We start from the raw sequence: 144179 nt of genomic DNA, 5'->3' as shown, positions 1-144179 counted from the left end.
CCACACGTTATAACACACCCACTCGCCGACGCACACTTTTTCCTCACACGCGTGCCATTTTTACTCACACGGGACCCTTCACCAACGCCCGGGTGCCATATCGATCCCAATCGCGCGACAATTCTTTTGTCGCTAAACATCCTTTTACAAAATCTCCCAGCACAATACACAGCACGTCTCACCTTCGGGGTTCTTCTTCCTCCCTGCACCAAAACCTGCAAACTTCCATTCGGGTTAAGCACAGCATCGTGATGTGAGCAGGGACTTTGCACATTTTCCATTTCTCCCTGCAATTCCCGGGCTACCTCCGTCATCTCTTCAATTTTAATTCCCAGCACTGCTTTTTCTTTATTCACCTCGACGACCGCTGGCTTTAATAAAACACCCTCCTCTACCTCATCGGTCGCCGGCTTTTCCAAACCCGGTGTCGCGATTTCTACCCCCGTCATTGTACCCGCGCTTTCCTCCGTTTCGCTCAACCAGCGCTTCTCGACCTGCGTTACCTCCTCGTGCACCCCTGGGACCCTTTCGCCCAACTTGCGGTCTCTGTCCCTCTGCTCCCTTGCCTCTCTATCGGCCCTCATTCCGTTCGTTGTTGCTTCAATTTGGTTTCCCAATTCGTTCGTTATTGCTTCAATTTGGTTTCCCAATTTGTTTAACAATCGCTCACTGTTCCTGTTCAAAAGAGCTTCCATTTCAGCCATAAATAATTGCATGTCTTCCACCGTTGGTACAAAGGGCGCGGCAAAATTTGGTGCCGCTACACCCACGTGCGCGAGGACGCCATTTTGTGCGTCTGAAACTCCCTCAACCATATTGCCCATGTTCTCCTCTACTTCGTCCCTCTGATCCTGGGTTGATTCTACCCCACTCTCCTCTACCGGAACCCAGCCGTCTTGATCTGCCATAGCGCGACTTTCAAAATTCGGGTTTTTGTAAAACAAAAGCAAATTTCGGTACTTTATAATTTTGACCAAATTTTTTTCCTAGATGTTTTTTTTAAAAATTTGGTTCGGGCCTCGAATCCCACTCCTGACACCAATTGTTACGGTCGCGGTTTAGATGTTATTTACCGAGCGGTGGTATTGCCGCGACCGAACAGTTATTCCCCGACTAGACCCCGATTCCACCCAGACGTTGACCAAATCGCGCTATGCTAAATCAATGATGGAAAGGACACAACGACTGGGATAGATGAAACGACGCAAGGGGTACAGTTCTCAAGACCTCCGGAGGAGGGTATAATTACAGTGGTGGAGAAAAGGGGGTAGATTACAAGGTAGTGAGGTAAAGACACAGAAGAGATGGGCACTTAATTACAGTCTTATCTTAGCCCAGACAGACCACAGACAAAGACAGGGATTGATGGCAGGAATCGACAGGTAGGTTGATAGCACAAGGTGCACCTTGGCTCGGGGACAGGATCAAGCACGGTCCAAGAGATGCAGGGAGGTGTCACAGCGCTCGGAAGGGACGTCTCTCTTGCTTCAAGCTCAGCGCGCATCTCACGTCACCTCCCTCTTCCTGCGCATGCTCAGCGGGGAGTGACACGCCCTCGGCTGGTTGGCTCCGCCCCCCTGGGGCCGGTCCGCCGCTTCCATTGGGTGCGGGGGTTACCGGGCTCCGCCCTTGACGAGGAGCTGACAGGGAGCCCCTATTTGGTAACCCCGTCGAGCATATGTTCGATGGCGGCTCGTTGGGAAGGCCTCGTGCCCTCCCAACACCCCCCTACCAACCAAGCCGGAGTGAGGACGCGCACTCCCTGTGCACGCCGCTGCCGTCGCTGTTGTTGTTGTTGTTGTTGCTGAACCGTGAGGAAGAGCTGCGGGGAGGTATTGGGAGGTCCTAAACTTCCTAACGGTGCCATACAATCACATTCTGGTGCAACGAAGGGTCAGAATTAATGGACACGATTCCTTAACTGACATAGACTAAGAATAACTAGCAAGATGTCCTATAGTTGTCTTACATGAGATGCGGTGAACCTGGGCACGACATTTAATGGGGGAAATAGGGGGAGGTCGGGTCTACAGAGTGTTGTTTACAGAAAATGGGACTAGGGAATGGGGGATTGGGGATAGTTGGGAAGTATTGAGGAAATAGGGGAATATTTACAAGCGGATATTGATGGATGTAAATCCCATATCCGCAACAATATGCATCACATGTATCGCATTCTTTATTTTATAGCGCTTCATTTAATACGGTGTTTGGTTTGAGAGAAACTAAACACACTAAACCAGGGGCGTCGAGAGAATTGGGGTCGGGGGGCAAATCTCTCCTCACTCACTGGTCACTGCCCGGGGTCCGTTGAGGGGCCCGAGCTTCTCCTGTAATTTTTTTAAACAGTACAGTGAAACCCCTCATCGGCTCATCCTCATTTCCTCATCGTTACATTTAAACCCAGAAGCTGATTTTGCTTTCTTGCCGGAAACCAAACAGCATTTACCGCTGTTAATGGTACAGTTTCAAACTTCACAGAAAATGGTTATTAACCAGAAATGTGAGTTACAAAGAAATGGGTTTGTGTCCTCTTTGTCCAAAAATAAATTATTAACCATCTTCTAATGTATTTTTTTGCCAATCTTAGGGAGAAGTAGTGTTCAACAGTCGAGGGTGTGAATTGACTCGATCGGTCCAAATGTCCCGCTATCTCCTTTATTTATGATCATACGGCAAAATAAAAGTGACCATTTGTTTTTCATTAAAGAAAGTTCCTTAAGTTATAAAAGAGAGAAAGGGTTGGGGTGGGGTCCCGGGCTTGTTTGCCTCGGGCCCATGCTGGCTCTCGACGCCCCTGCACTAAACACTAAACACAGCCAATGTACTGTCAATATACGGATGGGTTTGTGGTGTGGTTTACCTACTGTGAATGTGCAGTCTTCAGCCATGCCTCTGAAAGTCAAATTGGGTGTGCGGTCAGACATTTTCTGTGGTATGGGTTAGACATTTTCTAAACTTTAATTTGAGGTCTTGCAAGAAAGAGCTCGGACAATTAAAAGTGACACTTGGTTTTGGAAGAAATGGGAAACAAATGTTCTACTTGAATTTGAGGTAATGAATGGTTTAGGGTTCTAACTATTTTTACATACAGAATACATAGGTAGCTCCTTGGTTGATCGTGTTTCCCATGTTAAACCATTAGAGGGATGTCGTCTTTATAACTTTTGTTTGCAGTGTTCCTTTTGATCATTTATGAATATTCATGAAAAGCATGATGTGATTTGTCTTGCAGGTTTTTCGGTGCCATCCCGATGCAGGATGCAGATTGCATTAATATTCAAAAATGCTTTTCTCATTAACGTTGTGCTCCCTTCCTGTTCGCACAGACCATGTCTACCTCCGGTTCTACCCATCTCAGGTGGCGGCAGGCTGCGTCGCAGCCGCAAGAGCCTGTCTCCACTTATCTCCAACGTGGCCACCACAGTTTCAGCGCCTCACCAATTACTCTTGGGACCACCTAGCACCGTGCATGGAGCTGCTACTACTGTGAGCATGACAAAACAGGGGCCAGGAAATTAGACAAAGTCGTTGTCGAGTTTCCGAAGAATGTGTTTGTCCATAACTTTATGGGTAAAATGCACGATTTTAGTGTCGACCTGTGTTCAGATGGAATCAAATCTTTGTGCTTGCATGCATTTGGGGTTGTGCCTGGCCTAATGGATTGCAGGTTCCAAATGTCACAATGGACAGGCCAGAAGGGGAAATAATTTCATGTTAAATGCTGACATCAATTTGGCACACTGCCTTTTGAAGTTGAGATTGTTTTTGAAGATTTTCTTCTAATGGTACAAAAATCGAAATGGCATTGTCATAATTGTCACAGGAAGTCGTTCTGCATACGGAGGTTTGTCATTTCTCTTTTCAATTTGTGTGTGTGTCTGTGTGTGTTGTGTGTGTGTGTGTGTGTGGTGTGCCCGTGCCCATGCCCATGCCCGTCTGTCCCCTGGCCGTAACTTTTTTTCTTTTTTTTTTTACCATTTGAGCTATTGTCACCAAAGCTTTGTTATGATAATACATAGAAGGCAAATTAATATTTTTGTTAAAAGGTCAAATGATCAAAGGTCGGCATCACATAAATTTTCATCCGATTGACCTGAAATATCAATTTCCCATTTGTCATAAAATTTTCAACAAGAGCTTTATTATGATAATATGCAGAAGGCAAATTAATATTTTGGTCAAAAGGTCAAAGGTCAGCGTCACTTAAAATCGTCAATTTTCATCCGATTGACCTGAAATTTAAATAATTTGTATATTGAGTCACATAATTGGTTCACCAATCAAAAACTAGAAGCTGATGTGTTGTTGTTTTTTTTAGATCTAAAGCTCAAAGGTCAAGGCTGCAAAAAATCATCAATTTTCATTTTGTACTTTTAAAAAAAAACTCCCATTTTGTACAAACATGTACATTTTGTACTCCCATTTTGTACATAAAAACATTGCCTCAAACAGGGAACCATGATTGTCATGGGGCCTGAAAGGCTAACCCCCCTCTAGCAGGGAAAATGGCCTTAAAACGATCATTCATTCACTTAAAAAAAAAACTGTTTTCATTATTTTGATCATACGGAAAAGGAAGGCGTCTAAATACAAACAGACGTGGACGGGTTTTGCATTTTCAGATGCTTTCTAGTTTCCATTTTAATTGGTTTACTTTGGTAGTTTTTATTTCAAGACCGATATTTGCATGTTTTGCTCACGGCATGCATGAATGGCATACAAGCAAGGTCTTTGAATACAGCACCACTTTTTGACTTCCACATGGTGACATCAATACTCCAGAAAGCAGCAGATAATTTGTTCAGAGATATTTTATACTCGTAAAGGATATTGAAGCAGAAAATAACAGCTGACTTAACATTTTCTCTGATAGATATTTTTTGCTGACTAGATTTTTCAACCAAGTGTTTGCACATGTCTTTCCTTGGTGCTGCTTATCCAAGCGGGTTTAAAGTGTACAGGCATTACGAAATCCCAGCACCATGGTTTCAGCGGTAAGAGGTACGATGCCTCAATGTTTAACCTTATCGTTTTGCTCATGCTCGATTGAGAAGAGAAATGAGACAGACATGAAGAAACCTCCGTATGCAGAATTGAGAAGAGACATGAGAATCCTCAGTATGCAGAACGACTTCTTGTGACAATGACATTGTCATTTCAATTTTTGTACAATTTTGAACAATTATACAAGACCATGGAGCTTTGTTGATCAATAATTTTGTTGTTTGATGATCCTAGGATGTTGTGGAACATTGGTGAAAGTGTTTTTCTGCTGTTGTCGTGGCAGAGCACATGACAATGACTCCAAGGAGGCATCCAAGCAAAGTCCACTGCAGCAACACTCCCCTAGGCCTCAGCACATCTGTGAAGTACCTTTTCCAAACTCACCTGTCCACCACCACTCGTTACACCTCCCAAGTACGCATTCCCACCTTGCACCAACTAACACCACAGTGGCCAGTGTGGGACTACTGCCTGATTCTTCAGATCTTGTGGCACAACATGGCTTAACATTACCGCACAGTCTCTCTCTTCAGGAGAGTCCGGGCCTGCTGCCCAACCAGCCACATGTACATCTTCACCACCATCACCATCATCAGCTTGGACCAGCAGTGGGTATCGGCACTACACAGGGATTTGGGCATGTGGGCCCAGGGGGGACAACGGTGCACAGATCCCTGGGTCTGGCAAACTACCCCCTGGCAGCACTGCAGGGATTTCCAGTGCAAAACCACCACCCAGTCACATTAGAACTGGCTATGGTGACTGATGCAAAGCCCTTTCTTGGTGCTGCTTACCCAGGCGGGTTTAAAGTGTACAGCCATTACGAGATCCCAGCGACATGTTTTGAGCGGTAATAGGTACGATGCCTTAATGTTTTACCTTGTCATTTTAATCGGTTTTTAAAAATGATATTTGTATTTTTTACTTTTGTTTGTTGTATACGTTTCGTGGTGCCATTTTTGGCGAGGTCATTCTCACGCACATGGCAGTCCAGAAGTTGTGTGTCTGTCTGTCTGTTTGGCTGTTTGGCTGTTTGGCCGTGTCTGTGTCCATCAATTTGGCACAAACCATTCAGCAATGCATGCAACCTCAGGTAAGGAATGTTTGAAGTTAAGATTGTTGATTAATGGCTCATAACAGCTGGAATGTTTTGTTTCTTTCTGAAAAGACTTTCATCGTGCGTTTACCATGCACCGCTTTGGGGTTGCTGCTTAACTGCGTTTCTTGGAAGATTTCTTTTTGGGTGAATGTGAATCATTTTTGACAGGGAGTCGAACCTTTTTCCTATTTATACAACAACAACAACAGGCATTTTAAAGGCCATTTTCGCTGCAAGAGTGGGGGTTAGCCTTGCGGTCCCCATGACAATCTTCTCCATTTTGCCCTATTTTCTGCATCTCCCCTTGTTAACCCCCTTGCTGCATTTCTTCTTCCACCATCTTTAGCCAAGTCTTTCTCGGTCTTCCCCGTCCTCTACTTCCTTCCACATTCATTTCCATCACTCTTCTCAACCAGTCACTTTCATCCTTCCTCAACACATGACCAAACCATCTCAAACTGTTTCTCTTCACAGCATCCATCACAGGCTCTATTCCCATCATCTTTCGCAATTCATCATTTGGTTTCCTCTCTCTCAACGATACTCCACACATCCACCAAACCATTCGCATTTCCACCCTTTCCAGCCTTCTTTGCTGCTCTACGTTCATTACCCACGTCTCGCTCCCATAAATCATAACACTTCTCACACATGCAGCATACACCTTTCCCTTCAGCTTCAACGACACTCCCTTCCTCGTCAGCACGCCACTCAGTTCCCGAAACTTCTTCCATGCGCATCTCACTTCAGCAACCGTTGCCGAGTCTGATCCACCTTCTCCATTCAGCATGTCTCCGAGGTAACAAAATGTTTTCACACCTTCCAGCTTCACGCCGTCTCCAAGATCCAACTCAACATTTCCTCCATCTGCAGCTCCCTCTGTGCACACCTTTCACTTGAATGTAGCTGCCACACTGGTTAATGACCCTCTCAAACCACTACATTTTTGATGAACCCACTCAGCGCACATTGTACATTGAATGGAGTTCACTCCGACACCCTTCCTGCACATAGCACATGGCCACTTCCCACTTCTTTCCACCTCACCACATGCTTTACCACTTGCCATCACCTTTGTTTTTCCGATATTCACCTTCAGACCTTTCGTCTCCATACATTCCTTCCACTTGTTCATCTTCTCCTTCAGTCCATCCATACTTTCTGCAATCAACACCAGATCATCTGCATACAACAACTCCCACGGTAAACCCTTCTTTACGTTCTGAGCCAGCACCTCCATCACAGCTACAAATAGTAGTGGACTTAGTACCGACCCCTGATGCACTCCCACCTTCACCTCAACCTCACCACTGTTCCCGTCCTTCGTCCTTACAGCTGTGCGCTCTTTTGTACATTGCCATTACTACTCTGATCAACCATTCCTCCACTCCTAACTTCCTCAATGCCCATGTCACTACTTCACGTGGAACCATATCGAATGCTTTCTCCAGATCAACAAACCCAAGAAACAACTTCTTCCTCTTCTCCATGTACTTCTCCTGCAACTGCCTCACAATAAAAAGTGCGTCTGTCATTCCTCTTCCTGGCATAAATCCAAACTGCATTTCGTCGATCTTCACCTTCCTTATCCTCCTCTCCAACACCCTTTCCAATACCTTCATTCCATGCTCCAATAACTTTATCGCTCGATACGAGCCACAGTCCAGAGGGTCACCTTTCCCCTTGTATAGAGGGACGAGGGTACTCAGTTCCCAATCCACTGGAATGCGGCCTTCTTTCACCACCAGATTGCAGATCTCTGTCATTCTCTTCACACCCCAATTTCCCGCTGACTTCAACATATCTCCCACAACTCCCGTCGGCCCTCCCGCTTTTCTACTCTTCATTGCTTTAATCGCTTCCTCAACTTCCTTCTCGGTTATCTTCTCTGCCGGTCCGAAAACTGGGTTACTCTCTATGTTGCCATCCCATTCATTCTCTGCATTCAACAGTATTTCCATATATCTCTTCCATCTTCCTTTAATTCCATCTGGGTCCACAACGATTTGTCCCACTTCATTCTTCAAGCAACTCACCCCCATCACATCACACCTCTCTTTCGCTATCTGCTTTGCAATCCTGAATACTGCTCTCTGACCCTCTTACGAATCCAAGCGTTCTCCGAACATTTTCCTACATGCCTCCTGCGCCTTTGCTACCTCTTTCTTTGCAGCCTTCTTGGCTGCCTGATAACTTTCATGCTCTTCCTTTTCTGCCCCCGTACCCTTCGCCTTCTGCCACTCCTTGAACTTCTTCCTCTTCTCGTCAATCTTCTTTCCAACTTCATCATCCCACCACCATGTTTCCGAGTGCCTCGGTGGTCCTTTTGTCCATCCACATACCTCACCAACGGCTCCCAACTGACTAGCTTTCATTGACATCCAACCACTTTCAAGCTCAACCACATCATCCTCCACCATACTCAGCCTCTCTTTTAATGCCTCCCTCACTGTCACGTCTTTCAACCTCCACACCTTCATTCTCGGTTGGTACTTTACCCGCCGAGCTCTCCTCGCACCTCTCAACCTTATGTCGCAGACAACCAAGTGGTGCTGTGAAACAGCCTCCTCCCCCGGGATCACCTTTGTGTCCCGGAGGTGCCCCCTATCTCGCCGACGCACCATCACGTAGTCAACGGTTGTCGTCGACCCACCTGACGTGTATGTAACAAGCTTATTATCCTCTTTCTGGAACTGAGTATTACAAATCAACAAATCAGCTCCATCAGCAAACTCCAAAATCCTTTCACCTTCTCCATTTCTCACACCATATCTGTAACCCCCATGAACTCCCTCAAAACTGTCCATACTCCTTCCCACATGTCCATTTAGGTCTCCTCCTACCACAACAACTTCCTCATCTTTCACGTTTTCCATCAGCTTCTCTATTGCACACCAGAACTTGTCCTTCTCTTCATCGCTCCGACCAACCTGCGGAGCATATCCCGAGATGACGTTCACCAAGAGCTTTCCAATCATCATTTTCACCATCATCAACCTTTCACTCACTCTCGTCACACTCACCACACTGTCTACAAACACCTCAGAAAACGGGACACCAACACCATTCACGCCTTCTGGGCACCCTTGCCACACAAACTTGTATTTCTGTCCCTGCCTACCCTTCACCATTCTCACACCACTTCTCTTCCATCTTGTCTCCTGCACACAACATATGTCCACTCTTCTTCTGACCAATACTTCCACCACTTCTCCTGATCTCCCTGTCATTGTCCCTACATTCCATGTCCCAAACCTCAGAAACCGATCTCCATGTCGGGCATCAGACTTTTCGTCATCATAAATGGAGTGATTTCCACCCTTGCTTTGATCGGGTTCCCCACCTTGAGTTTTGACGAGAGGGAGTGGGGTCCCCCACGGGGTACTTCGGGCTGTGCCCTGCCCATATCTAGTTGTAATTGTCATGGTTCTCTTTTTGAGGCAATGTTTTTATGGCCGGATGCCCTTCCTGACGCCAACCCTTTTAGTCGCCTCTTACGACACGCAGGGATACGGTGTACCTATTCTAAACCGGGGTACACACCGGGAATTTACTTTGTTTTAAATGGAACCAGGAATCTCACCTACAACTGTGAAAATATACCACTGGCTTCAAATTCAATGGAAAAGGTTCAACATCATTGCCGAGTTGTTGTTTTTTTTTCGTTGAGGATCATTCCTTCATGGTAAGGAGGAGCGAGAAGTAACCTGTTAACTTCCTGAAATGCCCCCATGTTGTATGCAAAGTCTGGTCATCGTGGCCTTTCTTTTCCTTTGCTTTATCTGCGCCGGTGCTTTTCACTGTAAATGTAATTTCCCAAGGAGGAGGAGGAAGAGGAAAAATGAACTGAGGTCATACTTGAGCAAATGCTTTTCAACAAAAGTGACAAACATTGATTTTATGAAGCCATTCCAGAAAATTTGAATCCAGAATTTTTCATTTTGATTTATCAATGTGGACCCTCAAAACCTCTTGGGTAGTTAAAATGGAATAGCGAAGTCGTTTTTGGTTTAAACATCCTTTTTATAAAACATTATCAGCTCCGCAAACATTCTCTTACCTGTGCAGGAACAATAGGTTAACCAAACGGTAGCAGGAGCGTGCACTGTTTAATGCCAATGGACTGATGCCCTCTAGAGTTTACCAGCTGACATTCCGTTAATTATTTATTTTTGTGTGCTTTTTCTGAAGTTTCAAGTTATTGTTGTTGTTGTAATATTAATTATTGACGTTTTGTGTTGACGTTGCTTTTTTTCTATCTTAAAATGATACTTGATGCATTTTGTCATTCAAGGTGACTCTGAAACATGAGCATCATGTATGTTCGACGCTGTGCATGTAGTTTGTGCTGTATTGGACATTTACCCCCATCCCGATAGCATACTGTGAACTTTGCTCGTGTTTATATTCTCACGGAGGGGAATGATTTGTAATTTGAATACTTGAATTGCCATATTACCTCCTACAGGAGATACGTATTTGCACTGGCTTTATCAAACTTTTCTCTCTTCGTTTTATTTTATCCTTTCATTTTTACCCGAAAGGTGAACGTCGCACAATGACATTTAGAGAGCGATTAGAACTGTGCACTCAGGAAAAAAAAAATACAGCTTTCAAACTTGTTTTAAAACTTCCAAAAAAAACGCATTTACCAAGTCTTTAATTTCCACGCAGCTCGATTTGTCGTTATTTATTTTCGAAGCTTTGCTATTTGCGCCACACAGGTTGCCCGCCCGAATTCCTTTGGGGTTTTTTAATTGCGCGATGCTTTTTTGTATGTCATTTCACAAATGCACCCGTGTTGCTCGTTTATTTAATTGACATAACAATGGGGGTTTTTTAAATGTTAAAATTACTTTGCATTTCTGCATCAGTGTTAAAATTAGTTGTTAAACTTTTAGTTGATATTTTGTGCATTAAAAAAACAAAACAAAAAAACTTAGTGCTTTTTCTGGCTGCCTTTTAAGCTTCTCCTTTTTCTGAAGCAGTATGGAGGATTGGGGAATGTTTGAGAGTGAATTTTTGGTCTACAGTTGTGTGGATTTTAATCATACTTTCTGACGTTCTGAAGCAAGCACCATGATGTAAACGTTGGGATGATGATTTGACGTACACGCTCTGTTGTATTTTTCCTATGCCAGAATCTGTATTTAACAAAGGCAGTAATTCTGGGTTTTTTTATTTTGTATATTGATAATTTAATGTTGCCCTGTGTGTTCACTGTTGTCATGATCATAGCCTTTTTAAGATTGCTCCATTATATTGGATAATGAAAATGTTTTTTTTATTTTTTTTGTTTTTTTTATAACTTTCATGAAGTTCTGCTTCACTTTGTACAAGTATAACTAATTTTGACTGCTACTTTGAAGTTTACTTGAACTTACTCTGGTGAAGGTCGTATATGCAATTAAACACTTCAAATGTACCTCTTGATTTATTTTTATCCCTCCGCCGACGAAGTCCCCGGAGGCATTATGTTTTCAGGTTGTCCGGCTGTCCGTCCATCCGTCCGAGATAGGTTTTCGTTACTGCGATAACTTGAGAACGGCTGAAGGGATCTTAGTCAAACTTGGTGCAGGTATGTATAATGAGGTAAAGATGAACTGATTAGATTGTGGGGCCACAAGGTCAAAGGGCAAAGGTCAGAGGTGATGTTAGGTAAACAAAATACTGTTACCACGATAACTTGTGAACCAGTGATGGGATTCTGACCAAATTCGGTACACTTATGTAGAACGATGTAAAGATGAACTGATTAGATTTTGGGGTCAATACGTCAAAGATTAAAGGTGATATTTGACAATGGCTAAAGGGATTAATATCTGTAATTTGTCTATAACTTGAGAATGGCTAAAGGGATCTAATTCAAAGTTGGTACAGGTATGTATAATGATGTAAAGATTAACTGATTAGATTTTGGGGGTCCCGAGGTCAAAGGTCAAATCTGTAATAGGTCTATAACTTGAGAACTGCTGAAGTGATCTAATTCAAACTTGGCACAGATATGTATCATGGTAAAGATTAACTGATTAGATTTTGGGGTCAATATGTCAAAGGTTGAAGGTGATATTTGACAATGGCTAAAGGGATTAATATCTAATTTGTCTATAACTTGAGAATGGCTAAAGGGATCTAATTCAAAGTTGGTACAGGTATGTATAATGATGTAAAGATTGACTGATTAGATTTTGGGGGTCCCGAGGTCAAAGGTCAAATCTGTAATAGGTCTATAACTTGAGAACTGCTGAAGTGATCTAATTCAAATTTGGTACAGGTATGTACAATGATGTAAAGATTAACTGATTAGATTTTGGGGGTCCCGAGGTCAAAGGTCAAATCTGTAATAGGTCTATAACTTGAGAACTGCTGAAGTGATCTAATTCAAACTTGGCACAGATATGTATCATGGTAAAGATTAACTGATTAGATTTTGGGGTCAATATGTCAAAGGTTGAAGGTGATATTTGACAATGGCTAAAGGGATTAATATCTGTAATTTGTCTATAACTTGAGAATGGCTAAAGGGATCTAATTTAAATTTGGTACAGATATGTATAATGATGTAAAGATTGACTGATTAGATTTTGGGGTCCCGATGTCAAAGGCGAAAGGTCAGAGGTCATATCAGGTAAAAATGTGAGAACTTGTGAACGTCTGAAGGGATTTAAATTGAAACTTGGTACAGGTATGTATTATGATGTAAACATGAACTGATTCAAATTTGGGGTCAATAGGTCAGAGGTCATGTCAGGTAAAAAGGTGTTAACTTATACACAGCTGAATGGATTTAAATCAAACTTTGATACAAGTATTATAATGATGTAATAATGTGGGCGGAGGCATATCAGGTGACGTCGAAGAGTGCCGTTCTAGTTTCTTTTTTAAAAATCCAGGCTCATGAAGAACCACCTTTAGAGGCCATTTTTTCCCACAGAGCAGGGGTTGGCCTTTTTCGGGCACCGTGGTCCCCTTTTTGAAGCAATGTTTTACGGCCGGATGCCCTTCCTGCTGCCAACCCTGTTAGTTGCCTCCTGCGACACACAGTGAATTACCATGGCTCACACAGGGCTCATGGAAGAGTTGAATATCAGAGCTGACTTTGACACTGATCGAGAGGAGGAAGCTGGCATACAAGGGGGAACAGATAAATTAACACAGGCAGCAGAAGTAGGTATGTACAGATTTGATTAAACAAGAACATGAACTTGCAAGCACACATGAAAAACTGCCAAATAGGATAAATGTGGAAGAATGTGGGAGAACAGGAAAGGAAAGCCTGTGAGAATGCAAAAGATTGGAAATAGCAATAGGGAATATATCGTGAAAAGATGACAGCTTGGTACTTTATCCTATGATAGGTGTACCCCTTGGTATACCCATCCATGCAGAATGGGTATACTAAGGTTAAAGGAGTGATTCAAAAAGCATGATTGGACTCAAGGAAGCGGTTCTGTATAATGAAGAAATAATAATCAAGAAATAGGGACAGTTTGGAGAAACTTTTTATCCCATATTTTTTTCATTGGCACCATGGTTTATATTGTTGTGGATATGAGAATTGTGTTTTTTTAAAATTGTTTTATTGTGGACCCTCCTTCCTCCAGTTGTTGTGTATAAAGGTCAAAGTGCGTCCCATAATTAGGTCATAAACAATCACGTTTAGCCAATCATAGATTTCCTCCTTGTTGGTAGTTTATTTCCTTATTCTATGTAGGTTAAGGCTGTGTCTTCCATTAATTGACACTCCATTGCACCGAATTCAAATAGATAGATCCCCTTTCATTTTCATTTAATAAAGCCTCAATTGCCAACTGCATTCACCGCGACTCCATTAGCCACGAGGTAGGCTTGGAAAAGAAGGGGGAGGAGCTGCCGAATCCTGGGCGTGCCCGCCCATCGTCATCAAGGGTGGAGCCAGAGGGCCCGTGCCGACCAATCAGGGCCGAGGCGAGCTCACCGATGGGCGTGTCCTGGAGGCTGGCGGCTTGATCACCGGCGGGGTTATAAAAAGCGCACGCGGAAGCCTTTGAAGGGAGTGATGAGAAGGAGTCGAAGGTGGTTGCAGTTGCAACAAGTGCGCCAGAGACAGAAGAGAGTCAGAGATACGGCAGAGGAACAAGTGCCAAGTAGAACAAGTGCCAAGTGAGAAGCGCCAAGGGAGAGTTGCACAGAGGTGCCAAGAAAGAGTTCAAAGGGGCAGCTTTGGAGAGCGCATGGTGCACCGGAGGAGATTCGCCGTGCAGTTTGGAACCGCGGCGGTTTTGGCGATCCCAGCTCGAGGATTGACGGCGGCTGTCCGCTTCCAGCCCGACCGATCCCCGCTGAACCTTCCTCTCCCGCCAAGCTATTCCTCCTTCCGACCATTCCTGCCTGCAATTTCCCCATTCGTGTGAGTTTGCTCGTAGTCTGTTTTGTGTGTCTTGTCCTGGGGTTATAATTAAGACTGCATAGGTAAGCTAATTTTCACTGTCTTTCTGGTCCGTCCCTCTTTCTGTCTTTATTTTATTATCTTTCCTTCTTCCTTGGTTTCTTTTGGTCCTGTAAATAGTAATAAATAATAGTCGTATTTCAAGCCTTTTTGTCTTCTTCTTCTTCTTCTTCACATCCGTTATCTTTCTCTTTTCCCTCATTGAATATCTGTGGCACGATTTGGCCAACGTTTCAGAATCGGGTCTCGTCATTGTTAACGGTTCGGGCCGCGGCTGCCATCGGCTCGGCAATCCAGTAACATCTTATCCGCGGTCCGTAACAATTGGTGCCTGGGAGTGAGATATGGACCTGAAGCGCTAAGTGCGCTCAAATTACGAGTGGGCCGAAATTTGTTTTATAAAATCTTAAATTGAAAATCGTGCCATGGATAGTCAAGGCGGCGGGATGCTGGTGGGGGAACTAGAAGAGGGGTTAGGGGTAACCCAGGACCAGAGGGAAGAAATGGAGGAGAACAATGAGGAGGTGGTTGAGGGGGTATCAGGTGCGCAAAATGGCGCCCTCGCGCACGTGGTGGTAGCGGCACCAAATTTAGCCGTGCCCGTGGTCGCAGCAGCTGAGCCTGAGATGCCAATGAATCTGGACCTGTTAATGAAACAGATGATGGCCTTTATGGTAAAAACAGACGATAATTTCAAAGGGATGGAAAACAGATTGGGGGGCCAAATTGAAGCAATAACGGAGGAAATGAGGGCCGATAATGAGGGACTGGCGAGGGACAGAGTCACATATGAAGTAAGGGAAGCGGAGAGGGACAGAGACCACGGGTTGAGCGAGCAGGTCCCAGGGGTGCATGAGGAGGTAACGCGGGTCGAGAAGCGCTGGTTGAGCGAGGCGGAGGAAAGCGCGGGTACAATGACGGGTATAGAGATCGCGACCCGGGGTATGGGGCAGCCGGCGACCGCTGAGGTAGGAGAGGGAATTTTAATAAAGCCAGCGGTCGTCGTGGGGAATAAAGAAAAAGAAATAGTGGGTATAATTAAAATTGAAGAGACGACGGAGGTAGCCCGGGAATTGCGGGGAGAAATGGATTATGTACAAAGTCCGTGCTCACATCACGATGCTGTGCTTAATAACCCAAATGAAGATTTGCAGGTGTCGGTGCAGGGAGGAAGAAGAACCCCGAAGGTGAGACGGGCTGTGTGTGGTGCTGGGAGATTTTGTAAGAGGGGGTTTGGCGCGAAGAGAATTGTCGCGCGATTGGGGTCCATATGGCACCCGGGCGTTGGTGAAGGGTCCCGTGTGAGTGGAAATGGCACGCGTGTGAAAGAAAAGTGTGCGTCAAGGGGTGAGCGTGTTACGAAGCGCGAGTGTGAAACCAAGTGCGAGCGAGAATGCACGTCGGGGTGTACGGAGAGTGAGTTGGTGGAGGCGCGAGTGCGAGAGGGCACATCGGAGCGCGAGTGTGAAACCGAGTGCGAGCGAGAATGCACGTCGGGGTGTACGGAGTGTGACACGAGGAGTGAGTTGGTGGTGGAGCGGGTGCGAGGATGCACGTATGGGATGAACGGCGAGGGTGTGCGAGAAAGCACACCTGAGTTGGTTGTGGCGCGAGTGCGAGGGAGCACATCGGAGCGCGGTAGTGGGTGGATGCAAGAGTGCACGCCCATGGTGAGTGGTACGGAGTACGTACCGAGTGAGGAGAGTGCGCAAGACAGTGCGCGGGAGGTGTGGTGTGTAACAGGGAGTGCGTTGGTGGAATGGACGGAGTGTGTGGGATGCACTGGAGGCGCCGAGACGCCAGGTTTTGTGAGTGTGAGACGGGTCGCGTATGCAAGTGAAGCATCGACATTGAACGGGTTAGCGTTTAGGGTGACGGATAGCCAACGCGGGCGCTCGGTGCGCTTTGTTGGATGCTGGGCCCCGCACGGTCGAGTCCGGGCCTTGTCGGGCGAGGCGACCGGTCCGGTTCAGGGGCGAGTAGGAGGAAGCGGAACGGTGCCCCCTGGTGGGGACGGGGTTCCGACCGGGCGAGCCTCAGTCATCGGGCCCGGGACCGCAAGGTACCGAGCCGCGATGATGCGTGGAACCTTGGCCCGAGCATGCCTCCTCCCCAGAGTCGTGAATGCCGGACGGATCCAACTGCAGGCGACCAAACCACCCGAATTCATTGCTCGGCTTTGCGAAGCTGAGTTTTAATGATGTGACGACGCACCGAGGCTCAGATAAAGCAGACTGTGATGATGGTGATAGTGTTTTTGATCCGAAATTTAGAAAAGTGAATAGAATTGGCAGTAATTGGAAAATTTTTGATTGGTTGCAATTGGATGAGCCAAATTGGTAGTGAGAGATACCCGATGTGGTGGGATGGCAACTCTGCCATCCCTCACAGCGGGGGCAAAGGAGCACTAGTTATGGGGTTTATGGCAGTGAAAACTAGCCCGGGAGGGTTAGGATATCGTGTGTAGGGACCTAGAGATTGACAATAGGTAACGCTAAGGTTAGGTAGTGACAATGATACCTGTAGTGGGGACGCAGGTAGATTAGTTGGATGATAATGACGAGGGAGCGCAATAGTTTAAAGGGGCGACTGGGAAGAGCAAGTTCCAGAGGGGAGTAGTTAGATGAGATGATGCCGTGTGTGTGTAAAAATGTATTGTGAATTGTATTGAGGATCGAAAGTGTATTGAGCAGGGTATGAGTAAATGATTGTGATTGTGAGTTGTATTGAGCATGGAAGTGTATGAAGCAGCGTATGAGGAATACTTGGTTGTGCATTGTATTGGAGTTGTGTTGACCAAATGGTCCAGGGAGGAAGGAGGGTGCAGGAAGCACCAGGTATAGGAGTGATTGCACAAGTGTGCAACTACAGGTGAATGGAGAACAGGTGTATGGAATAAATGGTCTGGAGTATATGGAGTATTGGAATGGATGGTCGTGGAGTGAGTATGGTGGAAACTGTGGAGTGGAGTGGATGGTGCGAAGGTGTGAATGGGGGAAGAATGGACCCCCATCACGAATACCCGGGGAGGGTAGTGTAAGTGTTAGGTAGAGGGTATAGGTAAATTGTGGTTGGATATTGGCATCTGTGGTGCGTGGTGGAAGAATGGTGATTGAATGGGTGCATTAGTGTTGTGGAAATGGCTGGGCGTGTGGCCTGTTCGTGTGTGTAATTGTATGGGCACTCCACCACTGTTAGGATGTCGGCCAGGTGAGGCCGCAGGTGGGCTCTGGGAGCCGGTAGAGTTGTGGATGGGGCCCGAGGATCCGGAGGACGGACCCGGGTAGCCCAGTGCCAGAGGGCACCGAGGGGTGACAGAGCCAGGAGGGGCCTTCCCCAGTTAGATAGGTTAGGGTGAGGAGCAGGTAAGCTTGGAGGCAACTACAGTGGTGGAGGCGTGCAGGTGGGTAGACCTGCTGAGAGAGCTACACGACTCAGCCCGGAAATTGTGCAAGGGCACCGGGAGATGAATCGGGGGAGTGAGACCCCAAATTGAGAAGCACCACAGTTTGGTCAATGGGAATTTGGTTCTTAAAACCGCATAGAGTAAGATGGCCAATGGTTTGGCAGGGAAAGACCCCGGGTAGTGTAAAGTGTGTTAAAGTCATTTAGGAAGTAGTTAGGATTAAGAATCTCCTCGCACCATCTACATCCACTCACCTGAGGTAACGATGGTACTCCACACCATGCCATGTTTGTTTTTATTATTTATATTGTGCAAATGTTTGGAATGTGAGACGCATCATGACGTGGGTGTGACATTGTGCTGATGTTCCATCTCTCCCTCCTTATGAGGATTGATGATGAATTGGTGATGGCAAATTTTGAAGTAGTGGGAGTAAAGACGAATTTGGTATTGGGGAAATGTGGGGAAGACGTGACATTAGTGATGAATTTGTAAATGTGTAGATTGTTGTAAATATGGGGTAAGGGCAAGGGTAGAGTAGGTGGCAGGGGTGGTGACATACGGTAGGGACGAGCTTTTCTCCGCTCCGTCTCCATACGCACCTCGCCTTGCATTGCCTTTATTGATGTGTACCCTTGTGACCTTACCCCTCGCTCACCTGTCTTCCCCCCCCCCCCCTTTGTCTCCCACACGAGGACTGTGCGCCGCTGGGCGCCGAGGGGAGCGTGCGAGAGTCCGCCATTGGGCGCCCGAACCTCTCGCAGCCACAGCTGTCTGCATCGATGCACCACCTTATGGACCACATGTCTGTGGCTGAGCACCACTTATGGACCCCATGGGTTGGGGCATGGCCCCTCTGCTGGAACCGGCCATGAAGGCCCGAGATCTTGCTGGCGGACCTTGGCCACAGGGCACCGATGCCCCACAGGTGAACCATACATAGTCGGTCCCCTGTGGGCCATAAATAAAAGAAATGGACACGTTTTGTGCAAGTTTTATGTCCAAATAGGCCGCCAGCAAAGAAGATGACAACATCAGGAAGAGCGCAAGAGCCAGCAGAGGGAGCCGACGAGGAAGACCAGCACCAAGGGTTTGTTTGGTTATTTTTATTATTGAACTGTGGTGACTGTGCACCGATTGGTGCTTGAGGGTGTATTGGTGCGTTGTGGGTGCTTTCATGGTGCATCGATGCAGGGCAGACTGTCTTCCCCCCCCCAAAAGAACGATCACAGGTCCTGGGTTGTGTTTTGTAAATAAAGTAGAGTCATTGTAAATAATGCACCCCCACCGTTCATGTATAGTTTGAAGACCATTCCGCAATTCGGTTAGTTGTGGGCGTGAATCTGTTAGGCAGGGTGCAATGGAGCAGCGGGACATATTTATTTATGTTTTAAAACTGTCACACTCAGGGTCAGGTTAAATGTAGAGGGAACTACACCGACGTGCCACACTAAAAGTAAAGGTAATAGGCCCGGGACGTGCCTAAGAGGAGGAGGGTGCAGTGTTGTGGATATGAGAATTGTGTTTTTTTTTTTTTATTGTTTTATTGTGGACCCTCCTTCCTCCAGTTGTTGTGTATAAAGGTCAAAGTGCGTCCCGTAATTAGGTCATAAACAATCACGTTTAGCCAATCATAGATTTCCTCCTTGTTGGTAGTTTATTTCCTTATTCTATGTAGGTTAAGGCCGTGTCTTCCATTAATTGACACTCCATTGCACCGAATTCAAATAGATAGATCCCCTTTCATTTTCATTTAATAAACCCTCAGTGTGTCTACCCTCAGGAGTGCCAGGAAGCACTATCTCTCCTCACTCAAGAATGAACTCTCAAACCTGTCTCCTTCCTCCAAATCCTGGTGGCGTCTGGTCAAATCCGTTTCTGGTGTTTATTCCCCCTCCATCCCCTCCCTTACCTCAAATGGCCACACAGTTGATATCGCACGTGACAAAGCCGAATGCCTCAACTCTGTGTTTGCCTCAAAATCCTTAGTCCCAAACCCATCTCTCCCTGTTCCCACCTTTCCCAGTCGAACCAAACTGCTCCTGGACTCTGTGACCTTCTCTCCTGACAAGGTGGAGGAGTTTTTGTCAAACCTCGACTCTGATTCTGCAACTGGACCAGATGGCATCAGCCCACGGGTCCTAAAATCCTGCTCTGCCGCTCTATCTCACCCTCTCTCTGTTCTTTTCACCCTATCCTTTGCTCAAGGTCATCTGCCAGCATCCTGGAAATCAGCAAACATTACCGCTTTACACAAAAAAGGTGCAAAAACAGATCCTTGCAACTACAGACCAATCAGCCTGCTCCCAATTATCAGCAAAGTCATGGAATCCATCATTGCTTCGGATATGAAATCTTTCCTCTTCTCCAATGGCTTGATCTCTGATCATCAATTTGGTTTCAGACCAGGTCACTCTACTCTGGACATGCTGCTTCTGCTGTCTCAACAATGGATGAAGGTCCTCAATGCCAAACAGGAAATCAGAGCTGTCTCCCTTGACATATCACGTGCCTTCGATACGGTCTGGCACCCAGCTCTGCTCACCAAACTCTCCTCCTATGGTATCCATGGAAATCTCCATGCATGGCTTGCGGACTTCCTCTCTGGTCGTAGTCAACGTGTGGCCCTGAATGGATTTCTCTCATCTCCCCTTCCTGTTCAGGCTGGAGTTCCCCAAGGCAGTGTGCTGGGCCCTGTGCTTTTTCTGGTCTTTATCAATGATCTCTCCGACTCTCTGGAAAATCCTCTGTATCTCTTTGCTGATGACTCCACTCTCTGCCGCTCCATTCCTCTTCCCTCAGATCGGCAGTCTGCAGCCTCCTCACTCTCTGAAGACCTGGACAAAATCACAGACTGGTCAAACATGTGGAACATGTCTTTCAATCCTGACAAATCTCACACTCTTACTATGTCTCTCCGAAAAGATCGACTGGACAACCCTCCCATCTACTTTCTCAACAATCCTCTCCAAGAAGTTCTGTCGCTCAAGCTTTTGGGTCTCACCATCTGCCATGATCTTTCTTGGGAAAACCACATTTCCAAGCTGGCCTCCAAAGCCAGTCGCCGACTGGGCATCCTCCGTCGTGCGAAGTCCTTCCTAGGCACACCTGAGCTCCTCACCACATACAAGGCTTTCATCCGCAGCTCAATGGAATACTGTTCTCCCCTATGGGCTGGTGCTCCTGCCTCACACCTGGCTCGGCTTCACGCTGTTGAATCCAAAGCTTTCAGAATCATTGGAATCTCCCGCGATGAAGCTATCTCTGAGGGCCTTTCACTCACTCACCGCAGGCAGGTATGTGGTCTTTCTGTCTTCTACCGACTCCTCTCCGGCCTTGCTCCCCCAGCTCTCTCTGTGCTCTGTCCCCCAAATATTCCTACAGGTCGCACAAGATCTGCCAGCCACCCTCTGATGGTTAAACTGCCGAAATCTCGGCTCTCTGCTCACCTTCACTCTTTCATTCCTCTTTTCTCCTGCCTCTGGAACAAACTCCCACACTCACTTCAATCACACTCCTCCCTCCAGGTCTTCAAAACAGCTGTTCACCACCATCTCTTATCTTCCCCCATCCAAAACCTTGATCTTTTCTACCCCCACTAATTCACCCCAGATCCACCTTGTTTGAAATTCCAACTTCTTTCCTGGAAGTCTTGGCAGTGTCCATATGTTTTATACCTCTCCCACCCCCCCCCCCCCTTCCCATGCCTCCCCCCCAAAGCCCTCTCCCTCCCACAGTTCTCTCGATGTCTCCATGTCTCTCGGTCCCTGCTCTCAAATGTTGTGTTTGTGTCCTTCCCCCTCTCTCCCCATCTTGTCTACCGCTCCCGATGTTATTTGTTTTGTGTGTCTGTTTGTCTTTCTGTGTGATTAATGTTCGCTCTTTCACGAGCCTCGATCTTGTATACAAAAAAAAAAAGAAAAAAAAAAAAAAAGCCTCAATTGCCAACTGCATTCACCGCGACTCCATTAGCCACGAGGTAGGCTTGGAGAAGAAGGGGGAGGAGCTGCCGAATCCTGGGCGTGCCCACCCATCGTCATCAAGGGTGGAGCCAGAGGGCCCGTGCCGACCAATCAGGGCAGAGGCGAGCTCACCGATGGGCGTGTCCTGGAGGCCGGCGGCTTGATCGCCGGCGGGGTTATAAAAAGCGCACGCGGAAGCCTTTGAAGGGAGTGATGAGAAGGAGTCGAAGGTGGTTGCAGTTGCAACAAGTGCGCCAGAGACAGAAGAGAGTCAGAGATACGGCAGAAGAACAAGTGCCAAGTAGAACAAGTGCCAAGTAGAACAAGTGCCAAGTGAGAAGCGCCAAGAGAGAGTTGCGCAGAGGTGCCAAGAAAGAGTTCAAAGGGGCAGCTTTGGAGAGCGCACGGTGCACCGGAGGAGCTTCGCCGTGCAGTTTGGAACCGCGGCGGTTTTGGCGATCCCAGCTCGAGGATTGACGGCGGCTGTCCGCTTCCAGCCCGACCGATCCCCGCTGAACCTTCCTCTCCCGCCAAGCTATTCCTCCTTCCGACCATTCCTGCCTGCAATTTCCCCATTCGTGTGAGTTTGCTCATAGTCTGTTTTGTGTGTCTTGTCCTGGGGTTATAATTAAGACTGCATAGGTAAGCTAATTTTCACTGTGTCTTTCTGGTCCGTCCCTCTTTCTGTCTTTATTTTATTATCTTTCCTTCTTCCTTGGTTTCTTTTGGTCCTGTAAATAGTAATAAATAATAGTCGTATTTCAAACCTTTTTGTCTTCTTCTTCTTCACATCCGTCGTCTTTGTCTTTTCCCTCATTGAATATCTGTGGCACGATTTGGCCAACGTTTCAGAATCGGGTCTTGTCATTGTTAACGGTTCGGACCGCGGCTGCCATCCGCTCGGCAATCCAGTAACATCTTATCCGCGGTCCGTAACAATATTATGGGTGCATATTATGTGCATCCATCTGAGCTATCAATTTAGCAATAAGTTTGAAACTCAGGATTGTTTCTTGATTTTTTTTTTTTTTTTGTATTAGTGACTGTCCCTATTCACCCCGTAAAACGGGACAGCCATAAAACGGTTTTACGGTACAACCCGTAAAACGGGGTGAGTAGGGACAGCCATAAAAACCCTATTTATTCCTATTTATCCCATATATGGGGTTAATAGGGACTGTAAGTTGCTTTTTAAAAAAAAACAAGAGAACACTTTCAACCCAAATATCAACAAATCGGTATGGTTATCAATTTTCAGCGAAATAAGTTTCCGAACTTTTTTTCAGTTTGTGTCCCTATTCACCTTGCTGTCCCTATTCACCCCATTTCAGGGTACAACGTTTTTAGGTTTTTCCAAGATGGCGCCTGTACCACATGACCTATGGAGTCATAATTATCACTAAAATTATACAGGAGGTGGCGCTTCTATGGCGAAAGTTTTTTATGAATCAGACCAACGGTTGCAGAGAAAACGAATTTTACAGGAATAAACCCGCAAAATGCTGGCGGAAGGGATATACATACGGATAGACAAAGGTGTTCCAGATTGGAATTGCTCTACGGGTTAAACCATAAAAAGGAATTGTACAAAAACATTTTCATTTTTCACATCGATAAATGCCCAAGTAAAGCAAGTGCGAACTATGCTTCACATTGTTTGATAATGTCACGAGACCCTCTTGATTGGTTGTGCAAAGCTGGAATCACTATGATTGGCTCCTGGCAAGTGACGTCAATACATCCTTACTTACTGTACCTGTTTCCCATTCTTAGAATTAAAAAAAAAAAAAAAATTGGGCTACAAACAACGCATCAAAAAGTAGACGGGGCCCATGGGCCTGCTAGTTACAAAATGAAGGCCGATACAAGTCTTGGTTTAATATTTAATTTCATATATCACATCAATCTATGCATTAAATTGCAAACCTCTGTATTCCATTTGAAGCTCAATAGTTTGCCAGATATTGAGGCTTCTTTGATTTTTGTGGAAGAATCGATCTTCACCAACTTCTAAAATGCTCCATTTGAATCTGACGATTCAGGTTGAAAGTCACTCTCTGCAGGACACCAAAACAATGGGCTGGCAGGTGAGCTTCGAGGTCGGTGTGCGCACTGGGTGTTGAGATGTTGAGCTTTGGTTTGCATCTTGATCCACCAAAGTCATCCTGGTGTTTCGTATGCAGGGCGAAGGGTCAATGTTTGTACCATCCATCGGATGGACGTTAAGCTGGAGGATTTGTCTCTTGGTGGAGAGAAAAATTAAAGGTGTGATCTCTCAATGTGATTTCCAATTTCAAAATATTTTAAATCCAAATTTAAGTGTTTCGGCGACTTTTTCAGCAAGTAGACTGCAGAGGGTCAATTTCCATGTTGGTTGCTCTTTATATATATCTCAGCTAAATGCTGTAGAGAAAGAAACACGAATGCATGCCAATAACATCATAACAGTATGATTGTTTATTGTTATAAGCTTATAAATGATGTGTTATATACAACCATTTCCCAACCATGAATTGACGATCGATTTAGTTGCATCTTACAACCGATTATATGTAATCCTAGAGTGACGGTGACCAGCAGACAAAATGCAACCGTACAACTTGCTACACAAAACTGTACAACTTGCTAAACAAAACTGTACAACTTGCTAAACAAAACTACAACTTGCAAAGCAAAACTGTACAACTTGCAAAACAAAACTGTACAACTTGCTAAACAAAACTACAACTTGCTAAACAAAACTGTACAACTTGCTAAACAAAACTGTACAACTTGCTAAACAAAACTGTACAACTTGCTAAACAAAACTGTACAACTTGCTACACAAAACTGTACAACTTGCTAAACAAAACTGTACAACTTGCTAAACAAAACTACAACTTGCAAAGCAAAACTGTACAACTTGCTAAACAAAACTGTACAACATGCTAAACAAAACTGTACAACATGCTAAACAAAACTACAACTTGCTACACAAAACTGTACAACTTGCTAAACAAAACTGTACAACATGCGAAACAAAACTGTACAACATGCTAAACAAAACTACAACTTGCAAAGCAAAACTGTACAACTTGCAAAACAAAACTGTACAACTTGCTAAACAAAACTGTACAACTTGCTAAACAAAACGACAACTTGCTAAACAAAACTGTACAACTTGCTAAACAAAACTGTACAATTTGCTAAACAAAACTGTACAACTTGCTAAACAAAACTGTACAACTTGCTAAACAAAACTGTACAACTTGCTACACAAAACTGTACAACATGCTAAACAAAACTGTACAACATGCTGAACAAAACTGTACAACTTGCTACACAAAACTGTACAACATGCTAAACAAAACTGTACAACTTGCTAAAGAAAACTGTACAACTTGCTAAACAAAACTGTACAACTTGCTAAACAAAACTGTACAACTTGCTACACAAAACTGTACAACATGCTAAACAAAACTGTACAACATGCTGAACAAAACTGTACAACTTGCTACACAAAACTGTACAACATGCTAAACAAAACTACACCATGCTAAACAAATCTGTGCAACATGCTAAACAAAACTGTTCAACATGCTAAACAAAACTGTTCAACATGCTAAACAAAACTGTACAACATGCTAAACAAAACTGCAACATGCTAAACAAAACTGCAACATGCTAAACAAAACTGTACAACATGCTAAACAAAACTGCAACATGCTAAACAAAACTTCAACATGCTAAACAAAACTGTACAACTTGCTAAGCAAAACTGTACAACTTGCTACACAAAACTGCACAACATGCTAAACAAAACTGTGCAACATGCTGAACAAAACTGTACAACTTGCTAAACAAAACTGTACAACTTGCTACACAAAACTGTACAACTTGCTAAACAAAACTGTACAACATGCTAAACAAAACTGTACAACATGCTAAACAAAACTACAACTTGCTAAGCAAAACTACAACTTGCTAAGCAAAACTGTACAACTTGCTACACAAAACTGTACAACATGCTAAACAAAACTGTACAACATGCTAAACAAAACTGTACAACATGCTAAACAAAACGGTACAACTTACTACACAAAACTGCACAACATGCTAAAAAAACTGTACAACATGCTAAACAAAACTGTTGAACATGCTAAACAAAACTGTACAACATGCTAAACAAAACTGTACAACATGCTAAACAAAACTGTACAACATGCTGAACAAAACTGTACAACTTGCTACACAAAACTGTACAACATGCTAAACAAAACTGTACAACTTGCTAAAGAAAACTGTACAACTTGCTAAACAAAACTGTACAACTTGCTAAACAAAACTGTACAACTTGCTACACAAAACTGTACAACATGCTAAACAAAACTGTACAACATGCTGAACAAAACTGTACAACTTGCTACACAAAACTGTACAACATGCTAAACAAAACTACACCATGCTAAACAAATCTGTGCAACATGCTAAACAAAACTGTTCAACATGCTAAACAAAACTGTTCAACATGCTAAACAAAACTGTACAACATGCTAAACAAAACTGCAACATGCTAAACAAAACTGCAACATGCTAAACAAAACTGTACAACATGCTAAACAAAACTGCAACATGCTAAACAAAACTTCAACATGCTAAACAAAACTGTACAACTTGCTAAGCAAAACTGTACAACTTGCTACACAAAACTGCACAACATGCTAAACAAAACTGTGCAACATGCTGAACAAAACTGTACAACTTGCTAAACAAAACTGTACAACTTGCTACACAAAACTGTACAACTTGCTAAACAAAACTGTACAACATGCTAAACAAAACTGTACAACATGCTAAACAAAACTACAACTTGCTAAGCAAAACTACAACTTGCTAAGCAAAACTGTACAACTTGCTACACAAAACTGTACAACATGCTAAACAAAACTGTACAACATGCTAAACAAAACTGTACAACATGCTAAACAAAACGGTACAACTTACTACACAAAACTGCACAACATGCTAAAAAAACTGTACAACATGCTAAACAAAACTGTTGAACATGCTAAACAAAACTGTACAACATGCTAAACAAAACTGTACAACATGCTAAACAAAACTGTACAACATGCTAAACAAAACTGTACAACTTGCTAAACAAAACTGTACAACTTGCTAAGCAGAGGGAACAGGCTGCATACTTTTGCTTGCTGCATGTTTGGTTTTTGAAGCACACTTGAGAGGTCACGTGACTCCTTCTACACTGAACTTACTGATCATGTTAATGTCATGTGCAGTACGATGCCACATCCACCAAGAGTTGTTTTTCACATCTGTTGACATATTTGACGATTGGACCTCACCATCTCACCAATTATATTGATATCCAGGGTACATCGGCAATCAATGATCATTTGCTTCAAACAAGCACATCATTCGCAGTATAAACTCCTCTATTGGAATTTCAATCTGATACGGTAGTTTGTTTCTATTGGGGTAGGAGATCCCACCATGGAATTCCGCAAACGTGCAAAAATGGGTGTTAAAGTATTTATATCATCATTCAATGTGACAGTGCTAAGATCGAAGCTGAGCAAAGAGGCAGACCGTACATGGATGTCATATTTGTCTCGAGTGTATGAGTATGCATTTTCTGTTTACTAACTTTCAACAGGGTAATTGTATTTGAAATTTGTTAGCAACCTCAGAGACAAACAATATGCGATTTATATGCTTTGAATGTGGTAAACATTTTCCTGCCGATCCATCCTGCAGTATTGCCGAAGATGGAGAACGTTTGCTCACAGTCTGAATACATCATGGAGGAAGCTTCTCTCTTCATTGAGGTGTCGTGCGATGCCACATCCACCAAGTCCATAAAACGTTTCATCGGACTACCGCACGTGATCTTTTCTGCTCCTCAAATTGGCACATCGTTCCTGAGGGTCTTCCGCACGTTCACACATTGACCTGGAATTTCAAAAGTGTGCTTTTCTTTATGCCGAACTGTCCACCGACCAGCAGCAGTGGAAACTTGCGATAGTGCTCCATCATAAACTCCACGCTGTCAAACTTCTGTGCGATGAAAGAGAAAGAGAAAAAGCTTGTCCAGATGCTGCAAAACCAATGAACATACTGTATGGGCATGGTACAGTAAATGCTATGAATTTCATTAATCACACTGCGACATGGTGCATCCAGAAGAATGAAGCTTATTGTAAATTAGGACAATTGTTACACGCAGGCCTTCTCAGAGGTTCAGAGATGCCCAGGCCACTTACAGATATTGAGGCCCGTGGCCATAATAAACGATAGCAATGCGACTGTGTCGCCAATATGCCTCCGCGTAGTCCCACAACGGGTAGAGGCCATCGTTCACTGTCCTTATAATAAAAAAGTTTTATTTTTTATTTTTTTAAATACAGAATCGAGGCTCGTGTAAGAGCTAACACATTGAACATGAAAACATGCACAGACACATAAAACATGTAATGAAGGGAGCGGGAGACAAGAGGGGGAGAGAGGGAAGTACACAAACAACAACAGAAGAGAACAGGGACGTCGGTAGATCTGTGGAAGGAGGGAGTGGCTGGGGGAGGAGGGAGCGGTACACGGTACAAAGCAAATGAACACTTCTATGAATTTCAGGAAAGAAGTTGGGGGTTTAAAGAGGCGGATTTGGGGTGATTTAACAGGGGTAGAAAAGATCAAGGTTTTGGATGGGGGATGATAAGTGATGGTGGTGAACAGCTGTTTTAAAGACCTGGGCGGAGGAGAGGGATTGAGAGTGTGGGAGTATTTCCAGAGGTGGGAGAGAAGAGGAATGAAGGAAAGAGGTGAGCAGAGAGTCTTGATTTTGGCAGTTTCACCAGAAGAGGGTTGCAGGCAGATCTTGTGCGACCTGCAGGAATGTTTGGGGGACAGAAACAGACAGAGCAGGTGGAGCAAGGCCGAAGAGGAGTCGGTCGAAGACAGAAAAACCACCTACCTGCCTGCGGTGAGAGAGAGAGAGGCTCTCAGAATCAGCTTCATCGCGGGAGATTCCAATGATTCTGAAAGCTTTGGTTTCAACCGTGTGAAGCCGAGCTAGGTGTGAGGCAGGAGCACCAGCCCAGAGGGGAGAGCAGTATTCCATTGAGCTGCGGATGAAAGCCTTGTATGTGGTGAGGTGCTCAGGTGTGCCAAGGAAGGACTTCGCACGACGGAGAATGCCCAGTCGGCGACTGGCTTTGGAGGCCAGCTTGGAAATGTGGTTTTCCCAGGAAAGATCATGGCAGATAGTGAGACCCAAAAGCTTGAGTGACAGAACTTCTTCAAGAGGATTGTTCAGAAAGTAGATGGAAGGGTTGTCCAGATGGTCTTTCTGGAGAGACAAAGTGAGAGTGTGACATTTGTCAGGATTGAAAGACATGTTCCACTTGTTTGTCTAGTTTGTGATATTGTCCAGGTCTGCAGAGAGTGAAGAGGCTGCTGCCTGCCGATATGCGCATTGGGATATGGAGCAGCAGAGATTGGAGTCATCAAAAAAGAGAGAGAGGATTTTCCAGAGAGTCGGAAAGATCATTAATGAAGACCAGAAAAAGCACAGGGCCCAGAACACTACCTTGGGGAACTCCAGCCAGAACAGGAAGGGGAGACGAGAGAATTCCATTCAGGGCCACACGTTGACTGTGACCAGAAAGGAAGTCTGCAAGCCATGTGTGGAGATTTCCATGGATACCATAGGAGGAGAGTTTGGTGAGCAGAGCTGGGTGCCAGACCGTATCGAAGGCACGTGATATGTCAAGTGAGACAGCTCTGATTTCCTGTTTGGCATTGAGCACCTCCATCCATTGTTGAGACAGCAGAAGCAGCATGTCCAGAGTAGAATGACCAGGTCTGAAACCAAATTGATGATCCGAGATCAAGCTATTTGAGAAGAGGAAGGATTTGATGTTAGAAGCGATGATCGATTCCATGACATTGCTGATTATTGGGAGCAGGTTGTAGTTGCAAGATTCTGTTTTTGCACATTTCTTGTGTAAAACGGTAGTGTTGGCTGCCCTTTAGCTGATTAAAATCCCTTCAGCTGTTTTCAAGTATCACATTTTCACCAGCCTTGACAGGCTTCACATCAATTGGTGAAGCGGTTTCAGAGAAGGGATCTTTTTTTAAATATCGGCTTTCAAACTAATATGACTGCCACACCATGTGACATATGACCTTTAAAAATGTACACTCTGCATATGTATGGGTAGGAGATCACGTTTGGGAAGTTTTGTGTTGATCGGATAAGGTTCGTTTTTCTATGCAATATGGCTGCCAATCCACTTGACCTACGATGTCATCATTTTCAAAATATATGCAACAATGGTCTTAGATGATATTTGTAAAATTTCGCATTGATAGGTTAAGCGGTTTCAGAGATATAATAATTTAATATTTCCCTTCAATCCAATATGACTGCCACACTATGTGAGCAATGACGTTTTCATGATCATCTTTTAATCACCATGCCAAACAATGGCACATGTAAAGTTTTGAGTCAATCGATTTGGTGGTTTGGGAGAAAGTATTTTTTAAGCTTTTAGATTAAATCCAATATGGCTGCCAAACTATAAATTTAATATGTCAACACAAATGGGTCAACAATCATCTGCATGAAATTTCAGATTTTTAGGATAAGGAATTTGATTTAAACGATTTTGGCTGGTATACCACTTCACTTATGATGTCATCATTATCATGCTTTAGTTCACCATTGGGAGTACTTGGCAATGTGTCAAATGTCAAATTTTTCCATTCAGCGGTTTCCGAGAAATAATGTTTTAATTATTTGTGGTCATTCCAAGATGGTTGCCACACCACGTGACCTATGACGTTACAATTATGATGAAAACATTCTGCATTGGTGTCACGACTACCTCGAAAGTTTCGCATCAATTGGACATGTGGTTGCTGAGAAAAAAGAGGTTTAGCCCGCACGGACGTATGGAAGGACGGACAACCCGAAAACATAATGCCTCCGGCCACCTTTGGGGGCGGAGGCGTAAAAATTAAAAATACCATCATTAGGTCAAAAATAGAGTGAACTATAACGTTCCTCAGTAGAAAGCATACATCCGCCTGGTTGGCCATATCACTCACCTTTGGTGGCGGAGGTAAATATACTTTGAACATTTCTATTACCTCCGCCATCGTAGGTGGATGGAAGTTGTTTTTACACCCCTGTCTATTTGTCTGTGTGTCTGTTTGACTGTGAACAAGATATTTCAAAAAGATGTGGACGGATTCGGACTATATTTGGCAGAGAGATAGTGTATGTGACAAGGACGAAATGATTAGATTTTGGTGAAGATCCGGATTCGGATCCGGCTAGTAGAATTTTTTAAAGTGAATCTTCATCATTGGGAGATAGGGCCAAAAACGATACAAAGCAGGATATCTCAAAAAGTTGTGGACAGATTCGGACCAAATTTGGCAGAGAGGTTGTGTGTGTGGACAAGGACGAAATTATTAGGATCGGACTAGTCGAATATTTTAAGTGATTCTTCACCATTGGGAGATTGGGCCAGAAACGATACGAAGCAGGATATCTCAAAAAGTTGTGGATGGATGATTTTGATTAAATGTGATTCTGCATTGTGATTTTCTGGTCTTCTCTGGGATACAAAACGTAAACTGTCCACCTGGCGGAGGTATGCTCTCCACTGAGTGCTGTTCTGATTTAATCTGTATGACTTGTACTTTTCAAATGACAGCCAATTGGAACTTAAATAGCCTTGGTTAAAAACGCACAATTGGCCCGATCACCCGAGATCATCACGACTTATGACTTAATTAAATTAGACATTCGAAATCTGTTTGTTGTCAGACAATCGTAATGAGCTCTCCAAACAACTATATAGGTTTTACGAATCAAAATAGCTTGTTTTAAACTATAGGATGTATATTTTGAGTGTATATTTGGTGGGTGAATATTTGGAGGTATATATTTAGTAAATTTAGCTAAGTGGTAACCTTTTTTCTACAAACTGTTTTTCACCCTCGAGAATGCTGTTGTTATATGAGCAGTAAAATTATCTTTAAATTAATGTATACGGTGTCTTTGTAAAATTTTTGGTTTTTGAAGCGCATTCGCTTCGTAGGTGGATTACCAGTTCCAGTTCCTGGTAATTACTAGTTTGTCGTAAAAAGGCGAAAAACAGGGTTGGCGGCAGGAAGGGCATCCGGCCGTAAAACATTGCTTCAAAAAGGGGACCAAAAAACAACAACAACCACGGTACCCGAAAAAGGCCAACCCCCACTTTGCGGGGAAAAATGGCCTCTAAAGGTGGTTTTTTATATATTTTTTTTATTCGAGAGGTCACATGTCTCCTTCTACACTGAACTTACTGATCATGATAATGTCTTAATTAAGAGTTGTTTTTCACATCTCTTGACATATTTGACGATTGGACCTCACCATCTCACCAATTATATTGATATCCAGGTTGAAATGTGAAAATAATTGGGCTTTTTATAAAGCTTTGTATATATGGATCAACCCTCGGAGATCATGGTGGCAGGTGGTGGCTCGGGTGTTTATAAGTTATGAATTATGAGAACATAACTGTTTTAAACCACCCATTTAGGTGCATCATGGTAAAAAATGTTATCCTATAAAGTTTCGTGCCAATTAACCTTGGGAGCTCAGAGGATTAGGTTCACAAACAAACAAACATTTCACTTTTATACATATATATATATAATTATATAAATATAAAGCTCTTCCTCACCACTGACTGACTGATGATAATGATAATGTTCGGTACCTTCTGGGTGTTGTAGAAAGCTGAAATTTGGTATGCCGACGGACATCGAAGCCGGTACACAGGGAAAACTCACAGAACCGTCAAAAAGCGTCCGTAAATGAAACTTCATGCAAAAAGCCATAAATACGTCCATAAAATACATTTTTAAGAACCTCATTCAATATCCAGCATTTGAAAGTTGTAATTTCTATAAATGTGAACTGTGAAGTAAATAATGTCTGCAAATGAAAAAAGAAAACATGTTCATAAATAAAAATTTACATAAAAAACGTAACGCGTCTGTAAAAGAACAACCTCAATCAATATCCATCATTTGAAAATAGTAATTGATATGTAACTGTAACTGTGAAATAAAAAATCTCAATGAAAATTTACGTAAAAACCATAAACGTGTCCCTAAAATAAATAGATAAACGTAAATGATATATCTCGCAGCAGGTCGGTGATGCTTGCCGATAATCATAAAGCTTCTATTTATTATGTACCGACGTAAGAAGCACGGTTTGTTATTGGTTACAATGTGTGAGCATACCTCACTGGTATATATATATATATATTCGTGTGTGTGTGTGTGTGTGTGTGTGTGTGTGTGTGTGTGTGTGTGTGAAAACACGTACACACACATTAAAATACAACTTCCGACTTGGTTTGTAGTCTGTAACAGACGCAGCAGCACCAGCATCACCACACGTGTGAGTGTCAGCTGCTATACTGCCAACCTCAGCATCAGTCAGCCTGTGGACTTCAGAAGTCTTTTGTGACCAATGCCACTGCAAATTTTTGTTTCCCTCCCATCAACTATTCATTTGTTTATTGACTTGCTTTTGTGGTTCAATTGTCTAACTAACATCTTTGCGAATGAAGCCATGCTCATCACTGCTTACAACAAAGGAGATTTTTTGTTGTTCTACTCTTATTCATATTTTCATAATATTTACGCATAGTTTACTACATAGCATAAAGCATTTTTGTATACTGAATCGAGGCTCGTGAAAGAGCTAACATTTATTTCACAAACAAACAAACAAAACAAACCAGACAAACAAAATATACAAAAAGAGGGAGCGGAAGACAAGATGGGGAGAGAAGGGGAAGCACACAACCACAACATTTGAGAGCAGGCAGAAGTGTGGGAGGGAGAGGGCTTGGGGGCAGGAGGCGTGGGAGGGGGAGGGGGGGGGGTGGTCCACTGCCAAATGTGTGCAGTCTATACATTTCTGTTGATGGGAAGTGCCCTTAAACAAGAAAAGGCATTTCTTTCCAGTTGCGAATATTGTATTCATTACATTGCGCAACCAACATATGAGAAAAACATTTGGCCTTTGTAAACTTGTCACTGTGTATGCTTTCTTGTGCTACTCACGTCCTCGCCAGGCTTCTCGGTGCCGAGTGCGTACTTGCGTTCAGATTCCAAGTGGCGGATGTGTACATTATACACCTTGTTCTCGTAGTACACAACCAGCGTGTATGGCTGGTGGCTCTGCTGTTTGGAGCTCTCTCTGATCAGGTAGGCTCCATCCTACAGAGACAATACACACCAGGCATTCTGTCCAGTAAAATTCTCGATCTTAAATCAAAATATTATTTCTACTTTAAAATCATTGTTTAGGCACTATTCTAGTACAAGAGATCATTGTGTGCCGAAATATGGGCCAAATTAGGAATTCCTTAAAGTTTCTCCACTCCACTGAGCCATAGCTGCACTGTAATCAGCCGGTGATTTTGGTGCATTCTCCATCCGCCAGCAACTGTCCAGTGCTTGGATTTGGTGGATTTTTTAAATGCAAGTTTCCCAACATTTCCATCGATAACTTGATCTTGTAGTTTCCACGTCGCTTAGGAACCATATTGCTGTCTATCTCCAGGGTTTGCTCATTGACGTTGATGTCATTGACGAATAAAAAAAAAAACACCTTTAGAGGCCATTTTTTCCCCGCAAGCGGGGGTTGGCCTTTTTCGGGGACCGTGGTTGTTGTTGTTTTTCGGTCCCCTTTTTGAAGCAATGTTTTACGGCCGGATGCCCTTCCTGACGCCAACCCTTTTTGCCGCCTTTAATGACAAACAGGGAATTACCAGTGAACTGGTACTCAATTTGCCGACCTCGGAAGGATAACAGGCTGAGTCAACCCCCCTGGCGTTAATTCAGCGATCGACCGGGATTCGAACCCAGGATCCTAGGATCCTAAGCCGGCACCCTAGCCGCTAGCCCAACACCAGGGTTTGACGCACATTGACGAATCTCATTCTAAAATTGGTGTAAGGATTACAGTCTCAGATATCTTAGCTTTCTTTCTCATTTCTGGTCCAGCATAATCAACATATTATTTCCTCCATACTGCAATTGATTGTTGTGACAGATTTTGCACATTAAGCTCATCATCATTTCAAATTTGGCTTGCGGCTGCGGTTGCATCACTTCTGAATGCGCGACAGTGCCCCCCTGTTTCCAGTAAGTTGGTACTCATTTTGCAGATACCGGAAGGATGACGGGCTGAGTCAACCCACCTGGTGTTAATTCGATGGCATGACGGGGGCTCAATTCAGGACCCTAAGATCTTAAGCTGTAACCGTTAAACCAACCTACGAGCATTATGGCCAGTATAGCGTGGATCTTTTCAGAGAAGCAATTCACTTTGGCTACTAAAGACTAAAAATCTCTTTTACAACTTTATTTTAAAAAAGGAATTTGTTTGAAATTATATTTGGAAAAAAATTAGTAATTACCATATTCTGAGCCCTCACTGCTGTCTCTGCAGCAGTTCGATCACATTTGTTGATTTTCTGCAATAAAGGGGAAGTAGTGTTATGGAAGTACCAACCATTCATTCTGTAATGTGGCATCAAATTTCAAGTGTTGCTGCTCAAGATACTCACGAATCTTGGTGTTATTGATGGCTTTGAAACCCTGCGAGGAAAAAAAATCATCAGTGATGTGTTTTATTGCTCCGAAGTAATGAGCATACAAATTATAGGAATATTACAGTATTAAACAAGCACATTTAAAGGGGCTGTTGAAATGTTTTGAATCGCGTCTATTTAGATCATAAGTGTGACATTATCATATTTTGAACATACCCCAGAAGTATGCACATGAACGCATGCACAGACACGCATGCATGCACGCACATGGGCAAGCACATGGGCACGCACAGACACGCATGCACGCACACACATGGGCATGCACAAGCACGCACAGACATGCATGCAGGCACGCACATAGGCACGCACAGACATGCATGCAGGCACGCACATAGGCACGCACAGACATGCATGCAGGCACGCACATATGCACGCACAGACACGCATGCATGCACGCACATAGGCACGCACAAGCACACTCAGACACGCATGCATGCACGCACATGGGCACGCACAAGCACGCACAGACACGCATGCATGCACGCACATGGGCACGCACAAGCACGCACGCATGCACGCACATGGGCATGCACATGGGCATGCACAAGCACACACAGACACGCATGCATGCACGCACATTGGCACGCTCAAGCACGCACAGACACGCATGCATGCACGCACATGGGCATGCAGAAGCATGCACAGACATGCATGCACACACATGGGCACGCACAAGCACGCACAGACACGCATGCATGCACGCACATGGGCATGCACAAGGGCATGCACAAGCACACACAGACACGCATGCATGCACGCACATTGGCACGCACAAGCACGCACAGACACGCATGCAAGCACGCACATGGGCATGCACAAGCATGCACAGACATGCATGCACGCACATGGGCACGCACATGCACGCTCAGACACGCATGCATGCACGCACATGGGCACGCACAAGCACGCACAGAAACGCATGCATGCACGCACATGGGCATGCACAAGCACGCACAGACACGCATGCATGCACGCACATGGGCATGCACAAGCACGCACAGACACGTATGCATGCACGCACATGGGCATGCACAAGCATGCACAGACATGCATGCATGCACGCACATGGGCATGCACAAGCATGCACAGACACGCATGCACACACATGGGCACGCACAAGCACGCACAGACACGCATGCATGCACGCACATGGGCATGCACAAGGGCATGCACAAGCACACACAGACACGCATGCATGCATGCACATTGGCACGCACAAGCACGCACAGACACGCATGCAAGCACGCACATGGGCATGCACAAGCATGCCCAGACATGCATGCACACACATGGGCACGCACAAGCATGCACAGAAACGCATACATGCACGCACATGGGCATGCACAAGCACGCACAGACACGCATGCATGCATGCACGCACAAGCACACACAGACACGAATGCATGCACGCACATGGGCATGCACAAGCACGCTCAGCCACACATGCATGCACGCACATGGGCACGCACAGACATGCATGCACGCACATGGGCACGCACAAGCACACTCAGATACACACTGGTCAGGGAGCTAGGGCACTTCATGAGGCATGATGCAGGTCTGGTCATGGAGGATGTAATGAATGCTTGAAGAGTCAATATTGTAACCAAAAGGGTTAAAAATGATGCCAGTATACCAAATGATCACTTTCTTTGTAAGATAACTCTTGGTAGGTTTCTTATGCTTGGTAAGCAGGATTTATGCACTCACAGTGAATTTCATTGGTGAATAGAGATTGGGTGTATCTGAGAGGGTGCGAGACATGTTCAATGGTGTTGGTGTAGCGACCCATGGGTCCCCCAAGCAAGACCGGCATCAGAATCTCCTTGCTCCAGCCGGTGACGTCACCGGCGGGGATCCACGGCGCCAGAGTGGCTGGTCACGTGACCACCAAAGCGTGCCGCGCGTGCGGGTATAAACAGCTACACCTGTGGATCACGTGACCACCGAAGCACGCCTCGCTTGAGAGGCGTGGCTTTCGGTTTCGGTTTCGGTTTCTGGTTTTGCTTTATAATGCAGCCCGATAAACGGGCTTTTCAGTGTTCCCGAGTTGGTTTTACGAATAAACATCTTCTCGGACGAGTTTGTGCCTTGCCATCCTTTTATCCGTATTCTGCTGGAGTCCGGACTCCTTCACTGGTGACCCCGAATTTGCAACACGGCAATGGACACCGCAGTGTCCCTCAAGCTGCCCACCTTCTGGGAAGCACATGCCGCCGTCTGGTTCGTGCAGGCGGACTCCCAGTTCGCCCTGCATGGCATCACGGAGGACGCCACCCACTACCATTACGTGGTCGCCGCGCTCGGCTCTGCGACCGCCGCCCGCTGCCTGAGCTTCCTCCAGAACCCGCCCGCTGACGGCAAGTACGACGCCATCAAGGCACTTCTGCTGGGCGCGTTCGCCCTTTCCCCGGCTGAGCGCGCACGACGCCTGCTCGACCTACCTGAGCTCGGTGATACGCGCCCGTCCGAGCACATGGACTACATGCTCGCGTTGCTCGGCGAGCACCCCTCGGATTTCCTGTTTCAGGAGCTTTTTCTTCGCCAGCTCCCGGCCCAGGTACATGCCCTGGCAGGTACGACCATCGTAAACCCCCGTGACCTCGCCAAGGAGGCCGACAAGATCGCTTCGGCAAGCCAGCTCGCCGAAACGGCGAGCCAGCTCGTCGGGGTGGCGGCCGGGAGCCTTCCCACCCACCCGCCCGATGCCCGCGACGCAGTCTCCTTCCCGGAGCCCGCCGGGCCGGCACGACTGGCAGTGGCGACGCCACGTCGTCCAGTCCCGACGCGTCGACCGGAGCCCCCGCCGGACCCGGCCTGGTGCTATTTCCACGCCAGGTTCGGGCGGCAGGCCCGATCATGCCGACCCCCATGCACGTTCGGCAAGTCGGGAAATGGGTGAGCCGGCGTTCCCTCCCAGCAATGAACGCCGGCCGTTCCGGAAACCTGCTGTTCATCGCGGACCGAGCGTCGGGGCGGCGCTTCCTCTGCGACACCGGTGCCCAGCTGAGCGTCATTCCTGCTTCAGCGGAGGACAGGCAGGCCGCCGTCTGCGGCCCCCCATTGGTCGTGGCCAACGGCTCCGCCATCCGCACTTTCGGCCCATGCACCGTCGCCCTCCGCTTCGGCAGCCAGCTCTTTCACTGGGAGTTCGTGACGGCGGACCTCCCCATGGCTTTGCTCGGGGCCGATTTCTTGTGCGCCCACGGGCTGCTGGTAGACGTGAAACGCCGGCGTCTCGTCAACGCTGAGACTTTCAGCTCCCTGGCGTGCGCCTTGAGCCGGGCCGCACCCACCGAGTTTTCCTGCGCCCTCCCATTGGCGGACGACTTCGCACGTCTCCTCGCGGAGTTCCCGGCCCTCATGCGGCCGACGTATTCGGCCATCGCGGTGAGGCACGGCATCGAGCATCACATCCCCACTATGGGCCCGCCGGTGTACGCCCGGGCTCGCCGTCTCGACCCCGCCAAACTCACCGTCGCCAAACGCCAAGGCCAAGTTCACAGCGCTGGAGCGCCTCGGCATCCTACGGCGCTCCGGCAGCGCCTCGGCATCCTACGGCGCTCCGGCAGCGCCTGGGCCTCGCCGTTGCACATCGTCCCGAAGCCGGGGGGCGGATGGCGGCCATGCGGCGAATTCCGCCGCCTCAACGACGCCACTACCCCCGACAGGTACCCCATCCCACACATCCAGGATTTTTCCGCCCGGTTGGCGGGGCGGACCATTTTTTCTAAAGTGGACCTGATTTGGGGGTACCACCACGTGCCCGTCCGCCCGGCCGACATCCCGAAGACGGCCGTGATCACACCTTTCGGCCTCTTCGAGTTCCTCCGGATGCCCTTCGGCCTCAAAAACGCGGCGCAGGTGTTCCAGCGCCTGATGGACGGGGTGCTGCGCGACCTGCCGTTCCTCTTCACCTACCTGGATGACATCCTCGTCGCCAGCACGTCCAGAGCCGATCACCTCCTCCACCTCCAGACGCTCTTCGGCCACCTCAGCGAGCACGGCTTGATTGTCAACCCGGCCAAATGGCACTTTGGTGCGGCGACGATCGACTTTTTGGGCCACTGCATCACTCGGAACGGCGCTGTGCCGCTCCCGGCCAAAGTCGAGGCCATCGCCGCTTTCCCGCGCCCCCGCTCCGTCAAGGCGCTGCAGGAGTTCCTCGGGATGGTGAACTTCTACCACCGCTTCGTGCCCCGAGTGGCGCAACTCATGCGGCCCTTGTACGCCGCCCTCCGAGGCCAGCCGGCGAAGCACGACGTCGTCTGGTCCACGGACATGGACGCGGCTTTTGCCGGCGCCAAACGGGCCCTCGCCAACGCCACGCTGCTGGCCCACCCGGTACCCCATGCCCCCATCGCCCTCACCACGGACGCCTCCGACTACGCCGTGGGCGCGGTCCATGAACAATGGGTGAACGGGGCCTGGCAGCCGCTCGCGTTCTTCAGCCGGCAACTCCTGCCCAATGAGCTGAAGTACAGCACGTTAGACAGCGAGCTCCTCGGGCTGTACCTGGCCGTCCGCCATTTTCGCCACCTCCTGGAGGGCCGCCCATTCACGGCCTTTGTCGACCACAAGCCATTGATTTTCGCAATGGCCAAGGTCACGGAGCCGTGGTCGGCCCGCCAGCAGCGTCACCTCTCCGCCATGTCGGAATACACCACGGACATCCGGCACGTCGCCGGGAAAGACGACACCGTGGCCGACTGCCTTTCTCGGGCCGGCGCCAACGCCGTCCACCTCGGCGTGGATTTCGCCCTGATGGCGACGGACCAGGCCACCGACGGCAGGCGCTCAGGGTGGCAGACACAGGCCTCCGCTTGGCTGACGTCCCCTTCGCGGGCACAGTCCTGCGTTGCTACGTCTCCCAGGGCCGACCGCGGAGCCGAGCTGTCTCGGCGAAGCCGAGCTGTCTCGCGTCTCCTGGCGGCGCCGCATTTTCACTTCCCTCCACGACCTCGCGCACCCAGGCCGGAAGGCATCCCAGAAGCTGGTGTCGGCACGCTTCGTCTGGCACGGGTTGCGACGGGACGTCCGCGACTGGGCCAACGCCTGCACAGCCTGCCAGCGGGCCAAGGTCCACCGTCACACCCTGGCTCCGTTGGCTCCTTTCACCGTGCCCGAGCGGCGTTTCGACCACGTCCACGTGGACCTGGTGGGTCCCCTGCCCCCATTGCGGGGGTTCACCCACCTGCTCACCATGGTGGACAGGACCACCAGGTGGCCAGAGGCCGTGCCCCTCACCTCCACCACCACCGCCGACATGGCGCAGGCGTTCATCGCCACCTGGGTCGCGCGCTTCGGCGCACCGGCGGACATCTCGTCCGACCGCGGCCCACAGTTCACGTCCGAACTTTGGGGCGCGGTCGCCCGCTCGTTGGGAGTCACTCTGCACCGCACCACGGCCTACCACCCCCAAGCCAACGGGTTGTGTGAGCGGTTTCACCGCTCCATGAAGGCCGCACTCATGGCCGGCCTCCAGGACGACGGGTGGGCCGACCGGCTCCCGTGGGTCCATTTGGGCCTCCACACGGCCCCCAAGGAGGACCTCCAGGCATCCACCGCCGAGCTGGTGTACGGCCAGACTCTCCGCGTCCTGGGCGAGTTCGTGCCCGACGCCACCAGCCCCTGGTCCGCCGCGCGCCAGCGCACGGGCTTCCAGGAGGCCGCCCAACGTTTCGCCCCGGTGCCAACGTCCCGCCACGGCGACCCCCACTCCTACGTCCCCCCAGCACTCCACACGGCGGAGTACGTCTTTGTGCGCCACGACGCGCACCGGGGGCCGCTCCGGCCACCTTACGACGGACCCTTCCGGGTACTATGCCGGGACAACAAGTCCTTCATCGTCAGCATCGGCGGCCGGGCGGACCGGATCTCGCTGGACCGCCTCAAACCGGCCCACATGGACGTCGGCCAGCCGCCACGGCTGGCTCTACCACCGCGGCGCGGCCGCCCCCCGTCCACTACACCCCCCGTCCGACCATCCACCACCACACCGGACCCCCCCCCCCCCCCCCACCCCGCGACCGGCCAGCGGTCGTTTCGGTCGGGTCATCCAGACCCCCCTCAGGTTGACCTCCCTGGACCAAGTCCATTCTGGGGGGGGCATGTGTAGCGACCCATGGGTCCCCCAAGCAAGACCGGCATCAGAATCTCCTTGCTCCAGCCGGTGACGTCACCGGCGGGGATCCACGGCGCCAGAGTGGTGGGTCACGTGACCACCAAAGCGTGCCGCGCGTGCGGGTATAATCAGCTACACCTGTGGATCACGTGACCACCGAAGCACGCCTCGCTTGAGAGGCGTGGCTTTCGGTTTCGGTTTCGGTTTCTGGTTTTGCTTTATAATGCAGCCCGATAAACGGGCTTTACAGTGTTCCCGAGTTGGTTTTACGAATAAACATCTCGGACGAGTTTGTGCCTTGCCATCGTTTTATCCGTATTCTGCTGGAGTCCGGACTCCTTCATTGGTAACATTCATGTCTGAGGAAAGTCAGCATCATGAAAATGTTAATGCTCTCCGAACACCTTCTGTTGATTATTTCTGGATATTCTTCGTCTGTAATCTGAGTGTGGGTCAGGCCACGGGGTAGTAAATTATTTGTCTGAGTAAAGTTGGGGTATTGTTGTTGTTGTTATTGAAGAGCCCCAGACAGTTCTCTCGACCAAGACCCACGGCATGGAGACAGCCGATAAATCTTGCAGGAGCGACCTAGAGATCCCCCACATCCAGGAAGGTGTACTCCTGCTTTCACAAAGTCAGGGCCATGACACAGTCGGAGAGAGGGAGAAAAAGAGAAAGAGAAAGAGAAAGAGAAAGAGAAAGAAAGAGAGAAAGAGAAAGGGCCAGTCCATGGGGACCGATTTGCACTCTGACCGTGACCACGCTGCCATGATGAATCTGGACAGCAGGGATGGAATGGGGAAAATTTGGCCCCCAACTTATGTTGGGGGATACAACCACCGCGAAGAGGCGTCCCTGATAGCTATAGTAGAGTTGGGTTTTCCATCGTGGTGACAGCAGCCCCATCTGCACCAGGTCTGGTGGGCTCAGGCCACATGTTCGGTGCGAGGGTACTTACACAGCTGCACAATAAAAGAGCTAGTGGGACAATGTAATCCATAGGACATCTCAGATGTATATTTTAACATTTGCTCAAAAAAAGAAATGCAGTCATAGCCTTGATTCAGACCTATAAGATAACTGATGTGGTCACAATATTGCAGTTGTGCATTAGAAAAGTGGCTTTGGTGGTCAACGTCAGCCATAAATCATCATGTGCACCATTTTCCCAATGAAAGGGACAATCTACCCCATGGATTACTGAAATGATGCTTGTAGCTATCTTATAGGGTGTCTTAGTACATGCATGGTATCTTTCAGAAAAGAGACGATTGAGAATTGTTCTGAACCCAGAAATGATGCAACTTGTAAAGAGGATACAAGGTGACCATATAATCAAAGGTAACAGGTAACAAGATGGACCTCACCTGCGCTCAGGTACTAAAGGGAGCATCGCACCACCATGAATGTGTTCTCCTGAGGTCCTACGGAATGAGGCTGCAAACAAAATTGATTTGCTCACAATACTGATCTCCCTAATAAGAGTTAGCTCTTAGAAAATCTAAAGTAAACCAGATTATGTTTTCTTTAGTAAAAATGTCAGACATGGTGGTTGAAATAAAAGAAACAGAGTTGTAGCAATTACAAACATATATCTAATATATAAGGAAGAAAGTTTGTTTGTTCGTTTATGCATTCGGACCCTGCAGTAACCCATGCAACCAAACTTTGCAAGTCCTCCTCTTTCATCCAGAGGAAAATGGAGGGCCATGTTTGGATAAAAAATAGAATTTAAAAAAATTAAATAATTGGCCTTCAGGCCTCCATCAGGTCTTGTGCTAATACACTGCCTGAGTTTTTTCCCCAGGAGTGATCAAGTTATACGTATTGTGAAGATTGTATGTTGAGGTTCTATTTCGTGATTTGTTGTTAACAACACAAATTTAATTAATATATTGCTCAGACGTTTTTGCCTAGTATTAAAAAGATTGCTTTTTTTTTTTTTGTATACAAGATCGAGGTTGTTGGCAGAGAGTGACATTTGGCGTATGTGACAAGGATGAAATAATTAGATTTTGGTGAAGATCCGGATTCGGATACAGCTAGGAAAATTTTGTTAAGTGAATCTTCACCATTGGGAGATGGGGCCAAAAACGATACGTAGCAGGATATCTCAAAAAATTATGGACGGATTTGGACGAAACTTTGTCGACAGGTTGTGTGTGTGACCAGGAAGAATCGATTCGATTTTGGTGAAGATCTGAATATGGATTCGGATATACGAATTTTTTTTATTTTTTTTGTGATTCTTCACCATTGGGAGATGGGGCCAAAAACGATAGATATCAGGATATCTCAAAAAGTTATGGACGGATTTGGTCGAAACTTATTGGACAGGTTGTGTGTGTGACAAGGAAGAATCGATTCAATTTTCCCTGAAGATCCGGATCTGGCTCGGAGAATTTTTAAAGTGATTCTTCACCATTGAGTGATATGACCAACCAGGTGTGCTCTCGACTGAGTGCCGTTGTAGTTATTTATTTTATTACGGTCAGTTTTGATAGGTCGGAGCAGGCCATTTTATTTTACGAACTTACTTCTTTGCCAACTTGAAGTGCTCTGGTCCATTAATTATGTTTGTGAAAGTTAGATTGAGAGGTTTAGCAGTTCTGAAAAAGATGATCTTTGAATGTTTTTGAAAAAGATCATATTCCAAAATGGACACCAAGCCTGTGGATCATTCAGCTTTGTTGGAGGATATACAGTCACATGAAAAAGTAAGTACACCCCATGTAAAGTTTTGACTTTTTCAACATATTTCAACATACAGCTATTTGATCTTCATTTCAACAATATTGATAGATAAAGGTGATATTGTGGCGGACACAAAAGCCCACTGGCGTGGTGACATCATTCCACGCACCAAGTGGGCGGTGGCCACGCCCGAGGGGTAGGCGTGGCCTCATGATATACCCCGGGCGACCAGCCCGGAGGAGTACAGTGTTACAGTGTAGTCTTACAATAAAGACGTTTATATGTTACCGCTTGTCCGCTTCCTCCTTGCTCACAAGCAGCGCGCGTAACGCCGCGCTTTACTGGTGACCCTCGACGTTGGATCTGCCGGAGCGATCCTTCCACACGCGACGCCATCGCCATGGCCGCCTTCGTCAAACTTCCGGAATTTTGGGAGGCTCAGGCCGAAGTCTGGTTCGTCCAGGCCGAAGCCCAATTTCAGCTTCGGCACCTCACCGGCGATGACACGCGCTACTGCCACGTCGTCGCCTCCCTCGGGCCCGGCACGGCCGCTCGAGTTGTGTCCGTCCTTCGCCACCCACCGGACGGCCACAAGTACGAGGCACTCAAGCGGCTACTCCTAGCCACGTTCAGCCTCACGGACGACGCACGGGCCGACCGCCTCCTGGATCTCCCCGAGCTCGGTGAGACGCACCCGTCGGTCCGAATGGACCATATGCTGTCACTGTTGGGCGACGAAGCCCCCGGTTCGCTATTCCGGGCGCTTTTCCGTCGCCAACTTCCAGCGCAGGTTCGCCTCGCGTTGGCCGGGACCGGGCTAACGGAACCCCGAGCATTGGCGGCCGAGGCGGACAAGTACTTCGCCGCTTCGGACACGCGGGCGAGCGTTGGCGTGGCCGTCACGGCCTTCGACGCTGCTGTTCCACAGCATCATCTTCTACAGCACGCTGAGTTTCAGCAGCATGCTGATACGCACCTCGTGAACGCCGCCACGCCCCGCCCACCGCCGCGGCGAAAACCGCCACCGCGGGGAAACCCGTCGACTCCACCGGCCTGGCGGAGCCAGCCGCGCTCCTCCAGCTCCACCACCTGGTGCTGGTTCCACGCCAAGTTCGGCCACGAAGCTCGGCGGTGTCATCCGCCGTGCTCCTTCAACGGGTCGGGAAACGCCCGGGCCGGCGCTCAATTGTGGCGATGAGCGCCGGCCGTTCGAGCAGCCTGCTGTTCATAACGGACACCTTCTCCGGGCGCCGTTACCTGTGCGACACGGGAGCACAGGTGAGTGTCATTCCCGCCGGCACGTCAGACAAGCACGCCGCGGGTGGGGGCCCCGCGCTGCTTGCCGCGAACGGGACGCCCATCCGTACGTACGGAAAACGCTGCCTCTCTCTGCGGTTTGGAGGGCAGGTTTTCCCATGGACGTTCGTCACCGCCGACGTGCCCATGGCACTGCTTGGCACGGACTTCCTGTGCGCTAATGGGCTCCTGGTCGACGTCAAGCGCAGACGGCTTGTCCAGGCCGAGACGTTCAGCTCGCTCGCATGTGCGTTGCCCAGCTCAACGAGCGGCTTGCCAAGCGGCTTGCCGAACGATTCGGTTCCGGCCACGTTGGTCTGTACGCTTCCGGCAGCGGACGCATTCACCCGCCTCCTCGCCGGCTTCCCGGCCCTCACGCGGCCCACCTTCTCGGCGGGGGCCGTCAAGCACGGGGTGGCCCATCACATCCCCGCCGTCGGGCCACCGGTCTACGCCCGGGCACGCCGCCTCGAGCCGACGAAGCTGGCGGTGGCAAAAGCGGAGTTCGCTACCCTGGAGCGACTCGGCATCGTTCGGCGCTCAGAGAGCGCTTGGGCGTCGCCGCTGCACATCGTGCCGAAGCCCGGCGGGGGATGGCGACCGTGCGGGGACTATCGCCGTCTCAATGACGCCACGACTCCCGACCGCTACCCCGTCCCCCACTTTCAGGACTTTTCCGCCCGTTTGGTGGGCAGGTCCTTCTTCTCGAAGGTGGACCTCATACGCGGCTACCATCAGGTCCCCGTCAGGCCGGAGGACGTCCCGAAGACGGCGGTCATCACGCCATTCGGACTCTTCGAGTTCCTGCGCATGCCCTTCGGTCTGAAGAATGCGGCTCAGGCGTTCCAGCGACTGATGGACAGCGTCCTGCGCGACTTGGATTTTGTCTACGTCTACCTGGACGATATCCTCGTCGCCAGCGCATCCCGCGAAGAGCACCTACGCCACCTCCGCACGCTCTTCGAACGCCTGGGCCAGCATGGCCTGATTGTGAACCCCGCAAAGTGCCGGTTCGGCGACGCCACAATCGATTTTCTGGGGCACCGTGTCACCAGGCACGGAGCCGTCCCCCTGCCGGCCAAGGTGGAGGCGGTGAAGGGGTTTCCGCGCCCCCGCACGATCAGAGGGCTGCAGGAGTTCCTGGGCATGGTGAACTTTTACCATCGGTTCCTGCCCCGTATCGCCCAGCTCCTGCGCCCCCTGCACGAAGCTCTCCGAGGTAAGCCGGGCAAAGGCGACGTTACCTGGACCGAGCAGATGGACACGGCGTTCACGGGCGCGAAGCTCGCCTTGGCTAACGCCACCATGCTCGCGCACCCGGCGCCCGATGCACCGATCGCCCTCACCACCGATGCCTCGGACTACGCGGTGGGCGCGGTGCACGAGCAATGGGTGCGTGGAGCTTGGCAACCGCTGGCGTTCTTTAGCCGGCAGCTTCGCCCGCCCGAACGCCGTTACAGTACCTTCGACCGCGAGTTGCTCGGACTTCACTTGGCGGTCAGGCACTTCCGCCATCTGCTCGAGGGCCGGGCGTTCACTGCCTTCGTCGACCACAAGCCGCTGATCTTCGCGATGGGCAAGGTCACCGAGCCGTGGTCGGCCCGGCAGCAGTGTCACCTCTCGGCCGTGTCCGAGTACACGACGGACATCCAGCACGTCGCGGGGAAGGACAATCCGGTGGCGGATTGCCTTTCCCGGGCCGTCGCCCACGCAGTCCACCTCGGCATCGACTATGCCCGGATGGCAGCGGACCAGGCCGCTGACCCCGACGTCCAGGCCTTGCGGACCGCCGTCACGGGCCTCCGCGTCACCGAGGTGCCGTTCGACGGCGCGGGCGCGGCCCTCTTGTGCGACGTCTCCCTCGGGCGTCCCCGCCCCATTGTGCCCGCGGGCTGGCAGCGCCAGGTGTTTGACGCCATCCACGGCCTGTCCCACCCGGGCGTGAGGGCCTCCCAAAGGCTGATCGCCGACAAGTTCGTCTGGCATGGCCTCCGGAAGGCCGTCCGCGGCTGGGCCAGGACATGCCTCGCGTGCCAGCGCGCCAAGGTGCACCGGCACACCCAGGCCCCGTTGGCCCCGTTCACGGTGCCGGAACGCCGGTTTGACCACGTCCACGTGGACCTGGTGGGACCTCTGCCCCCCTCGCGGGGTTTCACCCACGTCCTCACCATGGTGGACCGCACCACCCGGTGGCCGGAGGCCGTGCCGTTGGCGTCCACAACGGCGGCCGATGTCGCGCAGGCTTTCATCGCCACCTGGGTCGCCCGGTTCGGCGCCCCCTCAGACATCTCATCCGACCGCGGCCCCCAGTTCACCTCGGAGCTCTGGGGGGCGGTTGCGCAGGGGCTCGGGGTCCGGCTGCACCGAACCACGGCCTACCACCCCCAGGCTAACGGCCTGTGTGAGCGATTTCACCGCTCATTGAAGGCCGCGCTCCGGGCCACCCTCCGCGACGGCGGCTGGGTCGACAGGCTCCCCTGGGTCCTGCTGGGCCTCCGGACGGCGCCCAAGGAGGACCTGCGCGCATCCGCGGCGGAGTTGGTCTTCGGGCAACCGCTGCGGGTGCCGGGCGAGTTCCTCCCCGACTCCACGGCACCATGGTCCGCGGCACAGCAGCGCTCCGCTCTGCAAGAGACCGCCCAGAGGTTCGCCCCGGTGCCAACGGCATGCCACGGGCACCCACCGACGCACGTCGCCCCGGAGCTTCGCACGGCGGAGTACGTCTTCGTCCGCCACGATGCCCATCGGACACCACTGCGGCCCCCGTACGACGGGCCTTTCCGCGTGCTGGAGACCGGGGCGAAGCACTTCACCCTGGACATCGGCGGTACTCCTGACCGCGTTTCGGTAGACCGCCTCAAGCCGGCCCACCTCGATGTGGACCATCCACCGCCAGTGGCCCGACCCCCACGTCGGGGCCGCCCTCCTGCGGGCGGACCCCCGGCACCGCCCAGCCCCGCCGCCACGCCGCCCCCCGGTCCTGCACCCATCCCAAGAGCAGCCAGGGGCATCCCACCTGGCATCCCTGCACCCCGGACGCCGCCGATCGCCAGGGGGCGCTTCGGCCGGGTCATTCGTCTGCCCCGCAAACTGGCCCTCCAGGTGCGCGGGAATTCTGGGGGGGCGCGTGTGGCGGACACAAAAGCCCACTGGCGTGGTGACATCATTCCACGCACCAAGTGGGCGGTGGCCACGCCCGAGGGGTAGGCGTGGCCTCATGATATACCCCGGGCGACCAGCCCGGAGGAGTACAGTGTTACAGTGTAGTCTTACAATAAAGACGTTTATATGTTACCGCTTGTCCGCTTCCTCCTTGCTCACAAGCAGCGCGCGTAACGCCGCGCTTTAATATAATATAACAAATATCATGAAACATTTACATTTTGTAGTCCATTGTATCTATCTATAATTCCAGTAATCTCTGTGTGTATGTGTGTGTGTATGTCTGTGTGTTTGTCTGTGACCGCTGTTTCTCGACAACCACGGGTCCGATATACTTGAAACTTGCCAGGTATATTGCTGGGGACCCGAGGATGTGCCTTTTCAAGGTTTCATATTAATCGGAGAAGTAGTTACCGAGCTATGGCGATTTAGCCGTTCGCCGTTCGCTTTGGCTTTGCGAATGGACCAAACCATTTCATGTAAATAGAGGGGGGGGGGGGGTTCTACCGTACTCGCAAGCCGTTCGCTTTGGCTTTGCGAATGGACCAAACCATTTCATGTAAATAGAGGGGGGGGGGGGGTTCTGTGGTCGTTACTGCCACGTGGTTTCAAAGTTTTTTTTTGTTGTTGTTGTTTGCACGCATGTTTTTTTGCACCCACGTACGGGCACGCCCTAGTAATTTAAATGAACATAAATGCAAATTTCGCATGTGGAAAAAGTAAGTACACCCTTGGCTCTAATAGGTGGCATTGCCCCCTTTGGCAGAAACAACCTCAAGTAGGCGTTTCTTATAACTGTCTACCAGTCTCTGACATCGACTGGGAGAAATTTTTGCCCACTCCATGCAGAATTATTTCAGCTGTGCGATGTTTGAGGGGTTTCTTGCATGCACAGCTCGTTTCAAATCCCCCCACAACATCTCGATGGGATTTAGATCTGGGCTTTGACTTGGCCATTCCAGAACCCTCCATTTCTTTCTTTTCAGCCATTCCTTGGTGGATTTACTGGTATGTTTAGGGTCATTGTCATGTTGCAAGGTCCACCTTCGGTTGAGCTTCAACTTTCCGTCATGCCATGTTGCAAGGTTTTTTTTGGTTTTTTTGGGATACAGTATCGAGGCTCGTGAAAGAGCTAACATTTATTTCAGAAACAAATCAAACGGACAAAGAAAATATATAAAAAGAGGGAGCGGAAGACAAGATGGGGAGAGAAGGGGAAGCACACAAACACAACATTTGAGAGCAGGGAGATGTGTGGGAGGGAGAGGGCTTCGGGGGAGGAGGCGTGGGAAGGGGGGGGGGGGGGTGGGAGAAATATAAAACACAAGGACACCAAGGACTTCCAGGACAGAAGTTGGTATTTCAAAAAAGTGGATTTGGGGTGAAATTAGCAGGGGTAGAAAAGATCAAGGTTTTGGATGGGGGAAGATGAGAGATGGTGGTGAACAGCTGTTTTAAAGACCTGGAGGGGGGAGTGGGATTGAAGAGAGTGAGGGAGTTTGTTCCAGAGGCGGGAGAAAAGAGGAATGAAGGAGTGAAGGTGAGCAGAGACTCTTGATTTTGGCAGTTTAACCATAAGAGGGTTGCAGGCAGATCTTATGCGACCTGTAGGAATATTTGGGGGACAGAGCCCAGAGAGAGCTTGGGGGGGGGGGGGGGCAAGGCCAGAGAGGAGTCGGTAGAAGACGGAAAGACCACTAACCTGCCTGCGGTGAGTGAGTGAAAGGCCCTTGGAGATAGCTTCATCGCGAGAGATTCCAATGATTCTGAACGCTTTGGTTTCAACAGCGTGAAGACGAGCTAGGTGTGAGGCAGGAGCACCAGCCCAGAGGGGAGAGCAGTATGCCATTGAGCTGTGGATGAAAGCCTTGTATGTGGTGAGGAGCTCAGGTGTGCCAAGGAAGGACTTCGCACGACGGAGGATGCCCAGTCGGCAACTGGCTTTGGAGGCCAGATTTGAAATGGGGTTTTCCCAGGAAAGATCATGGCAGATAGTGAGACCAAAAAGCTTGAGATGCAGAACTTCTTGGAGAGGATTATTCAGAAAGTGGATGGGAGGGTTGTCCAGTCAGTTCTTTTCGGAGAGACATCGTAAGAGTGTGAGATTTGTCAGGATTGAAAGACATGTTCCACTTGTTTGCCCAGTCTGTGATTTTGTCCAGGTCTGCAGAGAGTGAGGAGGCTGCAGTCTGCTGATCTGAGGGATGAGGAATGGAGCGACAGAGAGTAGAGTCATCAGTAAAGAGATAGAGAGGATTTTCAAGAGAGTCAGAGAGATCATTGATGATGACCAGAAAAAGCACAGGGCCCAGAACACTGCCTTGGGGAACTCTAGCCTGAGCGGGAAGAGGAGATGAGAGAAACCCATTCAGGGCCACACGTTGACTATGACTAGAGAGGAAGTCCGCCAGCCATGCGTGGAGATTTCCATGGATACCAAAGGAGGAGCGTTTGGTGAGCAGAGCGGGGTGCCAGACCGTATCGAAGGCACGTGATATGTCAAGGGAGACAGCTCTAATTTCCTGTTTGGCATTGAGGACCTCCATCCATTGTTGAGAAAGCAGAAGCAGCATGTCCAGAGTAGAGTGACCAGGTCTGAAACCAAATTGATGATCAGAGATCAAGCCATTGGCGAAGAGGAAAGATTTCATATCCGAAGCAATGATGGATTCCATGACTTTGCTGATAATTGGGAGAAGGCTGATTGGTCTGTAGTTGCTAGGATCTGTTTTTGCAGCTTTTTTGTGCAAAGCGGTGAAGTTGGCTGATTTCCAAGCAGATGGCAGATGACCTTGAGCAAAAGAGAGGGTGAAGAGAACAGAGAGAGGGAGTGAAAGAGCGGAAGAACAGGATTTTAAGACCTGTGGGCTGATGCCGTCAGGTCCAGTTGCAGAATCAGAGTCGAGTGTTCACAGAAACTTTTCCACCTTTGTCAGGAGGAAAGGACACAGAGTCCAGGAGCAGCTGGGTACGACTAGGTACGGTGGGGACAGAGAGGGGTGGGTTTGGGACACAAGATTTAGAGGCAAACACAGAGTTGAGGCATTCAGCTTTTTCACATGTGGAGTCAGCCGTGTAGCCGTTTGAGGTGAGGGAGGGGATGGAGGGGGAACAAATACCAGAAACAGATTTGACCAGACGCCACCAGGATTTGGAAGAGGGAGACAGATAAGAGAGTTCGGTCTTGAGAACGGAGAGATATTGTTTCCTGGCTCTCCTGAGGGTGGACACACACTTGTTTCTGGCTTTGTGAAAGGAAATGAGATTTCCTTCCGTTGGATTTGCTTTCCAGGAGACGAAAGCAAGTTGTTTCTGGGCAACAGCCTCACCACAAGATTCCGTGTACCATGGACGGGAGGAAGGGTATGACAACTGAAGACGAGATGGGATAAATCTGTGCATGAGAGAGAGCAATTTACTTTCGAAGAATTCCCAGGATGAGTTGATGTCAGAGGCGGTAGAGATGGGAGACGAGTCCAGATGATTGATGGCTGCTTGAAGACCGTGCCAGTTGGCCTGAGTGAAATACCAGACTCGTCGACGCTGAGGAGGCTCTCTGAGAATGGTCAGAGAGATGTCTACTTTAACAAGCACATGATCAGATGAGCCGATTGGAGCAGAAGAAGAGCAGCAGACATTTTCAGGGAAGTTAGTCATAACCAAGTCCAGAAGAGAAGATGCTCCATTGACTGAGATCCGGGTTGGGAAATTGACAGATTGTGTCAGTCCCAGTGAGTCGCAGAAGTCCTTTGCTGAAGAGCCATGGCTGGTGAGAGAGGTACCCACACCCAGCCAACTGGCATGGTGACAATTGAAATCACCACATATGAGGCAGAGAGAGTTGGGATGGGTAGATAGAAGCTGGTCCATATTATCAGACAGCGAGATGTTGATGGAGTCATCACTGTTTGGTGGACGGTACAACACACATATGAACAAAAGGTGGGAGCGAAGGGGAGGCCGTAGCCAAAGAGCCAAAGGTATTCCTGGGGGTGAGGGTGGAGAGAGGGCAGTGCAGGGTGTGAGGCAGAGAGTTTTTTTATAAAGATAGTAACCCCACCTCCAGGACGAGGCTCAGGTCCATCATTCCGGAGGAGGGAGTAACCTGGGAGAGATACCAAGGAATCAGAGACATCATGAAGGAGGAATGTTTCTGTTAAGCAGATCACATCTGGTTTGTCAGAAGCAACCTGTATGGAGAGATCGGGCAAGTTTGAGCGAAGGCCCCGGATGTTTGAGGTCCATACCATTAATGAAGAGGAAGGGGGAGCATCGGATACAGAACAGGGGGGGGTGGGGTAGGGTAAGATGTGGAAGAGGAGGAAGTGGTAGGTAGAGCTGTTGAAGGTGTGTCAGAGATTTCAGAATAGCTTGGAGAAAGGGAAGAATGGGGCGGACAAAAGGTTTGATGGTGATTGGGTTAGGCACAGTGAGGTGTTATTTGAGGAGGGGGAAGAGCGAGGCAGAAGGTTGGGGGAGATGAAGGTGAAAGTTGGAAGGGGGAAGAAGCGGGGAGGACGCTTTGAGGAGGAGGGGTGAGAGGGGAGTCTCGGAGGGGAGGAGCGAGGGAGAGTCTCGGAGGGGAGGGGTGTGGGGGGAGTTTAGGAGGGAAGGGGCAAGGGGGGAGATTTGAAAGGGATGGGTGATGGGGAAGATTTGGAGGGGAGGGGCAAGGGGTAAGATTTGAAAGAGATGGGTGATGGGGAAGATTTGAAGGGGAGGGGTAAGGGGGTAGATTTGGAGGGGAGGGGTGATGGGGAAGTTTTGGAGGGGAGAGGTGTTGTGGAAGTTTTGGAGGGAAGGGGTGATGGGGAAGATTTGGAGAGGAGGGGCAAGGGGGAAGATTTGAAAGAGATGGGTGTGGGGAAGATTTGGAGGGGAGGGGCAAGGGGGTAGATTTGGAGGGGGGGGGGGTGATGGGGAAGTTTTTGAGGGGAGGGGTGATGGGGAAGTTTTGGAGGGAAGGCGTGATGGGGAAGATTTGGAGGGGAGGGGTGAGATTGGATTTTAGAAAGTGTACGATTAATGGGAAACGAACATTTATTGCAAAATGAGTTTCTTGTGACCTTCGAATCAAAAATATGTTTGAGGACGCTGAAGGAGGGGTGGAGTGCAGGAGAGTTTCGGGAATGTAGAAAAGAGGGAACTGTAAGAGATGGGATTATTTTTTGGAATGAATGGATTTGGTGAGCAAGTCGAAAGCATCCTTTTATAGAAGAAGAAGAAAAAGGTGTTATAATATACGACAGAATACAGTTCTTCAGGGGAAAGTTTAAACATTTTTAAATTGAGCAGTGAAAACTATCTGGGGAAATGGAAAATGGAAATGGGGGTGAAACACATGATCGAAGAACAAATAAATAAGAACGAACAAATAAGAACAAGGAATAAACGAATAAGAACAGAGAAGGAAATATTTTTTGGGGGGGGGGGGGGTTTTTGAGTTGAGATTTTAAACAAGGAAGTATGGGGTGAAAGACTGGGACAAAAACAGAGAACAAAAGTAATTGCAGCGCAATCGACGGACCGCTGAGAGAAAAACAAAGCCTCAAGGTCGGACACGGTAGCCTACTCGGCCTAAAAATACGCGACACGAATTAACTGACGATTTTGTATGCAGGTATGAAAAATTAGCACCGAGAATCTTACTAAAGACACACAATAGGAACACACACCGAAAGATAGATACAGTTTCGACAAAAACACAATTGTGGAAAATTACTTAACTTCGAAAGCGTGAGCGCATGGACATCTTCGAAAAGACGTGACCTCCAATCTTGTGCATGCGCAAAAAAAGTGTTTTAGGGTATTTTCCAAAAAAAAGGGTATTTGATCTTCATTTCAACAATATTGACAGATAAAGGTGATATAATATAATATAACAAATATCATGAAACATTTACATTTTTGTAGTCCATTGTATAATTTAAATAAACATAAATGCAAATTTCGCATGTGGAAAAAGTAAGTACACCCCTACATTTATCACTACTTCAAATACCTAAAATTAGATTCAGGTGCACCAGCTCAGGTGCAAATGATGAGAACATCGTTAGAGAAGATCTTGGAGGAACCTGTCTTATTTAAACCTCAGACATTTAGTTTGGTTTACTCTTTGTTGTTGAAGTGTGCGGCGTCACCATGCCTAGATCAAAAGAGCTCTCTGAGGCCTTCAGAAAGAAGGTTATAGATGCCTACGAGTCTGGGAAGGGATTTAAAAAGATCTCCAAACAATTTGAAATCAATCATTCAACTGTCCAGGAAGAACATCTACAAGTGGAGAAGATTCCAAACAACTGCCAACTTGTTCAGACCAGGCCGCCCCAGCAAGTTCAGCCCCAGAGCAGACCGCAAGATGCTGAAAGAAGTCTCTAAGAACCCCAGAATGTCATCACGGGACCTACAGGTAGCTCTTGCCACTGTTCATGTCAAAGTGCACGAGTCTACCATGAGAAAGATGCTGCACAAATTTGATCTACATGGGAGGTGTGCCAGGAGGAAACCTTTGCTGTCCAGAAAGAACATCAGGGCAAGACTAAAGTTTGCCAATCTGGGCCACCTGGGCAAAGACCAGCACTTCTGGAACAATGTGCTCTGGACAGATGAGTCAAAGGTAGAGCTATTTGGCCACAGTACCAGAAGACATGTTTGGCGAAAACCAAAGACAGCATTTGCCCACAAGAACCTGATACCAACTGTAAAGCATGGTGGTGGAAATCTTATGGTTTGGGGCCGCTTTGCTGCATCAGGGCCTGGGCAGCTCACAATCATATAATCCACTATGAATTCTTCATTGTACCAGAGGGTGCTTGAGGATAATGTGAGGCCATCTGTCGGAAAGTTGAATCTCAACCGAAGGTGGACCTGGCAACATGACAATGACCCTAAACATACCAGTAAATCCACCAAGGAATGGCTGAAAAGAAAGAAATGGAGGGTTCTGGAATGGCCAAGTCAAAGCCCGGATCTAAATCCCATCGAGATGTTGTGGGGGGATTTGAAACGAGCTGTGCATGCAAGAAAACCCTCAAACATCGCACAGCTGAAAGAATTCTGCATGGAGGAGTGGGCAAAAATTTCTCCCAGTCGATGTCAGAGACTGGTAGACAGTTATAAGAAACGCCTACTTGAGGTTGTTTCTGCCAAAGGGGGCAATACCACCTATTAGAGCCAAGGGTGTACTTACTTTTTCCACATGCGAAATTTGCATTTATGTTTATTTAAATTATACAATGGACTACAAAATGTAAATGTTTCATGATATTTGTTATATTATATCACCTTTATCTCTCAATATTGTTGAAATGAAGATCAAATAGCTGTATGTTGAAATATGTTGAAAAAGTCAAAACTTTACATGGGGTGTACTTACTTTTTCACGTGACTGTACACTAGATCTCATGATTTATAACAACCCTGTAACATTTTAAGTTGATTGGTGCAGCAGTCTTTGATGTTTTGACCGAAAGACTGTGGCAACAGAATCTTACTATAATTCACCAAATGTCTTTCTGTCCCTCCGTCCATCCGTTCGCAGGTACCGCAAAAACGGCTGAACCGATTGCAACAATATTTTGGGTGGGTAATCCTGGGACACCCTGGAGTAAAATAGGCTGTATTATTTTTCCAATTTCAGCTTTGGTCCCCAGCATTTTCAGGTTTGGACTCCCGCATAACGTTATTTTCCCGGGTACCACACAAACGGCTGCACCGATCGCTGCACAGCTGCACCGATCGGCTGCACCGATCGGACTCGGTGACCTCGGACAAAGACCTTTTATAAGGACATGGGTTGAATCCCTACTTGAGAGAATGCCAACCCCCTCTCCACCATCACGGTCGTCTCTCCAACTCACAATCCCATGAGATATGTGGAAAGGACGACCCAAAACCAATTATCTTCTTTTTGATTCGTATATAAACGTCATTAAAAGTAAATAATGACCTCGGCCAAAGTTCAAACGACGTGAGTTTCATCTCTACATGAGAGAATTCCACATAGCTATTTGGGCGTTGTATAAGCTAACAGATTGTTGTCTCCATCGATCTTGCCAAGGCCGTAACACCTCTCGGCTCAAAATTCTTTTAACTGTTGACTTGGTCGTTTTTACAATGAAGGAAACATTAACAATGTTGTTAAAAGTTTATTTTATGATTAATTTGTGATTGGAGATTTGTTGTTTGGAATGAAAAAAGAGATATCGAGTTCAAGTAAATGACGACATGCCGTGATGGTTTCTACTTTTGTGAACGCGGATCGCCATATGCAGATTCGCCACGGACCCACGATCGATGTTCCTCTTCGTGAACGTACCCGTTTGTTTGTGTACGGGTACGTTTTTCTTGGAAGTCCTTCATGAACTTGCTGTCCATGTCTGATGTGCGACTGAAGGTGCTACAGTAATGTGGAACTTATTGGTTTCATGCTTTAGCATTCGCCGTTTCTGCATTGTGTGTTTGCTCCTGGCCTCCCACCTGTACGTAGCACGGGTACCTCACTAGTAATAATAATGAAAAAATTGGAAGCCTATTTAGTTAAACAAATGTTTTTGAATTGACTTCCTTTAAACCTTAAAACCCCGTCAGCATTATATAGAGGAAATTAAAAATGTCAGCACAATAATATCCATGTTGTCACCACAGTAATACACATGTTGTCAGCACAATAATATACATGTTGTCAGCACAATAATAAACATGTTGTCAGCACAATAATACACGTTGTCAGCACAATAATATACATGTTGTCAGCACAATAATATACATGTTGTCAGCACAATAATAAACATGTCAGCACAATAATATACATGTTGAATGAATGAATGAATGATCGTTTTAAGGCCATTTTCCCCGCTAGAGCGGGGGTTAGCCTTGCGGGCCCCATGACAATCATGGTTCCCTGTTTGAGGCAATGTTTTTATGGCCGGATGCCCTTCTTGACGCCAACCCTCGGTCACGCTCTTACGATGCACAGAGATACGGTGTACCTATTCTAGATCGGGGTGCACACCGTGATCATTCATCCCAGCAAGCTGGTACTCAATTTGCCGACCTCGGAAGGATGACAGGCTGAGTCAATCCCCCTGGCGTTAATTCAGCGATCGACCGGGATTCGAACCCAGGATCCTAGGATCCCAAGCCGGCACCCTAACCGCTAAGCCAACACCAGGCTTCAATGTACAATAATATACATGTTGTTAGCACAATAATATACATGTTGTCAGCACAATAATATACATGTTGTCAGCACAATAATATACATGTTGTCAGCACAATAGTATTGTCAGCATTATAGAGAGGGAATTTAAAGTAAAATAACTTCAGTTATTTGATTTTTAAACTCATTATTTTGAGGTGCAAAGTAGAAATCTAACCTGACAATGCTGAGTTATTGATCTTTTTTTTTTTTCTTTTTTTCTTTTTCTTTTCGGTGTGTGTACTTATAGTGTGTTTTTAGTAAGATTCTCGGTGTTAATTTTTCATACCTGTATACAAAATCGTCGGTTAATTCGTGTCGCGTATTCTGAGGCCTAATAGGCTTCCGTGTCCGACCTTGAGGCTTTGTTTTTCTCTCAGCGGTTCGTTGATTGCGCTGCAATTACTTTCGTTCTCTGTTTCTTGTCCCAGTCTTTCACCCAATACTTCCTTGTTTAAAATCTCAACTCAAAAAAAAATAAAAAAATCCTACTCTGCTCTTATTCGTTTATTTTTTGTTCTTATTTGTTCGTTCGTTCTTCGAACACGTTGTTCGTGATCACGTGATCACGTTGTTAAAAATGTTTAAACTTTCCCCTGAAGAACTGTATTCTGTCGTATATTACAACACCTTTTTCTTCTTCTTCGATAAAAGGATGCTTTCGACTTTCTCACCAAATCTATTCATTCCAAAAAAAAATTCCATCTCTTACAGTTCCTTTTTTCTACATTCCCGAAACTCTCCTGCACTCCACCCCTCCTTCAGCGTCCTCAAACGTATTTTTGACTCGAAGGTCTCAAGAAACTCATTTTGCAATAAATGTTCGTTTCCCATTAATCGTACACTTTTCAAAATCCAATCTCACCCCTCCCCTCCAAATCTTCCCCATCACCCCTTCCCTCCAAAACTTCCCCATCACCCCTCCCCTCCAAAACTTCCCCATCACCCCTCCCCTCCAAAACTTCCCCATCACCCCTCCCCTCCAAATCTACCCCCTTGCCCCTCCCCTCCAAATCTTCCCCATCACCCATCTCTTTCAAATATTCCCCCTTGCCCCTCCCCTCCAAATCTTCCCCATCACCCATCCCTTTCAAATCTTCCACCTTGCCCCTCCCCTCCAAATCTTCCCCCCCACCCCTTCCCTCCAAAACTTCCCCATCACCCCTCCCCTCCAAAACATCCCCAACACCCCTCCCCTCCAAATCTACCCCCTTGCCTCTCCCCTCCAAATCTTCCCCATCACCCATCTCTTTCAAATATTCGCCCTTGCCCCTCCCCTCCAAATCCTCCCCCTTTCCCCTCCCCTCCAAATCTTCCCCATCACCCCTTCCCTCCAAAACTTCCCCATCACCCCTCCCCTCCAAATCTACCCCCTTGCCCCTCCCCTCCAAATCTTCCCCATCACCCATCTCTTTCAAATCTTCCCCCTTGCCCCTCCCCTCCAAATCTTCCACCTTGCCCCTCCCCTCCAAATCTTCCCCCCCACCCCTTCCCTCCAAAACTTCCCCAACACCCCTCCCCTCCAAAACTTCCCCATCAGCCCTCCCCTCCAAATCTACCCCCTTGCCCCTCCCCTCCAAATCTTCCCCATCACCCATCTCTTGCCCCTACAAGATCGAGGCTCGTGAAAGAGCGAACATTAATCACACAGAAAGACAAACAGACACACAAAACAAATAACATCGGGAGCGGTAGACAAGATGGGGAGAGAGGGGGAAGGACACAAACACAACATTTGAGAGCAGGGACCGAGAGACATGGAGACATCGAGAGAACTGTGGGAGGGAGAGGGCTTTGGGGGGGAGGCATGGGAAGGGGGGGGGGTGGGAGAGGTATAAAACATATGGACACTGCCAAGACTTCCAGGAAAGAAGTTGGAATTTCAAACAAGGTGGATCTGGGGTGAATTAGTGGGGGTAAAAAAGATCAAGGTTTTGGATGGGGGAAGATAAGAGATGGTGGTGAATCTGAACCTGACGATGCTGAGTTATTGATCTGAACCTGACAATGCCGAGTTAGGGATCTGTACCTGACCATGTTGATTTATGGATCTGTACCTGACCATGTTGATTTATGGATCTGTACCTGACCATGTTGATTTATGGATCTGTACCTGACCATGTTGATTTATGGATCTGTACCTGACCATGTTGATTTATGGATCTGTACCTGACCATGTTGATTTATGGATCTGTACCTGACCATGTTGATTTATGGATCTGTACCTGACCATGTTGATTTATGGATCTGTACCTGATCATGTTGATTTATGGATCTGTACCTGATCATGTTGATTTATGGATCTGTACCTGACCATGTTGATTTATGGATCTGTACCTGACCATGTTGTGTTATGGATTAATACACTAATTTGTTAACTCTTACTAAAAATGGTGCAAACCTTTTTAGACCAAAAACGAGGTATTATATCAATGTTCAATATGTCAATTTACAAAATAATGTGGTTGGATGTACAAGGTTAATATATGGTACATACCGTTTTTTTCGCTATGTGGCCTTGATTCATCCAAATTCTGCAATATATTTACAAGGTATGTAAATATTGATTTCTCCATAAGCAAACAATCAAAACAATTGTGGAGAGACACAATTGAGAGAATATCAGATATTAACTTAAAATGTACAAGCAAAGATCAACATAAATAAGAAAAGGTTTTAAATATGTTATTTAATCCAATTTTAAGTTTATTTTTATTTTTATCGTTTCTACATCATCTTTTCGTGCCTTAAAAATTCTTCAAGAATTAATGTTGCATCATCCTTTCCTACCTTAAAAAGATATTTTTATCCTCCCGCGTAAAACAAGCACCTTATGAGTATACCCAATGTGTAAAATGGAAAATGAGTGAAAATATCCCAACCAGAAACTTCACGCAGAACTGGATGCAACTTCATTCAAAAATATCCGTTAAACAGCAGTATTCTTCAAGAATGAATGTTGAATATTTGATTAATCAAACTCCAATTTAGGGCTTAAAAAAAAAAATACCGATAAAGATATAAAATATACTGTCGTCTCTGGTTTACAATAACAGACAGAGTACACCAATAAAAAAGATGTACGTTTGAAATAACATGAACAATTCTACTTCTTTAATGGCCCCAATTATTCTCAAAAAAAGTTGTGAGGTCACCCAATATACAAAGTGAAGGGGACAGGCATTTGGAATTTGTCCAGGGTGTCTGCAATAACTTACTCATTTACTCTTCACAATGTAAACCATATATATATTTTAATTCATCAACCAATGATTGGATCATCAAGATTGGAACACAGGCTAGACAGCTTGGAGGAGAGTGTGTAATACTGCATCTAAAACATTGTGCATACATTATGACTCACAGTATTGTTATTATCCCGTGCCCAGCACAGCAGGAGACAGTGTTTTGTAATCATTTCTGTGTGTGTGTCTGTCTGTCTGTCTTTGTGTCTTTCCAGGCCATAACCTTTTTTTACCATTTGAGTTTTGTCATCAAATTTTCACCAAGGCTTTAGAATGAGAATATTGAGAAGGCAAATTAATAATTCGGTGAAAAGGTCAAAGAAAAAAAACCCATCACATAAAATCAATTTCACCTGATTGACCTGAAATTTTAAGAATTTGCATATTGGGTCACTGACTTGGTTCACCAATGAAAAGCTAGAAGTTGATTTTTTTTTTTAGATTCAAAGGTCAAGAGTCAAGGTTGTGTAAAATCACAAATTTTCATGTGATTGAACTGAAATTTTAAGAATTTGCATATTGGGTCACAAAGGTCCTTTCGAAGCTGTCCATGCGCTCACGCTTTCGAAGTTAAGTAATTTTTTCACAATTGTGTTTTTGTCGAAACTGTATCTATCTTTCGGTGTGTGTACTTATAGTGTGTCTTTAGTAAGTTCTCGGTGTTAATTTTTCATACCTGTATACAAAATCGTCGGTTAATTCGTGTCGCGTATTCTGAGGCCTAACAGGCTTCCGTGTCCGACCTTGAGGCTTTGTTTTTCTCTCAGCGGTTCGTTGATTGCGCTGCAATTACTTTCGTTCTCTGTTTCTTGTCCCAGTCTTTCACCCAATACTTCCTTGTTTAAAATCTCAACTCAAAAAAAAATAAAAAAATCCTACTCTGCTCTTATTCGTTTATTTTTTGTTCTTATTTGTTCGTTCGTTCTTCGAACATGTTGTTCGTGATCACGTGATCACGTTGTTAAAAATGTTTAAACTTTCCCCTGAAGAACTGTATTCTGTCATATATTACAACACCTTTTTCTTCTTCTTCGATAAAAGGATGCTTTCGACTTTCTCACCAAATCTATTCATTCCAAAAAAAAATTCCATCTCTTACAGTTCCTTTTTTCTACATTCCCGAAACTCTCCTGCACTCCACCCCTCCTTCAGCGTCCTCAAACGTATTTTTGACTCGAAGGTCTCAAGAAACTCATTTTGCAATAAATGTTCGTTTCCCATTAATCGTACACTTTTCAAAATCCAATCTCACCCCTCCCCTCCAAATCTTCCCCATCACCCCTTCCCTCCAAAACTTCCCCATCACCCCTCCCCTCCAAAACTTCCCCATCACCCCTCCCCTCCAAATCTACCCCCTTGCCCCTCCCCTCCAAATCTTCCCCATCACCCATCTCTTTCAAATATTCCCCCTTGCCCCTCCCCTCCAAATCTTCCCCATCACCCATCCCTTTCAAATCTTCCACCTTGCCCCTCCCCTCCAAATCTTCCCCCCCACCCCTTCCCTCCAAAACTTCCCCATCACCCCTCCCCTCCAAAACTTCCCCAACACCCCTCCCCTCCAAATCTACCCCCTTGCCTCTCCCCTCCAAATCTTCCCCATCACCCATCTCTTTCAAATATTCGCCCTTGCCCCTCCCCTCCAAATCCTCCCCCTTGCCCCTCCCCTCCAAATCTTCCCCATCACCCCTTCCCTCCAAAACTTCCCCAACACCCCTCCCCTCCAAATCTTCCCCATCACCCATCTCTTTCAAATCTTACCCCTTGCCCCTCCCCTCCAAATCTTCCCCATCACCCATCTCTTTCAAATATTCGCCCTTGCCCCTCCCCTCCAAATCCTCCCCCTTGCCCCTCCCCTCCAAATCTTCCCCATCACCCCTTCCCTCCAAAACTTCCCCAACACCCCTCCCCTCCAAAACTTCCCCATCACCCCTCCCCTCCAAATCTACCCCCTTGCCCCTCCCCTCCAAATCTTCCCCATCACCCATCTCTTTCAAATCTTCCCCCTTGCCCCTCCCCTCCAAATCTTCCCCATCACCCATCCCTTTCAAATCTCCCCCCTTGCCCCTTCCCTCCTAAAGTCCCGCCACACCCCTCCCCTTCGAGACTCTCCCTCGCTCCTCCCCTCCTAGACTCCCCTCTCACCCCTCCTCCCCAAAGCGTCCTCCCCGCTTCTTTCCCCTTCCAACTTTCACCTTAATCTCCCCCAACCTTCTGCCTCGCTCTTCCCCCTCCTCAAATAACACCTCACTGTGCCTCACCCAATCACCATCAAACCTTTTGTCCGCCCCATTCTTCCCTTTCTCCAAGCTATTCTGAAATCTCTGACACACCTTCAACAGCTCTCCCTACCTCTTCCTCCTCTTCCACATCTTACCCTACCCCTGCCCCCCCCTGTTCTGAATCCGATGCCCCCACTTCCTCTTCATTAACGGTATGGACCTCAAACATCCGGGGCCTTCGCTCAAACTTGACTGATCTCTCCATACAGGTTGCTTCTGACAAACCAGATGTGACCTGCTGAACAGAAACTTTCCTCCTTCATGATATCTCTGATTCCTTGGTATCTCTCCCAGGTTACTCCCTCCTCCGGTATGATAGACCTGAGCCTCGTCCTGGAGGTGGGGTTGCCATCTTTATAAAAAAACTCTCTTCCTCACTCGCCCTGCACTGCCCTCTCTCCACCTCACCCCCAGGAATACCTTTGTCTATGGCTTCCCCTTCGCTCCCACCTTTTGTTCATATGTGTGTTGTACCGTCCACCAAACAGTGATGACTCCATCTACATCTCGCTGTCTGATAATATGGACCAACTTCTATCTACCCATCCCAACTCTCTCTTCCTCATATGTGGTGATTTCAATTGTCACCATGCCAGTTGGCTGGGTGTGGGTACCTCTCTCACCAGCCATGGCTCTTCAGCAAAGGACTTCTGCGACTCACTGGGACTGACACAATCTGTCAATTTCTCGACCTGGATCTCAGTCAACGAAGCATCTTCTCTTCTGGACTTGGTTTTGACCAACTTCCCTGAAAATGTCTGCTGCTCTTCTTCTGCTCCAATCGGCTCATCTGATCATGTGCTTGTTAAAGTGGACATCTCTCTGACCATTCTCAGAGAGCCTCCTCAGCGTCAGCGAGTCTGGCATTTCACTCAGGCTAACTGGCACGGTCTTCAAGCAGCCATCAATCATCTGGACTGATCTCCCATCTCTACCGCCTCTGACATCAACTCATCCTGGGAATTCTTCCAAAGTAAATTGCTCTCTCTCATGCACAGATTTATCCCATCTCGTCTTCAGTTGTCATACCCTTCCTCCCATCCATGGTACACAGAATCTTGTGGTGAGGCTGTTGCCCAGAAACAACTTGCTGTCGTCTCCTGGAAAGCAAATCCAACGGAAGGAAATCTAATTTCCTTTCACAAAGCCCGAAACAAGTGTGTGTCCACCCTCAGGAGAGCCAGGAAACAATATCTCTCCGTTCTCAAGACCAAACTCTCTTATCTGTCTCCCTCTTCCAAATCCTGGTGGCGGCTGGTCAAATCTGTTTCTGGTGTTTGTTCCCCCTCCATCCCCTTCCTCACCTCAAACGGCTACACGGCTGACTCCGCACGTGAAAAAGCTGAATGCCTCAACTCTGTGTTTGCCTCTAAATCTTGTGTCCCAAACCCATCCCTCTCTGTACCCACCGTACCCTGTCGTACCCAGCTGCTCCTGGACTCTGTGTCCTTTCCTCCTGACAAGGTGGAAAAGTTTCTGTCAACCCTCGACTCTGATTCTGCAACTGGACCTGACGGCATCAGCCCACGGGTCCTAAAATCCTGTTCCTCCGCTCTTTCACTCCCTCTCTTTGTTCTCCTCACCCTCTCTTTTGCTCAAGGTCATCTGCCATCTGCTTGGAAATCAGCCAAAATCACCGCTTTGCACAAAAAAGGTGCAAAAACAGATCCTAGCAACTACAGACCAATCAGCCTTCTCCCAATTATCAGCAAAGTCATGGAATCCATCATTGCTTCAGATATGAAATCTTTCGTCTTTCCCAATGGCTTGATCTCTGATCATCAATTTGGTTTCAGACCTGGTCACTCCACTCTGGACATGCTGCTTCTGCTTTCTCAACAATGGATGGAGTTCCTCAATGCCAAACAGGAAATTAGAGCTGTCTCCCTTGACATAGCATGTGCCTTCGATACGGTCTGGCACCCCGCTCTGCTCACCAAACACTCCTCCTTTGGTATCCATGGAAATCTCCACGCATGGCTGGCGGACTTCCTCTCTAGTCGTAGTCAACGTGTGGCCCTGAATGGGTTTCTCTCATCTCCTCTTCCTGTTCAGGCTGGAGTTCCCCAAGGCAGTGTTCTCGGCCCTGTGCTTTTTCTGGTCTTCATCAATGATCTCTCTGACTCTCTTGAAAATCCTCTCTATCTCTTTGCTGATGACTCTACTCTCTGTCGCTCCATTCCTCATCCCTCAGATCGGCAGTCTGCAGCCTCCTCACTCTCTGCAGACCTGGACAAAATCACAGACTGGGCAAAGAAGTGGAACATGTCTTTCAATCCTGACAAATCTCACACTCTTACGATGTCTCTCCGAAAAGACCGACTGGGCAACCCTCCCATCTACTTTCTGAATAATCCTCTCCAAGAAGTTCTGTCACTCAAGCTTTTGGGTCTCACTATCTGCCATGATCTTTCCTGGGAAAACCACGTTTCAAATCTGGCCTCCAAAGCCAGTCGCCATCTGGGCATCCTCCATCGTGCTAAGTCCTTCCTTGGCACACCTGAGCTCCTCACCACATACAAGGCTTTCATCCGCAGCTCAATGGAATACTGCTCTCCCCTCTGGGCTGGTGCTCCTGCCTCAGACCTAGCTCATCTTCACGCTGTTGAAACCAAAGCGTTCAGAATCATTGGAATCTCCCGCGATGAAGCTAACTCCAAGGGCCTTTCACTCACTCACCGCAGGCAGGTTAGTGGTCTTTCCGTCTTCTCCCGACTCCTCTCTGGCCTTGCCCCCCCCCCCAGCTCTCTCTGGGCTCTGTCCCCCAAATATTCCTACAGGTCGCACAAGATCTGCCTGCAACCCTCTTATGGTTAAACTGCCAAAATCAGGACTCTCTGCTCACTTTCACTCCTTCATTCCTCTTTTCTCCCGCCTCTGGAAAAAACTCCCTCACTCTCTTCAATCCCAATCCACCCTCCAGGTTTTTAAAACAGCTGTTCTCCACCATCTCTTATCTTTCCCCATCCAAAACCTTGATCTTTTCTACCCCCGCTAATTTCACCCCAAATCCACTTTTTTGAAATACCAACTTCTGTCCTGGAAGTCCTTGGTGTCGTTGTGTTTTATACTTCTCCCCCCCCACCCCCTTCCCGCGCCTCCTCCCCCCAAGCCCTCTCCTTCCCACACATCTCCCTGCTCTGTGATGTTGTGTTTGTGTGCTTCCCCTTCTCTCCCCATCTTGTCTTCCGCTCCCTCTTTTTGTACGTTTTGTTTGTCTGGTTGATTTGTTTGTGAAATAAATGTTAGCTCTTTCACGAGCCTCGATTCAGTATACAAAAAAAAAAAAAAAAAAAAAAATTGGTTCACCATTCATAAGTTAGAAGCTGATTTTTTTTTTAGATCTAAAGCTCAAAGATCAAGGCTGCAAAATACATTTTGTGTTTTTTAAACTGTTTTCGTTATTTTCAGTATACCGAAGAAGAAGAAGAAGAAGAAGCAGAAGACATCTGAATACAAACGGACGTGGACAGCCTTTGCCAAAGAATTATAACATTTCGCAACATCAGGAGTAAAGTTGGTGCCATTTCGAAACTACTTTAAAAACTCATTTACTGCTCCATGTCAGAAACCCCCGGGACTGAATTTCTCATTTTTAAAGCAAATTAACTGTTTAATTCATGACATTGAGACTATAATTGAGTTTTAAAGCACGTGCTGCTTCACAGTGTGGATAATATACTACGCGTGTGCACCCTGGCAGGGTTCATGTCAAGTTAGGATTTGCTGTCTCAATACTTTTAGTAATGAAATTGTACCGATGACGTACAATATTGCTTGAAGATACTAATACATGTTTCTTACCTTTATACGCATAAATTTGACTTCATTGCAATGACTAGGCCTTGCTCATAGTTTGGCCAATAAAACAAATTTTGGTTTGATATCTTCAACAAAAGAGTTACTGCTTACCTGAAATTTATCAGTCGTGGAAAAGGGTGATCTGATAATGACAAGTGGGGAGAAAGGAATATAAATAACAGACTATTACAACAAGTTTGCTGAAGTCCAAATCTGAAGAGTCGAGTAAACTTTGTATGATCGGTAGAACAAGACATAATTAAACGATATGTAGTCATTGTAAAGGGATGCAGAGTTCAGAATTTTAAAATGTCAGAACATGTTTTGTAAGAGGTACAAGGGTAAATAATTCATCTTATGGCCTAGTATGTAAGGAAATAAAAAAGTAAGGGTGGTTGTTAAAAATTGTCTCCATGTTGAGAAAGCAAGCATCGGTCAAGCGTCTTGCTTTCTCAACATGGAAAGTTAACCTGACTGAGTCCATATTGCAAATCACAAGTCTGAACTCTCCAAACAATCTTTCCTGCAACTCCAAGTCATGGTGGCAACTTGTCAAGTCCATCTCTAGTGCATGCCCCTCACACCACCCTCAATCCCCTCCCTTTCCTCAAATGGCATTGCTGCAAACGCTCCCGAGATAAGACAGAAAGTCTAAACTTTGTGTGTGCCTCCAAATATCATGTACCTAACCTATCACTGTCCCTATCTGACGCCCTCATACCGACTGTCTACTGGAATTTGTGTCCTTCTCACTTGAGAAGGTAGAGAAAGTTACGTCCAGCCTTGATCCTACTTAAGCAATGGACCAGGTGGCATCAGGCCTCATGTTCTCAAATCTTACTCCGCGATTCTTACTTTCCCTTTGTCTGCCCAATTCAGTCAGTACTTCTTATTTGGCAACCTCCCATTTTTCAGGAAGTCAGCAAACATGACTAGAATGGTGCAACAACAGATCTTATCAAACACCAACCAGTGAGCTTGTTTCAAATATTAAAAGCGAAGTAGTGGATTCAAACATCCATCATAACTGCTGGTGTCAAGAATTTCCTGTTTTCAAACAACTTGATGTGTCACCATCAGTTTGGGCACTCATCCCTGGACGTGCTGCTGCTCCTCTCTCAGCAATGCTTGCAGGTTATCAATCTCAACCAAGAGGCCCGGACTGTCTCCCTGGACATATCTCAGGTATTCAATGCTGTCTGGCATCCTGCTTTACTTTCTGGTTTTCTGACTTTCACTCACACAATCAGTGTGTTGTTGTCAATCGAACCTTCTCCTCTCTCCCTGTGTAGGATGGAGTTCAATAAGGCAGTGCCATGGGCCCGGTCCCATTCCTCATCGACATAAATGAACTCTCCTATGCACTGGAAAGTCCTCTCTTCCTTTCTGTAGATGACTCCACATTGTGCTGTAGAGTAACCATCCGACTGCTCGGCAGACTGCAACTGCACCACTCTGCTAATCCGGAATTGATTAGATACTGGTGTGATAAATGGAACAAATCTTTCAATCCTGGAAAATCTCAATGTCGCACGCTATCTCCCCGGAAGGATCATCCAACAAACTCACCTATCTGTTTCGATGGTCAGTCACTGGAGGAGGAGGTTCAGTCTCTTACATTTATAGGCCTCATCATCAGCCATGACCTCTTCTGGGTAAACCACAATTGCAAAAGGCAGCTATAGACTGGGCATCCTCCGTTGATCCAAGTGTTTCCTTGGAAAATCTGAGCTATCCATATTCTACAAAGATTTTGTCCATAGATCAATGGAGTACTGCTTTCTCCTATGGGCTGATACCCCAGCATCACATCTGTTTCTCCGCAATGCTGTGAAATCTAAATCTCTCAAAATTATTGGAGTCTCCTGTGAGGAGGCTGAAGCACAAGGTCTATTAATGTTGCTTTCACATTGCAGGCCGGTCAGTGGTCTCTCTGCTTTTTTTACCGCCTCTTCTCCAATCGTACTCGATTGCACTGATTTCTGTCCTCCGACCCTCACCAGCAACTGCAGCATGCACGTGTTCTTCTTGTAACCTCCTCCTGGTTCAACTTCCAAAACCCAGGTTGACTGCATACCTTATCTCCTTTGTTTGTAACTCCTCCTGTCTATGGAGCCTATTATTTCCTACCCTTCCCTCCAGGTTCAAGCTGATGGTGCACTGCCATCTCATGTTACCATCCTCACTACAACCTTTATTACTCTCATTGGCCCAACATTATTACTTGCAGGTTGTCGTGTTTCATCCCCTCCTCTCACCTCTCTTTCCACTTTTCCTGTTCGATTATTCCTTTTTTCTTTGCGTGCAACTGCTGCCCTGCTGCGCCACTGTGAATCCATAACCTCCATCAACTTGCTCTCCCATGAGCCTCGCTCTTAACAAAAATAGTGCACCACCAACTTCCTTCCTGAGAGTTTGCTTCTGTATCCCTCTTGTCCACCCCATGCATCCTCTCCTACACCTCTTTCCTCCCACATCCCTTATTTGTCCAAATCTTCCTTAATTCTGTTATTCAATCCTCATGTTGGTGTTTCCTCCTCTCTCTACTGTTTATTTTGTTCTGTTGCTTCCTGATCTGTTCAATGTTCTCACTTTTCGAGCCTTGACATTGCATACAAAGAAACTCTTAAATAACTAAACTAACAAACATCCAATTAATTCTCACTGATATCTAATTATTCTGGAGACCAATTCATTTGGTCCCCAGAATGAATCTATTTGAATTGGCATCAGGCGACTGTCGAAAGATAATGGTGAAATACAGACTTGGCATTTAATATGGAATATTTTTTTTGTGGGGATGAACTTACTTTTCAAGATGACTTTGAACCAAAAGTTCATTGCAATTATGTTGAAATTATTCCAGATTTTGTTAATGTGACCTTCAAAAGAAACAAAAACCACATTTGACATATTGAAGCAAATAAATTTATCCTTGAAAGTGATGTAAGCTGATATCGAACTCAATTCACGGACAGTACTGTGTTAAACTTCTGTGCGTTTTCCAGAAGTATCTCTTTATTTTGCACACTAGCCCAAAATTTTTTAAACAAAGACAAAAGTTAAATTACGACTGGGATTACGGACAGTAAAATTACAGTTCAGTACTTCGTGTAACTGCCACGAGCATTCAGGAGAGCACGTACACGTTGAGGCATGCTGTTCACGAGATTTGCCAAGGTTTGGACAGGAATCGCTTGCCATGCAGTTACAATAGCCTGCAGCAATTCACGCACAGAGGTCGGCTGCTAGTCCAAGTTGTCGATTTGACGCGTTAATTCTGCCCACAAGTTCTCTATCGGATTCATATCCGTGGACATGGCAGGCCACTGCATATGCTCTACACCACGGTCAGCAAGAAAGTGTTGGATTATGCGAGCACGATGAGGCCATGCATTGTCATCTTGGAAGACAAAGTTTCCTCGAAAGGCTGCACGAACAAATGGAAGCAATGTTTCTTCCAGAATGGCCTTGTGCTTGCACTGGTTCAGGTTTCCATTCAGAACAACCAGGTCAGTTTTGCCCCCTGCATGAAAAGCAGCCCAAACGGTCACCCCACCACCTCCAGCTTGGACTCTTGGCACTATACAATCCTCGTTGTAGGCTTCATGCACTTGTCTGTGCACTCGGACATGGCCATATTGACGATAGACCAGAAATCTAGACTTGTCACTGAAGATCACGTGATTCCAGTGTCCTGGCTGCCATTGACGGTGCTCTCTGGCCCACTGCAATCGGCGCTGGCGGTGTTGTCTGGTCAGACGTGGCTTTCTCAGGGGACGCCTGGCACGATAGCCTGCTTGAACCAGTCGTTGGTTGACTAGCCTTCTGGATACAGGCACATTTGTCAGTTGCTGCCACTCAGCCCTAAGCCGATTAGCTGACTTGGTACGGCCATTGCGGACTAACCGGTGCAGCTGGCGATCATCCCTCCTTGTGGTTCTGCGGGGACGTCCTGACCTCGGTATTGGAGTAGGGACACCCCTCTGAGCATTTCGTTTCAGAATCTTTGACACCTGACCTTGAGTGATGCCATACTGCCGAGCAATAGCATGCTGTTTCATGCCGGAATTTCGTAAAGCCACCACTAAATGACAAACAGCATTGTCGAGTTGACGCACCCTCTCCAGGGGAAGTGGCAATAACTTTTGTAGACGTGCAGCATTTGTTTTCCACTCATACAGAACGCAACAACCCTTATATACCCGATTGTGAAGCCAATCGTCAAATGTACCTGTCCGTACATTTTGTCACGCCACCTGTGATATAATCCTGTTATTGACTTCTTGCTGCGACAATCAGTGACATGGTTCTTTTAACAAATAAATCACCGAAGCGTAAAAGAAACTCACCAGATTGATATACCGAGTTCAGAAAGTAAACCCAAGTCAAGAAAAAAAATTTTCCCATATTAAATGACAAGTCTGTATATAAAGGGCGACAACCAAAGTCATACCGGGGTGGTGTTGCAGACTGCGACTGTGATTTACTGGTGAAACTTGCACTGGTCGACAGAAATGGAAGAGGTGCCTGTGGTTTCTCTGCTCTTGGTAGGGTATTGCTGTTACGACCTCCAATTTGATCTTGGTTAAAGGCCGCTGCAAATAGAACACATGGAAGAATGAAGGTTTTATTTACTTGAGACATTGAAAATACTGATGACTCAAGTTTATATTGCTTTAAACATTCTATTGGAAAATACTTAAGAGTTGCCATATCTTAGCAAACTATTTGCCATTAAAAAACAATGGCATGGAGATATTTGTCTACAGGTTGTACTGAATTGTGCTTTATCATTCATATGTTATCAATGGAACCCTGAGATAGGTTTCTCAAAGTATTCATTACGTTATGATACTTCCTGGCTTTTTAGGATAAGTTGGTTGTCATCATGGTTGCCCTTTGTAGCTGAAGCTGGCTGTTGAAATATGACATGCAAACAACCTGGAATTATGAATTAGTGAGACAACAACCACACTCTGAAATAGCAAGCAGTGAATGTGGTGTCAGGGCATATCCAGGTAGAAAGAAGAAGAACCACCATATTCACACTTTCAGACATATAGGGTTGCTGAAGCAGTTTTTCCTTCGCTAATGGGCACAATCCTGGACGGGTCCCACTCCGGCGCAGGATACTCGAATGCCTCATTCCTCCCAGTAAGCTGGTACTCATTTTTCCAACCTCCTAATGATGGCAGGCTGAGTCAACCCACCTGGTGTTGTTTTAACTGCATGGCAGGGGCTCAAACTTAGGACCCTAAGATCTCAAGCCAGCCACCTTGACTGTAAGCCAACACCAGGCTGCAGGCTTTGATGGCCTAATGACCTCCTCCTACATTGCAATTCCTTGTAAGGGAACGTATATTAATATTATATTATTACCTTGCGCTCGCGAAGCGAAGAGTGGGGTTAAGCGATTGGTCGAATCTGTCCGTACGTACGTATGTCATACATAGGTCGTACATACCTGTCTGCATTTAAAAAAAATCCATTTTCTCGGTAACTGTTGGTCCGATTGACTTAAATTTTTTACCATAGTATGCGTCTGTCTACTTTTTAGTGATAATTATGACATCATGCAGCACAGGACTGCGTAGTGTTGGCTTGACTGTTAAGTTGCCTGTCTTGAGATCTTAGGGTCCGGATTTCCCGCCCCTGTAATGTCGTTAAAATATAACACCAGGTGCGTTGACTCAGCCAGTTATTAGCAAAATGAGTTTTGAGTTGTTAGTTAGCAAAATGAGTACCAGCTTGCTGGTAACGGGGGCGCTGCATCAGCAGTACACATCTGAGCTTCCAAGTGTGATGCAACAAACAGCCACAGGGCGCATATGATAGAACAACAACAATAACAACAACACAGCACTGAGCATCCTACAAGCTGACACGTTTTTTCCTTTAGCTTCTTCAAATAGCTTTGTATGCAAAATTAATGACTCACACAGTTTGGGACAATCTGTTGTGTCTTCCAAAAACTGTAAAAGAAAACAAGATATTGAGTTATACAGTACAGTATTACAATGCTCCATTTTGGGTCTGGCAAGTTGCATATTTACTGTATGTGGTACAGTGAGTGGTGGTCATTTTCATTTTCCCTCATGGAATTTATTTAGGGGTTGCCATTGGAAGCATGACGCCATCAAAACTGCGATTTTTATGCCTCCGCCGCCGAAGGTGCATTATGTTTTTGGGTTGTCCGTCCGTATGTGCGTATGGGTTAAACTTCGTTTTTCTCAGAAATCACATGTTCAATTGAGACTAAACTTTCAGGGTAGGAGTGACACCCATGCTGGATGTTTTTAATCATAATTGTGACGTCATAGGCCACGTGGTATGGCAGCCATCTTCAAATAAACGCAAAAAAAAAAAAAATTCTCGGAAACTGCTGAATGGAAAGATTTGAAACTTGGCACATTGTCAAGTACTCCAAATGGGGAACAAAAGCATGATAATGATGACATCATAGGTGAAGTGGTATACCAGCCAAAAATGTTTTAATCGACTTACTTATCCTAAAAATCTGAAATTGCATGCACATGATCTATAACCCATTTGTATTGAAATATTAAATTTGTATTGAAATAAAAAAAACATCTTCTCCCAAACCACCAAATTGATTGACTCGAAACTTTATGTGTGTCATTAACTTGGCATGGTGATTAAAAGATGATCACGAAAACGTCAACCGTCACATGGTGTGGCAGCCATGTTGGATTGAAGGAAAATATTAAATAATTATATCTCTGAAACCGCTTACTCTATCGATGTGAAATTTTACAAACATAATCTAACACCATAGTTGCATGTAGTTTGAAAATGATGACATCATAGGTCATGCGGTTCGGCAGCCATCTTGGATAGAAAAACGAAACTTATCCGATCAACACAAAACCTCACAAACGTGATCCCCTACTTATACATATGCAGAGTGTACATTTTTAAAGGTCATATGTCATGTGGTGTGGCAGCCATATTAGCTTGAAAGCCGATATTTATTTTAAAAATCTCTTCTCTGAAACCGCTTCACCGATCGATGTGAAACCTGTGTTGGCTGGTGAAAATGTGATACTTGAAAACAGCTGAAGTGATTTAAATCAAACTTGCTTATTTTTAGGACAATGAACATCAGTTCAGTGCAATTACTGCAATTACAAAGCATCAGTGCAATTACTAATTGGTAACAATTTTAGGACAGGGACAGTGAGCATCTACCCGTTGTGGGACTATGCGGAGGCATATTGGCGACACAGTCGCATTGCTCTAGTTGAATATATGTTGGGGTTATTTTATTACATAAACAATGACAACAATTAAATGTTATTGATTTCTCAGATATTCCAGAGGCTGAACTCAATTTTATGTTATTCGTAATTGCCAATACATAAGTATTATCAGAAGCTACTGCACAAATTAACGAAAGCCTGCATTATCAAAACAAGACCAATAGTCTAACAATGGCATAGCTGGGCTTGGATCTGCTGAGTAAAGGATCTGCTGTCCCTCTGTCATGTAACCAGATCCTCAGCTCTGATTGGTAGACATTTGTGAGGGACATAACACACAATTAATTCTTAATTCCAGAAGTGGAAGAGAAAAATGTAGAAGAAGCAGAAAGGGAACACCAAAAAAATGTAGAAGAGGGTGAAGGAGAGGGGAACCCAATAACCTGGAAACCCTGGAAATAGGTAGATTTGGAGAAGGTTATTAAAGTCATAAAAGACAATGAGTGGAGATGGGGGGTGACCTGAGATGGTGGTAAATAGCTGTCTTGAAGCATTGAAGGTAAGAATGAGATTGAACGGACTGAGGAAGTTTGTTCCTCAGGTGAGAGAAAACAGGAACGAATGAGCGGTGGTGAGGAGTGAGCCTGGATTTGGGGAGTTTCACCAGAAGTGGGTTACTGGCAGGCCATGTGCACCTGCAGAAACATGGGGGACGGAGAGGGAGGGAGAGAGAGAGCATGGAAAGGGCAGAGGGTGCAAGAACATAAAGGAGATGGTAGAAGACAAAGATACGACTGACCTGTCTGGGATGTGAAAGCACTCGGCCCAGAGACTCAGCTTCATTGCAGGCGATACCAGTGATTTTAAGGGCCTTGGTTTCCACAGCATAAAGCTGAGCAAGATGTTAGGCAGGAGTGTCAGCCCAAAAGGGAGATCAGTACTCCATCAAGCTGTGGATTAAGGCCTTGAAAGTAGATAAAAGTTTAGATGTCCCAATGAAAGATTTTGCATGACATAGGATGCCTGGTTGGCAGCTAGCTTTGGAAGTCAACTTTTACCCAAGACAAGTTTTGCCCAATAAATACCATGGCTGATGATGAAGTTTGAGTGACAATTTTTCAAGAGGCTTAAGGAAGTAGGTCGAAGGGTTCACTGTGGGATTTTAATGTATTTCTTTGAAACATGTATTCCTTTGTGAGATAGAGAACTACTGTTGCCAGATAGAAAGAGGCATTGAGGCAGTGCCTTGTTCTTGGAATTAATGGCAGCTATTGAGGTAATCTGTTGGGCAAACTGTAATCTTGTGTGCTTGACTCCTTTTTCTTTCTCGTGGCTTGTTTTCCGCTTGCGTGGCAAGGAGGGGAGGTTGACCTCTCCTTGAACCACTCCTTATATCCTTCCTTTAGGCTGTTCTTTCGGCTCGTAGGTCACTCTTTGTATTGCTATAAATATGGCAGACTTATTGACTCCTCTCTGGAGAGATATGTGAGGGTTTACGTACGTAATAACGGCTTGCGTAATTGCTTTCTCTCCCCGTGCACGTACTTCAATAAATTTCTCTGTAACAGTCTGAAGGTGTTGGTGGTCCAGTCCAGTACGAGTGACCCCTACATTACCAGATGCTCTTTTCATAAAGACAGAGTATGTCAGGATTGAAAGACATAATCCAAGTGTTGGACAAGCTCGTGATTCTGCAGAAAGGGAAGAAACTACTGAAGAGCACATCTCTCTTGATCCTGGTGAGGAAGCTTGGCCATTTTGTGTGCTTTTGAGGAGAGCATTTTGCTGCGATGATCATTAAGGAGCTTCGATTATTGTTGGCGCAAGGGAGCTGGAGGCCATGCTGTCCTTCCCGAACAATGGTGGAGAACACTGAGAGGGCCGTCTTGGCTGCTCGCTTCGTGGCTCGGTGCGCTCGCGTCATTGGCCGGCGCCATATTGGGCGCTCAGGCGTGGGAGTATCTGCCAACTTCAGCGTGGGACTTGGCCTCGACTGCTGACCTCACCAAAGGATCTTGTTGGACAAGCTAAGTGCTGGCTGAAAGGATTTTACTTTTATTTTATCATTCCCCTGTTGTGTGTTGTGAATCTGTATGGAGGATCCTCATGTAAGGAAATTAATTAACTTCAGTTTTTATTTTGATATTTTCATTCCTTCCTTTATTGGTTCAAGAGTTATCAAACAGAGTGACCACTATATTCGTCATGGGTGTGTGTCTGTGTGTCCGTCTGTCTGCAGCACAACTACCCAATGATATCATCCAATCTTGATGAAACTTGGGTGGGAGGTTGATATCATGATCTAGTTGTGTCCTGCCAAGAGTGGGTCTATTGCGCCCATTGTGGGCGGAGCGATGCTCGAAAAAGATGTCTTTTTAGGGGATAATCGAGTTCAAGATACATCTTCTCCGAGGGAGTTGGTGGAATCTGACAGGGGTTTCAGTATTTGGTTAGGCCAATGTCATGTGTCTAGCCCAACGGAGCTCGATTTTTCATTTTCGCCCCAAGGTCAAGGTCACAAGGTCATGAAATTTAGAAAAGTCGATTTTTGATGGTTTTATTACATTGTTCGCTTCCTGATAGTGTGAAATGTCGTACATGATCTTATATTATCACATACATCATGAAATGCAAGTTTTCCAACAAATTTCAGTATCGGACCTTTGACCTTTGAAGGTCACAAACGTCAAATTTTCAAAGCTGTCGGAATCTAACTGAATTTTCGGTATTGTGTAGCTAACTAACCTCATAACGCAGCGCATTGGGGCCTTTTGTAAATAGGCATGTACACCACATGTCTGGGGCCGACACCTGCCACCCCCGACACCCCAGTCCGGGCCCGTTTCGGTTATAGTCCGTCCTTTGTCATTGAATACCGCTCGCTCGTGAACCATCATCGTCTCCCGACTTGTTCACATTAAAATCATTATTGTTGAATTTTCCTGTTCTTGTTGGCATGGTATTGGATTCGGGAATAAACCCCTGTGTTTCATCAGGTAGACGTATCGCAGTCTCCATCTCGCACACGTCATAACCGCCAAGAATTCGGGACTTCGCCTCGGGAGTTAAAAAAAACGTTCGGCCATTCATCATTCAGTGGTCTTAATCACTGGTGATATGACAATATCTAGCAGCAGGTCAGGGTTGCTTGCGTATAATCATAAAGCTTCTATTTATTATGTACCTACGTATGAAGCACGGTTTGTTATTGCTCACACAATGTGTAAGCATACCCCAATAGTATATATGAAGAGTTCAGGGGCAAAAACCGATAAACGCCATTTTTGATGAAACTGAACTATGTTTACCGAAGTATATGTTTCAATACCTCCGTTTCAGTAGGCAAATCATTTTCTCCCAAAACCCGATCGCGTCCACGTATTTTAAGATACAGCCCATGTCATTTTGATGGGTTTCACCTGGAATGCACAGCAGAAAATCTTGATTTTCTCATTTCAGCAAAAATGGATATATCTGTTTTTGCATCTGAACTCTTCATATACAGTCACGTGAAAAAGTAAGTACACCCCATGTAAAGTTTTGACTTTTTCAACATATTTCAACATACAGCTATTTGATCTTCATTTCAACAATATTGATAGATAAAGGTGATATAATATAACAAATATCATGAAACATTTACATTTTGTAGTCCATTATATAATTTAAATAAACATCTATATTATAATAGCCGTAGATGTTTCTGTCTGTCTGTCTGTCTATCTGTTGGGTGTCTGTCCGGGGTGTGGCTTACTCGGTTTGCAGAGTAGCTCCACCCATAGCTCCACCCATTCTGGGAGTGGCTATAAACAAATATCCACCATTTTATTAACTCGCATAGCTTTGAGTCCTGTTTTGTAGGCCCGTGGTATCTTGCTCTCCCCCAGTTTTATTTCAAATCAAATTCGATAAATCATTTCATTTTTCACAGTCGCTAACATAGTTTTAGACTCGGTTGAAAAAAAACGGGAAGAAAATCCGATGAAAGTTGCCGTTTATAGAACGAAATGAATTCTCAAAGGCCTGTAACTTCAAGGCCATTGAGTCTCTCTCACGCCTTTATCTCCAATCTAACTCACCATATGATTTCATTTTTATCGATGGTTTTACTTTTAGACTCGGTGTCAGCAATAATTGAGAACAATCCACACACGCGGGAAAATGCAGAGATATATTTTTTAAAATCGCGTCATGGTGTATCATACACCGCCCAACATGACACCGCCGGCAATGTGTCGATATATATTAAAAATTCGCTTTTGCTTTTCCGTTAAGATATATTACTTTTTCGTTTGATGATAGTCGTCACAAAAACGTCAACAATGATGCCGACATATATTTCTTCGTTTTTATTTCATTCAACATATTAGCCGGAAGTAAAATATGTTTCAGGAAATTACCGAGAGATATTTCTTCGTTTTTTTTATTAGTTATGTGCGCATACACTTTAAATAGGTTTATTTGAAATCTTTAATTTTCCACAAACATTCCACACACGCGGGAAAATGCAGAGATATATTTTTAAAAATCGTCATGGTGTATCATACACCGCCCAACATGACACCGACGGCAATGTGTCGATATCTATTTTAAATTCGATATATCATTTCATTTTTTCACAGTCGCTAACATAGTTTTAGACTCGGTTGAAAAAAAACGAGAAGAAAATCCGATGAAAGTTGCCGTTTATAGAACGAAATGAATTCTCAAATGCCTGTAACTTCAAGGCCATTGAGTCTCTCTCACGCCTTTATCTCCAATCTAACTCACCATATGATTTCATTTTTATCGATGGTTTTAGAGTCGGTGTCAGCAATAATTGAGAACATTCCACACACGCGGGAAAATGCAGATATATTTTTTAAAATCGCGTCATGGTGTATCATACACCGCCTAACATGACACCGACGGCAACGTGTCGATACATATTAAAAATTCGATATATCATTTCATTTTTCACAGTCGCTAACATAGTTTTCGACTCGGTTGAAAAAAAACGGGAAGGAAATCCAATGAAAGTTGCCGTTTATAGAACGAAATGAATTCTCAAACGCCTGTAACTTCAACTTCAAGGCCATTGAGTCTCTCTCACGCCTTTATCTCCAATCTAACTCACCATATGATTTCATTTTTATCGATGGTTTTGGACTCGGTGTCAGCAATAATTGAGAACATTCCACACACGCGGGAAAATGCAGAGATATATTTTTAAAAATCGCGTCATGGTGTATCATACACCGCCCAACATGACACCGACGGCAACGTGTCGATATATATTAAAAATTCGCTTTTGCTTTTCCGTTAAGATATATTACTTTTTCGTTTGATGACAGTCGTCACAAAAACGTCAACAATGATGCCGACATATATTTCTTCGTTTTTATTTAATTCAACATTATTAGCCGGAAGTAAAATATGTTTCAGGAAATTACCGAGAGATATTTCTTCGTTTTTTAAAATTAGTTATGTGCGAATACACTTTAAATAGGTTTATTTGAAATCTTTAATTTTCCACAATATAATTTACTTGCCATTTATCATTTGATGATTACGAGACAAATTCCTCTTGAGGATCGTGACAATTCATGCGCTGCGTGGAAACTTCTATTTCCAAAATGAATGAGACGATCGATGAAGAACGCAGACTTGAACAGGATGCAGCAAGAAAACGAATGAGACGGGCGAACGAGTCCATCGACGAACGTCAATGCAAACTTGCGGGGTCACCCGTGGGAATCCCACGGGCATGGATGTGTGTGACATTTCGACATATTGAGTTAGATGCTGCACATTCATTTTTACAAAATGGTTACTGGCAAGTCATCAGATCCAGAAATGGTGTAAAAACCACCGTTTAGAGGCCATTTTTCCCCGCAAAGCGGGGGTTGGCCTTTTCGGGGACCGTGGTAGTTGTTGTTTTTTTGTCACCTTTTTGAAGCAATGTTTTACGGCCGGATGCCCTTCCTGACGCCAACCCTTTTTGCCGCCTTCAACGACAAACAGGGAATTACCAGTGAACTGGTACTCAATTAGCCGACCTCGGAAGGATGACAGGCTGAGTCAACCCCCCTGGCATTAATTCGGCGATCGACCGAGATTCGAACCCAGGATCCTAAGCCGGCACCCTAGCCGCTAGCCCAACACCAGAAATGGTGTCATGAACACAATTTATTTACGCACAAGCACAAAAGCAAGACGGGCCGATTTCCGATTCCGACGGGCCGACGGGCGAGACGGGCCGATTTCCGATTCCGACGGGCCGATTTGGAGCAAGAAAAAGAACGAGACGGGAGAAAAAGGAGAGAAACGAGACGGGGAAAGCCGATTGGAGAGGCGAGTGAGGCGCGATTGGAGAGGAGTGTGAGGCGCGATTGGAGAGGAGTGTGAGGCACGATTGGAGAGGAGTGTGAGGCGTGATTGGAGAGGAGTGTGAGGCACGATTGGAGAGGAGTGATTGGAGGGGAGTGTGAGGCACGATTGGAGAGGAGTGTGAGGCACGATTGGAGAGGAGTGTGAGGCGCGATTGGAGAGGAGTGTGAGGCGCGATTGGAGAGGAGTGTGAGGCGCGATTGGAGAGGCGTGTGAAGGATTGGAGAGGAGAGGAGTGTGAGGGATTGGAGAGGTGAGGGATTGGAAAGGAGAGGGATGTGAGGGTTTGGAGAGGAGAGGAGTGCTAGGTGGAGAGAGGAGAGTGTCAGGTGGAGACAGGAGAGTGTCAGGTGGAGACAGGAGAGTGTCAGGTGGAGAGGAGTGAGGGGTCACATATTATGTGAAATAAATAAATTGTGTTCATCACACCATTTCTGGATCTGATGACTTGCCAGTAACCATTTTGTAAAAATGAATGTGCAGCATATAACTCAATATGTCGAAATGTCACACACATCCATGCCCGTGGGATTCCCACGGGTGACCCCGCTAGTTGTTAATATTGTTAATAATAAATAATTGTTAATAAATAGAAATCGGGCGCTACTTTTGACTCACCATATATATATATATATATATATATATATATATATATATATATATATATATATATATATATATATATATATATATATATTGTTACTGTTTTCCACCGCCCTTCTTACCCTTACCAAGGGGGGATTAAGCCCCTTGTTCTTTCTGGGCCTGGCGTAACCGAGAGACTTGAAACGCCTCTTCCGGGCAAAGGCAAGGTAGGGTTTCGGGACCAAGTCTCGCTCGTACCTAAATACCTGCGTCGCCACGGAAGCGGGGAACCAAGCCTCGCACGAGTCACGTGTAATTTGAGTACACCGAGCGGGTTGCGTACCACGTGGTCCATGCAGTCACCTTTAATATTGGACCCCGATTAGAGCGGTTCTATTCATACCACGCTTATAGGCCTCAAGCTGACACCGTGTATCGTTCAATCCCGTTCCGAGGTCAGAGAGACTAAAAAATAATCACTGGTAATCTGAGTACGTGCCGAGTTGTAGCACATACAAAAAGTTTAACTAACAGATCCTGCCAGTTTGAAAGTTTTCCACGCGTTTATGTCGCACTACTTTGTCTTGCATCGAAGGCACTAATTTTGAATCTAGGCCTATCAGAACACTTGCTTGGGTCACATGACATACAAAATGGCGGCGCCCATGTCGCGCTGAATGTTTAGTCATGGCCTCGGGAAAATCGCGTTTAAAGTGCTTCATGCACTTTGAACATGTCGTGAATGACATAACTTCGCCGTTTACACCTCTTAGATGGAGTAAATATCGTGAATGCCTGCAGACGTGGCTGCAATTGGACGGTGAGTGTCACAATCTTGCCAACAGACACCAGTATCTGGTCAACGTCGAGTTCACCAACACCTCCACGAGTCTATGATAGTATGATACACCTCCACGAGTCTAGGATCTACCTCCACGAGTCTACGATACACCTCCACGAGTCTAGGATCTACCTCCACGAGTAAAGGATCTACCTCCACGGGTCTAGGATCTACTTCCACGAGTCTAGGATCTACTTCCACGGGTCTAGGATCTACCTCCACGAGTCTAGGATCTACCTCCATGGGTCTAGGATCTACTTCCACGAGTCTAGGATCTACCTCCACGAGTCTAGGATCTACCTCCACGAGTCTAGGATACACCTCCACGAGTCTAGGATCTACCTCCACGAGTCTAGGATCTACCTCCACGAGTCTAGGATCTACCTCCACGAGTCTAGGATCTACCTCCACGAGTCTACGATCTACCTCCACGAGTCTAGGATCTACCTACACTGCTAATTATACCCCAAGTTATTGTGCAGGGTGGGACGAAACGAGCTCTGTTGTACAATGTCTGCATCGGTGGGTGATATTGGATATGCGTCCGCCTGCGTTCGGTCAACCCACTGTTTACGTTTGATCTCGATTAAAGGTCACATGACAGAGGTAAAACCTCAGATGTTTCAAACTCGAGTTATGATCTGCAAAAATATTTTCAAAGGGCATTTTCAAAGCCTGTTTTTTCAAAGGCCTGTTCAAAAAATATTTCAAAGGCCTGTTACACCCAAAAAATTAATCTGTCCATCTTTGCACAGCAGGCCATTGTGGTGTCAAATTTGGTTGTTGTAGTTGTATCACTTCGGACAGTTCTCTCGAACAAGCCCTTGACACAAAGACAGCGGATCGATCTCCCAGAAACGACCCAGAGATCCCCCACATCGAGGATGGTGTGACCCACCTTCACGAAGTCAGGGCCACGTCAGAGTTGGAGAAAGAGAGAAGCAGGGACAAGAGGGAAAGGGACGGTCCATGGGGACCAATCGGCACTCTGACCCTAATAAAGCGCTGACCTGACGAATCCGGGCAGCCGGACAGAATGGGGAAGATTTTGCCCCCGAATTGCATTGGGGGGGAGGGGGAAGGGTTCGACCACCATCAAGAAGCATCCGCGATATTTACTGTCGTTTGATTGAAATCCCTTCTCTCGTCCACAAGTTGTTGTGGTAACCAAGATTTTAAATTAAAGGTCACATGACCATGGTCCCTTTGACCTTTTCAACCCAAAATCGAACCAGTTCATCTTTGCATTACAGTTCATACCAATTTTGTTATCTATCTATAATTCCAGCAATCTCTGTGTGTATGTTTGTATGTTTGTATGTTTGTATGTTTGTATGTTTGTATGTATGTTTGTCTGTGACCGCTGTTTCTCGACAACTACCGGTCCGATATACTTGAAACTTGCCAGGTATATTGCTGGGGACCCGAGGATGTGCCTTTTCAAGGTTTTAAATTAATCGCAGAAGTAGTTACCGAGCTATGTCCAAAAAACGATTCAACCAATCAGAGAGCAGCGAGCTATCACGTGTGCCGAACGTGGCGAACAGACTCTGCCTCGGATGGCACATTTGAGAGCGTATTCATTTATTTCCCGTCGGCAAACTATGTTGGCGCTATGTTGGCGTTAAACGATGTTTTAAAACTAATTAAAACTAATTTGCGATTCTTTCGCTTTCCTGCGATATGCGACCTTCCGGACAGTCAAATGAGGACGTCACTTCCGGACTTACGTAGCGGCGAGCGGGCGCCATTTGGAGGAGCTGGGAGGACTCAGTCGTGATAGAGTGAGCCTGAGTGAGTATATCAAGACAAGAACAAGATCTAGAAGGAGGTATGTACGGTGCGATTCATATAATATATTGTTTAGTTATCGTCGATGAGGAATTTGGGGGCCCGATTAACTGCAGCGCCATCCGAGCTGCGGCGTCGGGACGATACATTCATTGTACGGTAACATCACGCACTTACGGGCACGTCCTATATATATAGTACGGGCATGCCCTAGTCATACCAATTATTACAGTTCATACCAATAAGCCAATCCCCATAAGCGGTTATTCTGGAAACGAAAGTCTGGTACGGACCGACAACCGGACGGACAACCGTCCTGCGGAGGCATAAAAACGTGCACTGTATACTAATTTTAATAATAAAATACTCACGATCACCTTGCTGTTCTACCTGAGCTAAATAATTGCTGATTAATTCTACCTGAGATTTTTCAAGTATATTGCTTGATCTTGTGCGTTATTCTGTCTGTTTGTCTGTCTGTCTGTCAGTCAGGTGCCGACAGGTCACAATTTTCAACCGATCTTCACGAAATTTCACCAAATTGTAGAGTTGATGATAAGCAAGAAGCTTATTGGTTTTGGGATCAAAAGGTCAATAGGTCAACATAGGCCAAAGTTCACCAACTTTGTCGAATTTCTAAAATCCTCAATTTTCATCCGATTGCCTTGAAATTGTAAGCAGATTTGTGCTACTTGAGCCCGTGGACATTCAGAATTTTCGCATACATCGAAGCCTGCATCTTTGCGTATTGACACAACCGTGAATAAACTATCATGCGATTTCATTCAGGTGTGTGCCTTATTATTATATATGGATTGATACTTAATGTATCAATGGATTATCATGTATTCATCGGATTCGTACCGCCGACCATAATACCAAGCTTCCCTACTCTACATTCACGATGCTATCCCTGGTCATCATGCGGTCCCCATATGCATCTGGAGGCATTTTTAGTGTCGCCCTCTTCATCCGTTGTTTTCCAGACAACCACGAAACGTCGCCAATAAGCAGTATCCCTTCCATATGCCAAGCTTACCCATTTTCGAGAGGATATCTCTGATGGTTTCGAAAATATTTTGGGTTAATTTCGGAGAAATTCATTGAATTTTACAATAGGTACGTACGACAAAAGTACATTTTTTACATTTCCGCTGTATGATGCGTGCGTAAGTAAGAGCCTTCAAAACTGGCAGGGCCACAGAACCATGGGAGGTCTGTGCCGAGCATAAATTCCTAGGCTGAATTATATGTACTGACGGAGATACCAGGCCGCAAAGTCGGCACCGGAGCTAAAAATCCTCCCTTTTGACTCTACATGACCTAGTTTGACGTGGTCGTTCACGGAAACTGGCAGGATTTCAGAGTTAAACCTTTAACACAAGGTCAGGCATGTTGTATACAATAAAACAATGCATAGAAATCGTAGTCCCACGAGTTCGGAATGAAACTCATTTTTTTGGCACTATTTCAGGCCTCAGCTTGAGGCCTATTAGTCAATGATGGGAAACACAAGAACAATCGAATGGAAGGAAGAACACAGGTTTAATTATTATTCCCAATATTATGTACAATGATCGGTAGAAGCAGAGACACAGAGCAGAACTTAAGCAGTCTTATTATAAAGCCCAGACATGGGCCAGTTCGCACTCACACAGGGAATTGCAGGCAGGATGATGTTCAGGCCAACCGCGCCGACTTGGTCATCCAGGAACGGCCCCGTCTGGCTCTCTTTGGTCACAGCACGTCCCGCGATGATGGCAAGCAGGTGGTGGAAGGATCGTCGTAGCGCGTCTCCCGAACAAAAGGCAGATAATGAGGCAGGAAGGAAACGTACGCGTCTCTCAGCACGTCTGGGCGGTTCCACGGCGCGTTTAGCAACCAGCGCGCTATCACACATGTAACCCAATGCAATAGCGGCTCGGCTTTAAGCTTGACCGAGCATCACTTTAATATGAGAGCGTATCTTGGTTCATGCGCGTCTTTCTCCGATTTCGTATCTCTCAAACTCCACTGCTGCCCGCACTCCTTCCACTCCTCTTCTCTTCTCATCAGTCCTCCGCTCCACTACCAACTGCTCGACTCCTCTTCTCTTCTCCTCGTAACTCAATTGCTGAACTCCTCGGCCCGCACTGCCGCTTCAACTCGAGAGTCCTTACCGCGCTTCACTCTTACTCCGAACTGCCGCTCTCGACTCCTCCTACTCTTCTGCCCTTGGGGGCTTTGCGCGACGGGTTATATTTGCCACGCCCTGAGCCTTCTCGAACGTTCCAACCACGCCCTGTGACGCATTGCCGCAGCCACTCCCTTTGAGCTCTGATTGGTGGCTTGCGCTTACCGTCAGCTTCTTCGCCGCCCTCATTCGGTCCCTGCTCGATTTGCCAGGCCGGCCTCGTGTTAATTCGCGCCAAAGAGCCAAAGGCAGCACAAAGAGGCATAAGGCGATGGAGGCGGCATAAGGCAATGGAAGCGATGAAAGGACCTATTCTCATTATTCTACTCAACGCAAGACTAACACAGGAAAAGGACTATTCTTACACATACTATGAGATAACTGCACTATCGCGAGGCTACGTGTTGTTTGTGTGACTATACGATGAGGGGGAAATTTAACCGTTATTATACAAAACTCAAAACCGCAACAATATATATATATATATATACATATTGTTGCGGATATGAGGACTGTATTTTTTTTGATTGTGTGTATTATTATTATTGTTTATTCTGCGCCTCCTGCCTCCGGAGCTGTGTAAAGGTCAAAGGGTGTCCCATAATTAGTCCATAAAGCATCCACACAACAGCTAATCATAGAATACCCCTGTTCGATAGCTTATATCTTATTATGTGTTTTTAGGGTAAGGCTGTGTCTCCCATTAATTGAAATACTCCATTGCACCAGTGAAAGAGATAGATTCCCTTCATTCCCACTCCCAAAACTTCCATTCCCCCTTTTCGTCAATTGCCAACTGCATTTTGGGCGGTTTTCTCTTCATCCACCATTGGCCACGAGGCAGGGTTGGGGAAGAAAGGCGGGTCCCCACCTCGTCATAGAGGGGAGGAGTGAGTCAGCCCCACTCAACCAACCACGAACAAGGGGTTGGACTTGGAGAGGGTGTGGAGAGAAACATCGAGGAGGTTCGCGAAGGTTGAGGGGTGGGGCCTATATAACCCGCAGGCAGGGCGTTCCCAAGGCAGAAGGGAGAGGAGCTTTGACGACAGAGAGACGAGAAGAAGTCCAGGGTTGAACTGCAGCTCGAGCCACCGAAACTGCACTCACTGCAGCTCGAGCCACCGAAACTGCACTTGCTGCAGCTCGAGCCACTGAAACTGCATTTGCTGCAGCTGGAGCCACCGAAACTGCAGCCACAGCAGCGTGAGGCCTGGACGGCAGTTTGGAGCAGGGCCGCGAAGGAGCGGCGGCTGCCCACGAGTCGATCAGCTGCAGAACTAGTTGGACCTCCCTATCCCGCCAGCCATCCACCAGCCACCCACCTGCCATCCCTATCATCATTCCCCGTGTAACTGTGCTCATAGTCTGTCTTTTGTCTTGTCCCTGGGTAGTAACAATAAGTCTGTATAAGCTAGTATTTTCACTGTGTCACCTGCGTCTCATGTGCTTGTAAATAAACGTGACTGCTGTCTTTTTGCTTATGTGTGTGAATAGTAAATAAATTTAGTAGTATTTCCAAACCTTTCTTTGCCTTCGTCTTCTTCCTCTTTGTATTCGGTCGCTTTAGAGTTTTCCCGATTGAATAGCGGTGGCGCGATCCGGCCAAAGTTTGGGGCAAATCGGGTATTAGTCGGGGAATAACTGTTCGGTCGCGGTAATACCAACCGCTCGGTAAATAACATCTTTAACCGCGTCCGTAACAATTGGTGTCAGGAGTGGGATTCGAACCTGGGACTAAATTTATTTAGCCCAAATTCTGGACACCAATTGTGTTATTACCGTAACAATTGGTGTCTGGGAGTGAGATACGGACCTGAAGCGCGCTTAACGCGCTCAAAATTACAAGCTGCTGAAAAATTGTGTTTTAAAAGAAAAACCCGAATTTTGAAATCGCGCCATGGCTGGTCAAGGCGATCGGATGCCGGTGGGTGAGCTAGAGGAGGGGTTAGGAGTAACCCAGGATCAGAGGGACGAAGTAGAGGAGAACATTGGCAATGTGGTTCAGGGAGTATCAGACGCACAAAATGGCATCCTCGCGCACGTGGGTGTAGCGGCACCAAATTTTGCCGCGCCCATGACCGTAGCAGCGCCACTGGTGGATTGGAATCTTTTTATGATCCAAATGAAGGCCCTTATGGAGGCTCAGAGTGAGCAAATGGGGGCAATGAGGGGCGAAATGGGGGGCAAAATGGGGGGCAAAATGGGAGAAATGGGGGAACGGCTAGAAGCTAAATTTGAGGGGTTAGACAACGGGATAAAAGAGGTAAAGAATGGGTTAACGGGGGTGGAAAATAGAATGGCTGCCCAGGAGAATCAGTTAGAGGGGGTGAAAAATGGGTTAATGGGGTTAGAAAATAGGATGGAAGACAAATTGCGGGAAATAGGGGAGCAATCCGCCCGGGAAATCGAACAGATGGGGAACCAGATGGAGGAGATGAAGGAGGAGATACGACGAGGTGTAAGTGAGGAGGTCTCGGGGGTACGCGAGGAGGTAAAGTGAGGTGAAAAGCGTATAGAGAAAGAGGTGAGAAATGGGTCGGCAAAGTTACAAGGGGGAATAGAGGATCTGACGGAGGAGGTGGAACAGCTGACAGAGGGACAAACGGAGTTAGTGGAGCAGGTTCAAAGGAACACTGCGGTACTAGGAGGGTTAAAGGCGACACAAAAAGAAATTAAAAATGACTTAATAGCGACACAGAGGCAATGTCAGATGGTACGTGAGGGACTGACAATGAGGTTGGATGAGGTGACAGAAGTAATGGAGACAAAGGACCGGCAGGTGAGGATGCACATAGAGACGGTCACGGTAGCCTTAGAGGACGAACTTGAGGAGACGCACTGGGAAATAAAAGAGGTGAAGCAAAAATTAGAGGAAGTGGAAGAAGAGGTGAGTGAAATTAAGAAAAGACGGACAGAAACTAAAAGAGAAATCCAGGAGGAGGTGATGGAATTGGTACAAGGTCGGTGCTCAACTCATAATGTGATTCTCACTAACCAAATAAAGAGTTTGCAGGTGGCGAAGGAGGTGAGGAGACGAGGTGCCAAGGTGAGTGGCGATATACGTGGAAATGTAGATGATGTGAGGGGAGCTCCAGTCGGCTTGGGGATTGGTTCGGATCCGGGTGTTCGTGAGAGGCCGTTGGTGAAGTGTGCGACAGGTCTGGTGTGCGAAAAAAGAGGTGTGCGAGAATGTCCGACTCTGGGGTGTGTGAGGAAAAAGTGCGCGCCGAGGAATGAGTGTGCTGTCGAGAGTGAGTCAGTCGTAGCGCGTGTGCGAGGGAGCACATGGAAGCGCGTAGTGAGGAGTGTTACGGAGGAAGTAACGAAAGAGGGTGCGCAAGAGGATGCGCGAGAAAGGTGTGTAACGGACAGGTGCATGGGGAAAGAGTGCGCTGTCAAGAGTAAGGGAGAATGCACGCCTGTGGTGAGTGTTACAGAGGAAGTAACGGGAGAGTGTGCGCAAGAGTGTGCGCGAGAAAGGTGTGTAACGGACAGGGGCATGAGGAAAGAGTGCACAGTCGAGAGTAAGGGTGAGTGCGTTGTCAAGCGTGGTGGTGAAAGTAGTGAGAGTGACACGGAGCGTGAGTTGGTTGTGACAGGTGAGCGAGGATGTACACCTGGAATGGAAGGATGCACACCTGGAATGGTAGAGCGTGTATGGGAATGCACGCTGGAAGTAGTAGTGAGGCACGTGGTTGGGTGTGCGAGTGAGAGCACACCCGTGATTGTCACAGAGGAGGTGACCGAGGAAGGGGCGCGAAGAGGTGTGTTGGTGAGGTGTGCGAACAACGAATGTGTGCCAAAGTGTTCGGTGGTCAGGTGTGTGACCAAGTCTGTGAGTGGAATGAGTGTACCTGGGTGTGTAAGAGAAGGTGCAATGACCAAGAGCAGGGAGACGGCTGGATGTATGAGCAAGAAAGGGGTAGCGTATGCGTGTAAGCATGCAGGTGAGGCATCGACAGTAACCGGGTTAGCGGTTAGAACGACATATAGCCGAATCGGGCCCTCGGTGCGTGCCGGGCTTCGCGTGCCGCGAGAACCAGCGGGGATCCGAACCGCGGCGGGTCCGAAAGGACCGCCGTACGCGATCCACGCTGGGCCTCGCTTTGAACGGCCGCGTCCGTGCTCCACTAGGCGGAGCGAGCAGCCCGATAGGAAGGGTCGTCATGGCGACCACTTTTTATTGAGACGTTCCGGCAGGTCGAGATCGCGCAATTGGATGGCTCGGTGCCGAGATGGTGCGTGGGATTTCGGCCCGGGTAAGCCTCCTTCCCTGCACCGAATGTCGGACGCATCCAACCGCCAGTACCAAAGAACCCGCATTCATTGCTCGGCTGTACGAAGCCGGGCTGTAGACGTGAATTGGCACACCGAGAGGATCTAGTAAGTAGACTGTGATGACGAGGATAGTGTTTTGGCCCCGAAATTAGAAAAACAAAATTTGATGATTGGCAGATGATTGGCAAATTTTTGATTGGCTGAAATTTGGTGAGCAAAATTGATAGTGGGACCTCCCCGATGTGGTGGGATGGGCAATCCACCATCCCTCACAGGGGGGGCAAAGGAGCACTAGATTATGGGGTGTATGGCAGTGAAAACTAGCCCGGGTGGGTTCGGATATTGTGTGTAGGGCCCTAGAAGATGACATTAGGTAACGTTAAGATTAGTTAGTGACAAGGATACCTGTAGTGGGGACGCAGGTAGTTTAGAGTGGATGATAATGACGTGGTATGTGCTTAGTTTAAAGGGAAGACGGGGAGCACTAAGTTAGCAGGGCAACAGGTAGTTCAGATGATGCCGAGTGAGTGTTGGAGGTGTATTCAAGTGTATTGAGCAGTGTGTGAGGAACAGGTGTGACTGAACAGGTGTGATTGCACAGGTGTGCAACTGAACAGGTGGATGGAGCAGTGTATGAGGGAGTGATAGTGATGAGTCGTGCTGACCAAATGGTCCAGGAAGAGGAGGAGGGTGCAGGTGGCACCAGGTGTGAGTGCACAGGTGTGCAACAACAGGTATGGAGAATGGTTGTGTGGAATAAATGGTAGTGTGGAATATCTGGGGTATTGGAATGGATGGTCGCGGAGTGAGTATGGTGGAAATTGTGGAGTGGAGTGGATGGTGCGAAGGTGTGAATGGGGGAAGGATGGACCCCCATCACGGATACCCGGGGCGGGTAGTGTAAGTGTTAGGTAGAGGGTACAGGTAAATTGTGGTTGGATATTGGCATCTGTGGTGCGGTTGGAAGAATGATGTTTGGATGGGTGCATTAGTGTTGTGGAAATGGCTGGGCGTGTAGCCTGTTAGTGTGTGTAGTTGGTTTGGGCACTCCACCACTGTGAGGATGTCGGCCAGGTGAGGCCGCAGGTGGGCTCTGGGAGCCGGTAGTTGTTGTGGATGGGGCCTGAGGATCCGGAGGACGGACCCGGGTAGCCCAGTGCCAGAGGGCACCGAGTGGGGTGACAGAGCCAGGAGGGGCCTTCCCCAGTTAGTTAGGTTAGGGTGAGGAGCTAGGTAAGCTAGGGTGGCAACTGCAGTGGTGGAGGTGTGCAGGTGGGTAGACCTGCTGGGAGAGCTACACGTCACAGCCCAGAAATTGTGCAAGGGCACCGGGAGATGAATCGGGGGAGTGAGACCCCAAATTGAGAAGCACCACAGTTTGGTCAATGGGAATTGGTTTTTAAAACCCATAGTGTAAGTTGGCCAATGGATTGGCAGGGAAAGACCCCGGGTAGTGTAAAGTGTGTTAAAGTCATTTAGAGGATAGTTAGGATTAGGAAGTCTCCTCGCACCATCTGCATCCACTCACCTGAGGTGACAGGTACTCCACACCATGCCATGTTTTGATTATTTTTTATGATGCAAATGTTTGGATTGTGAGACGCATCATGACGTGGGTGTGACATTGTGCTTTGTGTTCCATCTCTTCCTCCTTATGAGGATTGATGATGAATTGATGATGGCAAATTTAGAAGTAGAGGGATTGTGGAGACGAATTTGGTATTGAGGAAATATGGGGAAGACGTGACGGTAGCGACGGATTGTAATGTGTAGATTTTTGTACATATGGGGTAAGGGCAAGGGTAGTGTAGGTGACAGGGGGGTGACGTACGGTAGGGACGAGCTTTCTCACTTCGCCCTCCGTACGCATTTCGCCTTGCATTGCCTTATTGATGTGTACCCTTGTGACCTTACCCCTCGCTCATTTGTCTCTTTTGTCTCCCACATGACCTGTGTGCCATTGGGCGCCGAGGGGAGCGTGCGTGAGTCCTCCATTGTGCGCCCGGAATTCCCAGAACCAGCTGTCTGCATCGATGCACCACATTATGGACCACATGCCTGTGGCCGAGCACCACTGATGGACCCCATGGGTTGGGGCATGGCCCCTCTGCTGGAACCGGCCATGAGGGCCCGAAATCTTGCTGGCGGACCTTGGCCACAGGGCACCGATGCCCCACAGGTGAACCACACGTAGTCGGCCCTGTGGGCCATAAATAAAATAAAATAAAAAGGACACATTGGGTGCAAGTTTTAATACAAATAGGCCGCCAGTAAGAAAATGAAAGAATGACAACATCTGGAAGAACAAATAATAATAACCAGCAGAGGGAGCCGAAGAGCAAGAGACCACCTGCAGGGTTAGGGGTTGTTGGTTTTATTTTCTTGAACAATGGTGACTGCACCGATTGGTGCTTGGGTGCTTTAATGGTGCATTGATGCAGAGCAGACTGTCTCCCCCCCCAGAAAGAACAATTACAGGTCCTGGGTTAGTTTTGTAAATAAAAGCAGAGTCATTGTAAATAATGCTCCCCACCGTCAGTGTGTAGTTTGAAGACCATTCCGCAATTCGGTTAACTGTGGGCGTAAGTCTGTTAGGCAAGGTGCAATGGAGCAGCGGGACACATTTATTTATGTTTTAAAAACTGTCGCACTCAGGGTCAGGTTAAAAGTAGAGGGAACAACACCTACGTGTCACACTAAATAAAAGTTGTAGGCCCGGGATGTGCCTAAGAGGAGGAGGGTGCAGTGTTGCGGATATGAGGACTGTATTTTTTTTGATTGTGTGTATTATTATTGTTTATTCTGCGCCTCCTGCCTCCGGAGCTGTGTAAAGGTCAAAGGGCGTCCCATAATTAGTCCATAAAGCATCCACACAACAGCTAATCATAGAATACCCCTGTTCGATAGCTTATATCTTATTATGTGTTTTTGGGGTAAGGCTGTGTCTCCCATTAATTGAAATACTCCATTGCACCAGTGAAAGAGATAGATTCCCTTCATTCCCACTCCCAAAACTTCCACTCCCCCTTTTCGTCAATTGCCAACTGCATTTTGGGCGGTTTTCTCTTCATCCACCATTGGCCACGAGGCAGGGTTGGGGAAGAAAGGCGGGTCCCCACCTTGTCATAGAGGGGAGGAGTGAGTCAGCCCCACTCAACCAACCACGAACAAGGGGTTGGACTTGGAGAGGGTGTGGAGAGAAACATCGAGGAGGTTCGCGAAGGTTGAGGGGTGGGGCCTATATAACCCGCAGGCAGGGCGTTCCCAAGGCAGAAGGGAGATGAGCTTTGACGACAGAGAGACGAGAAGAAGTCCAGGGTTGAACTGCAGCTCGAGCCACCGAAACTGCACTCACTGCAGCTCGAGCCACCGAAACTGCACTTGCTGCAGCCCGAGCCACTGAAACTGCATTTGCTGCAGCTGGAGCCACCGAAACTGCAGCCACAGCAGCGTGAGGCCTGGACGGCAGTTTGGAGCAGGGCCGCGAAGGAGCGGCGGCTGCCCACGAGTCGATCAGCTGCAGAACTAGTTGGACCTCCCTATCCCGCCAGCCATCCACCAGCCACCCACCTGCCATCCCTATCATCATTCGCCGTGTAAGTGTGCTCGTAGTCTGTCTTTTGTCTTGTCCCTGGGTAGTAACAATAAGTCTGTATAAGCTAGTATTTTCACTGTGTCACCTGCGTCTCATGTGCTTGTAAATAAACGTGACTGCTGTCTTTTTGCTTATGTGTGTGAATAGTAAATAAATTTAGTAGTATTTCCAAACCTTTCTTTTTGCCTTCGTCTTCTTCCTCTTTGTATTCGGTCGCTTTAGAGTTTTCCCGATTGAATAGCGGTGGCGCGATCCGGCCAAAGTTTGGGGCAAATCGGGTATTAGTCGGGGAATAACTGTTCGGTCGCAGTAATACCAACCGCTCGGTAAATAACATCTTTAACCGCGTCCGTAACAATATATATATATATATATATATATATATATATATATATATATATATATATATATATATATGTATGTATATATATATATATATTTATGGAAAACATTTATTCCTTAAGTTATAAAGCCCATTTCTGTTTTACTTTTCACTGTTTCTGCCTCATAATACCAAAATAGCAGTAACAGCAAGATTAATCCTCAATCCCCATTTTATTTATATAATCTCAGATTTAATTTGGCTCAGGTTATTCAAGATTTGATTTTATAAATGAAAAGACTTCATCAATTATTTATTGCTTGTTATTGAAGCATCTAACATTCTTATAATCTAAAGTTAAATGCTATTTTTTTTTCCCACAAGATTTTCCTTAATTTAAAAAAACTTGTTCATATATATATATATATATATATATATATATATATATATATGTATATATATATATATATATATATATATATATATATATATATATATATATATATATATGTATATATATATATATATAGGATTATTTCTTAGAAACAGATAAACAGATTTCTAAACAGATATACAGTATATATATATATATATAGATATATATATACTTCTTATTAAACAGATGTTATTTATGTGATTTTATGAAGGTATTTCTGTCCTCTGTTTGTGTAGGTATCTAAAATAAATATTTGCATAGAAGAAACAGAACCTTGATTGAGGTCTGCTAATCACCATGGGGGGAAAAAGGAGAAACTGGTGTTTTTTGGCATTAAACCTTTAGTGTAAAATAGGGTTAGATCTGACGAAGGATTAACGCCTGATATCCAAGCTTTTTCTTGCTTCCAGTTAACATACTTCAATCAATGTTCTGTTGATTTCATCCATTGTTCTACCTGTTTGCCTATGCAGACTTACACTAAATATATATTTGTTGGGATTAAATGCATCTTGAAAGGATGTCCACAAGTGTGGTTGTGAGTCACATAATTCACAGCAGCTATTTCAAAGTAATTTTATTTTTAACATTATTCTCGACCTAGTTTTTAGTTTGACAGTTTTCCCACAAGTTATTGGTCAATGGAAATCCTAGTTGTTTGGAAACGAGCTTTTCTGGGTGTTGAGCATGATCATCAGGTTGCTGGTCGTAAGCTAAAAACTTCCATTGGAATCAGTGAGTGAATGGAATTTTCCATTATCTTGGATGCGTTAGCGGATCGGTGGTTACTCAAAAATCCAATCGGTTTGACAACTTGGAAATTCTCTGACAGTGTCAAATTAATTGTTGGGCCAAAATCAGCATCTTCCTAATACTGTCGATAGTAGCAAGGGCCGTGTATTAATTTTGGTTTGTGTTAATTTTTACACTTTTTACCTTTGCTGGAAAGCTAATCAAATTTTTATAGTTTGTGAAAGTTTTCTGTATTTCATGAAAGACTAGTTTCATTTTTTTGTGAGAAACCATAAATATAATACTGATTCAATTTTTTTCTTCTGAATGTGCAGAGTTATGCTGAGTGGAATAAAACAAGCGCATGAAAGCTTCTTTATGATTAACTTGCCTTTTTGGTGCTACGCAAGGTTGTTGACCTTTGCTGTAAAGAAGAGGGCGACCTGAAAAAACATCATACATGAGAAACAGCCTGATGAAAGCTAATTTCAATACAATGTTTAATTAAACATGAGAAAACAGAAATTCTGGTTAAATTAAATATCTCACCGTTTTGAGCTAATATTTGACTTTATTAATAGTGTAAGTATTAAATATGTGTGGTGTTCGAAGAGTTAAATGAAAAAAACAAAAAACACTTGCAATAGTCTAAGATATGCCAAATAAAAAAGTATAGCGAGATGTACATATTTACAAACACAGGATTAACCAGGCCGGCCTCGTGTTAATTCGAGAACCTTCCATTTCTTGTAATAGATGTAATAACCGATGTAATAGATGTAAAGATGTAATAACTCTACATCTTTGACGGCTCCATTTATTTCCACATTTTTGTCGGGTCAGCCAGGGAACGTTTTTGGCCCAAGATTTTTAGAAACCTGCAGGCCTGATATTTGACTGAAGTTGGCAGATATTTGTCATTTATTCAGTGTGCTGGTTATTACTCACATACTCGGTAAAATATACTGTGGGATCTTTAGTATCAACTAACTAACCCTAGCAGATGGGACATTGGGACACCCAAGGTTTTTGAGACTATTGGATCTTGTTTACAGAATTTTTGAATTTCCCCTGTTGTTCCTGTTTTTAGAGTTTTGCTATCAGTCTTTTCTTGTCTAAGCTTCATTTTTCTTGATACAATTTGATTAAGTTTCCCCACCTAATTACCCTCGCCAGAGGAGAGGGTATTGTATTTGAGTCCGTTTGTTTGTCTGTTTGTTTGTCCGCACATAATAAATATGATTTTCTCTGCAACCGTTGGTCCGATTGACAGGAAATTTTCACCTTAGGCGCAACTCCACCTGTAGAATTTTTTAATGATAATTATGACGTCATATGTCACGTGGTATTGGCGCCATCTTGGAAAAACCGAAAAACTTTGCACCTCTATATCTCCGAAAGCGCTGAATAGAAAAAAATTGAACATGGCTCATTGTAAAGAACTCTCAATGGGGAATAAAATATGTTAATGACGATGTCATTGGTGCCTCCATTATGATGTCATAATTCTACAAGTACAAAACTTCATCAGATCAAGATGAAATTTCTTGAGCATCATCTGAGGATAAATTGGTGGAGAAAAAAAAATGATGACGTCATCGGTCACGTGGTTCGGCCGCCATATTTGTTTTAACACAAAAGCCTTATAAACCACTGAAAACACGTCTTGGCGAGGGTCGGCAATCTCTGATTGCTCTTTCTAGTTTCACTTTATAATACCCTTTTGAACATAAGTTTTAAAAAGAATATAGCTTTCTTCAATTTTCAATAAGGTCTATGATACTACAGTATATGTATTACATCCACCATAGTGTTAATGTGTTATACTTAATCTCTCCAACATTAATGACTTGTGTGTTTGTTGAAGACAGTTACCTTGCAATTACTGGTGGTGGAATATCTTGTTTTTGTCCACCCATCTTTGGGCGAACATTTGGTTTTGGGTAAACTGGCCTTGGGAAAAAAGAAATTACAATATTGTACAATGAAACTGTTTGTTCAACTCATCCTGAATAGTTTTAATACAAAGATAAAATGAAACAAGTCAAAACTAAAAGCAAACACAAACCTCTGTTTTTCTTCTGGTTGATCCTGCAAAAGTTAAGTAAATACGTCATTTCACGGCACTGATTGTCACGATATCCATTAAATTAGAATTCCATATTTATAACAAAATTGTGCTGATGACACATAACTGAATATAGTAAGATGGGGGTGTTACAGTCCTTTGGTCAATATGAGCCACATTGAGGAATTTGTTGTCATAGAAAATACTTTAGGGGTCGTTTACATGTTGTGTATGCAAACTATAAACAACCCCATCCTGCCACAAGTCATATATGCCTTACACGTTCCCTTTTCTTACTTTAGAACCCTTAATATAGTATTACATTTATAGGTTTGTGTTGGTGGATCAGTGGGAGGGGGGAAGTTCTGTTATTATTTTAAGGTCTCAGCAGAGTCTCTGCTTCATGTGTTTCTTCGGCCATTTTGATCACAGCATTAAGGACATGTGTTGGGGTGAAATTATTTTGTGTAACCCAGTTGTGCAGATAGGCTGAGTCATTTTAGCATTGCTAGGACAGGTATAATAATAATAATAATACATTTATTTTATATAGCGCTTTTCAAGAAGCCCAAAGACGCTTTGACAGAGTACAAAAAACAAGTGCAAAAAGACAAAAATCAATAGGTAAATAATCAAAGCAAAAGGAAGGAGAAGGAGAAGAGATAGTCAGGGATAGTCAAACAGGTATGTTTGTCCTGTGTTGCTCAAATCAGTTTGGACGAAAGCTCCGTGAGAGGGATGCACTTCAGGTGCTACTTAGCAGCCATGGAACTGATTGGATCAGGATCAGTGCTTTCAATTGGCTCGGTGTGTTGCTATGCACCGGTCTGGCACGTAATTTGCCAGTGCCCACCAGATGCTGCGATCAACACGTTGAGGGTGAGTCAATAAAGATAGGGGCCCGGTGGCCGTTCTCTCTCTCTCTCTTTCGCCGTTCTCTCTCTCGCCATTCTCTCTCTCTCTCTTGCCGTTCTATCTCTCTCTTGCCGTTCTCTCTCTCTCTCTCTCTCTCTTGCCGTTCTCTCCTCTCTTGCCGTTCTCTCTCTCTTTCTCTCTCTCTCTCTCTCTCTCTCTCTCTCTCTCTCTCTCTCTCTCTCTCTCTCTCCCTCTCTCCGTTCTCTCTCTCTCACTCTCTCTCTCTCTCCCGTTAGCTGTTGGGCATGGCAAGATGGCAGCCGTGCATGTGTGGTGAGGTGTGAGCTGCTCCAACCTTTGATCTTTCTACCCCCCCTTGCTCGTTGTCTTTCTTATTTTCTGTTCTTCCACTTTTCTTCTTATCCTCACGTTGTCTACTCTCTGTCTGCCCCCACCACCCCAGTTCAACAACCCGCTGCTGCAACTCCTCATCCTACCCGTTCTGCCCTCCCTCTGCCCGCTCCCCCCCACACCCCTCCCTTCCCCCCCCACACCCCTCCCTTCCTTCCCCCCCACACCCCTCCCTTCCCCCCTATTACATCCCTCGCATGTGTTGCTGTCTCGATTCTTTCTCTTCCAGCTTTTTCTACTTTTTTCCTCTGAGATACAGAGAGAGAGAGAGCCCACACCTTTCGGTGAGGTCGACGGGTGAGTCGTATTCCTATCGACACTCTAAGGAGTTGCGACGGGTTTTCGCCCCTTTCCTCATTAAGAGGTGTGTTTTTGCCGCGTTCGTTTTCTCGTGCTGGTACATGCCGAGTGGCGTTTTCTTTGCGGTTTTTTCCCCCTTGCTTTACAGAAAACTGCACCCGACCACTCCCCTTTTTCCCCCGACCCCTTCCTTTTCCCCCGACCCCAACTCGGCTTAGCCGGTTAGCCCGGGTAATTTGAATTAGTAAAATGTCGACACGTTCCTCGTATGCGGCTTTCGAAGCTCTCACACAGAAGCATGGCGTGGTGTGCGTTCCTCCCGATGAGGTTAGTGTGGAACACATTGTTATTGCTATTGGGAATATCATTGGGATGGAAAAGATCCGTGCAGCGTCACGGATGAATAAACGTATCGTTTTTTTAGCCGAGGAAAGCCTCGTGCATGAGGTTGTCGCGGCTGGTCTGTCCACAGACAATGGACATTTCGTCTTAGTTTCCCCACTCGATACCCCAGCTGTCAAAATACTCCTATCCAACGTCCCCCCGTTTGTAAAAAATGAGTCGCTGTTAGCGGAACTATCGCGCTATGGTACAGTCGTGTCCCAGATCAAGATGCTGCCGTTGGGCTGTCGGAGTGAACAGGCGAAGCACGTCATGTCTTTCCGACGCCAGAATACATTGTACTTCCCACATCCAACGTGGATAAAGTATTAAACGTGGTAATTAAATTCCGTATAAAAGATCACGACTACCAAGTATATGCGTCAACCGAGACATTAAAATGCTTCACTTGTGGAAAGTTCGGACATTTAAAACGTTTCTGTCCCCGAACTGCACCCTCTGTGATCGAGCAGACAGGCTCTCTGGACAATACTGTGCCCCCTCTACCTCTCAACACTGACGGACAAACTACCCCAACTACTGTCCCAGACCCCCCACTACCTCCCAACACTGACGGACAAACTACCCCAACTACTGTCTCAGACCCCCACTACCTCCCAACACTGACGGTCAAACTCCCCCAACTACTGTCTCAGATGACATCGCACCAAATTTAACGACCGCTGATAAAACGAACATGAACATCTGGGATGGGTTTACACTTGTTTCCTCATTAAGGAAGAGAAAAACACCCCAGGATTCAGTTACACCTCGTAACGAAAAGGTGGTAGTTTTTCAGTCAAACATTGCGGGAATGCCTCTGTCCGACCAAACTACTACCAGCAACCGGTACGAACTGCTCATGCATGGAATGTAGATCCCCAGCCCTTACCTGAGACTTTCCCCCACAATGCAACGGAGGGGAATTACATCCCTCCTCAAGGGAAAATTAAAGCTGTTCCGTGTCCTTCTGTGAATGATGCCGAAGTGCATCAAGACCCGATCGTAAAAATAGGAGGAAACGTGATAGCAGAAAACCTGATCGTACTTCCAGCGGCCCCAATTTCTGAGCACAATGAAAATATTCTAACCCCAGCAGTACCCGTGCTGGCGGTCTTACATAACATGCCTGAGCACATTGGTAAAACTGATGGAGAACCTCAAACTGTCAAACCGGTGACGGTTTCCCCCGCACCCCTCCCACTACCCGAAGCTCCTTCAATTCCACTACCCCCTCCTGCTCCTATTAATATGGAGCAGGATGACACCTGCACAGCACAAGTTACCTCAGAGCCCCAAGAACCAGGAATTGAAAGTTTCCCAGACAGTGGTTCCGACATGTCAGATGAGGAATCTTACAAAATTGAGGAGTTCCCTACAACAAGCGAATCCAACGTCTTACCAGCCCAAATATTGAAATTCCTCAACCACACTTTTAGAAAGAGACACGTAGACATTAAAGATCACTTTTCTGACCTGCACGGGTTTATCGACACGGCAAGAAACATCATCCGCTGGCCTAGCGACCACCATTTCACAGAAGCCCAATGTAGCAGGCTGAAAAAGTACATTGTGAGAGCAAAAGATGAACAAAAAAAAAGAGATTTGGAAGCTTAAATATAAATGGTGGCGCGAGTCAGCTGCGCAAACTCCAAGTGGTGAACCTTGCACTACAGAAAACATTAGACGTACTTTCTACAGGAAACCCACACTACGCCAGCATCCCATGCAGAATGGAACCGGATGATGAAAACGACCAATTTTTTTAGTGATTCCAATTCCCGAACTGCGGGAGTGGCTTTTCTTTTGAATCCCCATTTCCATCCATCAAAACTTTCCTTTAAAAACATAATCCCAGGGCACCTAGCCTCCCTAGAATTTGTTATTAATAACACAAATTTTACTTTGTTGAACGTTTATGCCCCTTCAAATAGCACTGAGCGGCAACGCTTCTATGCTAGATTAGGGCCTTATATGAGGCAAATAGACCTGCACAGGTGTATTGTAATGGCAGGTGACTTTAACTGCACTCTACAACCAAACCTAGATAGGAACGGTGCGGAACCCCATCCCGGACCAGCTAAATTATTAGCAGAGATAATAAGGGATTTTAAGCTTCAGGATCTTTGGCGGCAACAAAATCCCACGACGCATCAATTTACCTGGAGCAAGATCACAAACAACCAAGTATCCCTAGCTAGGCTCGACCGGATCTATATAAATTCACCATTTTTAAATCTCTCCCCTACCACTGGAATTTTGCCTTACTGGTTTTTCAGATCACCATTTAATTACTGTGAATTACCATTCACATCTGTCCTTGAATCGCCATTCTTTCTGGAAGCTTAATGTCACCATCTTAGAAAACCCCTCCTTTAGGGCTGCTTTCAAAGACGTATGGTCTGTTCTATTAAATCAAAAACACCAGTTTACAGATCAGCGTTTGTGGTGGGACAACATAAAGGCCCAATGTAGAGGATTTTGTTAACAATTTTGTTTCCTAAGAACACAAGAGGAACGTAGAACAAAGGCTACCTTAGAAAAGGAAATTCTACAAATTCAAACAAATTTAAAAACTCACTCTTCTCCCCAACAAGAACTGAGACTGAAAGAAAAGAAAGCTTTCCTTAATACAATAATTGAGAACCAAACCCAAGGGGCATTAAAAAGATTACAGTTTCAGCAGCTCAATCTTTTGGACACGCCAACCCGATACTTCTTTGATTTTGAATCGAAGGCTCCTCACCCCCAAATTACTGCTCTAAAACGCCCTGACAATTTTGTCATCACTCACCCTGAAGGAATCAAGAGGGAAGCTAGACTCTTTTTCTCCAACCTTTACAAAACAAAAGAAGTTGACCTAAATGGTGTCTCTCACTTATTTGACGGTGTTTCCACCTTAACCCCAGAGCAAAGGCAGAGCCTGGAGAAACCACTCACACTTGAGGAACTCTCCATTGCATTAAAGAGCCTTGGCAAAGGAAAATCACCTGGCATCGACGGTCTACCGTCAGAATTTTTCGAATCTTTCTGGGACCTAATTGGCCCTGAACTGCTATCAGTCTTCCAGGAAAGCTTCGAAAAGAAGGAACTCCCGCTGAGCTGCAGAAGAGCAGTACTTACCTTGCTTCCAAAGAAAGGCGACCCTTTACTCATCTCCCAGTGGAGGCCAATATCACTACTATGTACTGATTACAAGATCTTTTCCAAAGCTATTGCCTTACGTTTTTCACCCTTCCTAAAGAACATTGTAGACATGGACCAAACTTATTGTGTTCCTGGTCGTAATATCCATGACAGTATTTCTGTTATTCGCGATTTGATTGATGTTTGTGATATTCATCATGAAAGTGTTGGCCTTGTTTTCCTAGATCAGGAGAAGGCTTTTGATTACGTTTCGCATGAATACTTGTCCGAAGTCTTAAATCGATTTGGTTTTGGACCCTTTATTTTATCATGTATACATATGTGTTACTCAAACGTATCTGCCCTGCTAAACATAAATAATGAGCTTGTGCCCCCCTTTTGTATTAAAAGAGGTGTTAGGCAGGGCTGCCCACTGTCAGGTGCTTTGTACACCCTTTCCCTTGAACCCCTCTTAAACACGCTTCGAAAGTCTTTGACTGGTTTCACTGTGATAGGTTTAAACCACACTATAAAGACTATTGCCTACGCTGATGATATATGTGTGTGTATCAAAAACTCTGATGATATTGCTAAGATGATGCATGCTTTAGCACTTTTCAACAGAGCCTCGTCAGCAAAAATCAATTGGAAAAAGACTGAGGCACTGTGGCTCGAATCCCCTTCCCACCCCCCATTCTCCCCACCCCCCCCCCTTCACCCCCGCTTCTCCCCGCAAATATTGCTTGGAGAAGAGATGGGATCACGTTTTTGGGAGTTTTTCTAGATCCTGGAGATTTCATCAGGCATAACTAGGAAGGTTTGCCTGAACGCATTGAACTGCTTTTAATAAAATGGAAAGGCCTACTCCGCCAATTGTCTTACCGTGGCAGAGTATTGGTCATAAACAACCTGGTTACCTCCATTCTGTGGCACAAGGTCTTGGCTCTGCAACCACCTGCTGGGTTAATCGACGGAATACAGAAGAGCGTCACTCATTTCTTCTGGTCTGGAATGCATTGGCTACGACCGGAGAGATTAAATTTGCCGATACCTGAGGGTGGTCAAGGACTTGTCAATGTAAAATGCCGAATCATGGCTTTTCGTCTACGCACGATATGGTCCATTTTGCACGAGCCTGTTGTGCTTTGGAGGCAACTTGCATGCTGCATTTTGGGTCGTTTTGAGAATTTCGGTCATGCTAAGGAGCTTTTCCTAATGGACTTGACAATGTTTGATCTCTCTTCACTCCCCTCTTTCTACCGAAGTTTGTTAAATGCATGGCAAGCTCTCAAAAGCCATCGGGATCATACTACGTACGAGAGATCCATGTTCTTCAACGAGCCACTGTTTTGCAACTCACTTTTTGAAGGTTTTGGAAGCAGCAGGGCCTTCATTCAAAAGTTTGTGGCTGCATCAATAACCAAAGTGTGCCACCTTAGAGACAATGCAAATGACAAGTGGCTAAGTGTTGCTGCTATTGCCTTGGCGACTGGCGTCAGATCATCTCGCCAACTAGACAGATGTCTAAGGGTGGTGCTTCGTGCCTACAGTACCTCCCAACCTTGGTTGGTTCGTCCTGTACCTCCCTCTGAGCCGAGCCTCTCTCCTTTCCCCAACCTTCTTTTGTCGGCCTCTGAAAACTTGGAGCCAATAAATTTTGGCCGTTCCTTTTCCTCTTCCAGTGGTAACCGCAAAACCTTATATTTCCAATGTTTAAAAGCTCTTTTCCCTTCCTTGTCTGCCCCAGCACCTTGCAAGTTGTCTGCAGTCCTGCCACACACTCCTCCTTTCTCCCCAAACTGGGGATGGTATTATAAAAATCCTGTGCCAAAACGTGCTGGTGATCTCCAATGGAGAATCGCACATTGGATAATACCCACAAACTCTCTCATTCACCGCTTTTCACAAGCGACAAGTGATCAGTGTCCCTTTTGTGGGCAGAGAGAAACCTTGGCCCATGCGTATATTCAATGCAGTCGTTTAACTCCTCTCTTTGTTTTCTTGAAAGTGCTATTTGCACGTCTTTCCATTGATTTCAATTTTCCAATGTTTATTTTAGGGCCAAGTGGCCCCTTAAACATCCAAGCAACAATTCTTGCAAACTTCTTCATCTCCCAAGCAAAATTGGCAATTTACAAAACCAGAAAATCAAAGATAAAGAATGACTTGTACAGTACAGATACTGTAGCAATGCTCAGAGCTTTTTGCGAGAGCCGGATAAAACTTGATTTTTACTGTTATTCGCTTTCCAGCCAACTTGAACTTTTTGAAAGAATGTGGTGTGTAAAGGATTTTTGTGAAATATCTGAGGGTCATTTGGTGCTTTCTCTCCAGTCTTTATTAAATATCCTTCTGTGTTTTTTTGGTAGCTTAACGGTTTGTTGGTTTTGACTTCCCCGATGGTAAAATTGCATGTAACTGTTTTGTTTATTTTGTTTTGACTGTAAAAAATCTTCATTTTATACTTTTGTAATAAAAGGACATAAAAGTCAAAAGTCTCTCTCTCTCTCTCTCTCTCTCTCTCTCTCGCCGTTCTCTCTCTCGCCATTCTCTCTCTCGCCATTCTCTCTCTCGCCGCTCTCTCTCTCTCTCTCTCTCTCGCCGTTCTCTCTCTCTCTTTCTCTCTCTCTCTCTCTCTCTCTCTCTCTCTCTCTCTCTCTCTCGCCGTTCTCTCTCTCACCGTTCTCTCTCGCCGTTCTCTCTCTCGCCGTTCTCTCTCTCGCCGTTCTCTCTCTCGCCGTTCTCTCTCTCGCCGTTCTCTCTCTCGCTATTCTCTCTCTCGCCATTCTTTCTCTCTCTCTCTCTCTCTCTCTCTCTCTCTCTCCTCTCTCTCTCTCTCGCTGACCTAGAGGTCCGTTAAGCCGCTTCATTGCAAACATTCCCACCTACAGTGTCATTCTGGGACGAACTGAAAGCCCCTTAATTATCTCGTCCATTTCAGTTTGCATGACTATATGTGTGTGTGTGCCCATCATGGCGGTTTGTTTAGTTTCTTTGCTGCAGTAACTTTCTGTATTAATAATTGTGTTTTGTGTCTGCCTATTTCACCTGAGATTATATGCCATGTATCTCATGTCCAATTAGATCATTTCTTCCTAAGTCATGCATGTTTGTCTGGTTTCTGCCATCTTTCTCATGCGGACAATTTTGTTAATTGAAAACTCCGAGAGGGAAATAAATAATTTCTAGTAATTCCTTTATTTGGCTATTCGCGTACATTTAGAAATACAGTACTCGATAATAGAGGCGCATCAGCACTTACTTTTCGGATGATGTGACATCCAAATTTAGCTATAAGCTGGCTATCCGTGGGATATTCATTCCTGGAGTGTGGCTTTTGAAGAAGATCACTTGTGGTTTTGGATGGCGGTCATACACATGACAATATCTTTTCCCAACCTCCTTTTAATTTTTCTCGATAGTTTTCTCAAATTCCACACCCTCCCTTTATTTCATATTATCATTTTCATTTTGTATTTGCAATATATTTTTTTCTCAACTAAACCCTCTCGTATACCATCCCTCTCGACCTTCCACTTTTCTGTACCGTACATAATACTCATTTAGTACCCTTTAAAAGTACAGTATCTATTTTGATCCTTTCATGTTGTTTTATTTTGGTTCTGCATAGTAGATCACAAGTTTGACAATGACACTGATGTACTTGAGCCCGTGCAAGTCCAAGTTTAAGTCCCAAGTTATTTAGTCCAGAGCTGGATCATTGCTGAATAATTGGACTTTAACTTCCTTCTCAATCTTATTTACATCATTGGCAATTTATTTTATGACCTTTCACAAGATTTGATGAAAGTTTGATGGGAGTCTCATCAGATGTCAACAACTTTTTGTAAGGGAACATAACTATGTCAGTGTAAGTTCTAGTGAAGAAAGCCAGCTTTCATATATTTTAGAAAGTCGGCTTTCAAGGGATTCATATTACAATGTTTTGCCTTACAATCAGTACTAATAAAAAAGAGTTTACATCTTTTCAAATACAATAATCATAGTGACTTACATTTTTGTCAGGAACTTCATAGTCTGTGAGAAAGATAGCAAGAAACATTAGTGTCTGCTAGATTAAATGCCGAACACTTTATGCAACACAGAATGCTGTCATGCTTTCCTCTAAATTTACTATTTTTGAAAACATGTAGATTAAGAACAGAAGGCGATCTGACCAGATATATCCCTTTTCTCCAGCAGTCACCAACTACACCCAACACCTGCCCTACCTGGTAAGAAACCTGCAATTAGTAGATACTTTATTTACAATTTGAAGTCTAACAACAGACACCACCTTTTTGGATTATAACTATAGTGTGAATAAACATTCTATTTAATAAAATAATAGCTGATATTTCAATTAAGGCCTTTCGGCCTTACCCGAGCCACTGCCATCCAATTCTTCATCCACTAGTTTTGGCTTGATCTTGGTGAGTCGGTGGCAAATAGGTGGTGGCTGGGTTGGCCTTTCACCTAGCGGGTACGAAGAAGGCTTCTGTTGGGGTAATGGTGGTTGAGGTAGTGATGACTTCTTTTTTGATAGTTTTGCACTTCTTTGGGAAGATGGAGGCAATGGAGGATTATTTTGAAGAGCGTTTGTAGTCTTGGAACCTCCAAACCCTCTTTCGATTGCAGGCCGCATTGGTTGAGGCCTTGGGAATGGTGCTTTTGGTGTGTGTGCTTTGAAACTCACATCTCCTTTGGGAGCTGTAGATTAAAGAGGAAAGACATCACTATTAGTACTGACACTGCTGACCATCATCTGTCAACAATAACCTAGAAAATAAACCTTTAAAAATTACAGCAGCATTAAATAACAGAACTTTGAGATTGTTCACCAGGATGGTGCCAAGGTAGCATGCTTACTTTTGAGCGGTCTAGTCTGGGTTTAATTTGAGCGACCGAGGCTCTTGGAAGGGCAAAGTTGAATTGACAGTGGGGTGGAGGGGCTACAATTGAGGGACAACTACCAAAGGGGGGGGGGATAAAAAGAGAGACAAGGAGAGGAAATACCGAAATCAGCAAATAAGAGGGTTGGGTTAGGAGTTAATTGGAGTAATAAAGATCATGGGTCAGGATGGGTGAGGACAAAAGGTGGTGGTGGTGCACTGCTTGCTTGAAGTTCTATATGGAAGAATGGGACAGAACTGCTTCTGGAGAAGGAAGGAATAAAAGAGTTGAGGTGTACAGTAGTCCTGGGTTTGGAAATTTAACCAGAAGCGGGTTACTGGAGGAATGCATGCTTCCTCAAGCTGCTAGGGAGAGTCGGAGGACTGAGAGAGGGGAGGGAGCAATGTTGGAGAATAGACAGTAGAAAACAGCAGACCACCAATCTACTGGAAATGTAAGAGCAACAGACCTAGAGCCTTAGCCTCATCATGGGAGAATCCAATATTTTTGAGAGCTTTATACTCCACAGAATCCAGGGGAGACAGAGAGTATTCCATTGGCCAGGGGCACCAGCATATAGCAGAGAGCAGTACTTCATTGAACTATGGACAAAGGCCTTGTAGACTGTGATTAGCTCCAATTTCACAAGGAAAGATTTGGATTGAGGAAAGATGCCCAGTCTCCGACTAGCTTTAAAATGCCGGCTTTATTTTGTGGTCAGCCAAGGAAAGGTCATGGCCGATGGTCAGGTCTGGAAGTTAAAGTGACTAAACGTCTTCCAGTGGATGAGTAATAAAATAGGTGGGTTGGTTTGACGATAATTCCGAAGGGTGAGACTTTGGGATTTTCCAGGAGCGAATGACATGTTGCTTGATTTCCTTGTTTAATTTCAAATTCGTAATTTGCCAGTGATCAGTGGGATAATAATCCGTGTTCCGTGTTAATCCGTGATAACGAAGACCTATATCTCTGTTTGTGTTGCTCGCTTCATTTGGACTGCTTCTACCCTGTCTGTAGGCACATATTAAAGTTGTACAACATGTACAAGTTTTTCAAAATGATACATGCAAAGACTTTAAAATGGTACATGCTGCTCCAAAATGGTACATACAAAGACTTTAAAATGGTACATTCTGCTCCAAAATGGTACATACAAAGACTTTAAAATGGTACATGCTGCTCCCTTGCTTGATACTCAACTTTTTAAAAGGATAAAGCACCGACAAAAAGGCCCACCTATCTTCGCCTAGGAAACTATGGAATCTTTAATGTCCAGAGGAGGTATTTGCAGAATGTGAGGCTGCTATCAAGGGTGACTCTAAGGTACTTGGGGAACGGTTCGCTCTTGACTGGTTTGCCTCAAAACGAAACCTGGAGGTTACTTTTAGTCAGTCGCTAAGATGGAATGCAGTAACTGTGGTCTTAGTTGGGTTTGAGTGTAGTCACCAGTAGATGAAGTATCGCTCCATTACCTTTACGTCCTGGGGAAATGATACTACTGAGATATTCAAGGTTGGTTGCTTGGGTAGCAAGGACAAGATCATCTGTGTAGGCAAACTTTCGGGAGGTGGTACAAGATATGTCACTCACACATATGTTGAGGATTGGAGATAAAACAAACCCTTGAAGAAGACCATCATTCAGAGTCCTTATGGAGCTTGTTTGCTCTACGAGTGAACCCCTACATCTTTAGTTATCAAGTATAGAAGAAGGTACACATATTGTGGTTTGATACTGGAAAAGTCTGTCAGCTTTCACCAGAAGACCATGTTGCCATACCGTATCATACGCTGATGAAAGGTCAATTAGTGTAACACCTGTCTTGAGCGCACATTGGTAGCCAGTCTCAATGTGGTCGGTAATTGCAGGTACTTCATAAACACAAATCTCACCAGATCTGAAACCAGCTTGTTCGTTGAGAAGGTTGGGCTTTACCAATGGAGAGAGCCTGGCCAGAAGGACACATTCAAACAAGTTGTATGGCATACAAAGCAGAGATATGGGCTGATAGCTAGATGGGTCAGCAGCAGGTTTCCCTGTCGAAAGGATGGCAATGACTTTAGCTTCTCTCCAGGTTGATGGTATGACTCCAGTTGCATGGATGTTAATGAAAAGAGAAGCCAACCAATCACATCCGTGAGGTCACAAGATCTTCAAGAATTCAAGATAGATGCCTTCAATTCATGCTGCTTTTCTTCCTTTGGTGGGGGAAAGGCTCGTGTCAATGTCAGCCCTGTTGTAGGGGGAAGAAAGCAGAAAGGTGTGTGAGGAGATGATGAAATGGTCTTGGAAAGTTCAATCTGCATGGATCTTAGACCAGGAGCCTCCTTAGGTGAAACAACTTTCGAGTTGAGGTGCAGCCTAGAAGCAACAGCATTAGCTGATACTCTGCAAGTTTGAAGTTGAACAGGTGAGGCAGCTCCAAGATGTCTTTATAGGTTCCATGATATAGACTTAAATGAGCGAAATCAAGCTGAAATCAAGAATCTGGCCATATCCAGAGATTCCAAGAGTTCAGGCGCAACATCTGGATCCCCTGAAGTTTCATACTATTGGAGCAGTTAGTCAGCTTCTGGCAACAACTCCGTCTTCTACCACCTCCAATCTGCTCTTGCATCCCCTGCACTTTCCGTGCTTTGTCACAATCCAAGCCCCATGATTCTGCAGGGCACACACGGTCCAACATCAACCCTCTTCTAATTAAACTACCTAAATCCAGGATCACTGCTCACCACCACTCATTCCTTCCTCTTTTCTCCCACCTGTGGAATCAACTTCTACATTCTCTTCAATCTCATTCTTCCTTCCAAGTCTTGAAGAAAGCTGTTCACTGCCATCTCAGATCGTCCCAAATTCAAGATTTCGTCCCACCCCGATCCTTTCTCCTTCTAAATTCCCAGTTTTATCTTTTGAGACTTGACTTGAGTATCCATCTTGTCCACCCTATGCATCCTCTCCTGCCCCTCATTCCTCACCTGACTCATTGGTTGCCCAAGTCTGCCTCTATTTTGGCCTTCCCTCTGTGCTCGTTTATTGTTTTTGCGGTCTAGTCTAGATGCTCTTTGTGGACAGTGTTGAGGTTGGTGATCTGGTCTTCAACTTCTGTTTTGAAAGCCTCCCAGTTGGCTTTCCAAAAATTCCAGCAGGCCTTAGGTTTGGATGTAATCAAGGGAACCTCTATTCCCATGTGGATTAATGCTGGTCGATGTTGGCTTTGTAGAAAGTGTGGAAGGATCTTGTGAGATGCGTGAAGAGGGTGTCCATTACCATCCCTGGAGACAAAACAGAGGTCTGGATTGTCGTCCTTCCTCCATCTACATCTACGTGAATGGAGGTGCCTGATTGCTTGGCATCGTGCAGAAGATAGCCATCACCAGCAGAAGACCATTCCACCAGTTGTTCACCTGTCTCGTTATCTGAAGTATATCCGCATGAGGTGTGATGGCTGTTGAAGTCACCACTATGAACTTCAGGATGAGCAGGTATGGGTAGTGCTGGAAGAGGCCACTTTTGAAAATATCGATAGACAAGCGAAAGTGGTAAACAGTGGTATAAAAATAATAAAAAATTAAATATTTAAATATCATTAACAATTCACTGTATTATTGTCATAATGTTGAAACAATGAGGCTTACGTGGTTTGGGAGACCTTGATTGTGTTTCAACAGATGGAATGACATAGTCTCCCTGCAGGTGATAGAAAGTATCAAAAAATCTCAATAAATTTAACGAATTAAAGAGTGATGCATATAATAAAAGTCATGTTTAACAAGTTTATTAGACTTCTATGAAGCACTTTCTGATTGGCTGGATGAGGGAAGTGCAGTAGAAGGCATTTGATATGGTTGTTACCTTTGTGAAATGAAGTCGATAAACTGATGGATTAAATCAATGTGGTGTTGGTAGGGGGCAGGCATGATGAGCCAAATGGTCTCCCCCTGTGTCAAAGCTCATTGTATGTTCTTGACATTCAGGTAAGATGGCCTCAATACTATGAAGTCAGTTTATGATATATTCTGTGCCGTAATGTTACATATTATTGAGTACTCACATCATCTCCTGCTGGTGTAGGCTTTGAACATCTGGGAATTTCAGGCGGTTTGCTCCATTTTGATGCACTGTTGACCACCTTATCTGTGGAGAGTGAAGGCAATTTTGAGCTTGACTTCTGGACTTGTCTGTTTACTGAACACCAACGTATTTGCGTAATCAATATTTTAAAGTATCAATACTTATTGAATGCATAATGAAAGCTTTTTACTGCACTGTGAAAAGTTTAATGACAAGAACACTGGTCCTCAAATATACATGATGGTCAGGTAGTAATTAATTGCATTAACCGAGCACTCCAACCTAACTTTGAATTTGTTGATCTGCTTTTATATTGAAAAAATGTCTCCAAAATTAAAAGGGATAAATCAGTTTCATTTCACAAGATTGTACTCCTCCAAAGACTGCAGTTGTGGGTGATGATGTCATTGTCAGAAAAAAAAACAAAAATAAAGTAAAGAACTAGAGAGCATCCCAAATGCAAAGCCCATCCACGTCCATAAAACTTGACACAAACAACAGCTTAAAAAGTTTTAAAATGTATTCACTAGTTATGCCTCTGCCGACAAAGTCGCCGGAGGCATTATGTTTTCAGGTTGTCCGTCCGGCTGTCCGTCCGTCCGACCGTGATAAGTTTTTGTTACTGCGATAACTTGAGAACAGCTGAAGGGATCTTAGTCAAACTCGCTGCAGGTATGTACAATGAGGTAAAGATGAACTGATTCGATTTTGGGGTCACGAGGTCAAAGGCCAAAGGTCACAGTTCATGTTAGGTAAACATCCTGTTACCGCGATAACTTGTGAATCAGTGATGAGATTCTGACCAAAGTTGGTACAATTATGTATTATGATGCAAAGATGAACTGATTAGATTTTGGGGTCAAGAGGTCAAAGGTCAAAGTCTGTAATAGGTCTATAACTGAAGAGTTCAGGCGCAAAAACCGATAAACGCCATTTTTGATGAAACTGAACTATGTTTACCAAAGTATATGTTTCAATACCTCCGTTTCAGTAGGCAAATCATTTTCTCCCAAAACCCGATAGCGTCCACGTATTTTCCCATTCAAGATCGCATTTCGTTGCAGAAAACGATAAGCGCCGAGGCCGTACTTTCCCAAACCCCGATACATCCATTCAGCCAATCAGCGCACGCGGCTTGTTTACTGCATCCAACACGTCTGCGCCCTGCGTATCGGCGAAGCGAGTGAAATTCTGTCCGATTTATCGTTAAAAACTGCTGTAATTTGCACGGAATAATGCAGGAATTTGATGAAATCGAAGAGCCAGTGATGCTCTCGCCATCTGGGCGTAAGAAGAAGCGCCGTCCAGAGGAATCTGTTCGTTCTGTGGCGAAGAAAGGGCGGCACAGTTCGATCGGAAAAATTCCGTGTGTAGCTTGTGTACATAACTCTGATTTGTGCATGGCATCTACACTGACTGACGATGATGTGGGTTACGTGCATGGGCTCCTGTTTACGACGGCTGAGAAAGTGAAGCAGGATGCCATACTCCTATCGTACATGAACATTAAGGCAGCTCAACGCCGTAGGCCCAAGGTGGATGACCCAGCAAGGCAGAAGAGCAGGGACATCGATGTGAAATACCTTGTGCTGACGGAAGATAGACAGAAAGTGCCAGTGTGCAAGGCATCATTCCTCAGCATCTTTTGTGAGTATTTTTCCAGATCTATAAAAATAATTAATGCTCTTTTTTTCAGCGTTGCTGGTCATGTCAGGATGGGTCACTTCTTGACCCCCCCCCCCCCCCCCCACCCCTCTTCTGACCACAACCACTGCAGGGGCCAGGGCAAGGCACAGTAGTTATTTATTTTCATGATGAGAGTGGCCAGTCATTAAATTGTCATGTTATTCTATAACATTATGCATGCATCCATCCACTGCTGTCTGGATCATAATTTTGATTTACATTTTGCAATCTTGTTTGGTTTTCAAAAGCACTGGTTTTTTTCAATGAAGTTTTGTGCTGCAACATGACAGTTTCCATCATGTCCATTGTCCGTCGTACATTTTATTTGGAAAATAATCTTACCTGGTGCTTAAATTGCCAGCTGTTTTTTCTGGCTTGCTTCATAATTTTTCATTGTAATTTCAGGTGTAAAAAAAGATCGAGTATCCAACATAGCGAAGTACTGGTTCGAAAAGGGAGTAGCCCGGCCGGAGAATCGTGGCGGTGCCCGCAAGGTCGAGGAGAATAATGAGAGAAAGGCAGCAGTACGGCAGCACATCGGGACTTTTACTTGTCGAGCCAGTCACTATGCACGGCGTGGTGCCCCTGGCCAGAAGTACCTACCGACAGATCTCAGTGTCAAGAAGATGCATCGATTGTTCGCGGATCAGAATCATGCCCAGATTTCGTACACATTCTACTTCAGTGTCTTAGTGTATGATTTTAACCTTGGCTTTGGACACCCTGCGAAAGATGTATGCAGTTCCTGTGTGAAATACCGTATAAAGTTAAAAGATCCAGAGCTATCTGATGAGGAGAAACGTGAAACATCAGCCATGTATCTCCTCCATCGTCGCAGGGGACGCAAGTTTTACGACATTATGAATGCAGTTGGGGATACCTTCACTGTCTGTTTCGACATCATGGAGAACCTCGTTCTACCCAAATCACCCATTGGACAGACGTATTATTCCCGCCAACTCTATCTGTATGTTTTTGGTGTTGTTCGTCACCGTGGGCGAGGCCAGCCACAAGGGAAGGAGGACATTCATCTGTTCGTCTGGCTGGAAAATCAGAACAGAAAGGACAGCAACATGGTGGCATCTGCCCTTCAGCATTACTTCGGAACTGTAGTCCATGAAGAACTGTCTCAGTTTAAAACACTGCGGCTATTCTCTGATTCCTGCTATGGGCAAAACAAAAATATCAATGTTTTGTCCATGCTCTTTGCATTAAGGAAGCAGAAATTTAGGGATCTGAAAATCGAGTACACCTTTCCGATACGTGGCCATAGCTTCCTCCCTGCTGAACGTGTTTTTGGCCGGATTGAACAGGACATTCGGAAGAAGGACACCATTCTGCTTCCATCTGAGTACCTCGATATTTTACGAAAGCATGGAAATGTTCATGTTTATGGCACTGATTGGGCTTGCTATGATTTCAAGTCCACAGCGACAGGTCACTGCTCCTCATCCCGTTCATTCAAAATCAGCCAGGCCAGGGTGCTCGAGATAGATGGGGACAAACTTTGATTCAAACAAGTCTACAGTCTTGACTTTTGCTATCACAATGTTTTGAAAAGGGGAAAAAAATGGGAATCATTCAAGCCTGTTCTGAGTCCAATGGTCAACTGCGTGAAGGAAGCTAAGAAAACGGATGTCGTGAAGCTGATCGATGAACTTGGTGCTGGTGAAGGAGTCAGAGAATTTTATGAGAATGCCTTGGTTGATGTTGGACAGAATGTTGGGAGACAGGACTTAGATGAGAGCAGTGATGAAGAATAGAGTTTGTGTGATTCCATGAACCTAGTGCCAAGTGTGGCAGGGTTATCCGATTTCCGCTTATCAGTATTAGTGGAATGTTGCAGAAATCAGTTTCCGAGCTGGACTCCAATTGGGAAATTTTTTGAAAGGTTATTGTGACTGAAATGGTGTGTTCGCCTCCTGATCATCAGGAGGCGAACACACCTTTTCAGTCGGTCAGTGATGTACCCTTTCAGTGCTAGTATAGGCTTGAAAACTGATTTTTGTGATATTCCATTGCATGCTCAGCTGTTGTAGGATCTGCTCTCTGACATCATCTGTGACGTCATGTTGTTCGTTATTCATGTTTGTGCATTGGGGGGGGGGGGGTGGATAGGGGGGCTGCTCCATAAAGTACACACACACACAGACTGGAATGTTTCAGGATGGCAAACCCCTGTTAAGGCTTGAATGATACTATCATTTTGTCAGTTCTGCTTTTGCAAATTTGGTGTACCGGGTGAGGTGACTCCGTGTACGTACTCAGTGGACAGCCCCTCAACTTGTGATACTGCCAACACTGCTTACTGCCAGGTTTATGAATCTGATTTTGGAGTGTTGTACTGGCAACTTGTGATGCTGACATACATACTGCTGATTTGTGTTGGTGGATTAGGATACTGCTGATTTGTGATGTTACTTGGGATACTGCTGACTTGTGATGGTGACTTTGGATAGTGCCATGAGAGTGTCCTCGGTGGCTGTGGTCGTCTGCAAAAGATTGATTCTTACCCGTAAATTTATCAGCAACAGAAAACTGGCAAAACTGGTTTTGGGGGCGTTGAAGCCTTTTTGGTATTAATTTTATTATTATGCCACATCATACTTGCCATAAGAATGACATTCTGGTCATTTCATACTACTTTTACTTGTCTCTACAGTGACATTTGGATTTATCTGTTTTTGACAAAAAACGACCCATGGAGTTATCTGTTTTTGCGGGAAAACGTGTTCAAAATCACCAAACATTTGTTTTTCTAATAAATTTTAATTTTTGAAATCCTGCCGTTTTATTATCTCATATTTACTGATTAAGATACAGCCCATGTCATTTTGATGGGTTTCACCTGGAATGCACAGCAGAAAATCGTGATTTTCTCATTTCAGCAAAAATGGATATATCTGTTTTTGCATCTGAACTCTTCAACTAGAGAACGGCTGAAGTGATCTAATTCAAACATGATACAGGTATGTATAATGATGTAAAGATCGACTGATTATATTTTAGAGTCAAGAGGTCAAGGGACAAATGACAGATGTCCTGTCAGGTAAAAATTCTCTTACCGAGCGAACTTGTGAACCAGTCATGGGATTTTACCAAACTTGGTATAATTATATATTACTAGGGCATGCCCGTACTATATATATATCTAAAATTATATCCCCCCCCTCTATTTACATGAAATGGTTTGGTCCATTCGCAAAGCCAAAGCGGACGGCTTGCGAGTACGGTGACAATCCCCCCCCTCTATTTACATGAAATGGTTTGGTCCAAAGCGAACGGCTTGCGGAGTTTGGTAAAGAAATCGCCATAGCTCGGTAACTACTTGTCCGATTAATTTAAAACCTTGAAAAGGCACATCCTCGGGTCCCCAGCAATATACCTGGCAAGTTTCAAGTATATCGGACCGGTAGTTGTTGAGAAACAGCGGTCGCATACACACACACAGACACACACACAGAGATTACTGGAATTATAGATAGATGATGCAAAGATAAACTGATTCTATTTTGGGGTCAAGAGGTCAAAGGTCAGAGGTCATGTTAAGTTATATGTATTTTGTTACCACAATAACTTAAGAATGGCTGCAGGGATCTTAGTCAAACTTGGTGCAGCTATGTATAATGAGGTAAAGATGAACTGATTATATTTTGGGGCCATGAAATCAAAGGTCAGAGGTCATGTTAGGTAAAATTTATGTTGCCATGCCAACTTGTGAACAAGTGATGGGATTTTGAACAAATTTCATAGAGGTATATATGATGCAAATATGAACTGATTGGATTATGGCTGATTGATTGGATCAAGAGGTCAAAGTTCAGAGGACATGTCAGATAAAAATGTGATAACTTGAGAACAGCTGAAGGGATTTAAATCAAACTTGGTTAATGTATGTACAGACTTGGCATTTAATATGGAATATTTTTTTTTTCTTGACGGGTTTAATTTCTGAACTCGGTATATCATTCTGGTGAGTTTCTTTTACCCTTCGGTGATTTCTTTGTTAAAAGAACCATGTCACTGATTGTCTGTCGCAGCAAGAAGTCAATAACAGGATTATATCACAGATGGCGTGACAAAATGTACGGACAGGTACATTTGACGATTGGCTTCACAATCGGGTATATAAGGGTTGTTGCATTCTGTATTAGTGGAAAACAACTGCTGCACGTCTACAAAAGTTATTGCCGCTTCCCCTGGAGATGGTCCGTCAACTCGACAATGCTGTTTGTCATTTAGTGGTGGCTTTACGAAATTCCGGCATGAAACAGCGTGCTATTGCTTGGCAGTATGGCATCACTCAAGGTCAGGTGTCAAAGATCCTGAAACGAAATGCTGAGAGGGGTATCCCTACTCCAATACCGAGGCCAGGACGTCCCCGCAGAACCAAAAGGAGGGATGATCGCCAGCTGCACCGATTAGTCCGCAATGGCCATACCAAGTCAGCTAATCGGCTTAGGGCTGAGTGGCAGCAACTGACAAATGTGCCTGTATCCAGAAGGCGAGTCGAACAACGACTGGTTCAAGCAGGCTATCGTGCCAGGTGTCCCCTGAGAAAGCCACGTCTGACCAGACAACACTGCCAGCGCCAATTGCAGTGGGCCAGAGAGCACCGTCAATGGCAGCCAGGACACTGGAATCACGTGATCTTCAGTGACGAGTCTAGATTTCTGGTCTATCGTCAAGATGGCCACGTCCGAGTGTGCAGACAAGTGCATGAAGCCTACAACGAAGATTGTATAGTGCCAAGAGTCCAAGCTGGAGGTGGTGGGGTGACCGTTTGGGCTGCTTTTCATGCAGGGGGCAAAACTGACCTGGTTGTTCTGAATGGAAACCTGAACCAGTTCAAGCACAGGGCCATTCTGGAAGAAACATTGCTTCCATTTGTTCGTGCGGCTTCGAGGAAACTTTGTCTTCCAAGATGACACTGCACGGCCTCATCGTGCTCGCATGATCCAACACTTTCTTGCTGACCGTGGCATAGAGCATATGGAGTGGCCTGCCATGTCCCCGGATATGAATCCGATAGAGAACTTGTGGGCACAATTAACGCGTCAAATCGACAACTTGGACCAGCAGCCTGCCTCTGTGCGTGAATTGCAGCAGGCTATTGTAACTGCATGGCAAGCGATTCCTGTCCAAACCTTGGCAAATCTCGTGAACAGCATGCCTAAACGTGTACGTGCTCTCCTGAATGCTCGTGGGGGTTACACGAAGTACTGAACTGTAATTTTACTGTCCGTAATCCCAGTCGTAATTTAACTTTTGTTTTTGTTAAAAAAAAATTTGGCTAATGTGCAAAATAAAGATATACTTCTGGAAAACGTACAGAAGCTTAACACAGTACTGTCCGTGAATTGAGTTCGATATCAGTTGACATCACTTTCAAGGATCAATTTATTTGCTTCAAAATGTCAAATGTGGTTTTTGTTTCTTTTAAAGGTCACATTAACAAAATCTAGAATAATTTCAACATAATTCCAATGAACTTTTGGTTCTAAGTCATCTTGAAAAGTAAGTTCACCCCCACAAAAAAAATATTCCATATTAAATGCCATGTCTGTATAATGATGTAATAATGTGGCAGAGGCATATTGATCAACGTCGTGACATCGAAGAGTGTCGTCCTAGTGTTCTCCATATTTTCATAATAAAGGTTTGTTGAAAATTTGATGACCAGCTCAAATGGTAAAAAACAGGTTATGCCCTGGACAGACAGACAAAAAAATTAACAAAGACCGATACTTGCGAAATTTCTAAAACAAATTTGACTTTTAAAATAATTGTTAGTTGAATTCAAAGACCAAATATGCAAATCCTCTTCAAACCACAAGTCAATCGGATAGAAAATGATGATTTTAGAAATTTGGCCGATGTTGACCTTTTGACCTTTATAGCTCAAAAAATAATTAGTGGTTGAATTCAGTGACCTGAAATGCAAATCCTGTTCAACTTTCAAGTCAATCTGATGAAAATTGAGGATTTTAGAAATAGCACCTAAGTTGTTGACCTTTGGCCTGTGTTGACCTTTTGGACAATGCTGACCTCAAAAATAATTGGTGATTGAATTCAGTGACCTGATAGGCAAATCCTCTTACAATTCCAAGTCAATCGGATGAAAATTGACAGTTTTAGAAATTTTGTTTGTTGTTTTACAACAGAAATATAAATTTAAGGGAAAACTTAAAGGGATTGCATGACAATTGTGAATATGACAGCTCCAAAAGCGTTTTTGGCTTCGCATCTCTCCAAAATGGTGGCCGTATGATTTTCACGTTACCACTGTGTGGGTGGAGTCATACCAGCTATCCAACCAATGGGTGGAAAGGTGTGTTACACTCACACATGGATGGGCGGATGGACAAGCAAGCATATTATTATATTAGCTTGATATCACCAGGCAATCACAAAGAGAGATCCCATCTGTACTCTTCACCCATCTACCCATCTATACTCTATATAATTTAAAGATTTATTTAAATATATGAATCGCATTTGCAATTTACCACTGCTTTTATCATATTTTGAGATATTTTTCGTTCAGTCTTCCTAAAAAATAATTATGCTTTAGGACCTTTGAGTTTAGGAATTAAGGTGTTTGAGTTTGAGTATAGCTGTGAATGCAGCAATTGATATCTCACTGGTGTCAAAAACTCACCAATATATTCCCCTTCTTGGGCAATTAAATAGGGCCGAGGAGGCCATGCATGGGGCTCTGTTGGAGGAGGTTCGTAGGAGGCGTCAGGATCTGAGTAGTCCCCATCACTGTTGTCTTCTGGAGAATCATCTTCCTGAGAAGTTTGAGATCACAAAGAAGGATGAAGTTCCACTTTTGCGTCATCAGTATTGTAAATCTAAATGACATATTACTGCATTTTTATTTTATCATTTGGGCTAATTACTATAATCTATATGTTAACATGTATGACAATCCATACAGTCGCAAGTATAGATATTGTGACAAAGGTCAGGGGTGGGAGGAACCAAAGTGGAAATCTTACAAATTCTCCTTCAGGCCATGCCTCAGGTTCTGCCATGTTGGAACCTGAAATGGTAAGGAAAATTAGTAAACTTTAAAAAAATTCTGAAAAAAAAAATTAAACATTTCTAAATGCTGAACCTTCAGTCAGATTGTTGTGGAACACAAATCTATATATAATGTTTGTATGTAGTATATATATATATATATATATATATATATATATATATATATATATATATATATATATATATATATATATATATTCATTAGTTAATACCAGGTGGTCTGTTTTTTTACAACCTCTTCTCCAATATTGCTCCCTCTGCTCACTCATCTCTCTGGCCCTCTCCAGCAACACCAGGATGCATGCGTTATAACAGTAACTCCATCCTCGTTAAACTTCCAAAATCCAGGCTGACTGCATACCTAATCGCCTTTGCTCCTCACTTCTGTCATCTCTGGAACCACCTTCCAGAGGCCGTTTTTCCCAACTCTTTCTACCAGGGCTTCCAGCAGGCAGTTTACCTCCACCTCGTGTCATCCCATGTCACCTACCCCATGGTCTTTATTACCTCCATTAACCATTCCTAAGCCAACGCTGGTCTCACTAACTGGTTTCAGTTTCATGCCCTCCTCTCATTCTTGTTTGCCTGTTTGTTCATTTCCATGCTGGTGATACCCAATTGTTGCCCTGCTGTTCCTACTATCAGGTAAACCTTGTTCTTCCATCAGCCTCAATTTTGTAGAGAAAAAGAGAACAGTCTGCTGAACCATAAATTTCATGGGAGATATTGGATGCTTTAACCCCATGTTTGACTCGTTGAAATCTGCTTCATATTGGGACACCCATGTCTCATCCCCAGTCACAATACACCCCTTTAATTATGGAAGCACTGCAGTAAATTCGGTGCTGGCTTCTAAACGTTGGCCCTTATGGGCATCTGTGGGCATTTGTGGGCGTGTGGGCGTATGGGCACACACATGAATGACGCTTCTCGAGAGTTGCGTTGGTTGTGAAAAATCGTGTTTATGCTACTGTTACGGATTCGTCACTTCTGCCCTTGTTGTTATTATATACTGTTAGGATTTTTAGTTTCTGGTAATGTTGTTGTTAAGATTTCTGTGTGTAATGGAGATGACTTTAGTAAAAGGTAAAACTAAATGTTTGTGGAGGAAAAAGAAAAACTCGGCAAACACCGGAAGAGGTGGAAGAAGAGGGAGGAAGTCGGTTGGAGAGGAGACAGCCGTGAGTCGCATCGAGGCTGCGAGCTGACTTTCTCGATATTGGTTGCAAGGGAATTGAGGCTTCCCGTGAAAGGGATTACCTGTGACATCGTCCCATTCTGCAATTAAAATTAAACCTGCGTCTCAGGTTTTGTACCAAGCGTGAACTATTGTTGGTGGAAAAGCAAGTGCCTCCATTGCAGGCCGATCCGCCATTTTTCCTTGAGGAGGCCGTCCACCTGGTGCATCTTGTTTTGTCGTTGGGGTTCCCATATCGACCTCATAGTGTTGATCGCCATTGGTTTCCATATCAGCTTAATCGTTGGTGCACGTGGGGGTGTGGATTGCGCTCACGTTTTGGGGGATTGTTACCCCGTGCCACCATCTTCCCGACCTCTCACCTCGTAACTCCTCGTCCGCAGCTGCAGACCGATACCTGCCTGTTGGTCTTGCCATTCCACACGATTTCGACCTCTGCCCAGTGTGGGGATTCGTGCACAGACTTCAGGATTGTTACATTCCACTCATATTTGGCATATCATGAGTTTATTGATTTGAGAGTATTGGGGAATAATGGTACCATCATGTGCATCGTTCATGAGATGCAAGTGATACTTTCATGGTACCTTCGTTAAGAGTGTTATTATTGTATATGTGAGTTTTCCTAATACAATTACTTACTTTGTTCTACGCAATTGCATTGGTGTGGTTTTACCATGGCTTAGAACACTCAAAATAACAGATGTTTCTGCTGTGTTCCCTCTCGAGACTCTGAGGGGCACCATAACCGGAGTTTTGGGAGGTAACACGTAACACTACCATGACTGATGCCAATTTCATTGGCAATGTCATCGATCACCATATGTTGATCACTATGGAAAAATGTCGTCCACACAAGTGATGTTCTCTATGTCCAACATGGTGTCCCCTGGTTTCCAAAGATTCTGTTCAGCACACACAGTCTGTCTTCTCTAAACTTTTATATCCACCTATACACATTTATTTAGTCCAGAAATGATGCCCTAGTTTCCTGTACACTCATCCATCTGTAAATTTCAATTCCACTCCCACCTTCCGCCCAGAGAAAAAGGACAACTTTGCAACGGTGCCGCCATCTTGGTCACATGATTCTGCTACCACTGATTATCGCCACATAAAGACACCATGAAGGGGTGCCAAGCAACATTGCTGGAAGGTGACAGGTATGCATACAAACACGTGTGTGTCACAGGAATGAAAGTGGGACCATTCATTCATTCCACTCCCACATTTGAAATTTAAATGTCGAACTCGAGTGCTTGGAATGTTGACATGATCTTGTATCTTTCTTACCTTGGTTCTGGTTGTAGCTGGTATTCATTGATGGATGCAAGTCAGGCCTGCAAAGAAATAGTTTAAAACATGCAGAATTGTCTATCTGATAAAGGATTCAGTATTAGGCCTTATAGGCCTTCCTTTACAGATAAAGTTAGAAAAAAGAGATTATGAAGATTGTGCCCTTGACAATTTGGGGGAAAACATCAAATGATACATTATTCTTGCTCAATTACTCTTCGTATATCATTTCCATAAGTTTCTTTTAGATACCTGTTACAGATCCCTGAAATCTGTGGTTAAACTCATTGATGTGCCCAAAGGGCTCTATGGGCCTGTGAAAAATCAGTATGAGCAAAATGTTGCGTTTGAACCTCAACTACACATTGTATTTACTAACATGCCATCTTTGCCAATTAACAGCTTTCAAGTGAATATTCCAGAATATTTTTTTTATCAACATGGGCGTACACACCATTGATAGAATTTCTGACCCCCACCCCTCTTCTTCTTCTCCTTTAATTCCTTCCGTCAAGCCCCATACCCAGTATAATCCCTTTTCCTCCCTTCCACATAGTCTCATCTCCTTCCATCCTTTGATTCCCTTATTAGTCCCCTACCCAGAGAGGACCATAGGTTTGCTCTCGTCTGTCTGCCCGTCTGTCAGTCCGTCACTGCTGTGGTTTTCTACACTTTTTTCCATACCCTTTAACATATTCAACTGAAACTTGGTACATGGCTTTATTATGATAAGTTACAGAACAAGTTCGAGTTTCAGGGTGTTTTATCAATTTTTTAAAGAAATAATTTACAAAAAGTAGTTGACATGTATCTCAAAGCAATTCTTGCTCTTGTTTCTTCATGTTTTCTGACCCCCATGTCTCTCTAATATCACCCTCCTTCCTCTTTCTTTGCTCAATTTTGATTCTTTCCCACCCATTCCAACGATCATGCATAAATAATAAATAGATGGCCTTGAAGCAGGCGATGGCGGCATGAACGAGACAGACCATTGGATAAAACATTAGTGATTAAATATATTTAGCTATCTATATATTTCTATCCTCGAATAAAATATTTTCTTACTTCAATTATAATAAATAGCACCACAAAGCGGGCGTAACCCCTCAGCCCATGCATGGTGAAAGGAAGCATTGATGATAATTTGTTATTTGAAGCGAAGTTGTATACCGAGTAGGAACTGCAAGGAATGAAATTTTCGCCCATGAACCCATTAACCCATTTCGCGCCCATGAACCTTCCTCTACTCAACCCAAACACACACTGCACAAATGGATTTAATCTGACAAGCCGTTCTGCTCAAAATTGACGGAAACCAATTTCAAGATGGCTGCCGTGGCGGCCATATTGAAAATCGCAGCGTACCCATTTTCGAAAAGAACCTTCCTCTACTCAACCCCAACACACACTGCACAAATGGATTTAATCTGACAAGTCGTTCTGCTCGAAATTGACGGAAACCTCAAGATGGCTGCCGTGGCGGCCATATTGAAAATCGCAGCGTACCCATTTTCGAAAAGAACCTTCCTCTACTCAACCCCAACACACACTGCAAAAATGGATTTAATTGGACAAGCCGTTCTGCTCGAAATTGACAGAAACCAATTTGGCTGCCGTGGCAGCCATATTGAAAATCTCAGCGCGCCCATTTTCAAAGGCACCTTCCTCTACTCAACCCCCACACACACTGCAAATATGGATTTCATTGGACAAGCCGTTCTACTCGAAATTGACGGAAACCAAAAGTTGATGGAAGCCCGGATGGCTGCCGTGGCGGCCATATGGAAAATCGCAGCACGCCCATTTTCGAAAGCAACCTTCCTCTTTTCAACCCCAACACATACTGCAAAAATGGATTTAATCGGACAAGCCGTTCTCCTTGAAATTGACGGAAACCAAAAGTTGATGGACGTCCGGACGCCCGCCCGCCCGGACGACTCCCGTGACGACAATACCCCTTAGCCCATTGGGCTGAGGGGTGAAAATGAGGTTGTGGAATAAAATAAATAAATGAAACACCTTTTCCCACCATCCTCTCACTCCATCTGCAGTTATGTGACATATTAAGCCTATGTCCTCCCTTGCCCCATCACCTCGCTTAAAATTGAGCAAACGTAAAAAAAATTAAGAGGAATATTTTCTGCAACTGGCAAAGCCAAAAGAGAATGATTGAGGGAGGATGAGTGGTGGGGAGTGGGTGGTGGATGAGGTGGGGGGGGGGGGGATATTTAAAATTAATGTTGGCTTGGAGGAAATCTCAAAACTTACGGTATGCGCTCTACCGAATGCCATTCTAGTTGTAAATACATCATTCTGTTTGGCTGAAGCTTTCCTATGTTAGCAAATACAAACGCATTCAATGTTATACAGTATACACCAGAAAACCACGTGCCACGCCACCAATTGCCACATGGATCTTGACAAACCCGATATGTCTGCCAAACGGCATCCTGTTTGTGATCCACAAACAGCTATCGAGAGATAATCAGGAAAATTACAGGGAAAAGAATGATAAACGTCCAGCTTTATGCAGCTGTCTCTCATATAGTTGTTCATACTGCAATGTAATAGTTCTGAGAATATTGTTATGTCAGGTGGGGTAGTGATATGTAGAGCCAGATAGATCTGTGTAGGTAACGTGCTTCGTCTGTCGCGGTAAGGAATCTACCTTGTAATAAGTTTCATGTGTAGGCGTTTTGTCGGTTAAGAGTATACCTGTGAGCATACTGGGATGTTCGAGTGATAAGTAGAGTTAGGGAATAAAGAATAAAGCCCCTGTATGTCTCACCTGGTCAGCCAAACCTTTGTCCCTTTTGGCACCACAACCACTTAGACACTTAGTTAGGATCTCCTTAGTGCAACATTAAATGACTCCCTTCCCTGACAGTGACTTCGGAAGGAACAGGCAAAGAAACCAGGCCGGGGCACCACCGATGGTGGCCGCCGCCAATTACACCCCCGACAGGCCTAACCACATCGAGTGCCACGCGATATCACCACGCTACACACTACGTGCTATTCCCACGCTAGATGCTACGAGCTATCGCCACGCTACGGTCCTGTGATTGGTCGGCGCGCTGCGCGCGAACCTCCAGCCAATAAGTGCAAGAGGCGCAAAGCTGGAAGGTTCGGTGGAAGTCGCTGGTTGGTAGCGCGCCAAGGCTGACATCACCGGCAAGGTTATTTAAGGGAGCCCGAACGCCATTTGCTCTCTTGGTGCTTGGACACCATTCGCTCTTCTCTCTGGCTCTTCTTCGTCCTACGCAGCACGGGTCTCTTGCGGCTCTTGCATCTCTTGCAGTTCATGCCCTTGTTTGCGCAGCTAGCCTTTTTGGACATCCGGCGCTTCGTTTTGCGCAGCCCGAGTTGAGTTGAGTCATAGCCCGAGTGGAGTTCGCTTGCCTCTTGCATGTTTGCTTCGGGAGAGCTGACTGGGACGTGGCAGGCCGATCATGTGTGAAGGTCGACCTCGCTTGGAGCCACTAGCCTGCGTTGGACGCGCGGTGCTTTTCCTGCTGTGGGACCTCGTGGGTGCTCGATGCTTTGGAGCTTGGTGCATGGACCTCGTGAGCGGCGGGAGGCTTGGAGCGAGGCCTGGTGGCACGCGAGCGGTGCCGAGCGGGGCCGTGTTACACTGCAAGACGACAAGACCAGATAAGACTGCACATTACATTACATTTCACAATTACATAACGAACAATTATTTTCCTTTAACCCATTCCTGTGTCTGTTGTTGAGTCTGGCGTGTGGGATCCCAAATATAGGATTTAGGTTATTTGATTGCCGTCGCGTTTCATTGTTATCGGGTCCGTGAATAAATCTTTATTTTTGTACATTTTAATTCGGTGTCGCGTACATTAATTTCCCTGCAGCTGCCGTTGGTTCACCAAGGTAAGTGCTTTTACCGCAGCCTTCCATTTTCCTTCTTCCTCCCACATTTATTATAGCACAATCCGTGTTTGGTCGTCGCCTCCATTAAAACCGTTTAGGCCTATCCGCGGTCTCTGGTGTTGGTAGGAGTCTCATAATAGGTGGGGTCGCACGATAATATTATTACATTCTCTATCTCTACGGGCCTAGCTCACAGATAGTGCCTCTAACTCGGTGCCAGTATATGACAGTGTAGTTCAACGTGCTAATTACTTAAACCTACTATCTACACCAACACCAGATATTACTGTCGGGGATGCCTCTCCATGGTGGTTGTACCCCCAACAACAGTCAGAGTTCCAATCGGTCCCCTTGGACCGGCCCTTTCTGTCTCTGTCTCTCTAACTCTGTCGTGGCCCTGATTTTGTGAAGGTGGGTACACCATTCTAGATGTGGGGGATCTCTGGGTCGCTCCTGGGAGATCAATCGACTGTCTCCGTGCCACGGACTTGTTCAAGAAGACTGTCCAGGGCTATACAACAATAACAACAACACCAGCTATTGCTTCTTTGTAATACCGGTACCAGTATATGACAGTGTAGCTCAACATGCGAATTACCTAAACCCACTATCTGCACCCACACAATATATTCCTTCTCTGTAATATCCTTCAAAACTGCACCTTCTATTATGCAATCCATATTTATATTATTTCTGCCAATAATCCAGTTTTCCATTCTTGTGTTCTTATAAGTTCCCATAAGTTCCCATAAGCCAGTTTCCAGAGATTTGTTGAATGTTCCTTCTTTGCTATTGTTCAACATTTTATATAAGCTATGAATGTCCCTTCTTTTCTCTACTTTGCCACATGGCACATACCCTTATATAAAGGGGCTTTTGCTATGCCCCTGGCATTTTACCCAAGAATGTCTCCTGCCCTTCCTCTTCTCCAATTGGTTCATCTGATCATATTATTGTGAAAGTCTGTTAGATTCAAGATGCTTGCGGAAATGGTTATTGAGAAGACTTTCAAAGATTTTGGAAATGGTAGAAGTCAGAGCAATAGGATGGTAATTGGAATTTGAACAATCACCTTTTTAAAAAATGGGCTGTACTAAGGCATGTTTCCAGGAAAGAGGTTTTAAACAAAAACGAAAGAGCAAACACGGGTGCAAGTTCTGAAGCACACTCCTTCAAAACACGAGGAGGAATGCCATCTTATCCGTACCGTACGCATTGCTTGTGGCCAGAGAGAGGAATACCTTTACAATGTCTCTCCGAAAGGACCGACTGGAAAACCCTCCCATCTACTTTATCAACAATCCTCTCCAAGAAGTTCTGTCGCTCAAGCTTTTGGGTCTCACTATCTGCCATGATCTTTCTTGGGAAAACCAAATTTCCAAGCTGGCCTCCAAAGCCAGTCGCCGACTGGGCATCCTCCGTCGTGAGAAGTCCTTCCTTAGCACACCTGAGCTTCTCACCACATACAAGGCTTTCATCCGCAGCTCAATGGAATACTGTTCCCCCCTCTGGGCCGGTGCTCCTGCCTCACACCTAACTCGGCTTCACGCTGTTGAGGCCAAAGCTTTCAGAATCATTGGAATATCCTGCGATGAAGTTAACTCCGAGGGCCTTTCACTCACTCACCGCAGGCAGGTTGGTGGTCTTTCTGTCTTCTACCGACTCCTCTCCGGCCTTGCTCCCCCAGCTCTCTCTGTGCTCTGTCCCCCCAATATTCCTTCAGGTCGCACAAGATCTGCCTGCAACCCTCTTATGGTTAAACTGCCAAAATCTAGGCTCTCTGCTCACCTTCACTATTTCATTCCCCTTTTCTCCCGCCTCTGGAACAAACTCCCCCACTCCCTTCAATCCCTGTCCCCCCTTCATTTCTTTAAAACAGCTGTTCACCACCATCTCTTATCTTCCCCCATCCAAAACCTTGATCTTTTCTACCCCCGCGAATTCACCCCAGAGTCCTTGCAGTGTTCATATGTTTTATACCTCTCCCACCTCCCCCAAGTCCTCCCGATGTCCCTGCTCTCAAATGTTGTGTTTGTGTCCTTCCCCCTCTCTCCCCATCCTGTCTGCCGCTCCCCTTGTTTTTTGTGTTTTGTGTGTCGGTTTGACTTTGTGTGTGATTAATGTTAGCTCTTTCACGAGCCTCGATATTGTATACAAAAAAAATAATAATAATAAAAAAAAAAATGCATTTTTTGACTGAATTTCTGCTACTTCGATGTAGAAAGAGCAATAGGATCTTGTTATTTTGTTTGTTCCCTGTTCTTTTTTATTTATTTATTTTTATTTTGTTTTGCTTTATGCTTATATTTTTCTAACTTTCTCTTAGCCCCTTACCGATAATGGCATATGCCTTGTCCGGTGCGATATCCATAAAAAAAAACCAAATGAAAAGAGATTATAGGATGGGTCATAGGATTGGTAAGGGGTGCAAGGTAATAGATGAGGGGGGCTGTAGCTGCGAAGCTCATGCCTCATGATCATGATCTCATGATCTCATGATCTCATGATCTCATCCTCGTGATCTCATGCTCATGCCATGGTGGAGCCAATGCAACTGTTTAGCCAGAAGATCCTTTTTAAAATTAAATTGTTCCTGGAGCACCCGGAACTGTTTTGTGCACCACAGACAGATTAATGCGCTGCAGACTTTTCCTGTTGGTCAGAATGCATGCAGCAATAGGCCTTTGTGGTACTTGCTTCCTAATATTATAATGAGCTCTGATATCGACATATATATATATATATATATATTTTTTTATTTTTATGTCAAGGCACAAACTCTACAATTTTATCTAAGTTTACACAAGATAATTGCCGGTTGGCTGGTTAATAATAAATGTAGTGTAATGTCATAATTTAAGTGGATAAAGGAAACTATGAAATAAGGCAACATGGTGCACAGATTAGTTTACATTGTTGGAGAATATTTTAAAAGGAGAGCTTTAGTGAGTGTTTTTAAAAATAGAATTATATAATATTGAGGTTAATGGAAGAGCAAGGTGATTGAGGGGTACAGAGGAGTGGGTCAAAAATTGGACACAGTAAGCAAGGGTAAGAAGGAAACAGGAAAAGAGGAGAGAGAGAGAGAGGAGGCAAGGAAGCATTGTAACCTGCTAGTTAGTGCTTTGTTTGGTTGTGTCGGGTTAATGGAAGTAGAAAGATTAGGAGTAGGGATAGGGAATGGCATGAGGTGGTGGTGCACCACTTGATTATAGGCCTGGAGGGGACGGTGCGATTAAACAGCTTCAGAAAGGTGGTTGCACAAACGTGAGAAAAGAGAAAAAATTAGATGAGTTTTGCAGTAAGCTTGGGTTTGAGGGTTTCAGTAGGAATAACACATGTTCTGGAGTAACTGGGGAAGGCCAGAGGGCAAAGAGAGCAAACAGTGCTCGACTGGAGTTGAAGCAGTAAAAACCAGAGAGGCCACCGACCTGTTTGCTATGGAAGAGCAACAGGCCTTCTGCTTCGGCCTCATTGTGGGATATGCACACAATGGTGAGAGTTGACAGCATAAACGCATTATATTTCAAAATTACTCATAGCCTAAAGGCAGTATAAGGGGAGGAAAAACGTTTCAGCTGCCACAGCATAGTTAATGAAAAGGAAGTGCATGGGTGGCCATTTTTTGTTACTGCAGACGGGAATTGGGAAAGAAGGAAATGGTATTGGTAAACATTTATCTACTTTACGGGGAAAAATATGGAGGATCCACATGATTGAACTGTTACATAGAATGATGTCAATTTTGTACCAGAAATTGAAGATATTTCTCTGATCTTCCCAGATCTATATTTACTAAATTAATTGGACCGGCCAATTCTGATTACAGTTTGTTTGGACGATGTGGATCTCATGTTGAATCATACGAGCTGCGACTTTCCAAAGAGCACAAGCATGATGGGCCGAATGGCTTCTTCCTGTGTCAACGTTTGTTGTGTGTCCTTGGAAAATATTTCATTCTCGCTCAAAGATTCTCACTCAAAGAGTTATAAAGTTTGATTTTCATCAAAATTCGAAATCAGCTTCAAAAGTAATATGAGGATGTTCAATGTCATACATGTCCTGGAATTAATATCAAAATAAGAATTACACTGTAAACAGCTTTTGTATTGGAATTTTAATCCTTCCATATGGAAGAATAGCCAGATTTTAATGTCCAGCCAAGGCTGTTAAGTGTTTTGGAAGACATACAAATTTTGACCAAAGTTTACACAAGACCCGAGATAAATAATAAAACCAATTGGTTGTCAACTACAGGAAATGCATGAAACTATGCCAAATATATATAATTATATTGTTGCGGATATGGGACTTGGCCTCAATATCCGCTTGTAAATACTCCCCTATTTCCCCAATACTCCCCAACTATCCCCAATCCCCCATTCCCTAGTCCCATTGCCTGTAAATAACACTCTGTAGAACCGACCTTCCCCTTTTTCCCCCATTAAATGTCGTGCCCAGGTCCACCGCATCTCACGTAGACAACTTTCGGACATCTTGCTAGTTATTCTTAGTCTATGTCAGTTAAGGACTCGTTTCCATTAATTCTGACTCTTCGTTGCACCAGAATGTGATTATATGGCACCAGTAGTGAGTTTAGGACCTTCCCATACCTCCTCCCATCTTCTTCCCCAAACAACAACTACAACAACAACTACAACAACAACTACAACAACAACTACAACAACTACAACAACGGCGCGGCGCGGGGGAGTGTGCATCCTCACACCGGCTCGGTTAGCCGCCATTGACCATGCGCTCCGACGGGGTTACCACGAAGGGGCTCCTTGTCAGCGTCTCGTCAAGGGCGGAGCCGGTAACCCCCCCGCACGCACCCAATGAGAAGCAACGGGCCGATTCCATCTGGGGCGGAGCTAACGAGCCGAGGGCGTGTCACTCCCCGCCGGATATACGCGGCCACTTACCGGACGTGACGGGAGATGCGCCCCCGACTGAAGAAGACAAGTCGCGACCTTCCAAGCGCTGAGCGAGCTCCACGCATCGACCCGGTATTGCAGTACCTCCGAGAACGGTGCACCCCCTCCGAGAACGGTGCACCTTGAGCCATCGACTGCCCGCTTTCCTTGCCATCAATCCCCGTGTGAGTCAGCCTTTGTCCTGTTTATCTGTCGTCTGTCGGGGCTAATATAAGAGTGTGTCTAAGTGCCTGCCTTTCTATGCTGTCCCTCTTGTCGTTGTAATCTGACCTTCCGCCCTAATATAACCTCCTCCAGAGGTCTTGAGAACTGAACCCTTGGTGTCGTGTCATTTGAATCCCAGCCGTTGTGTCCTTTTCCTCAATTGATTTAGCGTAGCGCGACTCGGCAAACGTTCGAGTATAATCGGGTAACTTGTGCGGACACGGCGGCCATTCCGCTCGGCCCACCATAACATCAAAGTCGTGTCTGTAACAATTGGTGTCAGGAGTGTCGGATTCGGACCTGGGACTAAATTTATTAGGCCCAAATTTTGGAACACCAATTGTACCACTAGGGTAACAATTGGTGTTGGGGAGGTAGAATTCGATTCGGAGCGCGTTTCCCGCTCGAAATTATAACGGCGAAATTTGAATTTGTTTTACGAAAATAAAAACCCGAATTTTGAAAGTCGCGCTATGGCGGATCAAGACAGCTGGGTTCCGGTAGAGGAGAGTGAGGCAGGGTCGGTCCAGGACCAAATTGAGGGACGTGAGGAGAGCGAAGCAGCGAGGGTAGCAGGCGCGCAAAATGGCGCCTCGCTGGTCACCGCGCCCGCGACCGTGGCAGCGCCCCTGGTGGATTCGAACCTTTTCCTCCTGCAAATGAGGGCCCTTATGGAACAAATGGGTGAGCGATTGGAGGGCCAAATGGGGGTAATGAGGGACGAAGCGAGGGCTCGGAGTGAGCAATTGGGGGTAATGGGAAACCAAATGGGGGTAATGGGAAACCAAATGGGGGTAATGAGGGACGAAGCGAGGGGTACCAGTGAGGGGTTAGACAATAATTTTAAGGGATTAGACGAGAAATTTGGGAAATTGGACAATAGATTAGGGGAAATACAGGAGGGGTTAACGGGGGTAGAAAACAGAATGGCCGCTCAAGAGAGTCAAATGGAAGGGATGCAAAAAGGGTTAGAGGGGTTAGAAAACACCATGGAAGGCAAATTGAGGGACATGAGGGACCAAGCGGAAAGGGAAGTTAAACAAATGGGGCAGCAGATAGAGGGGGTCAGAATGGGGGTAGAAACCAAACTGGATGCTCACAGGGAGGAAATGGAGCAGATGAGGGTGGCATCTGGGCAGGAGATGCAAGTGATGGGAGAGGAGATCAGAAGAGGAGTGAGTGAGGAGGTCGGAGGAGTGCGCGAGGAGGTGAGGCACTGTAAGGAGCACATGGAGAAGGAGGTGAGAAAGGGGACTGTAAAATTGCAAGGGGGCATAGAGGACCTGACGCAGGAGGTGGAGCAGCTGACGGTGGGACAGACGGAGTTAGTGGAGCAGGTTCAAAGGAACACTGCGGTATTAGGAGGTTTAAAAGCGACACAGAAAGAACTAAAAGATGACTTGGTAGCGACGAAGAGGGAATGTCAGATGGTACGTGAGGGACTGACAACGAGGCTGGACGAGGTGATAGAGGTAATGGAGACGAAGGACCGGCAGGTGAGGACGCACATGGAAACGGTCAAGGTAGCCTTGGAGGACGAGCTTGAGGAGACGTACCGGGGAATAAAAGAGGTGAAGCAGAAACTAGAAGAAGTGGAAGAAGGGATGAGCGAAATTAAGAAGCGACGGAGAGGGGATAACAAAGAGATAAAAGAGGAGATAAAAGAATTGGTCCAAAGTCTGTGTTTGGATCGTGATGATGTGCTCATTAACCGGATGAGGGATTCGCAGGTGATGGAGGAGAAGCGAAGAGGAAGAGGACCCGGTGTAAGTGGTGACCAATATGGTCGTGCGTATGATGCGCCAGGTGATTTAAGAAGCTTGGGGGTCGAGATGGACCCGGGTGTTCGTGAGAGGCCGTTGGTGAAGAGTGCGACAGGTCTGGTGTGCGAAAAAGGAGGTGTGCGAGAAAGTCCGACTCTGGGGTGTGTGAGGAAAAAGTGCGTGCCAAGGAGTGAAGGTGCTGGCGAGAATGAGTCGGTCGTAGCGCGTGTGCGAGGGAGCACATGGAAGCGTGGTGTGGTAAGTGTTACAGAGGGTGTAACGGGAGAGTGTGCGCGAGAAAGGTGTGTAACGGACAGGTGCATGGGGAAAGAGTGCGCTGTCAAGAGTAAGGGTGAGTGCGTTGTCAAGAGTGGTGGTGAGAGTAGTGAGAGTGACAAGGAGCGTGAGTTGGGTGTGACAGGTGAGCGAGGATGTACACCTGGAATGGAAGGATGCACACCTGGAATGGTAGAGCGTGAGTGGGAATGCACGCTGGAGTTGGTAGTGAGGCACGTGGTTGGGTGTGCGAATGAGAGCACACCTGTGATTGTCACAGAGGAGGTGACCGAGGAAGGGGCGCGAAGAGGTGTGTTGGTGAGGTGTGCGACCAACGAATGTGTGCCAAAGTGTTCGGTGGTCAGGTGTGTGACCAAGGCTGTGAGTGGAATGAGGGTACCTGGGTGTGTAAGGAAAGGTACGAGGAGCATGGAGACGGCTGGATGTGTGAGCAAGGAACGGGCTGCGGGGTGTAAGAATCCAGGTGAAGCATCGACGGTAACCAGGTTAGAGGTTAGGTCGACTTTTAGCCGAAGCGGGCCCTCGGTGCGTGCCGGGGCTCGCTTTGAACGGCCGCGTCCGGGCTCCACTAGGCGGAGCGGGCAGCTCGATAGGAAGGGTCGTCATGGCGACCACTTTTTGTTGAGGCATTCCGGCAGGCCGAGATCGAGCCATGGGATGGCTCCACGCCGAGGTGGTGCGTGGGATCTCGGCCCGGGTAAGCCCCCGTCCCTGCACCGAATGCGGGACGTGTCCAGCCGCTGGCACCAAACAACCCGCATCCATGGCTTGGCTTTACGAAGCCGGGCTTTGGACAGGGATTGGCGCACCGAGAGGCATTAGTGAGTAGACTGGGTGATGAGGTTAGTGTTTTGGACCCAAAATTGGAGAAAAACAAAATTTGATGATTGGCAAGGGATTGGCAGTAGTGATTGGCAGATGATGGGTAGAGATTGGCAAATTTTTAATTTGTTGAAATTTGATGTGCAAAATTGGTAGTGAGAGACCCCCGATGTGGTGGGATGGCATCCCTGCCACCCTTCCCATGGGGGGCAAAGGAGCAATAGCTTATGGGATTGATGGCAGTGGAAACTAGCCCGGGTGGGTTAGGTTATATTGATAGGGATCTAGCGAAGATGACATTAGGTAACGTTAAGTTTAGTTAGTGACTGATACCTGTAGTGGGGACGCAGGTAGATTAGTGTGGATGATAATGACGAGGGAGCGCAATAGTTTAAAGGGACGACTGGGAAGCGCAAGTTTCAGAAGGGAGTAGTTAGCTGAGATGATGCCGTGTGTGTGAGAATTGAACAGGTGTGATTGTACAGGTGTGCAACTGGACAGGTGTGTGGAGCAGTGTATGAGTAGTGAGTGTGTGGATCAGCGCGAATGCGCTTGGGGAGAGAAGGGTGCAGGTGGCACCAGGTGTGAGAGCACAGGTGTGCAAGTACAGGTGTGTGGAGAGAGTTGGAATAAGTGGTACGGAGTGGTGTGCATGGTGCGAAGGTGTGGATGGGGGAAGAGTGGACCCCTTTCACGAGTACCCGGGGCGGGTAGTGTAAGTGTTAGGTAGAGGGTATAGGTAAATTGTGGTTGGATATTGGCATTTGTGGTGCGGTTGCAGAATGATGTTGCGGATGGGTGCATTAGTGTTGTGGAAATGGCTGGGCGTGTAGCCTGTTAGTGTGTGTAGTTGGTTGGGCACTCCACCACTGTGAGGATGTCGGCCAGGTGAGGCCGCAGGTGGGCTCTGGGAGCCGGTAGAGTTGTGGATGGGGCCCGAGGATCCGGAGGACGGACCCGGGTAGCCCAGTGCCAGAGAGGGCACCGAGTGGGGAGAGCACCAGAGGGCCTTCCCCAGGTAGTTAGGTTAGGGTAAGGAGCAGGTAAGCTCGGAGGCAACTGCAGTGGTGGAGGTGTGCAGGTGGGTAGACCCGCTGGGAGAGGTACACGCCACAGCCCAGAAATTGTGCGAGGGCACCGGGAGATGAATCGGGGGAGTGAGACCCCAAATTGAAAAGCACCACAGTGGTCAATGGGAATTGGTTTTTAGAACCCATAGTGTAAGAGGGCCAATGGTTTGGCCGGAGAAAGACCCCGGGTAGTGTAAAGTTGTTAAAGTCATTTAGGAAATAGTTAGGATTGATGAACCTGTCGCACCATACGCAGCCACTTACCTGTGGTGATGATGATGACTCCACACCTGTGTTTTCTTTGTTTTGTGTTGCAGGAAATGAGAATTGCTGTGAGGATTTGTGAGACGCATCACGACGTGGATGAGACATTGGGGTGATTCCATCTCTCCCTCCCTAGGAGGGACTGATGATGAATTGGTAATGGCAAATTTTGATGTTCAGTTGGAGATGGCAAATTTTGATGAGAGTTGAAAATGGCAAATTTGATTGGTTAGGAGGGAGAGAAGACGAATTTGGTTTATGGGAGGAACGGGGAAGACAGTAGGGACGTTTGATGATGTGTAAAGTAGATGTTTATGGGTAGTGTTGTGTTTTGTGGATGCAGTAAGGGGTAAGGGAGGGGCCATGTAGGTTACCTGGTGGGGGGGGGGGGGGCGTACGGTAGGAACGTACCTGTCTCACCTGGTTCCCATGTGCCCCCAGTGTGCATTACCTTATATTGCGTGCACTTTTGCGCCCTTACCACCTTACTCACTTGTCTGCTTCTTTTGTCTCCCACCTCCGAGGATCTGGCTTTGGGGCAGAGAGAGAGGAGAGAGAGGTGCTGGCTACGCAGTTGTGGGCCTGCACTTTCGCTGCTTGCTGCCTGGATCGATACACCATATGGACCGCAATGGTTGTGGCCACCCACAATGGACCGCAGTTCTTTTGCGGCCAAGCACCACCCATGGATGGACCTATGGGTCAACGTGGCACCTATGCCATACAAGGTGAACCACTAACAGTTGGCCCCCTGATGGCCACAATAAGGAAATGGACGCGGTTGGCGCCTTTCTTTATTTTTTGAAAGAAGCCAGAAGGCCACGTGCACCACACGAAGAGCAAGAGACACCTGCAGGGTTAGGGGTTGTTGAATTTATTTTTATTCATTGAACAATGGTGACTGCACCGGATGGTGCTGACTGTGTGATGGGGTGGTGCTGTTGGTGCTTGGAAGGGGTGCTCTGCACATTATTAAAGGCCGTAAGGCCACAGAGCACTCGTGGGTTGGTGTATCGATGCTGGCATGCGTGCTCTCTCTATGCATAACATCTGCATGTGTTCCTCCAAAAACAGGTCCTGGATCGTAGTGTAAATATCAGCGTAGTCTTGTAAATAATGCTCCCTACCGGCTGTATGTTTAGTTTGCGAATTCTTTCCGCGATTCGGTTATCCTGTGGGTGTGTTTCTGTGAGGAGAAGGGTGCAACGTCGCAGGGGGACATATTTACTCATTTGTGAATATCTGTAAAACTGTCGCACTCAGGGTAGAGTTAATAGTAGAGGGAACTACATCTGAGTGCCACACTAAAATAGGTAAAAATTTATCGGGTCGGGACGCCCCGAGGGTAGAGAAGGGTGCAATGTTGCGGATATGGGACTTGGCCTCAATATCCGCTTGTAAATACTCCCCTATTTCCCCAATACTCCCCAACTATCCCCAATCCCCCATTCCCTAGTCCCATTGCCTGTAAATAACACTCTGTAGAACCGACCTTCCCCTTTTTCCCCCATTAAATGTCGTGCCCAGGTCCACCGCATCTCACGTAGACAACTTTCGGACATCTTGCTAGTTATTCTTAGTCTATGTCAGTTAAGGACTCGTTTCCATTAATTCTGACTCTTCGTTGCACCAGAATGTGATTATATGGCACCAGTAGTGAGTTTAGGACCTTCCCATACCTCCTCCCATCTTCTTCCCCAAACAACAACTACAACAACAACTACAACAACAACTACAACAACAACTACAACAACTACAACAACGGCGCGGCGCGGGGGAGTGTGCGTCCTCACACCGGCTCGGTTAGCCGCCATTGACCATGCGCTCCGACGGGGTTACCACGAAGGGGCTCCTTGTCAGCCCCTCGTCAAGGGCGGAGCCGGTAACCCCCCCGCACGCACCCAATGAGAAGCAACGGGCCGATTCCATCTGGGGCGGAGCTAACGAGCCGAGGGCGTGTCACTCCCCGCCGGATATACGCGGCCACTTACCGGACGTGACGGGAGATGCGCCCCCGACTGAAGAAGACAAGTCGCGACCTTCCAAGCGCTGAGCGAGCTCCACGCATCGACCCGGTATTGCAGTACCTCCGAGAACGGTGCACCCCCTCCGAGAACGGTGCACCTTGAGCCATCGACTGCCCGCTTTCCTTGCCATCAATCCCCGTGTGAGTCAGCCTTTGTCCTGTTTATCTGTCGTCTGTCGGGGCTAATATAAGAGTGTGTCTAAGTGCCTGCCTTTCTATGCTGTCCCTCTTGTCGTTGTAATCTGACCTTCCGCCCTAATATAACCTCCTCCGGAGGTCTTGAGAACTGAACCCTTGGTGTCGTGTCATTTGAATCCCAGCCGTTGTGTCCTTTTCCTCAATTGATTTAGCGTAGCGCGACTCGGCAAACGTTCGAGTATAATCGGGTAACTTGTGCGGACACGGCGGCCATTCCGCTCGGCCCACCATAACATCAAAGTCGTGTCTGTAACAATATATATATATATTTACAATTTAACAATTTCTTAATTTGATCCCTCATGACGCCTTGAAAAAAATATAACTTTTTGTTAGTTTTATCGACACAGTAAACAAATCACCGAAGCATTTATAAAAATCAAAACCACATGAAGATTTCAGTTATTTGACGGACGCAGCGGCAAGAGATGTGCCAAGGTAAGTTGCAATATCAGGGCACAGGTTGAATCCACATTGTATTTTTCTGATATAATGTTGATTTAACTAAAGGTGAGTGGACAGAGAGACAAAAAATATGTTATTGAAATATGCCTCCAGACCCAGATACATTCAGACATTCCTTCATTGTAGAGAGGGGGGGGGGGGGGGGTTACAAGGGGTTCATTTCCAAACTTTGAATTAAACCACAGGAAACAACATTCATTTTGTGATTGTTGCACATACTGTCGATGAGATCGGGGAGAAGTTTACTTCCTTGAGCATTTGAAACTGTTATTCACCAAAAATAATAATAATAAAGGATCAACAGTCAACTTAAAATACTGTTGTTGTCATTAACAGTGCATACCGAGAGAATCCTTACCTTCAATTGAGGAAGGCACAAATCTCTTCAAAACCTTTGGCAATCTAAACGCTCAACGCGATTATTGAACCTTTTCGTTTTAGAGAGGGCTGTGGTTAACCTTACTTCCACCCCAAAGGAAGGCCACGCCTTATCAGAATTTACTCCGCCCTCTCCCGCCCACGTTTGGCATCCAATCGACAACAACATATGTCAGGTTCGACTCACAATTATGGGATCATATTAGGATGCATCTGTTAATTCCTTTGGCACAATGTGGAAAACGGAAGTGATTTGTGGCAGTGGAAATTTATGTTATTTATTTATGTTGTCGATATTTATTTTATACCAATTAATTTATATTTACCAATATATATATAGTATATACTGCATATATATATATACTTCCTCCCCAAACCCAAATATATATATATTGCTCTATAACTGTCTTTCTTACAAGGAAGCTAATTTAACAGCATTTCACCTGCTTTTCCTTGAATTCAAAGTACCTTAAACTTTTCACACATTGGCAAGTGTCCTGAAATCTGTAATATTGATTGCTGCTTAATCCCGATTTAGCATTTTACAGAATATCAATGTGAGGTTGTGGGAAAAAAATGCTATGCAGGGGATATACATAAAATCCTTGTGTAAATTTGAACTTTTATAACTTTTGATGTACACATGATAAAACAAACTACCCAGCCAGAATTTCGAGCTGGGGCCCATATGAGTCCTATGTTGGTTAACTTGTTGGTCCCAAATGTATACCCCCAGCTGGATTTGTCCATAGGATCCACCCGGGGGCTAACTGGTTTATCCCATGTGGGCAGGCATGGGCTTTTTGTGGGCTTCCCCATGTGGGTATGGCATGGGCTTTTGGTGGGCTACCCCATATGGGTATGGCATGGGCTTTTTGTGGTCTACCCAATGTGGGTATGGCATGGGATTTTCGTGGGCTACCCCATGTGGGTATGGCATGGGCTTTTTGTGGGCTACCACATGTGGGTATGGCATGGGCTTTTTGTGGGCTACCCCATGTGGGTATGTGTTACGGATTTATGTGAATTTATGTGAATTACTATTCAGGTCATTGCTTATTAATGTTTATTCGATTAAAGGTTGTTGTGATTAAAGGGTCAGGAGCCCTTCTGGGGAAAAGGAGACCGGAAACGGAAGAAGAAAAGACACGAGGTCCGGGAGAAGCGGGATCTTCTTCTTCCTCGCCCAGCTCCGACGCGAGCGGTGTCGATATTGAGCAGCGTGGGGAACGCTGCGTTTGAAAGCCCGTCTGGCGAGAGGAGTTACCTGTGCGGGGTAATTACTGGTTACACGTCAAGTTGCCGTGGGTTCGTGCACGGAACCAAGCGTCCGGCACAGTTCGCCTCAACGTCTACAAGGCCGCGTACGGGTCGCACCTTGGGCCTCGCGCGCGTTGCAAGCCGCGCGTTGCTTTGCCCGCTTTGCTTGGCCAGGAGGTGTGTGCTGCAGCAGCGGTCCCCGGTACGCGACGTGCACGTTTGAAGCACGTCAGCCAGGGGTTCGTTCAACCGCCTGTGTGCGGAGAAGTCGACCTGCACCTTGGTCTGGAGGGGCCCAGAGACATTGTGAGGGACAGTGACCATTGAGGGGTCGTGAGTGGGGAAAGGGGGGACATATATAAGATGGCCATCTTAGTAATATTGTTGATTGACTGTTGATGGTGGTTGATTGATTGGAGAATATATTATTGATTAATCCAGATCCTTGGTGTGGGGTTTCTTATTGACTGGAATTCATATGGATTGCGTTACGAAAGCGTATAAATCCTAGATCTTTCTGGCGGAGTTCCTCTCACGGTCCGGGGGTCACCGAGACCAGGTAGTCACCGGGAGGACCACGTAACAGAAATTGGGGGCTCGTCCAAATTACGATTTGCGGAGTCGCAATTGGGTCTACGTCCGGGATCTATAAAATTTTCTAAATTTTAGTCCGGGAAAGAATTCCCAAGAGTGGGAACTTTTCCAACGTTCCCAAAATTGTTTTGCTCTGTCGACAAAACAACAACAACAACAAAAAAACAAAACAAAAAAAACCAATAGCAATAATAGTAATACTGTTGCTTTTCTTTGTTGGAAATTTCTGGGGTGAAGGTTACCAGGTGTTACCAGTAGTCACCATGGCGTTTGTGGCACAGAACTTTGCGGTAACCCCTAGTGAGGCACAGTTCCGAGCATTACTAAAATCGGACCTCTTGAAATTGGCCAAACATTTTAACTTGGAGGTCCGAACTAATTTGAGGAAGGCAGAGCTGCAGACCACGGTGATACAGTCTATGGTGGGATTAGGAACATGGGACGAGTTAGCCTGGGAGTGGTTACCCGAAGAACCAGAAGACGTTGAGCTCCGGAAACTGGAGTTGCAATTAAGGAACCAGGAACGGATCAAAGAAGAAGAAAGGAAAGAGCAGAAGAGGAAAGGAAAGCAGAAGAGAGGAGAGAAGAGAAACAAGCAGAGGAAAGGAGAGTGGAACGAGAACGCCAGGAAAGGTTAAAAGAAGAAGAAAGGAAAGCAGAAGAGAGGAGAGAAGAGAAACAAGCAGAGGAAAGGAGAGTGGAACGAGAACTCCAGGAAAGGTTAAAAGAAGAAGAAAGGAAAGCAGAAAAGGAAAGAGCAGAAGAAGAAAGGAAAGCAGAAAAGGAAAGATCAGAAGAAGAAAGGAAAGCAGAAGAGAGGAGAGAAGAGAAACAAGCAGAGGAAAGGAGAGTGGAACGAGAACTCCAGGAAAGGTTAGAAGGGAGAAAAGCAGAGGAGAGGAGAGCTGCCAGGGAACTCGAAGCAGAGGAGAGAAAAGCCGAAAGGGAGTTGAAGGAACGTGATCTGGCGCTTCAGCAAGAAATTAAATTCAAGGAGCTGGATTTAATGAGAGAACGGGGAGAGGTACCACCCTTGCTGACGGGGTCGACACCTAGCCAGAAAACCTGGGATGTGGGCAGACATGTGAGGCTGGTTCCACCCTTCAGTGAAAAGGAAGTCACTCAATTTTTTCCACACTTTGAGAAAGTGGCTCGACAGTTAAACTGGCCGGAGGAGGCCTGGACCATACTAGTGCAAAGTGTTCTGGTGGGTAAAGCTCAAGAGATTTATTCGGCGCGACCAATGGACCAATGTGCAGATTATGAGGTATTGAAGAAGCACATCCTCAAAGCCTATGAGTTGGTTCCTGAAGCTTACCGGCAAAAATTCAGGAATGCCAAGAAGAGGGAGAGTGAGACCCATGTGGAGTTTGCCAGAGTGAAAGAAAACATGTTTGATCGGTGGTGTGAGTCGAAAGGAGTCGGGAACGACTTCGAAGCATTGCGTGACCTGATGCTGGTGGAGGAATTTCAACAGTGTGTCCACGTGGACATCAAAGTGTACCTGCAGGAAAAGAAAGTACCAAAGTTGTGGGACGCAGCCACCATGGCAGATGATTATGCCTTAACACACCGGATAGGGGTCCACACACCTAGCTCCTCGCCTAGACTTCAGCAGGGGAGTTATGGAACACCCGGGGCGGAGAACGACAATACATGGCGGTGGCCTCGAGAGGATTATGGGGACAACGCGGATACCCCAACTGTTCGAAATCAGAGGTCTACGGGCCCAAGACAAACTTATTTCCCGGGGGGCCCGAGGCAGACCACGAGTTTTTCCTCCGGGCCTACTTGCACCTTTTGCAAAAAACCGGGACACTTGATGTCCAGTTGTTACCTCATGAAAAGGGACAACCCAGAGCGGAGTCCGACTATTACAACTCCGAATGCGATGGCTAGCGTAAGAAATCGCCCACAGAAGAGTTACCAACCATTTATTTATGAGGGGTTTGTCTCACTCGAGGGAGACTTGACTAACCCAAGACCTGTTAGGGTATTGAGGGACACAGGAGCCCATCAATCCTTAATGCTTGAAGGCATTTTGCCATTGTCAAAGAGTACCGCAACTGGTGATAGTGTTCGGTTACAAGGGATCGGTGGCTGTGTTAGTGCCCCACTTCATGTCATCCAGTTGGAATCCGATTTGGTGTCGGGACCGGTCACCGTCGGTTTACAAGCCACGCTTCCTGTAGAGGGAGTATCTGTGATTATCGGGAATGATTTGGCCGGGGGGGCAAATTTATGGTAACCCGAGGGTGGGTAAAGAGCCCTGCAGGGGAAATAACACCACCCCAGCTCGGGATGGCGACAAAAGTTCCAAGTTATTTGTAGGGGGACTGAACTTCAACACAGAGGAAGAAGTTCTGACCTCTGTCTTCAACAGATATGGGCCGCTGGTGGAAGTGCGGGTGGTAAAAGACAGGGAAACGCAACGGTCAAGAGGGTTCGGCTTTGTCACGTTTGCAAGCACAAAAGACGCCAGAGAGGTAGAGAAGAATTGGAATGGTAAGGATTTGGAGGGTCGGACCATAACAGTAGGGAAGGCATTTCGTAGGCGTCGAGAGGTCTACAGAAGACGACAACTTGGCGGTAGTTTTGGGGTTGGCAGCAGCCGATATTACTATGGAGGCTCCCAGAGTTACGGCACCTCCCGAAAGAATGAATGTCAGAGCACTGGCCGAGAAGGAGACCGCCAGTCAGGTAACGGCTGGGACAAGGGGTCCCACCGTAACTGTTAGGAGTCTGGGGAAGTTGAAGCACTATATATGGTGGAGCCGCCGAGCCAGGGCTCCTACACGGACTAACCGTGAACGCCACGTTCTTAAAGGCGTCCAGGTAGTGAACTTTCCTGCACGGACTAACCGTGAACTCCACATTCCTTAAGGCGTCCATGTAGGGAATACTCAGCTGGGCCTCCTGAAAAAGTGCTATCGAGAG

At 46.0% G+C, this 144179-nt stretch overlaps 2 protein-coding genes across 5 annotated transcripts in view; one reads left to right on the top strand and one right to left on the bottom strand.

Annotated features, from left to right (window-relative positions):
• Positions 1–8152, top strand: part of LOC137423181 (cyclin-J) — a 109950-nt gene extending 101798 nt beyond the window's left edge. The window contains exons 4-5 of one of the 2 annotated variants that reach the window (XM_068110063.2): positions 3330–3489; positions 5291–8152. In XM_068110063.2, coding sequence (XP_067966164.1) covers positions 3330–3489; positions 5291–5861 — 731 coding nt within the window. In that variant the 3' untranslated portion in view covers positions 5862–8152. Of the gene's footprint in view, positions 1–3329; positions 3490–5241 lie in introns of both variants that reach the window. The other variant, XM_068110066.1, reaches the window with a different exon arrangement.
• Positions 8153–23771: 15619 nt separating this feature from the next.
• Positions 23772–139499, bottom strand: LOC137423182 (uncharacterized). 3 transcript variants are annotated; one of them, XR_013622878.1, is made up of 22 exons: positions 139369–139499; positions 123071–123117; positions 120534–120577; positions 120191–120323; positions 111824–111906; positions 111408–111459; positions 107263–107589; positions 106895–106917; positions 97807–97829; positions 97614–97691; positions 96130–96181; positions 73335–73368; positions 71850–71991; positions 67505–67535; positions 60566–60602; positions 43088–43157; positions 35552–35582; positions 35402–35458; positions 34041–34196; positions 26534–27959; positions 25661–26304; positions 23772–25491 (listed from the first exon to the last, which is right to left on the bottom strand). XR_013622878.1 is itself a non-coding variant. In XM_068110067.2 (20 exons), the coding sequence occupies exons 2-20, from the start codon at positions 123096–123098 to the stop codon at positions 27843–27845; spliced, it is 1518 nt and encodes a 505-aa protein (XP_067966168.2). In that variant the 5' UTR covers positions 123099–123117; positions 139369–139499; the 3' UTR covers positions 23772–27842. The 3 variants fall into 3 exon arrangements, 1 of the variants encoding a protein (XP_067966168.2); XR_013622879.1 differs by having other exon boundaries at positions 23772–24781; positions 24866–26554; positions 26922–27959; XM_068110067.2 differs by having other exon boundaries at positions 23772–27959.
• Between the last annotated feature and the right edge of the window lie 4680 nt (positions 139500–144179).

This window comes from Myxine glutinosa, chromosome 3, assembly GCF_964187855.1.
Source record: "Myxine glutinosa chromosome 3, kmMyxGlut1.1, whole genome shotgun sequence".
NCBI classification, from domain to species: Eukaryota; Metazoa; Chordata; class Myxini; order Myxiniformes; family Myxinidae; genus Myxine; species Myxine glutinosa.
Note: the sequence above shows the minus strand (reverse complement) of the source record. Positions and strands in the feature narration are given on the sequence as shown.

Bases quoted from the DNA above. Each gene is read 5' to 3' on its own strand.
- LOC137423182 (XM_068110067.2), bottom strand. From the start codon at position 123,098: ATGAATACCAGCTACAACCAGAACCAAG. The intron at 120,578-123,070 runs GTAAGAAAGATA...TTACCATTTCAG, and splicing joins CAGCTACAACCAGAACCAAG to GTTCCAACATGGCAGAACCT. The intron at 111,460-111,823 runs GTGAGTACTCAA...TATCACCTGCAG, and splicing joins CTACACCAGCAGGAGATGAT to GGAGACTATGTCATTCCATC.